The 142,579-nt window shown below is 45.4% G+C and overlaps 7 protein-coding genes and 1 long non-coding RNA gene across 13 annotated transcripts in view; 4 read left to right on the top strand and 4 right to left on the bottom strand.

Annotated features, from left to right (window-relative positions):
- The window catches only part of LOC111845834 (adenylate cyclase type 1-like), a 32,022-nt gene extending 6,822 nt beyond the window's left edge, over positions 1 to 25,200 (top strand). For 2 of the 3 annotated variants that reach the window (XM_023815524.2, XM_023815522.2), the window contains exons 4-20: positions 429 to 540; positions 7,461 to 7,588; positions 11,254 to 11,412; positions 11,581 to 11,722; positions 13,811 to 13,966; positions 14,998 to 15,192; positions 15,338 to 15,435; positions 15,521 to 15,605; positions 15,881 to 15,970; positions 16,248 to 16,504; positions 16,788 to 16,914; positions 18,922 to 19,038; positions 19,520 to 19,666; positions 20,401 to 20,499; positions 20,863 to 20,977; positions 21,143 to 21,267; positions 21,614 to 25,200. In XM_023815524.2, coding sequence (XP_023671292.2) covers positions 429 to 540; positions 7,461 to 7,588; positions 11,254 to 11,412; positions 11,581 to 11,722; positions 13,811 to 13,966; positions 14,998 to 15,192; positions 15,338 to 15,435; positions 15,521 to 15,605; positions 15,881 to 15,970; positions 16,248 to 16,504; positions 16,788 to 16,914; positions 18,922 to 19,038; positions 19,520 to 19,666; positions 20,401 to 20,499; positions 20,863 to 20,977; positions 21,143 to 21,267; positions 21,614 to 21,952 — 2,491 coding nt within the window. In that variant the 3' untranslated portion in view covers positions 21,953 to 25,200. The remainder of the gene's footprint in view (positions 1 to 428; positions 541 to 7,460; positions 7,589 to 11,253; positions 11,413 to 11,580; positions 11,723 to 13,810; positions 13,967 to 14,997; positions 15,193 to 15,337; positions 15,436 to 15,520; positions 15,606 to 15,880; positions 15,971 to 16,247; positions 16,505 to 16,787; positions 16,915 to 18,921; positions 19,039 to 19,519; positions 19,667 to 20,400; positions 20,500 to 20,862; positions 20,978 to 21,142; positions 21,268 to 21,613) is intronic. The other variant, XM_023815523.2, reaches the window with a different exon arrangement.
- On the bottom strand, positions 19,549 to 21,210 carry LOC111845835 (uncharacterized). Its single transcript, XR_002838739.2, has 3 exons — positions 21,023 to 21,210; positions 20,747 to 20,856; positions 19,549 to 19,745 (listed from the first exon to the last, which is right to left on the bottom strand). It is a non-coding gene; the product is annotated as an uncharacterized lncRNA (long non-coding RNA).
- Positions 25,201 to 26,313: 1,113 nt separating the features above from the next.
- Positions 26,314 to 28,437, top strand: LOC111845968 (uncharacterized). The gene is made up of 4 exons (XM_023815743.2): positions 26,314 to 26,485; positions 27,207 to 27,746; positions 27,842 to 27,943; positions 28,066 to 28,437. The coding sequence occupies exons 2-4, from the start codon at positions 27,285 to 27,287 to the stop codon at positions 28,144 to 28,146; spliced, it is 645 nt and encodes a 214-aa protein (XP_023671511.1). The 5' UTR covers positions 26,314 to 26,485; positions 27,207 to 27,284; the 3' UTR covers positions 28,147 to 28,437.
- Positions 28,438 to 29,190: 753 nt separating this feature from the next.
- LOC111845975 (insulin-like growth factor-binding protein 1) lies at positions 29,191 to 30,820 on the top strand. The gene is made up of 4 exons (XM_023815753.2): positions 29,191 to 29,705; positions 29,997 to 30,151; positions 30,307 to 30,435; positions 30,542 to 30,820. The coding sequence occupies exons 1-4, from the start codon at positions 29,357 to 29,359 to the stop codon at positions 30,665 to 30,667; spliced, it is 759 nt and encodes a 252-aa protein (XP_023671521.2). The 5' UTR covers positions 29,191 to 29,356; the 3' UTR covers positions 30,668 to 30,820.
- Positions 30,821 to 30,896: 76 nt separating this feature from the next.
- On the bottom strand, positions 30,897 to 44,065 carry LOC111845974 (insulin-like growth factor-binding protein 3). Of its 2 annotated transcripts, none has more exons than XM_023815752.2 (4): positions 42,898 to 44,065; positions 37,704 to 37,942; positions 36,519 to 36,638; positions 30,897 to 33,488 (listed from the first exon to the last, which is right to left on the bottom strand). In XM_023815752.2, exons 1-4 carry the CDS (start codon positions 43,244 to 43,246, stop codon positions 33,363 to 33,365), a joined length of 834 nt encoding a protein of 277 aa, XP_023671520.1. In that variant the 5' UTR covers positions 43,247 to 44,065; the 3' UTR covers positions 30,897 to 33,362. The 2 variants fall into 2 exon arrangements, with proteins under 2 accessions (XP_023671520.1, XP_023671519.1); XM_023815751.2 differs by having other exon boundaries at positions 32,685 to 33,488; positions 42,889 to 44,061.
- Positions 44,066 to 66,550: 22,485 nt separating this feature from the next.
- LOC111845929 (tensin-3-like) lies at positions 66,551 to 100,520 on the bottom strand. 2 transcript variants are annotated; one of them, XM_023815662.2, is made up of 27 exons: positions 100,296 to 100,520; positions 96,209 to 96,385; positions 95,277 to 95,327; positions 94,232 to 94,354; positions 93,791 to 93,855; positions 92,840 to 92,923; positions 92,524 to 92,633; positions 91,637 to 91,697; positions 91,143 to 91,218; positions 90,691 to 90,820; positions 90,174 to 90,239; positions 89,872 to 89,976; positions 83,468 to 84,502; positions 78,804 to 78,943; positions 77,792 to 77,924; positions 77,465 to 77,545; positions 72,597 to 72,759; positions 71,691 to 72,103; positions 71,366 to 71,452; positions 71,042 to 71,173; positions 70,488 to 70,583; positions 69,934 to 70,011; positions 69,214 to 69,291; positions 68,616 to 68,784; positions 68,317 to 68,385; positions 68,180 to 68,209; positions 66,551 to 67,809 (listed from the first exon to the last, which is right to left on the bottom strand). In XM_023815662.2, the coding sequence occupies exons 2-27, from the start codon at positions 96,356 to 96,358 to the stop codon at positions 67,665 to 67,667; spliced, it is 3,870 nt and encodes a 1,289-aa protein (XP_023671430.2). In that variant the 5' UTR covers positions 96,359 to 96,385; positions 100,296 to 100,520; the 3' UTR covers positions 66,551 to 67,664. The 2 variants fall into 2 exon arrangements, with proteins under 2 accessions (XP_023671430.2, XP_023671432.2); XM_023815664.2 differs by lacking the exon at positions 83,468 to 84,502.
- Positions 100,521 to 106,081: 5,561 nt separating this feature from the next.
- LOC111845909 (desmoplakin-A-like) lies at positions 106,082 to 124,661 on the bottom strand. 2 transcript variants are annotated; one of them, XM_023815621.2, is made up of 24 exons: positions 124,392 to 124,661; positions 123,817 to 123,919; positions 121,805 to 121,917; positions 120,910 to 121,057; positions 119,119 to 119,244; positions 118,855 to 118,914; positions 118,578 to 118,745; positions 118,363 to 118,467; positions 118,048 to 118,143; positions 117,809 to 117,934; positions 117,387 to 117,539; positions 116,242 to 116,396; positions 116,006 to 116,132; positions 115,687 to 115,873; positions 115,084 to 115,337; positions 114,786 to 114,964; positions 114,100 to 114,238; positions 113,692 to 113,885; positions 112,964 to 113,126; positions 112,780 to 112,863; positions 112,527 to 112,634; positions 112,322 to 112,420; positions 110,287 to 112,113; positions 106,082 to 109,772 (listed from the first exon to the last, which is right to left on the bottom strand). In XM_023815621.2, the coding sequence occupies exons 1-24, from the start codon at positions 124,550 to 124,552 to the stop codon at positions 106,587 to 106,589; spliced, it is 8,061 nt and encodes a 2,686-aa protein (XP_023671389.2). In that variant the 5' UTR covers positions 124,553 to 124,661; the 3' UTR covers positions 106,082 to 106,586. The 2 variants fall into 2 exon arrangements, with proteins under 2 accessions (XP_023671389.2, XP_023671390.2); XM_023815622.2 differs by having other exon boundaries at positions 111,616 to 112,113; positions 124,392 to 124,660.
- A 6,237-nt stretch (positions 124,662 to 130,898) lies between these two features.
- The window catches only part of LOC111845913 (solute carrier family 22 member 23-like), a 25,710-nt gene continuing 14,029 nt past the window's right edge, over positions 130,899 to 142,579 (top strand). The window contains exons 1-3 of the mRNA XM_023815637.2: positions 130,899 to 132,193; positions 140,267 to 140,370; positions 140,553 to 140,707. Of these exons, the coding sequence (XP_023671405.2) occupies positions 131,771 to 132,193; positions 140,267 to 140,370; positions 140,553 to 140,707 (682 nt within the window). The 5' untranslated portion in view covers positions 130,899 to 131,770. The remainder of the gene's footprint in view (positions 132,194 to 140,266; positions 140,371 to 140,552; positions 140,708 to 142,579) is intronic.

The raw sequence follows: 142,579 nt of genomic DNA, 5'->3' as shown, positions 1-142,579 counted from the left end.
AATGGAGGAATTTATCTGGATTCCTCTGGGCCTGTGTGCTCAACATGGGACACCTCGGAGATATCATGCTATTTATTTGTCCGTTTATTTCTGAGAAATGCCGAGAATTACACTTTTCCACACGTTTCCCTCCCTCTTGGGAGAAGGGAGAGCAGCAGTTGATTTTTCATTCCAGCTCTTAATCTCCCACAATTGTCTTGGGTCGTGTCTTTGTTTTGGATGCATTTTCTTTTAACATTCCTGGGTTTGAATGTGTGAAATAGCCACAGTTTGCTGTTAAATAGTTCCTGTTTATATAGAGGGACTTTCAAGTAAACTGTTCGAAGCAGCATAAATTTAGTCTGGGTAGTTTTAATGGTACATGCAGATGCAGTGGCAATGCTGTTCTACGGGTCTATGCTGAGGCTGGGTTGCTTTGCTTCTTCCAGTATCCTGTTTGCCGACATCGTGGGCTTCACCAGCCTGGCATCCCAGTGCACGGCACAGGAACTGGTGAAGCTGCTCAACGAGCTCTTCGGCAAGTTCGACGAACTCGCCACAGTGAGTACCAGCGTCACCCCTTACTTCCACCCATACAGAGACGGCCCGCTTGCGAGTCCAAGACGTGGTGTATGGGTTTGAACTCATTAGGACTTAAAAACAGCCTCGTTGGGCAGCATTGTAACACGTTTGCAAGCACAACACTAACGAACAACACCGAACAACAGCACTACTGAACAACACCAAACAACAACCCCACTGAACAACAGTACTACCGAACAACAACCCTACCAGACAACACCAAACAACAACACAACTTCTTGTCTCCTTTATTCAACAACATACTCTACACCAGCGGTCTCCAACATTTTTACAGTTATTTTTACAAAGAAAATTATCTTTGGGAGCTACTGGGTCACAGTGGTATATTTCAGCGAGCGGGGGGGAGGGGAGGCCCTTGGTTTTTTTGCCAACTGGGGAGAGTGACAGTCCAATGGATGTGATCGACTAGAAATGTCTGGAAGATTGATTTGTTGATTGTGATTGACTGGTTGGTGACCAATGCTCTACAATCCACTTGACCTTCAGCAGCTGTATGTGACTAGTTATTCAAAGTGGATGTACTGTTCTTCCCATGGGAATCTAAGTAACGGGAAGGAAAGACTGAACACTACAATTACAGCAGTCTCACTGTGTTGTTTGTAGCCATGTGGGAAATCTGGTTGTTGGGATGGGGCTGGGCTGGGGGTTGAGTTTGGGGGGGGGGGGAGTAGAGTGCTAGCAATGCTCTTACGGGTCATAGCACCCAAGTCACTTTCCAATTAGTGACAGCTCCACAAAATAAATATTACCATCAATTAAATAATTAGGAGGTGGACTGGAAAGAGACCTAGTGGCCGTAGTGCACCTGAGTTTTCCAGTCCAGTGACTCCTAGTTCGCTTCCCTCATGGGAATGAGATCAGCCTCCATCGCCGTCCACTGTGTCGTCACTCATCAGTGCACTGGCTGGGGCTTTCAGCGTGTTTCATTAACCCTCGAATGACCTCCTTCTGCTCACTTTTTGCCAGCATCCGAAGGCTTCGTTGACGGTTCCCTTAACTATATTCCTCTTTGCTTTACAGACTAGTCATTAATTAAGTCACAGCTTTAGTTAATCGTCTTTGATAGACAACCATAGCTCCAGTTCCGCTTTTAAAATTCAGCATCGGGTGAGGTTTTTGTTGCACCATGCAGTTCAGGTGGGCTGTAAACTGTAAACGGCCCTTATGGTGAGACTGTGGGCAGAACCATGTATTTGTGCGATTGCCCATAATGCACTGCATTTCACTGTGTTTTCGTCGTGTTTCACTGCGTTTGTTTGCTTGGACCGGGCTGATGATCACTGCCACCATATCTGCACGACCTCTTATTTATGAGGGATAAAAGCTATGCTAGTAAACGGTTATCTTTTACATATGTTGCCATGGAAAATGAAACAGTTTTCTGCAGTTTTATAAAAAGCAAAGCGCTTCAGTGATATTTAGCAGAGCGCATTAATAATAACTGTGATCTGTTGTGTAGGCGCGTCATCACTGGACTCAGTAGCCTGAGAGCTACGTTTGTACCAGCGTGAATCATAGCGCAGGAACGGTGACGATTGGCTGTGAGATGGACTCAGCCGCGCTCTGACACGGTCCCCCGGCCTGGGCTTGCAGTCAGCCCCCCTGTTCCGAAGCTTTTTCTGGGCCAGCGAGCAGACCGGCGCCCCCTACTGGGCGGCAGATTTGTCTCCCCCGTCTACATCATGTGGAGCCACGATACGCCAGTGATCGCGGGATAGGAGAGTCCCAGGAACACAATGTCCCCCCCTGAGGGGCCGCTGCACCGGTGCCTCACACCCAAGCACATGCTCACTGCCCTCCGAGATGCCACCCCCTCCAATTCTCCCGTGTAGACGCAGACTTTCATCTCTCACCTGCCGGCTGTTTCGTTTTTGCCGGTAAGTGTCCATGAGGGGCCACTTCCTGATATTGGCCCCTGGCCCTCGGTGACATTGCTTCCCTGCCGAAGCTGGATGCTAAACATTGCTGTTCCTCACCCGTCCCAAGCCACTAGTCCATTTTAACTGGGTTACCTTTATTAACTTACACCAGCTCTCGGGTGCTGTCAGGTCACATGACTAGGTTTTCTTCCGTCTTTGCGAATTGCATTTTCATTCCGATTCCTGCTACAAATCTGTTCATGTACAAAAAAAAATAAAAAAGGAAATATAGAACATATTCATTTATTTTATCAAACAGCCATATGAATAATGTATACTCGGGTAGGTCCTGCCTCACTGTGAAAAGATTTTTATCTGAGCCAAAAATGTTCACATTAATTCAGTGTTATTCCGTAAAATAGCTTTTAAAGGCTGCCAGACATCTGATTGGTTTGATATCTGGAGCTAAAACAAATCCCTTCTTGTTCCGCCCCTTCCCAGTTCTGATTGGACGTTCTCCTCATGTCTTCAAGAAACATTCCTTATTTCCAGCTCCTTTGATTGGTCACATGCAGCCTGCTTTTTGACACGCAGGGCCCTTGTGTATTTGACTTTCTCAATACCCTGATTCGCCCGGCCTGTGCTGCCCACTTATGCTTCCTCCTCAGCTTCTCAGACAGCTTCACTCAGCTTCTCTATCCGTGACACTGCGTGATCAGTTTCACGAGAAGGGCCCAGAAATCCCCATGAAACCGGAATAATGAATTCCGCAGGGTCATTTAACGGAACGGGAACAGAGCAGCGAAGCACATCACTTGGCTGTTCTGCTATACAAATGCAAAGCACCATAACTGCATATTTTATAAAAATTGAGTTATCACCAAAATTAGGTCTCTCAGGCTGTTTCATCTTGTGACAAAATATCTCAATTCATGTATGCTCAGTTTACAGCATCAGTACACTATCGTTTACTGATCTACTTCACATTTGGGTAGATAAGTCAATACTTGTAAATACTTTGAAGCCCTTTTGCCGTTTCGGTGTCAGAGTGGTTACTGTGTTTCGCCTGTGTAGGGCAGCATCAATCTGCCCAGATGCAGCAAACAAACGCGCACACCGATACTTCCGCCGCTCTGTGATTGGCTTGCTTCACACTTCTAAGACGTTAGGAGTTCTAAAAGAAGGAGAGAATGATGTGCAATCTAACTGAGATATATGCCTCATCATGCTCATCGGCTACACTGGGACAGCCTCAAAAAAAATAAAAAGACCTGTTTAGTTGGAGGAGCAAGTGGTGACAGGCTGAAGCAATTTAATTTGTACCTTGACTGTGTTCCTGTACGTCGCTCTCCACAGTCCATGTATCCACTGTGTTTAAAGACAGCAATGCTAATCAGCAGATTTCACGTAACACGGCGCGATGCATGTCGTCAAACGGGCACGCAGGCAGGATCCAGAGCAATGACACCGTAACGGTGAACAGGGATGACGGTCATTACGTAAAGCGCCGTCTCAAAATCCGGTCCTCGGGTTTTTTTTGCTCCGCAGGCAGTTCATGTTTTTGCTCCCTCCCAGCTTCCAGCCAATCAGGATCACCGAATACCTGGTACGTGCGGGGAAGGAGCAAAAACGTGGACTGTCTGTGGGTCCCCGAGAACCGGGCTCGGAAACACTGATTGAAAGGACTGGTGTCATTATAGACGTAAATTAACCTTGATATGTGTTACTTCCTGTTGAGATGTTTCATTACATTTTATTTATTTAGCAGGTGATTTTCGCCAAAGCTACGTACAATATTGAGAATGCAGAGTCAGACGGTCCCTGGAGCTGGTTAAGGGTCTTAGGGTCTTACTCAGGGGACCAACAGTGAAATCAGTCTGCTGATACCAGGAATTGAACCAACAACGTTCTGATCTCTTGCACAGCACACTAATCCACTGAGGCACACGTTTATGGTTCCAGTAAACATGCACAAGTTCTCCCACCATGGCTCCAAAGCCTGTCATCAGAATACACCTTCTTGGTACACGGCTTGATTTCTGGATCTCCTTTTGAAGCACCACATCTCTTCCACATGTATTTCCCAACACCCCCCTTAGCTCTGGGTGCCCCCCCCCCCCTCGGCCAAAACCAGACAGGCTTCGTACCGGCAAGTGCAAACTGAGAGAAGGAGCGACATCTGTTATTCCAAACGCGGCGTCGCTCTCAGCGTAATGGACACACTCTGTCTTAATATTTCAGGATAACATCTTCAAGAAGTAGCGGGTAAAATAAAGCTTCAGTGGAACAAACATTTCAATATCAGCACTTGCATTTGATCAAGCAGACGTTCTCGGTGCGGCAGAGAACCCTGTTTTCATGTCAAAGAGAACACGATGAAAGGGGAAGTTCTAGGTCTTTGTTGTAAAACACAACTCAGCAGATAAGTCTTTCAGATGAAAAGTAGGATGTATAATTGACCTGATATGAACAATTAGCATTTTTATAATCACTGTTATTCACCACATGGACCACAAAACCGAAATGTTAGTAGAACAAACAAGAATTATTATCCGGCTAACTAACAGACTCATTTGCATAACAGTGTAAATGGTTTTGCATTATAAGCCCCAACAATGCCAAGTAACAGATTTTAGAAGCAGTGTAGTATGACATGAGGTAGCTATAGACCATGGGTTTTCCACTCCGGTCCGGGAGAGCTACTGTCCAGTGGGTTTTCTCTCCTACCCGGTTTTTGATGAGTCACACCTGTACTCAAGTAAATACCAGGAACAGGTGTGGCTCATCAGAAGCCAGGTAGGATAGAAACCCCACTGGACAGTAGCTCTCCCGGACCGGAGTGCAAAACCCATGGTCTATAGCTACCTCATGCTGCGCTACACTGACTAGCATGAAATAACTTGGGGGTGGTAGGCTTCAGAAGTTAAGGGCAGCTCCTTCAGCCAATCGTACATCAGCCACGGGAAGGATCCATTATCCTCTGTGCTCTGGAACTGGCCGCCGGTTCCAGCGTGGGCAGAGCGAGGGATGGCGATGGGTGCAGGGCGAAACGGAAGAGCAGGGAGAGGTGCGGAAGGCCCCCGAAACGAGGCGGCACTGACATCTGACGCAACAGCTGTGTGGAGTGGGCAGTGAGAAACGAAGACATTAATTGGAAACAAGACACTGCCAAAATGCAAGCCGGCAGCCAGTCACGTCGGTTTCAGAGCGACGCATGGGCCAAACTGGATAAGCCACGTGGATGACATTTATACGTAAATATTTTGATAATCAATAATAATAAAGCTTTGCTCTTACGAAGAGTCCAACATTGGGTTTTTCCCACTTATTCTGATTGTCCATTGATGTCTTACCAAAGTGCTATGATATAGAATAGCAACCACTGAACTGATTGGCCAATGAGATGTCCGTATCCAATGGGATGACTGCATGGTGAGAGGCAGGGATAGCGAGTGCATGGCTCATCCCGGCAAGTGTCATCTGATGTCAACGGATTAGCCGGCGATTGTCCGAGCTTCCACGAATGTAGCGAGCACGTCGACGGCTGGCTTAGACCTCGGCCTCTCCAGGTTCACCAAACCCAGCCCACATTCTGAACTGCAGGCCTCTTCCCTCAGATCCTGGTATATAAACACGCGTCGAAGGTTCACCAAGTGTTCAGTGAAACGGCCACCAGCACAAAGCACTTTGAAGCAATTCTTGACACAGTGCCTTTCTCTCCTTCTTCCCTTGGTAACCATCTCACAGCTCTCCCTCCAGATGGTTCTCGTTCAGCCTCCCCTCCCTTCCTAGCCCGTGTGGCGGCAGCGGCCGGCCCGATCTGCCGGCGGCGCGTAGCGGCACGGCCCAAACCGATTATGTAACGCCGCGGCTTCCCGGCGGACCGGAGACAGGTGCCTGGAAACGCGAGCTTGGCCAGAACTCTGAGGGTCCATCGGGAAACGCCATAGCTTGTTAAAAAAAAAAAAAAAAAACCCACATTGTCCAAAAGCAGCCTAATAATACGCCTTTCCTTAAACCGTGACTGAATACATTTCCTTCAGATGGCCACTAGTCAGGGGAATTTAATGCATGGGGTTACCCGGGCTGTAACCCAGGGGCTTCTGATAAAAAGGGGACATAGAGTTGCCATGGATCCCATATTTTATGGGATCGTCCCTTTTTGAACCAATACGTGTAACACTAAACCACAATTTAATCCCCGCCTACAAATTTTCAAATCTTATTGTCAGAGTCCCCAGCTCAATAAATTTTATCATTTGGGTTGCCCCAACTCTGCAAATTTAATATTTTTTTGCTCTCAACCAACTTCCCCTACCCACCCAGTTGATGACTACACTATCACAGAAAAGACTAGACAGATAAAAGTATACAGCCCTGGGACCTCGGACCATGTTAATGCGGTTATATTTATCATAATAATGTAAAGTCAGCCAAAGTTATTATACGAGTACAGTGCATTCAAAAGGTCAAAACTTCAGTGTCTGGCCAATGTACCGTACAGTTGAGTTAGCATTAATTTTGTAAACACACAGCTTTTTAAAATGATGTTAGCCATGCGAATCAGTTACACGAAAACCCAATTACAGGGCTGGGGTAACGCGGGGGGAACGATGCGTGAGACACCGCAAATCAAACCGAAGCCCGATAGTGCAGTGCAGTCTGACGGCGCCTAAGCTAGACAATTAGCGTGAGGCAATTAGCAAAGCCAGGGGCTCTCGTGTCATTAGAGGCTCTTGAGGAATCTGAGACCGGCCTCGATCGCTCGTCTGACGGCTGCCTCCGTGTCAATCCGTCATCGCCGCAATGACCCAGATGCGGCCGCGTCCAAATGTGCGCGATTGTATCCACCCTTGTATACACGAGTATAAAAGGGTTTGATGCGAAGTTAGTCAATTAATTCGTACTATGTGGTTATTATTTATCTAAGCCCACCCCATCCCAGAAAGTGAATGAAAATGAATGAAAATGAATGGAGAGGCTGCAGCAGAACCAAGTGCGTCTTTCTCGCTCCGACAGGAGAACCACTGCAGACGGATCAAAATCCTGGGGGACTGTTACTATTGCGTGTCGGGCCTGACGCAGCCGAAGACGGACCATGCCCACTGCTGCGTGGAGATGGGCCTCGACATGATCGACACCATCACGTGAGTGTTTCGAAAGAAATCAAGGCGTCCTTTGACATAAAAATGTGAAGACTAACAAATCCGGCAGGCAGTAATAATTATTTATGCGGTAATAGGCCTATATTTGTTGTGAATTCCAATCATTCATCCATATTCTAACCACTTATGCTGGTAAGAGACATGGGTTTAATATAAACGATTCACTTGATTACGCATTTGTATTAAATTCTTCACCACAGATTTTTTTTCTGTTGCATTTTCACCGTATACTCTGTCTGCTGCAATGTCAGACTGGTAATTACGGGAGGGAAACGCTCTACTGAATCGTTCAAGACCATCCAAAGGTTAATTATCAAACGACTTAATCAACAGACAGAGGTTGCCCCATTTGGCTCCAGTTTCAGCTCATTGGCACGCAGTAAGTAACTGAACAATTCCCACATGTGCGGAGGACAGAGGGGGCGTGGGGTGGAATCCAACGCTCTAAAATAAAGAATATATAGTAATAATCATACGGAAGCTGACACTGGCATATTTTACAATATGAAAAATAAGCATCAGTAGAGAAACTGTCTGTCTCTACTCACCATGATCGATCAGTCAGTCACGTTAGCCACGCTCTATTACACCCTTGTTACTGTTAAACAGTCTCTTGTATCCAGGCTAAAATACTGTATATAAAAAATGAAGATCGAACATTAATATGTCGTCAGTAATACCGAGTAAATATGCTAGGCAACTAAAAGCGCATGCACTGAGAACTTCTTAAAGTTACAGATTAGCTATGGATTGCAAGTTGCGTTGTCATTTCATGGACAAAAAAAAAACGTTCGCGTGAATAATAAGACCATAACCAGGGCAGGTGAAGGGTGAATTCTCTGTAAAGATCGGAAAAGTTTGGCGGTTTACAAAGGTGGTATTCAAAAGAAGGACCGCGAGCACTAAGCTTAGTTAAAACATAGAGAAATGTACGTGCGAACAATTCCGTGTTAAAGTACAGGAAAATAACTCAGCAACTTCAGGTTTGGCAGGAGAAGAAGCCAAACGCGCGTCCTACGTGTAGGATTTGCCAGGTGCAAACTGTTTCACGCAGTAATCCGTGCCTGCGGGGACCCCAAGGTGTAAAGCGTATAATGTCAGGACTAAATTAGATATTTTTGCCAACGTCTATTGCAGTGTCAATAAATCCAGCTAATGTACAGAATTACCCACATGTATCCGACAGCGCTAGGATGCCAGTGTGCGTCCTTACGCAATGCAACGTGCCGCAGTAACCTATTTAGCTTAATATACTGTACATGAATAAATCATTTATTGCCTATATAGGTAATTGTCTGTATTGTTAATGTGATACAAAACGATGTAAATGCCTTTAATAACATTTTTACAAACGATAAAATTATTAGGGAAAAAAATATGCTGGTTTACTGTGATTTATATTTTGATACCATGTGACAGCAGCTCAATCAAGTCTCATTTGTTAATTAGTTGATTAATTGAGAGCTGGGGTCCCTATATCTTGTAGCACTGAAAGTATTGGGTTTGTTCAAGGTCAACCATAAGAGAGACTTGAATATCAATGAAATATTTACATATATGCATATACATTATTTATATGACTGTGATAGAAATTTTAATTCAGCTCAGAATAAACAGGCTATTGGAGTACACCCCTTTAATAAGACCTATTTAAAAAGGCTGGGGCGAGGAAACTGTTTTTGTTATGGAAATTATTTCAATGTGGTTCTGGCACTTTATTATGTATTAAATGCATTACAATTGAAACGAGGTAATTCATATAGTGGCCAAACTGCAAAAATGTAAATGCATAAAGGAATTTGCTCTGAAACTTCCTGGGATCGAATGCCACCCCTCTTGATGTTAAATTATTTGTTTATTAATTTTGACGTGAACCCACTTACCCAGTTTACGGCTGGGGAGTTGGACTCCCAGGCAACACAGGGTATAAGGTAGGGGACACCCTGGGGAGCATGCCAGTCCATCACAGGGTATAAGGTAGGGGACGCCCTGGGGAGCATGGCAGTCCATCACAGGATATAAGGTAGGGGACGCCCTGGGGAGCATGCCAGTCCATCACAGGGTATAAGGTAGGGGACACCCTGGGGAGCATGCCAGTCCATCACAGGGTGTAAGGTAGGGGACACCCTGGGGAGCATGCCAGTCCATCACAGGGTATAAGGTAGGGGACACCCAGGGGAGCATGCCAGTCCATCACAGGGTATAAGGTAGGGGATGCCCTGGGGAGCATGCCAGTCCATCACAGGGTATAAGGTAGGGGACACCCTGGGGAGCATGCCAGTCCATCACAGGGTATAAGGTAGGGGACGCCCTGGGGAGCATGCCAGTCCATCACAGGGTGTAAGGTAGGGGACACCCTGGGGACCATGCCAGTCCATCAAGGGTATAAGGTAGGGGACGCCCTGGGGACCATGCCAGTCCATCACAGGGTATAAGGTAGGGGACACCCTGGGGAGCATGCCAGTCCATCACAGGGTATAAGGTAGGGGACACCCTGGGGAGCATGCCAGTCCATCACAGGGTATGAGGTAGGGGACACCCTGGGGACCATGCCAGTCCATCACAGGGTATAAGGTAGGGGACACCCTGGGGAGCATGCCAGTCCATCACAGGGTATAAGGTAGGGGACACCCTGGGGAGCATGCCAGTCCATCACAGGGTATAAGGTAGGGGACACCCTGGGGACCATGCCAGTCCATCACAGGGTATAAGGTAGGGGACACCCTGGGAAGCATGCCAGTCCATCACAGGTATTAAAAGTGTCGTATTACTTTGGTTCACCATGTATTAAAATATAATTAAATATATTAAAATAATATAATTAAAATAATTTATCTATACACTCTCAGAAAAAAGGGTAATAATTTGTAACAGAGTGCATTTCTGTACATTTTAAGTACAGTTACTTAAATTAAACAACTTTAACTTGAAAATATCAGTCCTTGTTCAGTCACTCCAAGTCTCTTCAGTTTTTCAGTTAAATCTGGAACCAGACAACAAAAACTTTTTGTGTAGGGCCAAAACTGCTAATTATTTCTCGGAACAAACACTTGCAGAAAATGCTAATGAAGGAGCGTATAATTATTCAGTTTAATCCCAATGTCTAATTTAGCTGGGTATCAGAGGGAATTACTAAAATATTTGCAGATGGGGCTGGTGTGTGGTCAGTGGGATAGAACGCTATGCCCACGATCGGAAGGTTGTCAGTTCAAATCCCATCCTTGGCAGAGTGATTTCACCTTTGGGCCCCCGATCAAGGCCCCTAACCCTCCAGAGACTCTCTCAGCCTTGATATCTATAAAAAAAAATGTAAGTCTCTTCAGCTAAAAGTGCCTGCTCAAAAAATATTTTCCAGATTTAACAAAATAAATGGGCAACGCCAGCACGCCAGGCGAGTTAATGAAATGCAAGCATAATGTAAGTGCGAGTGTGATGTACTAGAGACAGATTGTTTTTCCAAAACAGGATGGGTAAGACCTCAAAACAGGCGTCACACGAGCAGAGCTTGCACAAACACACACACACACACACACACACACAGTGGCGTGCTCTTTTGTTTATTTGACAGGCACTCTCAGCCAGCGCGGCTCAGAAGCCTGCCTGCCTCTCGGCCGGCTCCCTGACGGCGCCCCCTGCTGTCTCCGCAGGTCGGTGGCTGAGGCTACAGAGGTGGACCTGAATATGCGCGTGGGCCTGCATACAGGCAGGGTGCTCTGCGGCGTTCTGGGCCTCCGCAAGTGGCAGTATGACGTCTGGTCCAACGACGTGACCCTGGCCAACGTGATGGAGGCTGGAGGCCTTCCTGGGTCAGCGCACGGCTCGGGGAACCGGCCAAATGCTCTGTTAGCCGCCCGGGCATGTAGCTGCATTGCTTTATGCATCTCTGCGGATGCAAAGAGAAATGCGACCATCTCCCCATTTATGGCCAACTGTCCTGGGTGAATACGCACTGAATGCGCATCTGCCCTGAACAGGAAGGTCCACATTACCAAAACCACCTTGGAGTGCCTAAACGGGGACTACGAAGTGGAACCTGGCTACGGGCACGAGAGAAACGCCTTCCTGCAGAAGCACGACATCGAGACCTTCTTCATCGTGCCGTCACACCGGCGCAAGGTGAGGGACAAGTTAAATGGAGGGAGACAGAGACAGTAAGGGATGTAATTGTGCACGGCGTATTTCCATCTATTCAAAACTGAAGATCTTTATTGGTCATGTGCATCAAATGCATTGGGATGCTTACTGATTTAGCTACACTCAGTTACAACGCGGCAACAATAGGCAACATGCCGATAAAGTGACTGATAATTATTAAATCAAATCACCAGGAATAAAGCAAAATATCATCCTTGTAGCCATTATGTCTCCAGTGACATTTTGGTTTTTATTTTTTATTTATCGATTCGTGTCTGAGTGTGAGGCTCTTTTACTGTGAGAATGAGTCGGAATCCCGTTGCAGGATTCGGGACCTTCTGATGTGGCTGAAGAGTTTCGTAGGAGGGCATGGGGCTTTGGCAATACGGGGGGGGGGGGGGCAGTGGCATCAAAAGTTGCCTGGGGTAGGGGGGCGTTATTGAAAAATGTCCCACCAGAGGATGGTGTGATGTTACTTATTCAAGATGTTTTTATCCATTTGTCTTACAATGGACGCCTTTATTAAAAACTCTAATTAAACGTCCTTGGTGGGTGATGTTTGGGGGTGGGGGGGGGGGGCAGTGGCGCATTTCGGAGAGACCATGGCCCAGGAACGGCCCCCCCTTGAGGCTGACCCTGTGCTCTCCATGGCTCATGGCCCTCCTGCCTTTCATTTCACCCCCCCCTTGAGTGAGAGGAGGATGGCCCCCAGGGCGGAGGGGGGGAGGCCTCCCTCTCTGTCCACCGCGTTTTCCGCCAGCTTCCTGAAGCGCGTGGAATTCCGCTTTTCCCCCCAAAGCTCGGCGTCTTGCCGACTCGGCAAATCTGGCAAAGACTTAACCATTTGGCAAACACCTGAAAAAGCCACAACTTTCCCAGTGTCAAGACTCATACCTCACTGGGGATAAACTGTGTGTCCGGGGTTAAGCATGTTAGCACATCAAACAAGCCACGCCAGTTATACCGTCCTCTTAAAATCCCACGCAAGCGGCGCCAAAGGGCCCCCACGGATTCTGCCGTTCCTCATGAAAGCGGGTTTTAATTGATTTCAGCCACTTTTAAAAGGTCCCTTTGTAGAATCATGACTTTGCCTTATTAATGTTTGAGAAACGGCTCCGGTGTGGTTTTTGTGTGCTTGCGAAGGAGTTCGACAGTCTTTTCACTGCGTGTAACATCGCCATAGCTACGTAACAGGCAGCAAAGGAGCCACAGATGGGGAAACTTACTTCGGTCTGCCTTGTGACTGCAGTAACGTGTTCTTCAGTAACCCGCTCCCTACCCCCCCCCCCCTTCTGTGCTTTGGAGCAGGGAGGCGGGGGGGGGGGGGGGAGGTGTTGTTTGTGACTCTCGAGGGTGTGAATGTTCTAGTCTTGGCCACAAACCCTCAGTCTGTGCCGTGGGCGAGCTCTAAGTCTGAGATAACGCATTTTGTTACGGAGTCAGTTACGGAACAAAGAACGTGCTAGAAACTTCTCTGTGCCGCTTTACAGTCATTGGGAGGGACTTTTATCCAGAGCAACCTACGGCTTTACCCGTTTGAAGTCCAACGATTTCCCCAAAGTTCTGGTTTAAGGGCCTTTTACACGGTACTACAGAAGTGTCCCCTAACTGAGATTTAAACCAGCAATATCCTGTTTGTTCCTCTATTATTCTCCTGACTGTTGGTGTAAAGTAGTTATATCCTTACCTCATTGCATTGCTTTAATTCCTGTGCTTTTTTTTTCACGTCCCTTGCCGCACGGTCCGAGCCCTGCTGGTTTTCCAGCCTTCCTTTACCTGTGAGCCAGGTGTGAGGCCTCCAGACAATCAGAACCAGTATTTATTAAACGATCTACCTGGGAGAAGGGAAAACATGGCCTGAATTTGGAGTCCAGATTTGAAGACCCCCGGCCTGAAGGGTCATGTTATCAAGGTCCACTGAAGAATTTCACATCTAAAATGCTTTAAACGGCTTTTGCGACCCAGATCCGTCTGTTCCGGGGAGCCGTGGGGCTCCCTGTGAGCCTGTTCCGCATCGCTGGCGATTTTGACATCCCCTCTGTCTTTGTTTGCCCCCCCCCTCCCCGACAGATATTTCCCGGATTAATCCTCTCCGACATAAAGCCTGCCAAGAAGATGAAGTTCAAGACCGTGTGCTACCTGCTGGTACAGCTGATGCACTGCCGTAAGATGTTCAAGGCAGAGATCCCATTCTCCAACGTCATGACCTGCGAGGATGGAGACAAGGTAGGTGGCACCTTCAGCCCCAACATGCAGGGTTTGAGCGTGGGCCTGATCGCGACCTGTTTCTTCTCTAGAATCGAGATTCAGGATTATAACTTTATCGTTCATGCATCGATATGACACCATCTGATTAAGGCCCGAAGATCTAATCTGATGTTCCTTCCACAAAGGTCTGTTCTGCTAGAAAACACAGAGCAGATACCATCAGCCATCTGCTGCCATGTTTGCTTTGGCCCTAAAGGCAGAGAAAACCCATCGGTTCACCATGAGTGAATGTGCATGTTGGCATCACACATGCTGTGTTCTGCAGGGGATTAAGAAAAACAAGCATTTAACATCTGCATAGACAGGTCTGAGAACAGTGGATATTGTTAACCTATGTTTTATGATCTTGGTTTGAGGGGAATTGCACTGTCTCCAAGAAATGCAAAGTTTTATTTTGATCACAGTACCTGAGTGACAGTAGGGTGATTCACTGTTAATTCGACCTTGGCTGTGTCCTAATGGTTGTGAGTTCAAATCCCATGGCTGTCCGAGCAATTATATCACCGCTGGGCCCTTGACCAAGCCACAGTACAATGTAATATACTGAACAATTATATCAGTTGTATTAGTGATTTCTTAAACATATACAGCATGTTCTGAAAAATTATTATCATTTTTGGCCATAATTAGAGAGTTCTAAGGTTGTAGTCTAAGAGCCACTGTGCATTGCATTATGGGAATGAACAGACAGAAACCTTCTGTGTGAATGAAGCCTTACAAAGATGCTTCTTCAGAGCGATGGGCTGCAGCATGATGATGTTCCTCAGCCTCGGGCCCCGTGCTGCCTGGCATTGGCTGCGGGGCCTCAGTGACCCTCTCCAACAGAAGGTGGATGGATGGATAGACAGACAGATAGATGGATGAATTGATGGGTGGATGGATGGAATTGGCAGGAATTCAAACAGGCCTGCTTGGTGTTGATCTGTGAAGTGGTGGTCTGGCTGACCACAGCAGTAACCACACTGGGGCTGACAGCCGTGTCCCGGCAGAGACGGGCTCTGCGAACGGCACCGGAGAAGCTGCGGAACCGCACGTCCTTCTCAGCCAACGTGGCACCCAGCACCCCCGGCACGCGGGTCAACCGCTACATCGGGCGTCTAATCGAGGCGCGGCAGACCGAGTCGGAGACCGCCGACCTGCACGTGCTCACGCTGACGTACCGGCACTCGGAACGCGAGCACAAGGTGAGCCGGCCGTCGGGACCCGGGGTCTCCCCATTCACAGTGCTGCTGCATTCTGTTACACGTCATTTCCTGCCTTATTCCCGTGACTCCTCCTGGCTGCTCTGGTTGACCTTTGACCCCTCCATCCCCCCCACCCTTGTTTCAGTACTACCAGGTCCTGGATGAGTACTTCACCAGCGCCGTCATTGTCTCTCTGGTCCTCGCTGCCTTATTTGGACTAATCTACCTTCTGACGATCCCACAGTACGTACGGCCTGCCCCCCCCCCCCACCCCCGTGGCCCCCTGTCCCCGTGCTAACCGCTAACCCGCTATGTGCCTCCCCACCAGGGGCACCGTGGTGCTGGTCCTCCTCGTCTTCAGCGTATGCTTCCTTTCCGCCTGCATCATGTACCTGCATGTCACCAAAGTACAGGTAACACCCGCCGTTACCATGCCAACACCGTCCCCATCCCCCACCTCCCCAAACAGTCTCCCCTCTAATCTGTGCCCATCTAAACACAGCAGCCTAGTCAGATTAATGGCCTCCTTTCCCGTCCCTTTGCCCTTACACACTGTGTAACAATGAGCCACACCTTTTACCCTCCATAACCCAAACCCGGCATCCCAGTGTCTGCACATCCAGAGCTCGCCTTTCCGTGCAAATCACCCCAGTCGGGCTCATCCTGTCTCATGTCCCCTCCCCTTCAGTGCTTCCCGGGATGCCTCACCATTCGGATCAGAACCGCCCTGTGCGTATTCATAGTGCTCTTGCTCTACTCCGTCGCCCAGGCCTGTGTGGTAAGAACACAGAAGTCCCATGATCTAAGCCTCCACTGGCCGCAGTGACGCGTGTGTAACTCTAATTATTGCCTTTTAGTGCGATATTTCAGTTTTAATTCCTTGGTCGCCTTATTTATATGCATGTAATTCAGTGTCTCCCAACCCAGTCCACATTTATGCTCCCTCCCAGCTCCCAAGGAAAACCAAATTCCTGGTATGGGTGTACTGGGAGGATGTAACTGTACATGTTATGTCTCATACCCCCGATGTTCTGCCCCCCCCCCCCTCCTCCAAGATGGGCTGTGTGCCTGGGCCGTGGGGTCGGAGCTCTCCCAGTTCCGTCGTCATCCTCGATGCCAGCGGTGCCAACCGTACCATGGCGGAGCTGCCGTGCGAGAGCGCCCCCTACGCCTTCCTGTCGTGCGGGCTGGGCACGCTCACCGTCGCCCTCTTCCTGCGCGTCTCCTGGCTGCCAAAGATGGCCCTGCTGCTCACCATCAGCGTCCTCTACGTTGCCGTGCTGGAGCTCAGCGCCTTCCGGAAGTCGCTGGGGTATGGGCCAGCCCGCTCCGCCGAATTAAGTGCCCTCGGCCGCCGTTTTCCGCATTGGGCCCGGCGTGAAATATTTCCTGCTATTTTAGAGGCCAACATATATAGCTTTCGGTTTATTCTTAAAAGAAGTCCATCTTGCAGTAGCTAAATCGGAAGCTGAAACCATGTAACTAAAGATAAGTGTTACCATGGCGACGAGGCCGTGCGCCAAGATGGCCGCGCGGCCTCCAAAGGAAGCGCTTCTCCAGACGTGCGAACGGAACTTTCTGTCCCTGTCTCACAGGGGCGGGGCTTTCCACCTCCGCGGCTACGAGCCCGTCCTCGCCCTCCTGCTGTTCGCCAGCACCTCGGCCCTGCACTCGCGGCAGCTGGACCTGAAGCTGCGGCTCGACTACCTGTGGGTGGCACAGGTGAGCCACGGTTACACCAGTTCACCGTCCACATCGCCGGCAGAGGAGTCATGGACGTGGGAACGAAAAACCAGCCACATGAAATGAAAGGATCCTCTATTTGCCCTTCCCGCAGTACATTACAATGCTGCTTTTCACATGTTGCTTTCCTTTGAGACTCATATGTGTATATACATTTTAGAGGGGGTTAAGGACATATGCCGGGACTCGAACCAATGACCTTCTGATGCCAGGCACAGTGACTGGAACTTGCCAACCCAAACCTCACCTCATGTCAAAACGGGGAAAGCACATCAGAAAACAGAATGGGCGTCAGGTCGCAGCGTGATTTCAGCTGGGTGAGGGGTTGGGCATCAAGGTCTGTGTGTTTATCGGGGGGGGGGGGTGATTAGGAAGAAGGACATGGTGAAGAACCTGCAAGGGTGCTGGCTTTGCCCCTCCCCATTGAGCATCACAGTCAGACGCCCAGCTGGCCTTTATATGCATCCACACGGCTAATTCGGAGTAAGTCCTACATGCAGAGGAGCAGTGGATTCCTTCTGCAGCGCCACCTACTGGGCGGCAGTTTTTGCAGAATGAGGCTTTAGAATTAGCTACTTAAATGACAGCTGTTTAAACGACAGTTTGCTCCCTCTGTGTCTACGCCACGTCTATATTTGCAGTGCTGTGAGTCTACCTGCCGAGGGCGCCACTGCACCGACACCGGTGTGAGTGAGCCCCCGGAAGTGAACAGGTCAGAGCGTGACGCTGTATGAAGAAGCCCCCCACAGCTGTAATGCTGTTTCTATTTTCCTTTATTTAGTTTTGTTTATCTCCACTGCGTATCGCAGTATTTCATACATCCTCCCAGTAGGTGCCTAATCGTCCCAGGCGCAGGATTCGGTCCTTGCTGAGACTCAGCGACGGCTTTTGGGCCTGAATGGAGGTTTATCAGAGCTTCAGTCTTGTGTGGCAGCGGACGGCCAAGGGCCCGGGACGGTAGCCATACCCCATGTCACCCACGGTCACAGGGTGTTGTGGGCCGGCCTGTGCTAATGCTAACGGCGCGACAGGAAAGCCCCAGGGAGATGAAAGGACACGTGGCCAGGGGAACAGGCGCCGAGGCCCCCCCCCCCCCCACCCCAACAGGCCTTTTGATGTGTCGCACCATCCCTTGGCCACCTCCAGGGGGCCTTGGCGCTGATGAGTAGGGGGCCTGCAAACTGCCACGTTTGCTTTGCTGCTTCCTAAAACAATGGTGCGGTCCTGTCCGTCACCGTCACGCTCACGCATCCTGAGCCGTCCTGCGGCGGACCGGGGCCCGAACGCTGATCGATCCACTCGGTTTGCACTGTGAGGATAAACATAACCTCGAAGAAGCATAATCTCTTACTTCTCCTAATTCCAAAAGGTACAAAAGGTATATTTCACCTAGAGTCATTTTTTCTTAATTTGTCTCAAAAATCCCTCTTACGTTGCCCAGAACCCGTTTTGCCTACTTAAGCATTCCCTTCTTGATTACTGCCCTCTTGTGGTAATTAATGAGAACTACTTTGGAGTGTGATGTCATTTATTTGCCTGCATTTGAGGTTTTCAGACTCATCTAAAGACCCATTTTTTAAATTTCCCCTCCATATTTTTGGGATCTGACGCATGTCACGACTTGAGACTGCTGTCTTACCCCCCCACCCACCACTAACTGAAAACAGGACTTTTTTTTCTCCATTTAATTCAGATACTTTGTGCGTGGAAACACTTGTGTACAGGCTGCCTGTCATTCTTGATTGCATAGTATTTTTTAGCACACACTTATATCCAAAAACGACAGCAATTTTTCAGAAAGAAGGATCAGATCCTGGAGAAATTGATGGTTAAGGGTCTTGTTCAAGGACCTAATGGTGTAATCACTTTGCCGATCTGGGATTTGAACCTGCGACCTTCCGTTCACCGGCACAAAATCTGAAGCTGGGAACATAAACTGGAGATTTATTCAGCTGTCAGATGCACCATATGTGTTTGTGTTGGCAGGCGGAGGAGGAGAGAGACGGGATGGAGAAAGTGAAACTGGACAATAAGCGGATCCTGTTTAACCTGCTGCCTGCACACGTCGCCCAGCACTTCCTGCTGTCCAACCCCAGGAACATGGTGGGTTCCGTGCTGGGTGCGTGATCCTCGCGGCAGCTGTTTCAGCTTTGCCTTGTTTTGAAAATATGCCGGGGACTGGATCCACAGGGGGGCGTCGCCGGGGCCCGTGGTTTGGTGACACGGGCCGTTGGGTCTGGGCCTGGAGACCTGCCGTCGGCCCGCCCGTGCGCTCGTTCCAGAACTCTCCGGGGCTTGTTTCGTTGCGAGCCGTTTTATGGAAAGTGACGGAATCCAGCCAAGCCATCGGCCGCAGCTCCATGAAAACCTGCGTTTTTTTCTTGCAGCAAATTGCAGTTGGTCACACGCCTATTACGTCAGATGGTTTATAACCGCAGCGCCGTTTCGTTTAGCTAATATTTGGGTGTCTTGTCTGCCGGGGAGGCTAAATTTGGTGCAAACTGGTCAATAAACATGACAAGCATATGATAAGAGGCTAGGAATGTACTCCGCCTGCAAGCTTATGCCGCTGGTTCTCCATCAGGATCTGTACTACCAGTCCTACGCCCAGGTGGGGGTGCTCTTTGCCTCCATCCCCAACTTCAACGACTTCTACATCGAGCTGGACGGCAACAACATGGGCGTGGAGTGCCTTCGACTACTCAACGAGATCATCGCCGACTTCGATGAGGTGCGATCCTCACCTCTCCCAGTCTCTCACAGTCCTCCCATCCATCTTCCAAACACTAACCCTGGTCAGCATATCTGGTCTGGAAAAAGAATACAGCGTCTACCAACTGCATTTCCCAACCCAGTCCGTGGGGACTCCCAGACAGTCCACATTTTTGCTCCCTCCCAGCTCCCAGCCAATCAAGAACTTCGAATACCTTGGACAGGCTATGAGCTGGGAGAGAGCGAAAATGTGGACTGTCTGGGGCTCCCCGAGGACTATATGACATTCACAACAGCACTACAACACTTTATAATCTTCTATCTATACATCCATGTACCAAACAACTTAATCTGGTTTGGGTTGCAGGCTAGATAAAGGGATATATTTACAGGGAGAAGTTTAACACCCAGCTTATTTCGAGGAATCCTGGCATTCTGTCTGTACCAGTCCTGGGAACCTTCACTTCAAAATTTCCCTTCCAGTTTTGTAGCAACTTCATGCCCACCGTAGCCATCCCAACAAGTTGGTTTAACAGTCTGCTACAAAGGCTAACACGCGAGCCGCGGACATGCTAGGCCTGTGCTATTTTCAGAGCAGCAGCAGTGCCCTTATTCTGACATGCGACTCTCACTCTGCCCCACATGGCGTGCGTGTGGATGCCCCCCCCCCCCCGTGCCACCAGACGCAGAACCACACCACAAAGGGGCTTTTTTTAATTTGTTTTTTTCCTCTTTTTTTTTTTTTTCCTTTAGCTCATGGACAAAGAATGTTACAAGGACATCGAAAAGATAAAGACCATTGGGAGTACATATATGGCAGCTGTGGGCCTGGTGCCGACTGTCGGGAAAAAGGTGTGGGTCTGTTTAAAAAAAAAAAAAAAAAAAAAAACACGTCCTGCTGGGAAACACTGACACCAGGAAATGGGCGGGACTTCCTGTTACAGGCCAGGGCCTCACAAAAACAATCCACCATATCTGAGATGATTCATAAGTAAAATCAATTAGCACCCTGTATCACAAGCTTCCTTATCTAGGTACCTCCTTAGTGACCCCGATGGCATTTGAAGTTTAACACTAGAAATGTTTATTTCCACCTTACTTGAAGTAATGTTTGAGCAGGACTGCCGGATCTGTTGACGTTCGCTCGATGTTAGCACACTGCTTTGGTCATACCGATCTCAGTGATCTATCCACTGTCCGTCTCTAACCCTATAGGCGAAGAAGTCAACATTGTTGCATTTGAGCACAGTTGCTGACTTTGCCATCGAGATGTTTGACGTCTTAGATGAGATCAACTATCAGTCGTACAACGACTTCGTCTTGAGAGTTGGTAAGTGCCCAGGCTAGGACATCTGTACGCAGGATGAAAATATACCTTAAATTTCAGTGTGGTCCTTGCAAGCCTCTGAATACTCCAGTGAATTCGACCATTGGATTTTAGTGCGCTTCCCCTTCATTGGCTGTGGTGTGGTGATGGGCGTGGCCTCTCCTGCAGGCATCAACGTCGGCCCGGTGGTCGCAGGGGTCATCGGAGCCAGGAGGCCTCAGTATGACATCTGGGGAAACACTGTCAACGTAGCCAGTCGCATGGACAGTACCGGGGTACCAGGGAAAATACAGGTAGGTTGCCATTTCAGATGTATTGTTTATATATTACTTTCTCGTTGTATATACTATTGTCTCTGAGGTACATTCAAGATAATTACATCCGTCATCTGTGCATTTAGCTACCATGTCTGTGCTATCACAGTTAATAGTTTAAATTAGTGAGGACAGGGGTGGTGCATGTAGGGATAGTTGTTGCTAATCTTTTTGCCAAAGATTAGTTCTCAAATGGGATTTTAGAAATCGACAAATATTAATTCAGGTTCAGGATGGACGCTATGCGATTTGGTGACATATTCTTGCCTATATGTGAAGAGTCACTTGCTGAGTGTGCCGTGTACCGTGTATACGTCCGCCATAGGTGACGGAGGACGTGTACCGCATGCTCAAGTGCAGCTACGACCTGGTGTGCCGCGGCAAGGTCAGCGTCAAGGGCAAGGGCGAGATGCTGACCTACTTCCTGGAGGGCAAATCCCAAGGCTCGCACGGCTGCTCGTCCAGCCTGACCCGCGGGACGCACCCCTGTGGACGGCCCAACAAGCAGCAGGCCAGGCTGGGGACCAGCTGCCCCTCGGTGTCATCCGTGGCCAGCTTCACGGTGCGCGCTGGTCTCGGGACCATCCAGACCGGCTCGGCGAACAGCTCGTCTGCGGCGCTGTACCTGCCCTCCGGCTCACCGCCTACCAGGGAGGATGAGTGACCAGTGTGTCTGGATCCCTGGGCCCAGCCGGAGAAACGGCTACATCTCCAGCTCTGCCTGTTAAACTCACCAGAGGGTCTTAGGCTCCTGCACAACCAAGGGCCCCTGCAGTCCGACCAAAGAGAATGCAGGGCTATGATCTTACCGCGATGAAGAAGCTTCTGCACATGCAGTGGTTACAGGGCCTTTTCGGCTGGAGGCTTGTCCTGAAGCAAGACTGAGAAGTGGATTTCGGAAAAGTATCGTAATCTGGTGTGACAAGTTGATAAGCCAGCCGTTACGTCACATGGCAAAAGATCGGCTCACTTATGTCGTGCGGCCCAATGCCAACCACTCATCCAAGGAACCAAGTAACGCTGAAGACCCAGAAGCAAACTCACAGTTGAGTGTAGAAGCATGTTTCTGACCCAAAAAATTGCATCTAACACTTTTAGTTGTGTAGTTAGCACTGATAAGCTTACCTACCCAGAATGCCACTAACTATTAGTTAGTCTACTTGACTATAGGTTTCCACTGATATATTACTGTGTGTAACCTCCTCAGTTTCATCTCCCCAGTTAAAAAAAAGCACTTTTTTCTCACGTCATTCAAGCCTAATCGTCATGCCAACCAGTGTGTTTTGGGACCATTCCTTACTAATGCCAAGGCAGAGGTTTACCATTTCAGGTCTATGAGGTCGGTGTGTTTTTGATACCAGAAGATGTATTTATGGGTATCTAAGAAAAGAGTATTTTTTTGTATGTATGGATGTTTGTGTGCATGTGCTTAAACCTGAATTGTACTGAGCAAGGATTGTTGGTAGCTGGACAGACGTCTCGGAAAAACCATCCTTACTTCGCCCTCCCCACCAGGCTGATCTTGGTCCTCCCGATAGATTGGCTTCGACAGTCGCTGTCCGACCGCGATCCTGCCTTAGAACACTCTCGAGAAAGGGATTATCTCAAATGAAAACAAAGTGGAAAATTAGTCATTTGTAAAAAAATAGCAGCTCCATGCTTTATTTAATTAAATTAACTATCCGAATAAAAACAGCTCAGCGAATAATCCAAGAGGCCAGCTTTCCTGCGTGTGTAGAACTTAAATTTAAATAAAAGGCTTCAGTGGTATTGTTTGGTAGCTATAAGAAGGCAAGCGTGTTAGAACATTAACCAAAGCGAGGTGTTCTCAAGACCTTTACACTCTCTGGGAAGGCGAATCATGATCTCACTGAGGTCATTTGCAGTTCTTGCTGGTTCTGCTTGTTCTTGACATGCTGGTTATGAGTTTCGGAGTTTTTTTTTTTTTTTTCCCTTCATTTTTTTGGGACTTTGAATCCATCTGTGGATTTAATCAGTTTTATGTGGCATCAGCATTTCTTTTATACACAGTTGTATTTTAATAGGCTGTAGCTCCTGCCATGATGGGGCCTGACTCGCCTACTGAGGGAGGGGGGGGGGGCTCCTTGGGTGGCCGTGTCCCAGGCTTCGGCTCCACTGATGGGGAGTTGGGGCACACACCACATAGGCACGACAGAGTGGGAATGTTTCTGACTCACAGAGCAATGCCCCCACTACAGCGGGGGCGGATGCCGCACCTTCTGAAGGATCTGCTTATTTCCCAACCATGCCCTGTTACGACATCGTACAGGAGAGCCACGATAACGGGTTAGGTAACAGCGCAGCGTCCTGATTGGCCATGTCAGGTGCACCGCACTGTGTTTGGAGCTCGGGTTTGTTTGGATGCTACGTGATGCTCGGCTCTTGCTCCGGTAACCTTTACTGGAACGCCGAACACGGCAAAATCCCATGCTAGGCCAAGGACCAGTGTCTCGTCCTCCATTTCATGCCAGCGGGTTGGTTGTTTGTCGTGGCAGGGTGGCCTGTTATGTTACAGAGACACCTGACAGACCAGTTTAAAGCCTGTAGCAGTCCTCCAGATTGGGGGGGGGGGGACACTGGTAATGCCACCCCCCCTCCCCCTCCAAAAAATATATGTTGCTTAAGTCAATCAATTTCTGTCATATAACAGCTAAATTCATTTCGAAAAAGCTACATATGAAAGTGAATAAGTAAATAAGTATCTTGCCTTATTTTAAATGTAAAGTGATTACAATGTTTGCCTTTTAGACAATGACTTAATTATGCAGACAATTATAAGAAGCTATACATGATGGATTATATGACAACGTCAAGTAATGTTACTCAAGCTTTTCTAATCAATATATTATTGTTGTACAACATAAATATATAAAGATCTTTTACGTGAACCAGAGTGAAATACTTTTATGTCTTTGAAGCTTCAATGCCTTGATATTTAACTTTATCGTTGTTTTCAGGAATTTAAAAGCATAAATTACTGCAAATAACTATTAATGACATTCTATTTAAATGATTTAAATTTGATTATGAAAGTTTAAGTAATACAAAAAAATCTATGTTGTTAAAATGCCTTTTTAATATTTAATAATTTTGTATATTTAGTAAAATAATTTTAAAAGCATACTTAAAGGATGCCAATATGATAGGATAACTTTATTTTGTTACAAATTCTACGCAGTTAAGTTACAGGTATGTTTTAGTTTTTTAAAAAGTAGCAATAACCTATCTATATAGAAGCTGTAGCCATTCCGTGTTCTAGTATTGCGTTAAAACGGTAAATGAAACAAAAGGTGTTTTATATCGTGCTGTACGAAATCAGATGAAATCGCGCTATGTTACGGCATGCACAAGATTCCGTCTATTACTCCGTGTCCGGAAGCACTCCGTCGCACATTGAATATGAATTATACATTTTAAGATTTTGTCAGAGTTTAGTATTGCAGTTTAACGTACAGGTCCTTTTCCATATCGTTAACCTTCCTTTCAGTTATTTCAGGGGAGAGGACAAATGCAATGCTTTCAACTAGTTCAATTTTAAGCGTTTCGAAAAGTTCCAGATTCGGTTCTTCACTGAGCCACGCAAGGCTGTGAAATGGATTTGCTGACAAGTTACTTCTTTATAGCAAATACACCTTGTACTTGCTCATGGCGTTGTTGTGTTCCCTTTTTGCCAACACATATTTCTGAATAAGGGTAGCCTAATTAAGTTTAAAGACACATCAGAGGAGCCAAAAATATTTACGTTATGTTCCCTGCATGTTTGCGATGTTTTAAACATAGAGGTGCAAACACGATAGGCGAAGCACTACATTACTGTATATAATATATATATTTTTCGTTTGTATTGCTTCTTGTTATATTTGATCAATAAATCTTTGTTATACAGTACAACCGTGCTTCGATTATCTGCTTTCTTTTGGGTCATGTGTTCGTTTCTCTGAATGCGGTATTCTGAATATATAGGCCTATTAATCTTCTTTATACACGAATATCCGGCCAAAACATTTTTCTTTTTCCAGATGTGAAGTTCTTATTAACGTTACAAACCCATATTAATAATAATGTCATTTTCATAATGTTTGAAGTGCAATAATTATTCACTTGAGTGTTGCTTAGTTTTTCTATATAATATGCAAGACATTTAATTAATACAACTATGGCACAGGTATCTGAATACCATTTTAATTAAGAATAATACTGTATGCACGCATACAGTATAATTCTAGAATCTTGCATTTGCAAAGCCCTCAACTAAATAGTTACGTGTTTGTCCAAGGTCTGACAAAACCTCGCTCTTAAGCTGAGTGAACACCTGAATAGAAGAATTGGTCACTTCTGTACCACTAAGGCCCAGACTGTCGATAGATACCTTTGCTTTGTATTAAGCACCAGTCTTTCCGAGTGGCTTTAGCATGCTAGAGACCAAACTAGCATGCTAAAGCCAGACCGCAGGAACACAGCCAACTGACCTTGGGAAGAGCAAGTCTCTGTAGACATAACTTTGCCTTTGGGTTCTGATGCCGGCATCACAGAGTGATAATGATCATATGAATAGGAATAATTTGGGGAGTATTTGGGAAATTTTGGGAACTTAAACATCCCCCTTTTGTCCATCGTAATACAACATTTACACTGAGAATTATCTTAAAGAAAAACGCTGTAAAGAAAGAGAAAATGGAAACGAATCATTATTGCTTTTCATTTTGTTTAAATAATAGAAATCAGTCTGCTTCTAAATGGACTGCAAAGCTGGAACAAGGAGCAGCAAATCAAAAGTATTTATAGGACCTTAATTAGCTGTTCGAGCCGTAAATCTGTACAGTACCAAAATTAATGTCATGTGCATCACTCTTTAGGTACATGCTGTGAAATAAAGGGAGAACAGGCACACAAACATTAGTACTACCTGTGAATGGAATGCACCTAATTAGCAGCAGGTGAAAATAATCACTACCCCCCCCAATTTGCTTTGAGTTGCAGGTCACAAAACCCACTTGCATCACACCGACAGTGATTGCTGCAACAACCATAAAACCAGGGTCACCTTCCTTATATAAATAGTAAATTACTTACAGCAGACTACTGGATTTGTGTTGTGTTTTCGACAAATGGATTTGTGTTGACTTTTCCACAAAAGCAAACAGCAGAAGTTGGTCAATGACTTCTCTGAGTCCATGTAAGTAATAAGGGTGAATGTTAGGTCAGAATATTTCATTGTACCGGCTGTGTACCAGCTCTGAGACACGTTATTTGGAAAAATGCAAAAACTCACATAATTGCCAGACACAATACTTAAATTTCATTTAGATTAATTGGTATACTAGAAGTTAATCAGTTTGAGTTAACTGAACCTCTTGCACTAACCCGTGATGTTGGTAGAACTAGTTCTTAGTGCATGGAGAGATGGCTGTCGCATGGTTTTTAACCAGTGCATTTGACCATCTGCCTGATTTTTTTTTTTCTCCAATTGACTCGCTGAGATTTTCACACAGATGAGGTTAGAACGAGACGAAGACCAGCGTGTAAAACAAAGCTTCAGGGGGCAACACAGGTCATTCGCAAATGCTGCAAAATCACAGCTTACCAACATCTGATATTAAAGCGGAATGCACTGGTCGCTTCACTAATCTCACTGCAGAATGAGACCTGAGAGGGACTATCGAACTACCGGGGGTCGTTTTGAATCACATTACTGCAGTGCCTGTTCAATTGCTGATTTGCACGTTCACACCCTTTATGGCCAGGTGAGCTGAATTAGTGGCCAAGTAATGACCAATCAGATTAAGGCATGGCCCAGCAAAATGAAACGAGATCCAGCATGTTACATGGGCCCAAGACTAGATTTACTCAACTATTCTAACCACCAGCTACACCAGACTAATTATATTCTCCTGTAGGGCTTAAATGAAAAATTCTTAACTGCAAATTAAGGGATCCTCTAAGCCGAAGAAGGATCTTAGACCCTTGCAAGAAACATGTATGGTCTAGAACCCATTGAGGAATGCGAGGAGCCTGAGGAAGACTCGTTCTTGATGGTGCGCCGGCCCAGCAGAAGGTCCCACTCCCTAGTGAAACACAGCACCCCCGCCCAGCCTGAGGAGTCCCGCTTCACTGTCGGCAGTGACCTGGCGGGGACCGAGACCGCCAGCAGTGACTTCTCCCAGGCCACCAGGTCTAGGAGGACCTCTCCAGGCCGTGTCCATCCCACACCACTGCCCTCTGTAGAGGAAGGGGGGGACTCCGGAAGGAGCCATTCCGTATCCTCGTCACACCTTCAGGTGGACGTGTCACGAGCGGCAGAGGATGCCCCGGAGGCTGAGGAAGCAGAGGATGCCGGGACGTTCCCAAGGCAACCATCTGAGGAAACCCCCACCCAGACCGTCAGCCCCTCTTTGATATATGACGCCTTGGAGGACACCGCAGATACCCCGATGGATGTAGGCACCCGTGGTCCCGAAACTCCCTTAAAAAGGGTTTATCTGCAAGTTGGCAATGTTGCATTGCAGATTCATTTACATCTCTTTCCCTCAAGGTCTCTGGAAAGCACAGAAAGGCCCAACCTATACGGAGAAAGAGAATGAGATCTGTGGATCATCAACTTCCTCCAAAAAAGAAGAAAAGGGCTGAGAGAAGTGTAAATCGGCAGAGGAGCGGAGGCCATATCTTTAGAAATAATATCCTTAGAAAAAGCTCCACTGAATACAAATGACCGTAAAGTGTACAGGCATAAGATGACTGACCTTCTTTCCCCAACAGGGGCTTGAAGTACCAGAATGGCTGATTACTTTGATGAAGGACATCGAAGACGCAACAAAACATGAACTGGTCATCGAGTAGCTCTGTAGGCTGTAAAATAAGTCTCTCTTTAGGCTACGAGATGTTTTGCTAGTTTTAAGTTTGAGGTTTGTCAAAAAGCAGAACCCCAGCCGTGTTGGGTCAGATCTACCCCCTTCTGGGGGCCTCGTGTTTTTGACACAACCTGACCTTGGGAATAAAAAACTGTTTTGTCTCGTCTTGCTTAACTTTCATACATTCAGAACATGGTGGTACGATGCTCTTTTGTGTTAATCATTCACTACTGTGTTAGAAAAATAGGAATGTCTGCATAAAAATACTGGCTGGACTTTGTTTGCATGACCATATCACATATGGGGAGATTAAAACGATAAACTAATCCGCAAGTGCTTTGCATCCACTGGCTACCGAATGAATATTAGTGCAGGAGCAGTCTAACAATCCATTTTGGTGTGGACTGATGATACACCACTGAATGACAAGTGATTTCCTAGAAGTCAAATTACAGCCTGATAATACTGTACGTATGTATGTGTGTGTGTGTATATATATATATACAGAGAGAGAGAGACAGAGCAAATGATATTTGCATATATTGCTAGAAAATACTTTTTACTTTCCCTGGAAATATTCACTACACCGATGCACTTGTTTACCCTAGATAAAAGCATAACACGCTGTTGGTAATACTACACCAGCTAATTAGTAATTATAATAAGGGACCTTTCATTGAGTATAAGGCACTACACTTAATCTAGGCCTTCAGACATCAGCTTGCAGAGATAGGTTCCCTCGTCAAAAGACAACAAATAACGGAAGCAGAAAATAAGGTCAGTTCTCCTGATTCATTTTATGATTTCTTTAGTCGCATCTGACCGCGAAAACGCAAGTCACCGTTAACAAAACGGGTGACGCAGATGCTAGCGAATAAACACAGAAAATTATTTTTCTTGTACATGAAAGATCAAACACTGTTGTTTTCGACGTGGAGGCACTTATCTCGTCCAAAGTAAATATTGACGTTAAATTCAAATACGCCTCTGACCGGATCTACGCAAAACAGTCACAGGGCATGTAATCGTTACACCTTCTTTTACAAAATAATACCAGTAGCAAATGCATCAAACATTAACATCCCTGGAGGTCATAGATCTGTATAAATACCTGTACGCGTTGAGTATTATTGGTTATAATCGTTAACGAAGGAAATCTGTTTAAACGGGGATCTGATTTATTTTTGCAACCCGCAGCTATGAGGGGATTGTTTCAAAGGTGGCTGTGCGTCTTGTTTTTGGCAGGGGTGCGGGGCTCGCCCTTTTTAGCAGCGGGGCCAATCCGCTGCGCACCGTGCACGCCGGAGAAGCTGCGCGACTGCCCCGCCGTGGCGCCGGGCTGCGCAGAAGTGCAGCGCGAACCGGGCTGCGGATGCTGCAGCGTCTGCGCCCTGGCCAAGGGGGAGCCGTGCGGAGTCTACACGGCGCACTGCGGCACCGGCCTGCGCTGCACGCCCAAGCCCGAGGACCCACGGCCCATACACACCCTCATTCACGGCCAGGCCACCTGCACTGAATACACTGAGAGCCAAGCCTCCCAGAGTCCAGGTAGTGCAATGCAGGCCAAATGCGTCTTTGCGCCTGTCCCGCTCGCTTTGCGCATCGTCGCTCAGCGTAGCTCACTCCAGATCAGCAGCTACTGACCGTGGGCACTGCGGATTATATAGTGTCTTGTATTTTGGGATTCGCACGGGAAATCAACTGCGGAGATCTTCGTGAAAATTATTGCGGACAAACGCATATGTGTCTGCCGCGATTGTAATCATCCGCCTTAATGTGGGGCAGGTGAATTTACGCAGAGTAAGAAAGCCGAAATTAAATAGCATTCCCCGCCTGCAGGTGATGCCGAAGTCAACATCGAGGTAGCGCTGGACTACGGCTCCGTGCTGTACATGCTGTCCGAGGACAAGCCGACCGATCCTAAGGATCTCGCGGACGCCCAAGAAAGCATTAAAGCCAAGATCAACGCAATTAGAAATAAACTGGTGGAGCATGTAAGTATCTCTGTTAACCGCCTGCGGATCCTGGTATTGTGCAGGGTGCAATCCAATGGCTAGAATGCTTTCATTGGCTGAACTGTGGAAATGTTGTCTGTATTTCATTGCTTATACAGCATTTGTGCAAACTAAAAGCTAGATTCTCTCAATAGGGTCCATGTCACACTGAGCTACACAGGGCCCTGGACAAGATTGCAACAACCCAGTTTAAACTGGGGGATAAATTCACCACGTTTTACCTCCCCAACTGCGACAAGCACGGCTTCTACAAATCCAAGCAGGTAAATGTTGCGACGCAGCTTCAGTTCCAGTGTGCGCCTGTGGTCTTCTAGCTAGTTAACAATATGGGGCCTCTCTCTCTCTCTCTAACCCCCCCTCCCCCCGCAGTGTGAGACGTCTCTGGAGGGCCAGGAAGCCCGCTGCTGGTGTGTGTCCTCCTGGAATGGGAAGAGACTCCCTGGGACCAGTGACCTACTGGGCCAATCTGACTGCCAACAGGAAGTCGCCCACTGAATGTGCCCTGACATACGCACACGCAACGCACACACACGCAACGCACACACACGCAACGCACGCACATGCACGCTTGTTTTTTTATTTATTCAGTATTTTAAATCTTTGCACATTGTGACACTGATTCTCGATTAATCTTTTAAAATGGAATTTAATCTTATATAAAGCACATCATTTTATTTATTAATAGCACATGTGCACATTTAAGTATTGCATACTTACACAAAGATGTATATAATATACTTTTTTATTTTGTACAAAAAAACAGACCACATCTGTGTTCTTACCAAACAGCTCCATGAGAGGGCATCACGCCTGCAAGCTAAACCAAACTCTGTATCCGGGTCTTTTGCGTTTACACTTCTGTACCAATGCAGCCACGATGAACGTGTTCTCAGTACAACACATCAGCTGGACTGGAAAGTGCCGGTTCAACTCGCAGGTTTCAGTTTTGCGATCTGGCCGCCCACCTCACGGGGATACCCCACTGTCTCACGCGCGATGTTTTGTTTCAAACGGGTTTGTCCACTCATCTACCTCCTATGGCCATTTTTGTTTTTTTGGTCAGTTGTCTGGATTACATTGTAAACAAATGCCTGTCCGAATGTATCCACCAGGAACCTTGTTATTGTCGTTTTGTTCTCTTTTATCGAGTCTCAGATGGAATTTTGGCAAAGTTACTTTGTTTCAGGGAAATGTGAAGATGCTGCTCCACTGGGCCGTTCCTGCTGCTTTGCTTGTCCATAAATGGTGTGATTATATCAACACATGTAACATTATATTTAATAAATTTTAAGCTACATCCAAAGTATGGTGTTTTTTATGCAGCAAAGCCAAACTATGGTCTTTAACAATTTGGACTAGTGTTTCCCAACCACCAGTCCCGGTGGATCCCCCAAGCAGTGCACATTTTTGCTCCCTTCCAGCTCCAAACACCTGTACCAGGTATTCGGTGCTGCTGATTGGCTGGGAGCCGGTAGGGAGAAAAAATATAGACCCTGGGGATCCCTATGGACTGGGTTGGGAAAGACTTAGATAACTATGCGCATCACCAAGATCTTCTGTAAACTCAATGTTACTGGTCACTCACTGGAATCTCAGCCTAGCTTATTTGAACTTCTCCGCCTGACTTGTAGGTCACTCTGAACAAGAGTGTCTACTAAATGAGGATATGTAAATGCAAACTATCATATGGAAAAATATATTATAATACACCAGCAGATTACACTCCACTAGCCAGGCATTTTAACTAAAAATAAATATTCTTCAGAAACGTGTGGATCAGCAAACTTTTCTAATATCACTTAAAGAGCGACGTGATGAGTGTTTATTCCTGCGAGTTCCCAAATACGTCACAAGTGGCAGAAATGGAGGGATTCGTTTCTGGTTTACAGGTGATTTTATTGCCAGCTGGCTGCTGCTATGAGCAAATGAAGAGAAGAACTGACAGGCGGGAAGACGAAGGAGGGTCCTCCGCGAGGAGGGAACGGGTCCTCGAATTTCCCCAAGTCTGGTTTTCCCCGCACAGAAACAAACATGGCAATGGGGTGGAGGACCTTAACACCGTAAGCTCACACACCAGCGGGCACCCAACCCAGAATGAAGGCACATGTGGGTTTCTGGAGCGAGGGGGTTTCCTTCTCCAGCTGCAGTAAACTGCGACTCTCGCATGACACGCGAACTGAACCTTTCGCTCCCACTGGGTGGGTCCTCCTTAGTTTCCATGGCAGTAAGTCGCAGTGGACCACTGCGTTTCCCTCTGGAAGGTCCCTGAGGGTGTCCTGCGAATAGTCTGGGGACCAGGCCAGTCCGGCACTCGCGCTCACCCTGATCGCACTTCCCACATGCAACCAAAGGGGGTGCAATGGCACATCCTTTCTTGGGGAGCATCTCTGAAATGATGAGGGCTAAGTGGACAGGAAGTAGCTACAGAATTACAGTTTAGGCCCATTTCTACCAGCATACATATATATTTCTGTATATATATATATTATACATATATACACGCACACAAATATATAGTAAATGCATTTTTAAAGTAATTAAATTGTGAAAAATCAAGTGACAGGCTGGGGTAGGTGTGGGGGGGGCACAGGCGTGTGTTGCTAAGGTAACAGCCTGTACACGCCGTCTGCCGAAGGCCGAGGTCGGAGTGCAGAGAGCTGGCAGGGACTGCATCTTCCACGGTCACTGGACTGCATCTTGAACCCCCTCTGCAGGCATTTTGGCAGGAGAAGTGTTGTGTGTGTGTGTGTGTGTGGGGGGGGGGCACCTAGCCAAGATCTCCAACCAGTGCCACATGCAGCAGTCTCTGAAACCATCTGACGTGTGACCATTCCAGTTCCCGGCGTCGTCTCAGGTGAAAGAGACGTACAAGGGCCCAAAAGCACACAGAGGCACACAGATCTTTCAGCTTCCACAAACAGGAAATGTCCGCCGCCCCTACTGACCCCCCCCCCCCCCCACATCCAGTTCTTAATGACAAAGTGAACTGATACCTTTTGTCTACACAAGACATCGTTTTGACTGCGACTCAGTTTTAGCCACTGGCTGACTGAGACTTACGCCCCCCCCCCACCCAACCTCCTCCGCCTGCAGTTCTATTGGCTGGGGAGATCCAGCCAATGGTGTGGGAGAGGCAGGCAGATCCTTCAAAAGTTTATGTCTCTGGTCCTGAGTCATGTGATGCTGCCTCTCACTTGTTATCCAGACCTTGACATTGTGTGCCGTCCTTTTTGCTGCCGTCAAAGCCCGGTAGGGTCTGCCCATATCTGTCCACGCACCAACATATCCCTCGCTTCCTGCCCTTGGATGGGCGGCACTGGAACAGAGAAAAAAATGGGGAAAAATAAGGTAATTCAACCCGACTGATGCCCAGTGCTAACACGCTTGTCACTAAAAACGAACAGGCTGCAATGGGTTGGTGCCCCATCCTGAGTTATTCCCTGCCTTGTGTCCGTAGCTTCTGGGATAGACTCCGGACCCCCACAACCCTGAATAAAACAAGCAGGTATAGAAAATGGATGGATGGATAGATGGGACAGATGGATGGAAACGAAGAGGACAAATGTAAAGGATTGATCTGTTAACTAACCGTAAGTGAAATGTCTGAAGTCGTACTTTTGACACGGATATCTTTCAATGACCATATGTTTGAACTTAGAAAAAAAAAATTCATGGCCTTATGCAAAGACATTTATATTCAGATGTGTGTCCATCAAGCAGCAGAATTTGGGGCCAGGTTTGCTGTGGGTTAGGCCATCATGTCATCCTAGAAGGTCAGGATGTAGGTTTAAGTTTCCCTGCCTCCTTCACCTTCAGCAGAACCTACGGGCCAAGGGCCTGCGTCTGAGCGTTTGGCTCCTCCTGTTCTACTCCAGGTCTCCATTCTTGGGCCGAAAGGGGTCATCATGGTCCTAGCAGAAGGGCCGTTTTTTTTTTTTTTTTTTTTTTTTTTTACAAAAACAGCCAAAAGTCAACAAAAAAAAAAATCAGCTAAAATATTTGCCCTGGTCCATTTGCGGACTGCTAAGTCCATCTATCTATTTTAACTAGCTGGCAGGCATTCAAAATAATTTGTTGCTTATTTTACCTGTCAGTGCAAAAAATTACAGGCGCATACGGAGATTTACAGAGTTACTGACAGAGACCGTGTGACCCGTTTTTTTAATAATGTATAGCGTGATGAATTCCAGCACTCCTGGGAGACCGAGGGGGGGGGGGGGGGGGGAAGCAAAGGTGTCAGGGCCGAGCAGGCGAGACCCAAAGGTGTTAATGAGTTTGCACCTTGATGGCTAATGAATGTTACATTGTTACCTTATTTTAAGCATTTTAAATAGCCCTTTTAAGATGTCCCAGACCTCCCGTCTGCCTGGAGAAGTCAGGTATTTGTCAGCCTTAACGATTTCAGTCTGCATGGCTCCAGATTTCCATGCACTGATGATTTTACGGGAGGATATTTCAGCGTTCCTCCGAAGGGGGGGGGGGGGGGTGACACTAACTGGAAACTTGGACCCCCGACTCCTCAGTAGAGAGAGAGAGAGAGAGAGAGAGAATATGTCCTCCTGCTTATATCTCTGTCCATCTTCCCTAATAGCTTAAAAAGGCCCAAAGTGTTTCATTAGTGGTTAGCCGGGGAATCGCGAATGTGTATACCGGGTGCAGGATTTAACATTTTTTTAACTTCCCTTTTACTTCCAAGATACATCTGAAGACATTTTCTGTGACGGCTCTTTAAAAGACATCAGAAGTCTTGGCTCTTCAGTCGTGCTCAGAAGAAAGTAACTCCTAATTTACCTTCACCGGAGCTTCTCTAACGAGGATTTTCTAGCTGCTTTTCTGAAAAATACTAAAATAGATACTGTCTCCTTGCCCTGGTTTCAAAAGATTGTAGGTCAAAGAGAAAGTGTACATTAAGTACTACACACAGAGTAATATAAATATTACTTTGGTAATTCGATGGCTTGGGAAAGTAACTGTATCCATATGACTGCCTTCTGCGACAGTCATTTATTATAAACCAATTGTGGGCTGCATGCGATCTCTAAAATGCCCTTGGGTTTAATTTAGTGCTGCTCTTTCAAGAAGACTCAAGCAATTATGGGTGGGGTGCCTCATAGCTGGTGACCACCTTGGGGTCTGCCTTTAGCTGCAGCCCCCAGGCGCTCGGGCCCACGGGGCTCTGGACGGGACCGCCCCTCCACGTCCAAACTAGCGTTGCCTGAGCTGATCTTTGAAAACGGCCTTATTTTGTGTAAACGGCCCCCCCTCTGGCACCCAGTGAAGACCCTGAGACACCTCGTCTGTGCTCCTAGACTATGCTCACATGTAGTCAAAATGTGGCCATATTTTTTCTTAATCTCAAATCCGGTGCCACAAAAAAAGAAATAATAACGTAGAAGTGCATCAACAGAGTAGACTGACAGTCCACTTGAACCACATGTGTTTTGTTGTGACTCTGTGACTCAGGTGATGGCTACTCTGGTTTCAACCTCATTGCTACAATCGCATGCCAGAGGCGGCCATGCTTCGAATAAATTACATAGTGAGGCATTTTAGGGGGTGGCAGTCGACCGGTATTTATGGTAATGCCTGTGTAGCCTGTTGCTAGCTATTTGTGGTCTTTGACAACGTATACACATCTTTGAAACATTCAGTGGATCATTGTGGATCATTGAAACTCCAAGTTCAGGTTGTTAAAGTTTCATCCATTAAAAGCTACTTTCAAACCACAGCGAACGTCATGTCACGTTCCAGGAAGTTTGCAAGAAGCTGCAGCCAATCAAAGTGAGGCGCCTGCATGGCACCGAGCTTATCCTAGTGCTGGAGAACAATTGCCAGCCATGGCCTCATTGCATCCTTCAGCACCCTGGACAGCTCTCATTAAGCAGGTGCACTTGGCCGGTCCAGAAGCTGCCAGCACCTCACGGAACCGCAGCCGCGTCGGCACAGCAACGTGTCGCGCGTCACGCCAGATGCCAGGTCAGGTCTGCTGCGTCTCCCACTCTGACAAACCTGGCCTGGTGATACGAGATGCTCTTAGTCCAAGACCCAATCGTCGCCACTCGGTCACCGATTTTCACCAGTAGGGACATGCTAATTCAATATAGCCCGAAAAACTGTACCTGGTTCTCGCCGTTTTGCCTGCAAGTGCCACGCCTGGTGTCTCGATCAGAAGCTATCGATGTTGTATGGATGGCTGGCTGTCTATCCCCTAATCCCTGAACTTTATTTTTGGAATAATCACGGATGCGGACATAGTGGAGGACCACAGGGGGAACTGATGATACCAGATGGGGCAGCCTATCATCTTTAAGCTGGAACCACGTTGTTGTCCTGGCCACATCCTTACCTGCTTCTTCTTGTAGAAGCCTTTTTTGTCGCAGTTGGGGATGCTGAGACGTCTTGGGTTGAGGGTGTCCGAGGCCTTCAGCCTTTTCAGGATGCTTATCATTGCTGTTCGACATGGACCCTGCAGGGGTAGGGGGGCGGGTGGGGTAAGAGTCCTGATGTGAGGAGTGCCACCTAAAACCCCACCCCCAATTTTCTACCTTTGACTTGCCAACTCAACACTGGAACCTACACCCAACCTACATACAAGTGGCAGGCAAACAGAAACTCAATATAGCCGATGAACAAGAGCCTGCAGAGGTAAACGTTCCCTTTACAAGCATCAAACCCAGTACCACGTGTCTCAGGGTAGCCATGTTTACACGCCACACTGAACGGATATGGATTTCATTAGCAAAATTGGGAGCCCTCCCACAATTGTTGTGCACGGAAGAATTCCAACCCCATGCGGACACATCAAAATTATGGGGCATGTTTTACATACATTTTTTTTAAGCAATGTTATGACGAACAAGCCAGTCCTTTGGGAAATAAACATCACAGGCTGCAGGACCTCAGGAAATAATCAAACAGCTTGTTCAGTTTGACCTGTCATCTCCCTCGGAGCGGCTGATTGTAAACTGGTTCGGATTTTCCAGATGGAGTTTCAGGCCCAAAGGTTCTGCTCAAAGGTTCTGAGGTCTTTTCGTGGATCAAAAAACCGACAATCTTTCCCAAATCAACAACGTACTGGATTAAACGGTGTACAATGTGACATGTATCGCAATCTTCCTGTTTCAGCAGGGACTGTCCCCTTCAGTGCGTTCACACAGCCCAGTTCTTTGAGGCTGACTCGCAGGTTTGTTGTTTGCCTGACCATCCTGAGAGCCACTGGCTTCCAAGCACTAACCCTGTAACTGAAACCGCAAGCCACCAAAGAGTCGGAACGGGTACAATTTGCTTCGGCGCGTAATCCAACCAAAACCAGGGCATACCGGCATCAAAACATACACGAGCGGGAAGATTCATTGCCTGTGCAATATGGGTTGGCACAGCCTTTGAAGATGAACCACCAACAGAACGACTCCGCTGAGATACAGGAATAGCGTCAAGTCATCGATTTTTTTCTAGCTAAGTTGACTCCTCAAGACCAAATTAATCAGGGGGAGCTTATCCAGGCTGAGAAGGTGAAGGATGTGATACTTACGTACTCCAGCTCCCGCCTGAAGTCCACAGAGAAGTTGTGCACCTCTTTGTGTTCATATTCTGGGACCGGTTGGACTTTGAAGCTGTGGGTTTTCTTGGTCTGCTCCCTCCTGATGACCTCCGCCTTGGGGTTATGGTGGGGGGTCCTGTGCTCCGGCACCCTGGTCACGATCCTGGGATCCGGGGTGGCCGCCCTGGAACCGCTTGGTTCCTCCGTCAGGCCGGGGTGCTCCGGTCTACCTGCGGAACCACAGGAGAGGCCTGGTTTTACCGGCACTTCTTCACCTCGGTGCTCCTACCCCAATCCGGAGGTTCTGAAAGATGCACCAAGCCAACTTCACGAAGAATAACATGCCCCCCCACCCCCCCCCGCCCCCACCCTTCCTTCACAGAAGGCCTCTCTCGGAGCATGCTGAAAGGAACAGGGGAGTTATTTAAATACCACTGGCGAGGATTTGTGACAAATTGTTACAGACACGGAACAGTCCGCCTGACCGGAGACATGCAAACACAGCAACCAAACATAGGAAAGGGCTGGACCACTCATCCACGCGTGCACACCGAAGCCTTCAAGCAGGCCTTCAAGCAGGCCTTCAAGCAGGCCTTCAAGCAGGCCTCGGCGGTCGAGTCAACCGGCATTCATGCTGACAGATTATAAAGTGCAGACATTCGTGTCAAGGTGAATGAGACCACTGAGACTGACTATTTCTGAGAGAGAAGAAAATACAGTTTTATGCAGGAGTGTGGATTTGCAGGCAAAAAAATAAAAAGATTCCCCAAAAGCTGACCATCATATGCAGCGAAGAAACCTTTCATTTACCTTAACAAGGTAACCCACCAGTCTCTCCGTTTGTTAATTTCCCCCGAACTCTAGTTCATTTTCTCAGACAGCAATAATCAAGAATTGAGGCAGCATCGGGCACACGTGAGGCCTATTTCACGTGAGGCCTATTTCACGTGAGGCCTATTTCACGTGAGGCCTATTTCCTAATTCTACCTACTGCATCCTACCAGGGAGCACAACACACTCGATATTAATACCTTTCATTTACATCTCCGCCTGCCCTGCCATCTTTTTCCACACAGCAAATCACAGCACACTCTGTGGGAGAGCTGTGCACTGATTGGTGAAAGTGACCCGCAAATAATAGACCAATTACAATCAAGGGACGTGAATCAAAGAATGTACTAAACAGACACATGGATCCTGGCTGTGCAGTCGATCCTTCCATCTGTCTGTGGGAAGACGCCATCCGGCTCCAGCTTCAGGGTTCTTCTTGTCGTCTTTGACAAAATGCTCAGCCTCGATCTGTACTCTGAGCCTGACGGTTTCCCGGGCGGGTTGGGCTAGCGTGAGGGGACCTGAGCAGACCAAAAAGGAATGGGATGCCTCAGACTAAGTGGAAGCAGACTTCAGACGGAGATGCCACTGTGTGGGGGTGTGAGGCACCAGGGACATGTGGCCACTTCCAAACCCTCCCCTCCTTGGTGGGTCAATTAGTAACCAAGGCTCCTGAGACTGGGGAACTTTCAAATATTGGTCAAAACACATCTGTTGATTTTACTTTAAAAATAGCAGACAAACAGGCACAGTCTCTTAAGAAAAAGACATTTTTGGAAACTTGCGTAACGTCAATATTTATTCGCAATGTAAACCTGTATATATGTGCTTGGGGATTTAAGTTTTAAATCTAGCATTTGCACAATTCTGCTTTGGACCTGTCGGGCAGATTGCCGTTCACGAGCAGCCTAGCTATCCGAATTACAGCCGAGCTGCCTGTGGATTCACAATAACACTGACACACGTGAGGTAGAAGCCTGTGATCTGTGTCACCAGTAATGGGTTCAGTTAACCCAAAACATAAACTGTGTGTAAGGTTGGGGGGCGGCGGGGGGGGGTCATTTCCTTTCCACAAATTAAAAACTGAAACCGCCAAATGCGTCGCCTGTTTTTGCAAGGCACCTTCCAGGAATCTTCCGGAAGTCTTCAGGAGGGGCACACCTTATTCATCGCTGCGGGTGATTCTGGGCTCACCGCTGCCGCTAGTTTGCCCTGGTCACTAGATATATTTGAAGCTGTGAGAATCCAGCGTGAGATTCTTTTCTTTTTATAGTTTATTTTTATATATATATTTTTTTATATTAGTGTGTGATTGTTATTAATGGTGCAGTTCTCTTTTTGCACTTCTTCTATCTTGAAGGCTATATCTGTGAGCTACACACTAGAATTGCAATGTATTCATACTGTCCTGTACTTGTGCAAATGGCAGTAAGGTATATCTATCTATCTATCTATCTATCTATCTGTCTGTCTATCTATCTATCTATCTATCTATCTATCTATCTATCTATCTGTGAAACTCAGACAGAAGTTCTAAATCAAAGGATTGCTTGTAGCCAGCCCCCATGATAAGTGGTCATAGAAATGTGTATGGATGGATGGATGGATGGATGGATGGATGGATGGCTTGTAGCCAGAAAAGTTTTGCACGTCCGTAGACTTCTGAAGAAAAAAAAAAACGTAATTGTTCCAATAGATCAATGTGTGACATACGCACCAACACGGTCTGGCAGGTGTGCCCGCTGGACTCGTTAGGAATATACTCGTTAACTGTTGCCGATTGCTCTGAAGCAGTCCTGTACAGGTCAATCATCTCGGCCTACCTGGTAAGTGCTAACATCTGTTTGTAACATGTGACTTCCCATAACCTGCACACTGTCATCTATGACCTCATCATAAAAGGCAGCTTGTACCCTGCAGCTCTCAGAGTGCATGCGAGTCCACCGCCACGACGACGTCACCTGGTGTCGTCTGTGACCTCATCATACAAGGCAACTTGTACCCTGCAGCTCTCAGAGTGCATGCGAGTCCACCGCCACGACGACGTCACCTGGTGTCGTCTGTGACCTCATCATAAAAGGCAGCTTGTACCCTGCAGCTCTCAGAGTGCATGCGAGTCCACCGCCACGACGACGTCACCTGGTGTCGTCTGTGACCTCATCATACAAGGCAACTTGTACCCTGCAGCTCTCAGAGTGCATGCGAGTCCACCGCCACGACGACGTCACCTGGTGTCGTCTGTGACATCATCATAAAAGGCAGCTTGTACCCTGCGGCTCTCAGAGTGCATGCGAGTCCACCGCCACGACGACGTCACCTGGTGTCGTCTGTGACATCATCATAAAAGGCAGCTTGTACCCTGCGGCTCTCAGAGTGCATGCGAGTCCACCGCCACGACGACGTCACCTGGTGTCGTCTGTGACATCATCATAAAAGGCAGCTTGTACCCTGCGGCTCTCAGAGTGCATGCGAGTCCACCGCCACGACGACGTCACCTGGTGTCGTCTGTGACATCATCATAAAAGGCAGCTTGTACCCTGCGGCTCTCAGAGTGCATGCGAGTCCACCGCCACGACGACGTCACCTGGTGTCGTTTGACTGGTTCCCTAAGCCCAGGATTAGCAGGCTAACCTAAAGCTTGGTAATTATTGTCGATTTGTATCCAATTTCTGCCTGGCACCCCCCCACCCCCTCCCCAATCTCTCAGCAAGGATATATATATATATATACATACCACACAACACAAATCTAACAAATCACTGTAAGCTCAGAAATTCAGACACACTTAGGACCACAAAAGGCACACACACATACACACAAACACACACTTGTATTCATATCTTTGGGGGACCGCCCATTCATTTCTATCGGAAAGACCGGAATCCCAACAATGACAACCTTAAAATTGATTTTCCCCTTGTGGAGACCGAAAAAATGGTCCCCACAATGTCAAAATAACATTTTATAATCACATTGTGGGTACATTTGGTCTTCACGGTGTAATATATACATAACACATGCACACACACACACACACACACTCTCTATGACACCCTTTAAAGGAAGCTGTAACACAGAGTAAATTTCCTCCACCATCACTACACATTGGTGTGAACCTCAAATCAACTGGTTTTCCCTGAACATGACAATCTTAAATAAAAGCGGCAGACGGCTACCTGCCTTGCGAAGAATTCATTTTCTGAGTCACGTTCAGATGGATGGATACCCCTGATCAATAACAAAACAAATTACCGGCAGAACACATAAAAGCAGTCAATGCCACTGACTGAATGTCATCTGACACCCTCCAGCCATTCAAGACGAATCATTCCGTTAAAGCTCAAGAGTTTTTTGATGGCAATATTCATAATTCATGGGAATAAAATGTCTTGCATTGTATAATACACGATTCAAAGCGTTGAACGGTATCATTCCAGTTGACATCCATCTTCCAATAACTTAATCCAGCGCAGGGTCGTAGGGCGGTACCACAGGCAGAGGGGCTCGAAACGACTTGGTTTTGTCTCGGACTGCAATCGCTAAATAGGAAATACTTCGCTCAAGCTTCTCGTAAAAACCCTCAGACCCGGTTTTTATGTATAATTATCATTTTCATTTAAAAAAAAAAAAGCCACTTGCTTATCCAGCATCTCCACCTTGAACGTTTAACAATTATTTGCGCGTCCAAAAGCAGTGAGTAATTTCATAACAGTTGAATAGCTACGTAATATACAAAATGCATATTTCAAACAATTTGTAATTTCACAACACGCACTAATAAGTCGATCCTTTAACATCAGAATAGAATCGTTATTCAAGCCTGTATTTCAAGGCAGTAACAAACGCTTAATGATGTACCTGGCCGTAGGCAGTTTGAGAAAACACAGTACAGTGTAATTAGAATAATTGTACTTCTATTGCACAATAAATCTTTTCATCGTATGGAAATAATGCAACGTGATAATATTTCTACTGCGTGTGTAAGAGTTTGTATGGCTTAATTTTAGTTTTGCAATGTATGTCCAGTGACCACGGTGAGAACAACCGATCATGCTGATTGCTTGCCTCTAATGGGATATAATTAATTTAAGAATAAGTGGACAAAAAGTGACAAGTGCTTCACATAAGTGAATCTGAAACAACTATCTAATCTCCGCAAAACAAGACAGAAAGTCTTCTTCCCCAACTTGTAGCCTGCTGACTTCTGCAATATCAGCCACTCGAACGAGATCCCCCCCAAACCTCACATTGCACCAGCGCAGCAGATTCCCAGCCGCACCAGCGCATTTCGGGCTTGTCAGTGTAACACGCCGCTTTTAGCCGCGATCATAAACAGCCAGCCTACCTTGCTCACCCGCAGGCGGTAAACGTGGGGTTTTTTTCAAGGCTGTTTTGGAACAAACTCCCCGTCCCTCCAGTAAAGCTTGGAGTTGTCTCGCCTCTCCGGGCTGCAGCTGACAAGTCATCCCGGCGCCGCACCTCCTGGTGTAAACGCCGCAAAGTTCTCCCTCTGCCAGGGCGCAGGTCATGCAGCAGCCACAGCCCGGCTCCCGGACCTTCTCGACGCAGTTTGCCGGCAGCGGCTTGCACTGCTCCAGCGCCCCCGGGTCGCACGGTCCGCACTGTACCACAGGTCCCACCGCATCCGCAATCCGCATCAGCGCCGCAGCAGTCAGCCAGAGTGCAGCCAGCCTGCGTGTCATGGTGAAGACGGAGCCTGGGACCTGTCCCGTGGATCTGTGGAGCTTATTTCTACCGATGTGTAAAGACTTGCCTTTTCCATCTGCATTTTATCTTTGACTCAGACCTCGCAATATATACAGGCGCTGAAAAACAAGCCTACAAGACACACCCCGCCGAATGAATAATGTAAATGCAGCGCTTCGGATTTAGGGATTACTTGCATCATCTGAAATTTTGCAAAATACTTGTAAACCGGTCCTGCTGAATCAATAAGTTAACAGTTTCTCATCACGGAGTTATTAATATTATAGAAATATTAAGGGAACACATTTCACTATGTCGTTGATTATTCATTTTTTTAACACGACCCCCATTACTTTTGTTGCGTGTTTTTGTAATTTAGGGTGTATATGTTTATAACATAATGCTTACTATACCTATGACGTGATTTATCGTGTATTTCAATATTCTGTTAGACATTCAAGTATATCGTATATTGTCGTTTATCGTTTAATAACAAATTAAAACATCAAAAATAACATCGGTATAATACATTTAAAATTATCCAGTAAATTATAAAGCTAGCCTACTTTTTATATGCATAATTGTTGGGGGGTGTTTGCAATATAAATGACGTTTTATTTAATTTTAAACTCACTCATGCCTGGAAATGAGTACTTTAAAAGCAAAATAAGTTACCAGTGCACAACTACACGGAAAGTCATGTATGATTCAGGTACTTATTTTATAAGTGAAATTCCCATGTGCACGAGCATTAAATATGACCGAATTAACGAGGTTTACCAGACCCAGTTACTGGAGTGACAGGGAGCGCTACAGTATGTAGAATCTCTCCTCGATGGGATCAGCATGTGAGGAACTGCGTTGCAAGTTCAGAGCCCCACCTCCCATTGCTGTGCGACTGAGCATGCGCGGCGGTCACCCCCCAATCCCTCCAAATCCGCCTGCCATTAACGTGTGGTGTTTAATCCGTGCCTCCATACCAGGGCACATTCCTTTGGGAAATCAGTTGCATTACTGAGAAAAAAAATATAAATCCCAAGTAAAGTCCGGAAGTAAAAACGATTTAGTTTAATTACTGCATGATTTTCCTACAGGTGTAGCGGAAAGGTGGAATGGAGCAACGAACGAAAAACGGCAAAAAAATATTTACATCGTTGTACGAGTTTGCTACAGGTTCTATAAGGCAGTGAAGTTTTCTTTATATGAAAGACAGAATATATTATGATAAACATGTCCTAAGATAAAAGGATATAAAATGTTATATCGTGTAGTTCTTCCCAGTAGTTTTATATATCGGAAAAAATATGTAAGTCATGTTCAGGAAATAACTGCAGTTGCACTTTTTGTCCTTTATTTACTGTTGCATCCTGTCCTGTTTCAAGGTCGTTTCTCACTTGAGATGTAGCCAATGGCAGAGCTGAAGCAGATAATCACAAAACGGTTGGATGGTCAGCCACTTGCTGGACGACTCCCACCCTGTACAGTGCAGTGGTTTGCTGCCAAATTCCACCCAACACAATCCCAATGACTAATGGAGACACCCTGGACGCCTCATTAACTACCCTGGCCATGTCTTCCTTTACAGGGGTGGTAGTGTGCAGCTCAGCAGGTTACGACTGTGCTTTTGACCGGAAGGTCATTAGTTCAAATTCCAGAGCTGGCAGATTGGTGCCACTGATGGGCCTTTGCCTTCTGTGTGCAGAAAAGTTAGGTTTGTGCCTGTTTTCAGAAAGCTGTTATCAGAAAGCTGTGCTTTTGACCGGAAGGTCATTAGTTCAAATCCCAGAGCTGGGAGATTGATACCGCAGGCTCTTGCCTTTTGTGCAGAGAAAACCTTTTGTTTTCACATGAACAGGACCACATCCGGTTTCCATTGTAGCCTTGGGTTTCCTAGTCAGTATTAAAATTCAGATCATAGCCTGTCTGTTCTCCTTAAGATTTGGTATCATTACCAAGCCCAAGTCTCCTTTGCTAGAGTGGTTGTGGTCATCTAACCTACCCCTTACGGTAACCCATTAAAAACAAACCCCTGGCATTTATTTGAGTGCAGCTGTTTATGGTTGCAGAGAAGCTTTGGTGTCATAGTTTATTGTTCAGTATTGTTCAGCTTTCGGAAATACATCACACAGAGAACCTGCTATTGAATAGGGCACTGAAATCTACTTAAGAAGATATGCCAAATTTTCTGATATAGTTGGAGAAAGTGTAAATAATTCTGCACATGTGCATTTCGTCAAATGGACTTACCTCTCGCTAATTAATTTAATAATATCGGGGATCATGTTACTTGATGGGGCACAAATACAGTAATAGCTCAATTACTAATGAAGTATAAATAATGAACAACTTGTGTTATTTATGACTTGTTCCTTCAATAGTTCACAAAGGTTTACAGAATTAGATACTGTAACAAAGTCACAATTCATTAATGATGAATTAACATGAGATCAGTATGTAACTAAGACATAGTTTGTGGTTAATTAATACATGAATAACATCATACTATATTATTTGTGCCCTGTCAAGTAAATTGTTACCCGATAATTTATATACTTATCTATTCCATCTATCCTGGCCTTTGTGATATTGCAGTGTACAGTTACGCAGAGATCAGGCTGCATATCTGGGAAGCCATGAACACGGTTTATAAATAGAACTTCGGGATCAAAGACACCATTGTGCTGAGCTGTAGTCACTGCTCAAGGACGCCGCTCCTTTCGCCCGCACCCTGCTTCGCGGTACCTGGATGACTTCAAGAGAAACATCAACAGATAACAGTAGATATACACTAAAGGTGTGTTATTTAAAACTCGTGATGTAAACCTTATCTCTAACGCTTATCGCGTGATCACATCTCCAGTAGCGAATCATGGCTGTACATATTTATGACTTTCTTTCAGGGTCCATTTTGCATTTTTTCCCCCCAAATTCTCTAACATTTCTGAAGAAAAGGGTGGCACGTTGTGTAGCTGTATGTTTCTGGGAAGGCCTGACCTACACAGTTGTCCGCTAATGCTTATGGAGAAGCAGTTTACTTCAAATTGGTGTAATTTGTCTTTCTGAGGAGATGACAGAAAGATGTCCTTGGTTCAGTCTTGTGATCCATGGGTGGCGAAGCAGCCCACCCACCCACACCGGGACCGGGCCGGATCTCACGGTCCCGCTGGGCCAAGGACAGACCGTCTCGCGACCAAACAGCAGGAGTGTCTCGTGGGAGCAACAGGACGCTCTCAGTTGCCAGGCTGCCCGTGACCTTGACCTGCTGTTCGTGTCAGAGGTGGGGGGGGGGGCGGGGGTATTGGGTGAGGGATGGGGACAGGGCACATTCTGCTGTCGACATGAAAAAATGGAGGGGGGGGGGGGCGACATTCCTCACGTTTGCGCTGAGATTCTGGTGCTAATTATGGGGGAGGGGAACGCAGTTCGCCACAGCATTTGCACATCTGCTGCCTGACTGGTGTGGAATAAGCGGTCATGCCGGGGGGGGGGGGACAAAATGACGAAGAATCTTCATGGGCGCACTGCGCCGTCCATGAGCCGCAGCCGGCGCGCTGGAACAGGAAGTCCCAGCGACAACGCGGATGGTGGAATTCCAAAAATCCGTTTCATGTGACGGAAAGGGGTGTGTGTGCCAGTGTTTTTTGTTCAGGAAGTTCCTCGGCCACCTGCGCCGTTCCTGAATAGCGGCTGACGTAGGAGAGGCCCGGGGACGAGGCCTACCATTGCCTCTGCAATGCACCCATAGAGCAGAACTGCAATAAATGCGAGTGTGAAGAACTCTCCTTTTTAATGCGCTCGGAAATGAATGCGCATGACTGTAATATACCCCTTTGTCCAAACAATACTCATCAACCTCGATAGCTTGTGAAATTCCAGATCTCAGTGCTATTTTTAACACAGATTTTTTTTTTTACTATTTAACACAATAAGTTAAAACATAGAAATCTTTCCTTTTTTTTATATTATGATGGTGCCAACATGTAAAAGGTTCTCTCCAATATTCATGTTATTTTTTTCCCCTGAAGAACTGTTTGTGGTCCTTTCAGGTAACATTCATGCCTCATTCTCCTTAAACGAATCATAATTTTCCAAAAAGCATTAGGATTTTAAAGAGGATTTTCAGCAAAAATGTGTAATTCGGGTTGATCAGATGCTGGAATGTGATTTTGTTTCACACCTAATGTCCTTTTCTATAACCTATAATCTATAATCCTGCACAATACCAGTTTCCCGGGAATCATCAGCCTTTTCCCAGGATCCGTGTGTGTTTTTCTCTGGGGGGGGGGGGGGGGTATTCACCAAGGGCAGCTTATGGAGATAATCTCATGTTTTCTGAGGACCCGTACGCGACGTGCCATGGGCGGGGTGCTTGGGACGCAACCCTCACTGAGGAGGGCTGCTGGCTATCTGTGCCGGAATGAAAGGGAGCGTATCTTGAGCCCTGCGGTGTTTATCGAGCCAGATGTTAGTCAAAGAGGGAAGAATGATTCACACCAAACCCGGATCTGTGCTGGGGGTTTGTCTACCTCCAGCTTTGTCTGGGATGTAGGTTGTGGAGGTTGTTTTGAATGAGGACCTCCTCTGCGCTGGAATCAGAACACAATATGCGCTGGTGTTTCCAGGAATCGCGGAGCACCACAGATAAATCTGACTCTCACCCCAAACATCTTCTTCCATGGCAATTACACAACCTGATAGTAGCCAAAGATGTGATGGAAACAAAGTTGAATTTGCCATTGTACAGGTGTGAGAATAGGTATGTTGGAATATGTTTGGTTTTTTTTGCTGCCTGTTTTAGGACACACACACACAGGGGAAAGTGTAACTCAGGATGGAGCACAGCATCAGCCAACCAACCCCCCCCCCCCCCCCCCATTTCTTGGGTGTTAATGACCTTGTTAAGGGGCCCAAGAGAGATGAGGCTACTCTGCCAAACATGGGATTTCAGCTGGCGACCTCCTGGTCACAGGCACTTTAGTAGTAAAAAGTGGAAGACGCTCAGTATGTTTACATGCACAGCTAAGTCGAGCTACGGTTATAGCTCAGCAGGGGCGCCGTAAGGGGGAGGAAATCTAGGACGATTCCTGAGTGACAGGGACCCTAAAAAATTAGGAAAATAACTGGATTGGTTTGGACTGGGGGGCCTAATATGATATGCTTTCATGGGGCCCAAAATCTCTAGCAACGCCCCTGTAGCTCAGCTACGCCATTTAATCTGACTGCTCTCTCTGCCCCAGTATACATGCACGGGAAGGGAATCGATTTATTGACCGAAGTCCGATTCCGCTACGATAGCTGGCGATGTGGCTTCTTTCAGCTTGTTAGTATTGGGCTTTTTCCGGTTGACCTATTGCATCATAGATGTAAACAATAAATAAATAAATAATAATAATGGATGCCTGGACAAATGAAGTGACACAAGCTTTAATTGCGATCTGGTCGGAAGAACAGATACAAGAAGATCAGCATAGCGTAACAGGAAATATTTTGTATAATATACTACAGCACAGTATTGGAATTTTTTTCAGATATTGTAATGTGATTTTGTTGTAATAAATATTGAGGTATGTATGAAACAAAAAAAGAGTTCAGCAAGAATTTCTCACGAACCCATCTTCGAATGATTTAAACAACAGGGATGGAAATGATCATGATTTTCTCAAAGAACGCATGCGGCGCTCATGCAAAAGGAGCGGAGGTAAACTTTAAACTGATTTGTAAACATATACTAGATAATCCTGAAAAGGAATAATCATTAAAATTGCAAAACTTGCTAGGTTTTTTTTTTACCTATGACAGAGTAAAAATGTTTTAGCGAAATTTAAACTCGCTGCACTATAATATCTGTACCAAACTGAAGGTAAGAAAAAGCCTGATCTCAGTCTAACAATGTAAGAATTGCATAACATGCAAGGTTGATATTAATATTGCACATTGCCAAGCCGTATAATATACTACAGGCATTTTTTGAATTCATTACAAAGTACCCCGCTTCGCATTGTGATGTCAATCAGCACCGGTACCTGTTTTTACACCAGTGGAAAACCAACACTTTGAAGTACCGTACTTTTTGGTACCGTCTTGAAGTACCAAAAGTACGGTACATGTTGCGGTGGAGATGCGCCCTTTCGTTGAGCGGTGAATTGGACAGCCTTACAGCGCTGTGCATCTCGTATGTGCTGTACGTCCTACCTTATGCTCCAAGCTTCTTCTATTACTTCCGAGCCAAAGCCCCTGTCATGACGACAAGGGACACCACCCCCGGGAATTGACGCCACGCCTACCCGACTATTTAAACCCCGCACGGAGATCGCTCCGTGCGAGGTATTGTTAGTTATGACACTTCCAAGCGAACCTAATCCCTGTCTCTGTTTCAGCTCCGTTCCGCCCGATTCTCCCTACTCCCTTTGCCCGCGCCTCCTTCTCCTCCCCACCTCCCTCCCGGCCAGCCCTGATCGTCCCACGTGGTTCCTCCTCGTGTGTCTTGTCCACGTCATCGGACGGATTTCCCGGCTTCCCGACTCCCCTACGCCCGGCTTCAAGACATCCCCTCTGGACGCTCCTTCGGCTTCGGTGAACTGTATCGGACTGATATCTGGTTTCGACCCCGCTTGTCTTCTGGATCCGATCCTGCCTCGTCCCAATAAAAGACTTCTGAGCTCACCCGGGTGTTCTGTCGTAACAGAATACCTCGCCTACATAATGTCAACGGAGGACCAGGTGAACCAGCTTCAGGAACAGGTTCAGTCCATGACCGAGCTGGTCGGACAACTCCTGCAGGAACGAGCTGCACCGATCTCCCTCCCGGATTCACCATCCAGATCACCGGTTCCGATCGCACTACCGAACCGGTATGAGGGAGATCCCGACGCCTGTCAGGCCTTCCTGATGCAGTGTGGACTATATATCACTCACCACCCTGCTCAGTTCCACTCTGAGGAGGATAAGGTCCACTTCGTGATCTCCCTCCTGGGGGGCCGTGCTCTGACGTGGGCAACGGCCTTATGGGCAGAACGTAGCCCCTTGCTGCTCTCATCCCGGGATTTCCAAGACGCCTTTAGGGCGGTCTTTGACCACCCCGCTGTCGGTCGAAGCCTAGGCGACCGGCTTCTCGACCTACGCCAGGGGAATCAAACAGCGGCAGACTTCTCTCTGGAGTTTCGCACCCTGGCTGCCGGGTTACAGTGGCCTGCGGACTGCCTCCAGGTAATATACCGGCGTGCTCTCCGACCAGAATTGCGTGCGGAATTGGCCTGCAGGGGAGTTTCACGTTCCTTTGACGACTACGTGAGACTTTCCATCTCTCTTGACACCATAATCCGGGAACAACGACGTGCAAGTCGTCATGTGGAACGATCCCTGGCCGCTCTCCCAGCTCGATCGGACGATTCTGAACCCATGATCGTGGGACGTGCACCCCTGACGACGGAGGAGAGAGAACGCAGACTGCGAAGGGGTCTCTGCATTTACTGCGGTGAGACAGGACACATCTTGCGCACCTGCCCGGTGAGAACCCCTCGACGTAACACCGGAGAGACACAGGTGAGGAGCCTCCCTATTCCTTCTATAACACAAACCCAGATGACTGTTCCTATTGAACTTATTTGGGGAAAAGGCAGAATTCAACAGATTGCCTTAGTTGATTCAGGGGCAGCGGGAAATTTTATTGATAAAGATTTCGCGTTAACTCACAACCTCCCGATAGAAGCGCTACCACAGCCCCTATGTGTGCGAGGGATAGACGGCGAACCACTAACCTCGGGTCGCGTTACCTCCCGTACTGGAACAGTAGTACTCAAAGTAGGACAATGCCATAGCGAGAGTATCCAATTTTTACTAATTTCCTCTCCAAAAGACCCTGTCATATTGGGGTTCCCTTGGTTGAGAGAACATGATCCCCGGATAGGATGGAGGACTGGTGAGATCCAGGCCTGGTCCTCACGATGCTTCCACACCTGCCTGTCGGTGCCCTGTCGTGTTTCTTCGTTAGAAAGCCCTCTTCCGGAGGACCTTTCCACTATTCCCAAGGAATATTGTCGCTTTTCAAAGGTGTTCAGCAAGAAGGAAGCGTATGGTCTTCCTCCGCATCGCTCTTCAGACTGTGCCATCGACCTCCTCGAGGGTGCGACTCTCCCTCGAAGTCGATTATACTCCCTATCTCGAGCGGAGGAGGAGGCCATGCGGACCTACATCTCGGAATCGATAGAACAAGGCATCATCCGTTCGTCTACCTCTCCCGTAGCAGCCGGATTCTTCTTCGTGGGTAAGAAAGACGGTGGCCTTCGCCCCTGTATTGATTACAGAGCTTTAAACGCTATCACCAAAAAGCGACGCGAACCACTACCACTTATCCCCTCCGCCTTAGAACAGCTCCGTAGGGCACGGATTTTTACTAAGCTCGATCTGCGCAGTGCTTATAATCTCATCCGGATTCGCGAAGGAGACGAATGGAAGACGTCATTCCTTACCGATACCGGACAATACGAATATCTCGTTATGCCATACGGGTTGGCAAATAGTCCGTCTATCTTTCAGGCTTTTATTAATGACATTTTCCAGGATATACTACATCGGTTCGTAATCACTTACATAGATGACATCCTCATCTATTCGGAAGACGAAGTCCAACACGTTTCACATGTCCAGCAAGTCCTTCAAAGATTGGCTGACCATCAGCTCTACGTTAAGGGAGAGAAATGCGAATTTCATCGCTCCACGATCAAATTCCTCGGCTACCTCATACGACCTGGAGAGGTTGCCATGGACCCGAGTAAGATACAAGGGATCTGCGAATGGCCACAACCCAAAACCATCAAAGAACTCCAAAGGTTCCTGGGGTTCGCGAATTTCTATCGCCGCTTTATCCGAGGGTTTAGTGCAGTGGCCGCTCCCCTAACTAATCTGTTAAAAGGAGGAGCGAAGAGACTCGCGTGGTCAGAGGATGCTACGCGGGCCTTCGCCGAACTTAAGGAGAGATTCTGCACTGCTCCGGTTCTTCAGCAGACCAACCCCGACGAACCCTTCATCGTGGAGGTGGATGCATCAGAGGTAGGGATCGGAGCCGTGCTCTCCCAAACAGATCCCCGATCAGGTAAGGTTCACCCCTGTGCCTTCCTCTCAAAAAAGCTCAGCCCAGCCGAACGCAATTACGACGTGGGAAATCGTGAATTGCTCGCCATCAAGCGAGCCCTCGAGGAATGGCGACATTGGCTCGAGGGGGCGAAACATCCTTTCAGGGTCCTCACAGATCATCGTAACCTGCAATACCTGCAATCGGCGAGACGCCTTAATCCTCGCCAAGCCAGGTGGGCACTCTTTTTTACCCGGTTTGATTTCAAGGTGTCTTTTATCCCAGGAACTAAGAACGTCAAGGCGGACGCTTTATCCCGCTGTTTCCCAAGTCATGAAGTCACCGAGGAACCGACATCGGTGTTGCCTTCCTCCTGCTTCGTTGGTCCCATCCAGTGGGACCTGGACCAACAGCTCCGACAACACAACGAAAAACACGCCCCCCCGATGAGTTGCCCGGCCGGTCGTACGTACGTACCATCCCAGCTACGAAACTCGATCCTTCAGTGGGTCCATACCTCTCTAGGCTCCGGACACCCCGGGGTAACGACAACAACCCGTCTCGTAGCCAAACGCTATTGGTGGCCAGGGTGGCGTCGAGAGACCGAGACTTACGTCCTGTCATGTCCAGTATGCGCCCAGAGTAAGTCTTCGACGCAACCTCCAGTCGGGCTGCTTCAGCCTTTACCTATTCCCTCTCGTCCGTGGTCCCACCTGTCCATGGATTTTGTCACGGATTTACCTTCCTCGCGAGGACACACCACCATCCTGACCGTAGTAGACCGCTTTTCCAAGATGTGTCGCTTAATCCCTCTCCCTAAACTGCCTTCCGCCTCGGAATTAGGGGAAATACTCTTCCAGTGGGTGTTCCGCTACTATGGGCTACCAGAGGATATCGTCTCAGACAGAGGTCCTCAGTTCACGTCCCGGGCATTCCGTGCATTATGCGCCAAGATGAACATCAAGGTGAGTCTGACCACTGCTTACCATCCGCAGGCTAATGGACAAGCTGAGCGGGTAAATCAAGACGTGGGCAGAATACTTCGGACCCTCTGCTCGTCCCAGCCAGGGGAATGGTCCCAGTTCCTACCCTGGACAGAATACGCACGAAATTCTCTGGTGCACTCTGCTACGGGACTAACGCCCTTCCAATGTGTGCTGGGTTTCCAGCCCCCCCTTTTTCCCTGGCAGTCTTCTCCCTCAGATGTACCTGTGGTCGAACAGTGGTACCGCCGTAGCGAACGTGTGTGGACCCAGGCCCATCGACAGCTTTCCCGAAGGATGGAGCAGACCAAGAAGCGAGCCGACCGACGACGTCGGACGGCTCAGACCTATAAGCCGGGTGACCGTGTTTGGCTTTCTACACAGCACCTCCGGTTGCCTCGGGGTCGTAAGTTGGGTCCGAAATACATCGGTCCCTTTCGTGTGCTCACGCGCATGGGACCCGTTACTTACCGCCTGCAGCTGCCTAGATTATACCGCATCCACCCGGTGTTTCACGTGTCTCTCCTGAAACCCGTACGCTACAGCCTGGCTCACGCCCCCTCCGATGCTCAGGATCCACCGCCGCCGATCGCTTTGACCGACGGCGACGCGTACGCGGTACACTCCCTCCTGGATTCTCGTCGCCGGGGAAGGGGTCTTCAGTATCTCGTGGACTGGGTGGGATACGGTCCCGAGGAGAGGTGCTGGGTTCCCGCTTCCGATGTTCTGGACCCCTCCTTGATCGCTCAATTCCATGCTGACCACCCCTCTCGGCCGGGACCCCGACCCCGGGGCAGACCGCCTCGCCGCGCCCGACCGCCGGGTGTCGGTCGTCAGAGGGGGGGCTCTGTCATGACGACAAGGGACACCACCCCCGGGAATTGACGCCACGCCTACCCGACTATTTAAACCCCGCACGGAGATCGCTCCGTGCGAGGTATTGTTAGTTATGACACTTCCAAGCGAACCTAATCCCTGTCTCTGTTTCAGCTCCGTTCCGCCCGATTCTCCCTACTCCCTTTGCCCGCGCCTCCTTCTCCTCCCCACCTCCCTCCCGGCCAGCCCTGATCGTCCCACGTGGTTCCTCCTCGTGTGTCTTGTCCACGTCATCGGACGGATTTCCCGGCTTCCCGACTCCCCTACGCCCGGCTTCAAGACATCCCCTCTGGACGCTCCTTCGGCTTCGGTGAACTGTATCGGACTGATATCTGGTTTCGACCCCGCTTGTCTTCTGGATCCGATCCTGCCTCGTCCCAATAAAAGACTTCTGAGCTCACCCGGGTGTTCTGTCGTAACAGCCCGGGGGGACACTGTGGATCATTCGCAGAGCACCTAGGCCAGTTTGAGTGTGATTGAACATATACATGCAGGAGTAAATCGTCTCCCAATCACATTGTGTCTATGTGTCTTAGTCTGACTCGGAGAAATTCGATTTAGTGCGATTTCAGTCGGACTAACATGTTTGCATGTACTTGAATAGTCCGCTTTTATTTGGACTAACACGATAATTCGATTTACTTAGTATGCATGTAACCGTACTGACTGAGGTCACTTTCTGAATTTCAGGGTCGATCTAACAAAGTTGGCACCTGCAAAAAACCACACTGCAGAAAACAACACTGGTCGTCTGGTTGTTGCCATGTGTTTCCAGGAACCTCCTTAGGAGTTTCTTCTGGGTTAATAGGCAGGTGGAGACATGGGGAGGGGGGGTTAGTTGGCAGGCAGTCCCAAGCACCTCCAGCTTTATTTAGGATGCCACGGCTTTTCTCACAAAAATGAGCCAGGCAGAGCGGACAGGGTAGGACTGAATGACATCATCGGAGTGGATTGATTGTTCTAAAGAGTTGTTTCCTCCTTCAAGCAGGTTAAATGAAGCTTTACATTTAGCATGCTGAAAGGAATCTATTTACACTTCAGAGAAATTGTCATTCCCATGCAGTAGACCATGAATAAATCACTACTACTCTAACAAAAGGATTGCCCCCCCCACCCCCCACCCAGTTATCAAAGGAGGCTTTTCAGCGCTGAAAGAGTATGAGGTCGTTTCTTTAGGATTACTCATGGTGGCTGCTAATTCTGTGTAATCTGGGGCACCCAGGAACCCTATCTTAGTATGAAGTCAATTTCAGGCCGACCCATAAGAGTCATGTTGCACAGCAGGGACAGAATTAGTGATTGGGAGCAATGTTGGGTCTTTACCAGCAGAGGGAGCTACACTGTAGTAGAGATCTAGCAATTTACATACATTCATTTTAATTTTATAGGGATAAGTTTTAGGTCCCCTCACTAAGACCACTCCAAGAGTTTTCTATTTTAAAGACCTACCTTGTGGCAATATCACTCTGTGTAAGTTTTTCTTGTTTCTTGATGTTCAGTCCTGTCTTGTGTTACATCCAAAATCACTCCCTTTTTTAACTTCCAGAATTCTTCTAAAATTAATCAGTTGAGTGTCGGATCAAAGCAGAAAAAACCTGTCATTCCATGACAGGCCACCGCTACAGGCTTTGATGTGGGGGGGGGGGGGGAGGGGGGTTGGTGTTAGGAGGAGCAGAGGAATCCGTGGTAAACAGGCCTGCATCAAATGCCGGGAGAGATTCCGGGGAGAATGAGACAGGAAGTCACCTGCCCCACCTGCCGGTGTGGCTGAAAGAGCCGCCGGTGTTTATTTACGGAACCGGGCAGCATGAGGCGGCTGTGGGTCGCTGTACTCGCCACACTGAGCACAGTATCTTAGCACAAAGGCAGCAGACCCAGTTTCCAGCTCCACTCAGTGCCAGCGCCGGCTCCGGGCTCGGCGCAGTGGACGCTCCGGGTTTTGGGGTGGGGGACCAAACTTTCTAGCCCATGACGCCCAAAATCTCAGCGCCAGAGACTCACAACCCCCATTTACCCAACCAATCGCAGTTACGGTGATTAAAATAGAATACTGTTCCACATTTGTTAGATTTTATAATCTGGAAATCATCCAATGACACCCCCTCCCCCAGTGTCTCATGACCCCCACTTCTGAGCCCCCAAGATTAAGCTACTTGTCACACCCATTTACCTTTTGGGTCTGGACCCTTCAGTTACAGTACATGCTTGTCGGTCCCTCGGAACAAAGACAGCACACCTGTGTATTGAGCCCTATTCCCAGCCTGGGACGTGGGGAAGGATGATCAGTCTCTGTGCAAGACCTCACCTGTCTCACCCATGTGGTCACAAAGATTCCATGTTTGGGCATTTCTGGGTGCAGCCCAGTTAACGGCTGACCAATGAAATTACTTTTGGGACCCCAAGGTGGCCTTGGTTTAGTGAATGGTACCTTGCTCTTTAAAACACTCCATGAACCCTGTGTGTAAATATAACAGTCCTCTTAGGTACAAACACTTTGTATTGGGTCAGCCTGGCTTTACCTATGGATGAATGTCTTTTCTGGGGAATCCCATAAATGAAAGTAATTATTGTGATACTGAACATTACTATGGGGAAAAGTACTTTCCATTCAAAGTTTAATACATGTCACAAATACATGGCTAAAAAAAATGTTTCGCATTTTCATTTTTTATGCAGGTACACAGTGTGTATATTTTTGAGTTTTATATTTTATAAGCAAGTGTTGCCTCTAAAATGGAATACATTCAGGGAGAGAATAGCTTGAGAAACAAAATTACAGATATTTTAAAATTCAATAATCTAAATATTAAGCTAAGCTAAAATTTTGCATACTCGAAATCAGCTTCTGTTTCAATGCAGCATGGCTGTCTGTCTGTGATCCCAGAGTGGAGGATTATGGGTAGCATTGCTACTCATGGAAACACTGGCACACATTGTGTTGTAGTGATACTAAATTAAACGTGCTATTTTTGCACTATGCTTTGTTTTTCTATCAATAAGGGTCTTTCTCTCAAATTAATTGGCAAATGTGATTTCTCCCATGGTCTGACCTGGAATGTGGAGCAAAAGACTCTAAGCCTCTGCAGGTCTCATGAAATCATAGGATTGTGACTTGACTGGAGTCTAGCTGGTAATAATCACATCTTGTGTTGTCTCAATGCTGTCTGGTGTGGTACTTGCAGTGAAACAGCTTCCACTAAGTTACAGAATGATATTGATAGCCTTAAATTTCTGTTTGATGAGCATTTATACAGACAAAAAAAAGAGAAAATGTGGGGGGGGGGGCATTGTACATGCCACAAATCTCACAAAGTATTGATTTCTGTTATATTTCTTTGTACTTTTACTTTCACAAGCATTTCTCCTTCATCCCCAAAATGGAAACTCACCATCACCAGGCTTGCTGGTTTCTGCCAGCTCTTCCTCTTCCTCCCACGGTACAAAATTGGGCAAACCAGCACCTCTGGTGTGGGTATGTCTGTGCCATGTGATGGACAGGCTTCCAGTCCAGGATGTTCCCATGTCTTGCCCCATACATGACCTCGGATTGGTTCCGGGTCCCTAAACGGACGAATCATCATAAGTGAATAAGTTTTAAAATAAACGCCTTTCACTATTCACACCTTACCCCCATCAGACAGCCAATGTTCTCAGCACCACTAATTATCTGTGAAAGAGGTGAACGGCCTATTCAAGAATCCTGGGCCCAATGATTTACCTCTAGCCTCCTTGAAGTATTGTGCTGATCAGCCAGCACCAGCAGTCACAGACGTCGTCAATCAACCCCTAGATCTCTTCCTTGCCTCAACCTGCTTAAAATGTTCAACAGTTACATAGGTCCCCGAAAAGCCAAGAATTCAAGGCATGAATGACTACTGACCAGTCACCCTGACATCAGTAATCACGAAGACTCCCTATAACAGACTCCCTATTAGACCCTCTGCAGACAAACAGGTCTGCAAATGTTATAGTCAACATGGGACTCCGCTTCATTTAACAGCATCTGGTGTCTCCTGAACCCTATGCTAGAATACTGTTTGTTGATTTAAGTTTGGTATTCAATACTATAATTCCACCTTTGTTACAGACTAAACGTTCCCAGTTGTCTCTGTCTAATGCTAGGAAGCAGCATGTGAGGCTGGGGAAGAGGACCTCAGGTTCTCTGATCCTCAGCACCGGAGCACCTCAGAACTGCATATTGTCTCCATTGCTCTCTTCCCAATACAACAACGACTGTACCTCCAGAGCCACGGCTATAAAACTTCTCAAGTTTGCAGATGACATCACACTAAATGGTGTCGCACACGATGGTAACGAGTCGGCATACAGAGAGAAGGAAGCCCAGCAAGTTACTTGTGCAGCTGTAGCGACCTGGGTACTCTTCAGACTATTGAGATGGTTGTGGACTTTTAGGAGACGACCCCGTCAACCACTTCCTCTCATCATACAGTAAGTGGAACAGCAGTTACCCAAACAGAGTCATTGAAATTCCTTGGGGACACCATCTCACGAAACCTTAAATGTGAAGCCAACACTGCCTCCACCATGAAGGCCCATCAGAGGGTGTCCTTCCTCTGACAGTTGAAGAAATTCAAGTCTGTTGTGGATCATGCACTAATAGGAAAAAGGCGTCATAGGTTGCAACCTGCCCCTTTTGCAGGAAGCTCTACAGCAACAGATGCAGAAAGAGAGCAGACAAGATTGTCACTGACACAACACATACTGCCAGCCCCATCTTTCAGCCACCACCTTCAGGGGTGAGACATCGGCCTGTTAAAACAAGAACTTAAAGGCACAGAGACTGTTTCTTCCCATGAGCCATAGCCCTGCTCAATAACAATGTTTGGATCGCCCATGCGGTGGCAAATATGCTGCAACTGGTTAAGTTTTTACTGTGCACATTACTAATCTTGTTACGTATTACACACTGCACAAGCACAATAACAATGCACATCCTTTATTTATTATTGTTTTGTTTGTAACTGTATTGTTCTTGGAGTAAACGTCAAGTCAAATTCCTTTTAAGTGAGACCTTACTGGGCCAGTAAAACTGATTCTGGATTCTGATTCTGAAAAGCTCAAACTTAACGTATTGGCAGGCATTAAAGATGAGCTGTAGTTTTTTTTTCCCCCCAAAGTATACTTCAGCTATTTTTCTAAATCACCTACTGTTTCAATGAGGCACAATGAGTGTCCCTCCATGATCCTGCCATTGAGGAGTGAAGGATTATGGGTATCGTCACAGTTCCAGGAAACACTGGCAGGCATTGTGTTGTGATACCAAATTAAATTATTTTTGCACTCCCCTATTGTCCATCAATCAAGAAGGATCACTCTCTCAGATTAATTGGCAAATATGATTTCTCCCATGGTTCCTCTGAAGTTAATTCCTCAACCACCATGACCAGGAATCCAGGTCAAAAAGACTGAGAGTCTCCACAGGTTAAAATAAACTAAGAAAAAACATTAAAATTGCTTGTCTGAAGCTCTATCCTGGGTTTTTCCTAAGCAGTATACATAGCAGGAGATGAAGAAAGTGGATAGAATCCTGTGGACCTTGTCTGATTCCCAATGTCCCGCATCTGCTCACTAGACAAGGTGGTGATGGGGGATGATGTTGGGATTTTTGCTTTGGCATGCGGGCATAGAATGAGCCAGTGTAGGAAGGGACACGTAAAAGAAGGCGTGAAGGCTTTCTTTTTTTTCCTGTTTTCTTCCCTCTCTTTACCCACCATTGTCTGCTTTCCAAAAGCCTGATGTAATGAAATTTAATCTTGTAACCTCGCCACGGTGAGCTCCCTCGTGTATCCTTTATGCAGCGGGCTGCCCTAAGCCATCGGCCCCACCCGGCTCTCCGGAGAAATCGCAAAGGAAAACAAAAGGCTCAGCAGGAATGTTCCAGTTCGGACAGCTCGCGGCCCAGGCACTGATGCTGCCGTGTCTGGCTGCACGGTTCCTGCGGATTGTTTCATGTGCCGTTTGGGTTGTGCGACGCTGCCGATGCGTGCTTTTCAGAAGGTAGCATTGCCGAATGTGTTGTGTAGTCCCAGGTATGGTTTCCCTGTGGCGTTTATTGTTGTATTGTTACGACACTAGCCCCAAAGAAGTGGATGTCAGGAATTCCTCTTAGGGTAGGTGGTTGGAGGGACTCTTTTTCCTGTTATCAAGGCACAAAGGTCTCCGCTAATTACATCAGGTCTGAAGCAGGGAGAGGTATGTGTGCGTAATTGCCCAGGATACCTCCTGCTGCCCGTGAACACGGCTGGTTCTCACCCCTTCCTTCCGTGCCTCTGCCAGACTGGGACAGCAAATTCATCCCCAGCCTCTTTGCAGGAGAGTGGGAAAAGAGGCCTCTCAGTCTCCCAGTGCAGTCGGCAGTTTAAAGTTTTGGACAAGTTCGTCTCCAGCAAAGGGCCAAAGAGAAGCTACAGATCAGAGGAGGCTGTACTGTGTGCTCAGTAATATCAAGACAAAGAAATTCTCTGAAATAGAGGGAATAAGCACTGGCTTCCCTGGGACGTGTTACTGAAAAGCACTGTGACCTTTCTAGCATGAACATGTGACAGTAGCATGTTAACACGCCCCTTTGACCCAAGTTTAGGGATTATGGGGTTACCTCAAGTCAGCTCATTCTCTCGATTTCAGCCCTGCTTAGCCTCAATACAAACCCTTTGTTATAAAGGCCCTGATTATCTCAGCCCATGTTGATGGCTGGACTCAAATATAGACTTGCGACCCACATGGTTATTATCATTAAACTTGAACAGTTGAGGTAAAATTCCCCAGGGCACAAGGCACCAGTACCTCTTGGATTACAAGCTTACTCATCTAAACACTGGCGGCCATCCAGGGGCTGGGGAGACAACCCCCCCCCCCCCCATCAACAGATGAAAGTGACATCAGTCACTGTGTTGGGCCAGTTTAGAGTTTAATAATTTACTGAAACTATTCAATAACAAGGTCCCTGCTGGACGGGGGGTGGGGGGGGGGGGGGCAGATTTCAGAGGCTGAGTTCTAATTAGTCTCTGATTAAAAACCTATAACATAAGGTAAAGGGACGCATCACCCGAAAAACTGAATGATACCTCACATGACAGACCGCAACGAGTGACAGTGGTCTGGTCCCCACAGACCTTGGTGTGACAGTCGGCTGGTGCCGATCCGATTCATCTCTCTGCTAGTCAGGTCAGCACTTTCTGGGTTCCTGTTAATGGGATTTTCAAGCCCTGCTCTCATCCGAGCCCTCAAACTTGAATCTGACTGAGCTGAAGCTTCCCATGCTGACTAACCACAGAGACGGTGCTCTGGGAGAACCTGGGAGATGTTTTTGCATAAATTGATGTTCACACTCACATCCCAAAGCTGTTATGTACTTGAACCCTTACAAAACACCTTGGATGTGGAAAGATCTGTGTTTATATCTTTCCTATCCATGCAGATTTGTGCTTAGCAGAACCCTTTGGTTACAACATACAGCAGGGATTTTCTGATTAGATAAAACCGAATTTTGCTAATGGAGTCGATAATGTCCCTCCTTCCCACGCTGTCCTATGAAGGCAAAACTCTACGCTGACCCCGAAAATGAGAAAAAGGGTGTTTTGCCTTTTTATAGTTTTATAAAAAGTTACCACAATATTCACACTCTGCTTTCATAAAAACCGAGGATAGTTGAATTAAGGTAACAAAATCAAACCTAAGGGGCCCGATTTCAATCAAAACTCAGTTTTGCCTTTATAGTGCAGCACAGTCTGCATTTAAAGGGTTTACATTCTGTCCGGCTTGCAATTTCCTGATACATTTGTTTGATGTACTGCTGTGGATACCACTCCCTATGAAAAAACATTAAACATGACTGTTTTGTAACATGTGTCTATATAAACCCTTGTTGCATTATGATGTCATAATAGAAACATTTACCAAGAACATTATGATTTATGGGAAAAGCACTGAGATAATGTAAATAAGGAAGTGTTACTCAGAGAAATATCTGAAATAAGAATCTGTTCAGACATCATCCTTGGGAATGACGTGAACCTTATCCATCCCTATACTTTCCTCCAAAGTATATCTCTCACACAGACACTCATGTGCTCCATAAAAAGCTTATTACAGATGAGCTGTATCTCGGTCTCATGTACTATCTTACTGTACCATGCCTCCCCAAGACTGAAACCTTTGTTCTTACATCTCTGTCCCCTCTAATCACATGCCATTAACTGAAATCTGCCTGTGTGAAAGATTTCTTTTTGAAAACACACCAGATGTCCCCAGATCTTGGAGTTTCCCTAAATAGTTTTTCCGGACCTTTCCATTTCAATATAAGGAGGAGATCCACCACAATCCATACCCTCAGATCTGTGCCTCACCTCCCCTGACTCCCCCTCTAGGTCTTCCTTAGGAACGCCCCCCCCCCACCCCTGAAAACTGTCCAGGGATGGACGTCTCAATCTTCTGTCTTCATCTGGGTGAACGTCCCCTGCAATTTGAAGCTCTCCTAGCAGCCTCAATTGAAAAACAGGCATGCGCCGACTTGCAGTCGATTAGGGCGACCTGCAGATCTTTCACTGCCTTCTGGAAACCCAAGCTTAATGTGTGTATGCATGTTTCTCGAAGAAAAGTTGCCAAGGAAAACAAATCTGTATTTTCTTAGCAGAGAATCTTATCTGGGGCACCTTAGTTTACATTTTTTTAATCTGAACTGAGGTAACTTCAAATTATATCTGTTCTTAAAGGTACAAGGATAAAAGTTACTTAGACGGGGATTAAAAAGAATGTCAGATATCGCTATCCTACTTTCAGATGATTATAAGCCTAAGAACCAAATGAATGTAAAATTATTTCAAAATATCATTACATTAAAATCTGATGTTTCTGTAAAGCAGACGCACGGAGTAGTTTGGTCTCATGTTGACTAAAAGGGTCATAAATTAAAGCATTACAAAATGTGCAAAAAATTGAAAACTACTGCTTTGAAGTTCGCCTGCATTTCTCTCTAATTTCGTTGTTATTTAGTGCCACCTGCTGGTCAAAAAGTAGAGGACGACTGTTACATTTGTTGGTGAAAACAATGTATTGTTTCTGAATACATACGAATATGCGCAGTATAAAATATGTAGGCCTATATTTAAAATATCGTTGGCATTAGCAAATCATGCATTCATTGATATATTAAAATCTCGTAACGTCACCCCTTCACATTTTACAAGATTAGAGGAGGAAGATCACGTGAATGTGAAAATGTGTGAATAGTAGACCTGCTTGGATCTATTATTAGAAACGCAAAAGTAGCAGCACGTAATAGTTTAAAAGTGAGGTTGGTTGCTGTGATGTGTAGATGTGTAGCGTACCAAAGCCAAGATGCGTATATCTATGAGTTTTTTTTTTTTTTTTACCAAAAACAACCTTTTAATATTAAAGCTTGAGTATGCACTTATAGTAACAAATATTAAATAACAATAATATTCATATTAATAATTTTATATTATCCAAATCATTTCCAGTAATGTCTAGGCCTGTATTGCGGCTTAAGCGTAATTGCTGAGATTCTGTGATCTATGGCGCCAACGTACGAAAAACGGGAACCACAAATGCCAATTTCGTCAATCTGGAGGGGCGACTGCATAGGATTTTTCCATTTCTCCATTCATTGTTTTGTTTCCCACTTGGAGCCTTGTCACAGTATTACAGAGAGGATTAAATGTTACGGCTGAAATCGGCTCCTGCATCCTTCAAGTTTAAAATCAATAACCCCAGTCAATGTAGACCAAAATAAAGAATACGCCACTATCGCTTTCCTTCATATTGATGCATACCTTCTTGTTTTATTCTAACAGGAAATCTATAATAAAGTACCTTTGTGACACACAGATATATAAAATGTCAAATATTTAATCGCAAAAGATAAATGACTATTATTAACACGAGACATGATTCAGGCGGGGAAATTAGTGTGACGATCCACCGGCGACTCACGAGATAACAGGTTTTTTTTTAATACAACTAAAAACACACCGAGGAAAATACAACAAAACAAGCAGACCACAAGGGGGCAGAAATCAAACCGGGAAAAATAAAGAATTAACTAAAAAAACCAAGAAACTAAGCACAATTAAGGAACAAGTAAAGACTGGGAACGGGGTAACACAGGGAGCAGACCCAGAATCTAAACAGATCAACTACATGCAGCTACACAGCACACAATGACTGACTAAGGAGCTGAACACAGGCAGGCACTTAAATACACAGGAACACCAGGGCAAAGAAGGAACAGGTGCAATTAATAATCAATTAAGCAATCAAGAGAGACACAGGAACAATGAGAAACACTAAATGCGCACAAGGACTAAGGAACTATAACAATCACCAAGTCAGGGAAACAGACTAGGGAGCATTATAGAGGGCTGACTAAACTAGGAAAAAAATTAAAAAGGACACAAGCAGGGCAAACCAAAGTAGGGAAGCAAATACTAGAAGCAGCAAAAGTCAATAATTCAACAAAGCAAGTAAGGCTGGCTTTGCACCCTTGATTGTATGGTTACAGCCACTATGCCACACACTCAATCCCCTGAGCCCTAAAATAGTCCAAGGAGCAGTGGAATACACAAGGGTTAGACAGGGAGTAAAAAGGTGTGATGGCCAGCGACACCTGCTGGCCAAACAGGGTAGGGACATGAAGGGTAGGGATGGACGGGCGCCAACACTAACAAATGACAGATGTTTTGCATAAAAAAAACCCCCTTCGACCCGTAACTACATCAGATGAATTTTGCGGACAAAATTGGCATGATCATGCTATCATGATCAGTAGATTAAAACAGTGGGTGGGAATATGAGGAACTGCTTTGGCCTGGTTTTTCTCATATCTATCAAATAGAACTTTTGCATTTGCTGTCGGCAAAGAAATTTCCTCTCCCTCCATACTTATATGTGGGGTACCCCAAGGCTTAAGTTTAGGTCCAATTTTATTTTCTCTATATATACTCCCTCTTGGACTCGTCATCCAGCAATACAACATTAACTTTCACAGTTTATGCTGATGATTTACAGCTCTACATTTACAGCTCTACCTGTCTTTGGATGCAAATGGTGCATCTAATTTATGGATTAAATCAGCTTGTGTTAATGATGTGAGAAATTGGATGTCCTATAACTTTATTCAGCTTAACACTGATAAAAGAGAGATTTTATTAATTGGCTCATAATAGAATACGGGTCATGTTAAGCAGGCTTTGGGTTCATTGGCACATAGTATTAAACTGGTGTCTGGGAACTTAGGGGTACTTTTCAATTCCAATTTGAACTTTGAACCTCATATAAATAAACTGGTACATTCTGGCATTTATCAGCTGAGGAATAATGTGTAGGTTATAGCTTATCTTTTGAAGATACTGAACAGATCATCGTGCTTTTATGACATCTTGCCTGGACTATTGTAATGACATATTTGCTACAATGAACGGCTCTGCTATTGTTCATCTGCAGTTGGTATGGAAGACTGCAACTAGATTACTTAGGAGATCAAAGGCCCATGAACATATTACCCTCATTTTGGCATCACTTTCCTGGCTTCCAATTCAATTTAGAATTTATCAAAAAGTTTTAATTACTTTTAAGGCCTTGCATGATCTAACTCCAGAGTATTATTCTGAATTGCTGGTATCCTATCAAACAGCCAGACCTTTAAGATCATCAGATCACGTTTACTTGCCGTTCCAAAGTTCAGCCAAAGATGATACAGCAGTTTTTTTGCAATGGCTCACAGACTTTGGAACGGTTTAACCTCTAAGCATTACATAGGCTGACTCGCTAGCCATCTTTAAGCCTTGTTTAAACACATACTTTTATTCCATAACCTTTGTAAATGTATTTATCTCTTAATTTGCATTTAATGTTTTATAGATTTTATTTCATTAGACATTATTTCACTTATTTAATTTGTTCTTGCATACATTATAATTTGTATCTTTTCATCATTTTTGACTGTTTACCTGGAATGTCGTTTCCTTTATTTGTTTCTGTTACTTTATTCCTCTGTTGGTCCTGCCTGTCATAATGTGAAGCACTTTGTGCTCCCTGGCTTGAAAAGCTCTATACATATAAAGGTATAAAGGCAAATAATAACCAGCTTCAGTCAATGGTTTGAATGATTTATACCAAGCAGTCCAGTAGAAAAAAAATCTATATAATTATTGCTATTTATAATTTTCCAGTCCACTGTTGGATGCTGTTGTACTTTTAGAGGTATATAAATTACAAGACATTATTTTAAATGGTTTTACATGCTGACATAGAAAAAAAATACAATTTTTGCTAGTTAGTAAATCATACAGGATAGAGTAAAGAAACTCAAAATGAACAATCAACATACAGTATTTAAGGAATGTTCAGATTTTTATTTTTTAAACATATATAAACATTCCATTTCCATTTGCATATATACAGTATAGAAATACGAGGGTGCAGTGAAATACTGTATTGGGTATTAAGTCATTAAAAGTCACTGATTCTGGCTGTGGTTGAGTCTGTCAAACTCCCAACTAGTAACACCAACAGTTTGCAACAAAATGCTTCCTTATTGTTTAGTTGACTATTATATGTACATTATTGTGTGAAATATTAGAAATTATACAATTATTTGCAAACTATACAAATAGAGCACAGGCAGGTCGGTCCTTCTTGTAAAAAAAAGTCCTAAAATACTCAGAATATTATAGACATCAAACTATTTAACCTTAAGACACTCAATACACTGAAAGTATGCATGATGTCTTCAAAACGTCTTTTAAAATAATTATCAAAAGTAAACAATGATAAATAACATAACTGGAAAAAAAACGCGTAAATAAGCTACATATATCAATTAAACACTGTTGCGTATATAGAACGATGAGGTTTTTATCTCAATAAAAATGTACTATATATAAACATAGCAATGCGTTGATAGAATATATTAGAGTTTAAATACAAAAATACTCTAGTGTTTATATAATGGTATTTTTAAGGGACAGGTAGCTAAATAAAATAATGGTGATGAGGGGCTTCAGCAGCAAGATCACCAAACATATTTACAGAGAGCAGTGTCGTCCAGTTTACAAAACAGCACCAATATAAGTTACGTTCATTTACATCCGTGAAATAGCTGTTAGTATTTGATCTGAAGCTGTGTTAATGTTGCATCACTGGCATTAATCTGGGATATGGGTATATACAGTATTAACAGTACAAAATAACGATTAAAAATAACAAGCACTGGATAAAGGTGTTCTGTCGAGTACCTTTCAAACGAACATTTTGGAGACGCCAGGTAACAGCAAAGGTACTCGGGAATGAGCCGCATTAGACTTTTGCCAACAAAGTCAAAGCAGTCACCCCCAGACAGATAGTATGAACGACCATGTGTGCAGTTTCAGGAGAATGACCTGGAATCCGAACTATATGTCATATCGTATGCAAGGTTGAGCGCGGTCCATGGGATCTGCAGTGGTCCTACTTGGTCTTTGCTGACCCGATCATCACCTTGGAGACAAAGTTGACGATGGCACTGGCCGGCTGCTCAGGGTCGTGTTCGGCAAACAGGTGGCACACGTTCTCTGTGGCGCTGCCCCCCTTTCTCGCCACGAAGCCAAAGATCCTGTGGAGAGATGAGTCCAATATGTTTTCCCTTTTAAAAAGATAGCTTGTTTCCTTCCTAATTAAAATAATAATAAAAAAACAATCTGTGATTGGGTGGGCCAGGCTCATGATTGGGCAGGCCAAGCTCGTGATTGGGTGGGTCAGGCTCATGATTGGATGAGCCAGGCTCATAATTGGGCAGACCAAATATTCTCTGGTCACACTGTGGAATCAGGCCTGGTTGAGCTTATGTTTTTAGTTTAGTATGGAATTTAAAAAGAAGCTGGAACCTGACTTGGGTTTTTAATGCGTTGGAGCACTACAGCTGGTCATTTTCACTTTGATCCAGATAAGCCAGGTCTCAGACAGAAACACAGAGATAGACTTACTTCGCTAAGGAAGAGCCATCTCTGGTCCACCTACACGGGACGAATGGAAAGAGACAATATTTACAGGCTATTTCCGGTTGTGAAATAATTCCCTTAAAAGTATGTTTAATTCATTATAGAAACTGGAGTTAACGTACTTCCGGTCTTGAGGGTCCAAGGCACAGAATATGACAGTGTTGACAGCATGATGTCTCCTGAAGAATAGTCTAGAAACAGAAAAACAGAGGGATTTAGCCTGGATTGCTATAACGTTCATCTGTGCTCCTGTCACATGGTTTGGGTTTTGAACTGCATGACTGGAATGTGTGTGGTGGCATCGTCTTGGTGCTTGGCAAGGTTACCTGAACCCATGTCCACCCCCTACTGCAGCATGATGTGCCCCTCCCCCCCATGAAAATGTCACATGACCCTGGGGCGTAGTGGAGGTGGCACTCACTTCCTCTGATTGTCCGTGAGGGTGATGCCCTGGGCGGACACCTTGAAGTGCACCACCGTGGAGATGGGTGGAGGGTCCATGGCCAGGGTCAGGCTGGTGGCCTTCTGCACAGCCTGGTAGCCTGTTAGGGACTCCATCTCCACAGAGCCCAGGAACCACACATTACAGGCTGGAAGGGAGAACCCACAGCTTAGGAAGCGTTACATGTCAGTCGTTTTTTGGGTAGTGGTGTTTCATTAATTCTTAATGTCTTAAGAGACACTCCAACCCTAATATAAGCAGTAGAAGCAGTTGTTAGACAGATATTCCAATTTGTGCCAATTAAATACAATAGTGGCCAAAATCGTGTATGATTTGTAAAATCATACATTAGAGATTAAAAAGTAAATGGAGCAATGGCTGAATAAAGTTCTGCAATCTGTAAAAATTTGAAGCGTTTGCATAATTTTGGCCACTAGTGTATTTGTAATCAACCTCAAAATATTGTGGATGTCTTGCTTAGAATAATTTTTGAAATTGATGATGATATCTTGGTGTGTTGAAATGATGTACAGACACTTTTGAAAATGTAATGTATCTGCAGATACATTGCTGGTACCTGCTCCCTGTTTGAGCAGCTCTGCCGCTGAGTTGGCAGCTGTCTGTGCTGAAGGCCCTACGATGTCCTCCAGAGGATCTGTAGAAGGCAGGAGACCAGGACTCAGGCTGGCTCTGACACATCGACATCTCACTCACCGGCCCATTCTGTTTTCTCAGGCTTTACAAACCACAAGCAAGGGCTCAAAGTAAACAGAAAGTGATTGAACTGAAAAGTGAAAAAGTGCAATTTGTCCTAAATATAACGATGATTCTTTTGCTATCAGATTAGTTAACGGTCAGCAAATCACACTGAATTAGAGTGGGATGGAGTAGAATGAATTGGATTGAATGAACTGGAAAGAACTGGCATGGAATGAATTGGAAATGAGTGAATTGGAATGTAATGGAATCAACTGGATGGGAATCGATCAAAATGGACTCAATGGGAGTGGAAGGGAATGGACTGGACTGGAAAAGAATGGAATGATTAGAATAGAATGGATTGAATTGCAATGTATTGGAATTGAATGGAATGGACTGGATTGGAATGGACAGAACTGGACTGTAATGCATTGGATTGTGATAGAATGGATTGGAATGGATGAAATTATTTTGGACAAATGTTCAAAGTTAGGGTCATGGTTAAAAATCAGCTTAACTGGGGAGATGGATGAAAGTGAAAGCAGCAGGGCAGGATTGGGCAGCCAGGTCAATAGGAGCAAGGTGACAGAGTGCTCACCTCGGTCAGGTATGATGAGCATGCAGGGCAGGGCCAGTGAGCTGACCGAGTGGTGACACACCAGGGCGGTGAGGCTGCCTGTGGGAGCAAACACATGAGGAACGCCTCAGCGCCTTTGACGATACACTGTGAAGCCGATGCACTGTGAAGCCGATGCACTGTGAAGCCGATGCACTGTGAAGACTCAGCACCTGGTACCACATTCATTCGGCTCTTTCACAGTCACATTCAAATTCATATTGTTTGTCAATACAACAAAAAGAATTTGAATTAGTTCAATAAACAGTAACAATTTATATCAAGTTTCAAGGAATGTGCATACATTTCAGGAATAAGTTAAAGACTTTATTCATGAATCGGGGGTTCTCATTTCTTGTTGCTAGCCTCATAACTACAGGACATGGTTATCTTTCAGTGTTGCCACTAGGGGGAGACTCTCCATTACTTTTGCCTGCTGTATTTTGAATGCAAGGATACACGCAGAGGCTCACACACCCGCACACTGCACTGCAAGGTTTTTGAGAGGGAGATAAAACTGGGGAGAGGTGATTTACCAAAGTTCGGCTCTTTGGGACACCCTTTGAGCCGTACACCCTTCTGCGTGCGCTCGATGAGAAAGTGCCGGACCAGCTCATTAGACAGGTCACCCCCTGCAAAACGCAGACAGCACAGACATGAGGGACCTGCATTTAATCTCTGCTTTTGCCAGAGTACAAATTATTAAGATACTGAGAAGCTATAAGTAAATATAAAGGAAGCACCAGCATCTAAACCGATTATATAATAATAAAGACTGACTATGCTTTTCCACATTGATCACATCTGACAAACGGCAGATCCGCACACATTTAACACCAATTCTATCTACGCAATACGCTGGAAAGATGGCACCCAGCTGTGATGGATTCCTCTCCCCTTTCACAGGCATGACAAGTCAAACTCCACTCTTGAGGAGATACCTGGGGTTTACCGGCCCTACAGCCAAGGGGGTGTTATGTGTATTATAGCTTCTATGTTAGTTCTCCCGAGTTAACAAATAGCATCTGCACTTCCCTGCAAGTCTGACAGAGGGCGCTGTTTATCCTATCAACTGAGGGGAAGAGCCCACCTCTCTTGCTCTGCTGCAGCACAGAGGGAGGGGGTGTGGCCACCTTCATGGCCAGTCCGTAGGCACCCCGGAATGAGTGGCTGTCCCGAACTATGAAGGATCCAGGCTCTTTGTCCTTCAACACCGCGATGGCTGCAAGAGTTTGGAAACACAAAAGACTGAGTGTGACAAGTGCAGCGTGGTTCTCTTCCTGGCGTGACATACGACATCAGAAGTTTTAACATGCAGAAATACAAGAGTACATTTTACATGTTATATGAATGTGTACAGATGCTATACAAATTACACACAGGTTGAGATTTTTGATGTCAAAAAAACACTAACCTTGATCTCTTGAGATGTCTGGCTTGTACCAAAATTTAGATGTGTCCTGCACGAACTTCACGGTCTCCTGCTTGCCAGCGAACACATCTTAGAAGGCACAAAATGCACAAACGATAGGCACCCATTAAAATCCGGGTGATGCATATTGATCAGGTGCATAGAGAGGAGGGGGCCACAGGGGTCTTGTAAGTGTATCGGGATTTGTCAAAGGTGGAAACCTACTCTAGGGACAGAAGAGAGCTACAGGCTTATGTTGCATTGAGGCTTTTGTGAGTCTGGCTTTGTTTGGAATAAGCAAAGCCGGAGTGGGGATGTAGGGGCGTACCATGTACCGACGGGGGTGCACTCGCAGCTCGCGCCAAGGGGTCTGGTAGGGGGCTTCCGCAGGGGATGTTGGTGGGGCTCCCACTGTGGTTGCTTGGGACGTGAGACCCAAACCCCAAGCCATGTTCTCCCTGGGAGACCCTCCTCTTCTCCGGGAGGGGCGGCTGCTCCGGAACCCCGTTCACACCCAGATCCCCCCCGCCGGGACTGGAACTGTCATGCTCTTCAAAGCTCTGGCCAGAACTGCAGCTCGGAGGGTACCGGCTGTGGTAGGAGGGGGTGCCGTCGTTCGTGTGGGTGGGGCCATATTGGGTCTGCGGGTTGTACTCCAAGGATCCAGGGTACTGGGAGGTGAATCCAGGTCCAGACCCACCGAGAGAGCACTGCTGCCTCAGTCGGGGCTTAGAATTCAGGCTAGAACATACAATGCAGTGAACTTAATGCTCCATGACCGCCCTGGTCCATCATAGTATCTGCAAATCAGCTAAAATATTTTCTAACAGTTTGTAACAGTACCACTTCACAAGACGTCCACTATGGAGGAGAACATGGATGATATGAAGCTTGTGCATGGACTCCTTATAGAAATTATAATAATTCATCAGCATAGTATGACGTTCATTTTCACATTTAATTTATTCAGCATATACCTTCATACAAAATGACATACATACTTGGGTGGGCCGGTGTCACTGGGGGTTAGGGATTTGCTCAAGGCCCCACTGGTGAAATCACTATGCTGACCCTGGGACTTGAACTAGTGACCTTCCAATCGCAGGCACTGTGTTGTAACCGGCTGAGCCACACACTGTCCCCCCAACTATGTATATATGTACAGAATGGGACTGGACCCCTTTGAGGTGCAATCCTGCATTAATTAGATTTAGTACTTAATGACGGGCAGTACCTCTCCGTCCTGGAAACGAGACCGTCGACAGATGCCGCACGCATGGACGCGAATGGCCGCTGGTATGCAGCAGGGTTGGGGGGCGCCGGGAAAGCCACGGGGAAGCCCTCCCCATCGAGCGACACCGCGGAGTGACCCAGGCTCTCAGGGTATCCCCTGGACTCTTCAGGTAAACACACAACAGAACCAATCAGTCATAAACCACTACATCTGCTATAAAATGATGGCAAAACCAGTTCCTTGGGTTCCCCCCCCCCACTGGAAAGCCTGACTCCAGCTTGTCTTAGAGGTGTTCATTGCTGGTACCAACCCCGCTGTGCACAGCGCAGCTCCTTACTTGAAAATCAATTCAAGTCAGACTTTCCATTTCGGCTGGTAAGTTCCATTTTTCTAAGTTCACCGGCCAAAAGTGAAAAAAAAAAAATCACCTTAGCTTCTCCCTGTACTGCTGAATGAATGTTCGGATTGGCGGGTATCACAACTGGGGAGCGCAGAAGTGTACAGCTGTATTTCAAATTAGCTCCTTAGCTGCCTATAATGTGCACTATATAGGGAAGGTAATGTAGGGAATGAGTGAATAGGGAATCAATGGGGACCATGGAAAACAGGCGATCGCTGATTCTTTGAGGATCCAAGGACTTCCCTGGCTGGTGCAAGAGGATGTGCAAGTACAAGTTTGTTGAATCTTTGGAGACTCTCCCATGAAAAATAAGCTCACATGGACAATGATATGATGTCGATCTCCAAGCAGCTGGATGTGTCTCTTCAGATTGAACCTCAGCATTGAGACCTCGAAGGTGGAATCGTAATCTAAGGGGTGGGGTGGGGTGGGGGGGGGATGTCTGTGTTCCAGTGGCTTTGATTTCCAGATAATTGTTCTGCACCCATAGTCTCAACAAGGCTGGCCAATGTGTTCTTGAGGTGGGGGTGGACAGCCAGGGATCTGAGCATGTTCGGGTGGGTCAGGAAGGTGGGGGTGGTCATTGACATTGGGCTGGGGAGGCCCCCTGATTAGACTCCCCAACACACTTGCGGAGGACCTTGAAGCACATTGCCTCACCCGCTGGCAGCATTCCTCAGGTGAAACACTCCCCCCTGGCCTAAAACATGCCGCCTGGGGGCCTTTGTCACCATCTGTGGGTCAGAAAACCTGCACTCCCCCCCCACTCCACTCTCTTTCGCCATCACACAACCCACATGGAGGAAGGTGAGAGAAAGGACAGGACAAGCCAAGCCACAAGCCACAGACAGAATCATCAGAATAAAAACTGATTTTCACGACTGCTATTTTTAACAGACAAGACTTCCAGCTTTCATATGACCTCACTCCCTCCCCACACCCCTAGGGGTGCCAGAGGGAATTCTGAGTTCACCATCTACACATCAAGCTCCCCTCCATGGAGGCTGCCCCCCCCCCCCCCCCATCTCCAGCCTTTGTTATGTTTCCATAGAAACACAAGTGATTCCAAATCACCTTCAGTGCTCCCAAAATATAGTGCAGAAACGCATTCCAGATGGCTGCCGCCTCGCGGGGACCAGCTGGCCATCCCAAACCAGCCAGGCTCTAATGAGCCTCCCAAGGAGGCAGGATGGAGCGAGGTCATGGATTACCTCAAAGATGGCCTCTGCGGCAGGGCCTGCTTGTGGAAAAATGCTTAAAATGTAGCGCCATGCCACTCTCAGGAGAAAGGGAAGCTCTATTCTGCACCTAATCCGCCATGAGAAGCTTAAAACCAGAAAATGGCAGCCAAAGAAAGATGCATGAATACAAAGAAAATGCTACCCCAAGGGTACGAAACACTAAAATTAGCCACACTAATAATCACGTTTCTGACATACATTTATAGTTCTGCTTCTCAATCAGGGAAATGAAGTGCGTCCATCAGAGAAAGAGTGGGTTTAGTGGCCTGAAATGATCACTGTACATATGCAGGGTATTTTTCCATTGGATGGCTAGATAGTTTCTGGTCCTTGCAGTTATGTAAATGCCATTTACAATGCTGTGGAGTTTTACTAGTTAATCTCTGGAGAAAGGACACACACTCTGCTTTTGCTAGTTGGGATTTTTTTTTCAGCTTCGTGACACTTTCCCTGCCTCGCAATTCATCGCAGTGCAGTCAATTTCTCATCTGCGCAGCGACACAAATTAGTAACCTGACGAGACAATCATTCCATTTAAATATATGCACGTAAACAAGATCCATCACTCAAATGATGGCATCTGTGACTTTAATAATATGTGGGAGGAAAAAAAACTCCACTGACTTATAAATTCTTCCAGCAATCAGTAATTTGCGCTGAAGCGACATAAAGACGAGCTAATTTGAAGCCATTGAAAAGAAGAGAATCCCAAGTAAACACGCAACAATAATGGAGAAATATAACTGTCTCGTGGATGACGAGACCACTCCGTAATTATGCAGATGTTTACCATAAAGGCCTCGTTTTTTTTAGATTAAAAATCCTAGAAAAAGCAACCAGTCAGTATGATCATTCCAATGAAACCGCGCAAAGAATCCAGCAGAAAAACCCGCCCATCCCAACCCAGTGATGGTTTCATCCCAAAAATGTTCATTCCGACAGAACAAACAGCATGAAAAAGAACGCGGCAAATGGTAAACTGCAACCATAGGTGTTTACTTCTCCGAAGAGTCTGTCACGCCATTTCTATCATTCTCCTCTTGTCTTGCCCCCTTCTTGCAGGTGCCGGCAGAGACTGGGAGGACCTGCGGAGGAGACGTGCTGGTCTACGTACCGAGAGAAGTCGTCATGAAGGAGAACAGGTCCTGCGGAGGAAATCTCGGATGCGTCCAGCGGGAACCTGGACCTCACAACCTCCCCGTTACAGACTGCTCTGAGCTCTAAGGGGGACAGCCCTTCTCCCGGGACCTTATCTATCCCCTGTTTACACCCCCCCCCATTCTTCCCCTCCCCACCTCTCTCGCTGCCCTGGCCAAACAGAGCCAGACATGACAGGAGCGGGTGAATGATGTCATAAACGCAACAAGATCACTTCATGCACTTTATCTCCAGATGGAAAACAGTTTCCCAATTGTTTCCGGCTTTGTCATTCCGTTTGGACAACTCGGTCAGAGGGGACCCCGTTCCCGACTGACGTTCAGCTGCCCTCCCTCCATTCAGAGACCAGTGGCCATTGTTCCTCTGTCTCCACAATCTGTTCCCTCAAAGGACACTGTAGAATGTCGAGGATGACCTCTGACCCCTGGCCAGGCATGCAGGCTTATCTGCACTCCATTATCACTTTGGGAGAATGTCAACTACTGCATTTTTGAAATAGCACATCAAAGTGTCCTGCAGTTAAGGATTTCATCTACAGGGCTGAGATCATCCTCAGAACATCACTTGTTTTGTGATTGTCTCGATTTCTTGGATGGTCTAATCATACCAGATACACAAGACATTTGAGACTCCAGCTGTCTACTAAGTTTATTAAGATAAAACACAGACACACACACACACACACACGCACACACACACAGTCGTGTAATCATATCTTTTTGCGGACCGCTCATTCATTTCTATGGGAAAAATGCTAATGCTAACTATGACAACCGAAGGTCGCCGGTTCAAACCCCGCCTCAGCATGTCTGCGGGTCCTTGATCAAGGCCCTTAACCCCCAACTCCCTGGGCACCGCTACGGGTGGCTGCCCTTCATAGACAACTTACTCTGCAAAGAACAAGTTGAGGGAGGCGTAAAGACAATTTCCCCATGGGGAAATAATAATAACAATAATAATTATTATCATTATTATTATTATTATTATTATTATTATTATTATTAACCAAACAAAATACAAGAGTTTTTGCATTTTCAGTTTTTCCATTGCAGTCACAGATTCTTATGAAATAGAGATTTCCCATATGGGGACCAGGGTAAGGTATATCTGGACCACTCACACACACACACACACACACACACACATATATATATATATATATAATATATATATATAAAATTTTATTTTTTGTCAAATACCATAATCTATCACTATACAGGCTTTAGTAAGCGTTACTCCCACAGTGTTACAAGTCAAAACGCAGCAGATTGTGAAGGAATCTTCTGGAAAGTATACGGGTCTGTTCCCCATTGAGACGATCTCTGGCACCAGAGAGAGGATCCTTAGCTCATTAATGACAGTGACTATTATCCCTTTTTTATGCTTATTGCAAAACAAAAGAAAATATGTGAAGCAAATATCAGTTTCTACGACTCCGGATTTTTGTTTGTTTTTGTTTCTTCGTAGCTTCAGACAGTTTTCCGCCTTGGGGAATCCCTGAGGCGGGTTGCCAAAGCCACCCTTCAATGTCCCCATTAAAAGACTTTAGAAACACGCTGAACAATTCGAGTTTCGCAAGGCATTTGGAGTGTTGAAAGGCAGACCTACAAGGTCATCTGCTGAACTAGTTCTCCTGGTCGCAACCACTAGCTAAATGAACCGGGCAATTATAAACCTGCAACCTAAGGCAATTTACCTAAAGAAAGATTGCAACACTTGTACATGTGTTGTATGAGCTGCATCAATTTTGGGTTGCGACACCCATGAAATCCATCCACCTTCTAGGGGGTGACTGACTGTATGTCATCTTAAAGGAATCCCAAAGCATTAGGGGATTTACCGCATTAGTCAAGGTATTAAATAACCATGCATCAGTCAACAGTGTTTCTTATTCTAGGCGTGCTCACACAAGTGCCCACACACAGACCAACGTACACATGTGCGCACCCACACAAAGCTATCCTGCACCTTAACCACTAGGGGGAGCTCACGTATGCTGTGACAGACTGACAAAGGAGCCACCTTGATGAACAGCGCAACCACGGTGTGCCCAGGAAGCGAAGACCTACCGCGCTCTGTCCTCTGCATCCCAAGAGAGGCGCCGGGCCGGCATCCGGCAGGTGCGTGGGAAAACTCGAACACGTCTTTCACTGCGAAGAGGAGGAACGGAGATCTCGTGTCAGCCGTTTTCCCAGAATCCCGTGCAACAAGTCGGGCACAGAGGTGAAATGCAATGAATCATTGCAACAATGAGCCAACAAAGATGGGCAAAAGGCATGCAAAGTACTAACACACAGAGGAAGAGGGCGCTATTTCATTAGGAGTTCCCTAAGCATAGGAGGCCATTGGACTGGCTTCCAGGCTTCCAGGTTCCAGACTGCCCCCCCCCCCCTTACCATAGGGCGTTGGCGGAGGGATGGGGAAGGCAGGAGTGGAAGCCACCATCTCTGCTCCAGCAGGCACTTTTCCAGAAAATTCCTCACAGTGTGGCTTGTTCTCTATGCTGTCACTCCTGTACAAGATACCTAGCTGAAGGCCAAATACGAACAACACACTGTTATTTCTGCACCGACGACTCGTCTGAAACATTAACAACACCTCAAAGACACGTCACACATCGCAGTCGGGTTACATAAAGCCTCATCACTCTTATGCTACCCAACAAGGCATATAGCTGATAAAAAAAGGCAAATGGAATCGAATACCGTATTTTCCGCACTATAACGCGCACTGCATTATAAGGCGCACCGTCAATCAGTGGTCTTTTTTCAAACTTTTTCCACATACAAGGCGCACCGGACTTTAAGGCGCTTTAAGCAAAACAAAACAGTCAGATAAGCCAGTCAACGAAAATTTATTTTACATCACGTGTTCACAATGACTGTCAACATTGTTCAAACGTTTATGAGCGTCTTCACTACTCTTTAACACGTAAAAAAACAAGAGTCTTATACCGCTAAATCAAAAGTCAGCGTATTCATAATAACTCAAAATTGAACACTTACTGTATAATACGGTCCTATACCGCTAAATCAAAAGTCAGCGTATTCATAATAACTCTTGAAATTGTTAATTTATAACACGTGAAGCACTACACAATACACTCACTTTTCAATACTAAAACATTCAAATCGCTTCGAGTTCAGTATGCAAAACAGAAATTAATCCACGTTTAAAGCGCACTGGATTATAAGGCGCACTGTTATTTTTTAAGAAAATCAAAGGCTTTAGAGTGCGCCTTATAGTGCGGAAAATACGGTACACTAATTTTCTAATACATTCCCACACATTTTGAGCATCTTGGGCTTTTATTATGGTTTGGTAACAGATGTTTGCTGTTTTTATTATGTAGGTTACAGGTGCTGTCAACATGACCCCAATGATCTGCGGGTGGGCGGAGCCAGCTACCTGAGAGGATGGCAGACCAGGTGTGTAGATGGCAGAGTTCTGGATCTCGTCATCTATTCCCCACCTCAAGTGCTCTGTCACGCTGTCCTGTCGGCTTAGGCCGTGTCTTGTACCTGCCCTGTAGTCAGAAGCTGTGGTATCTGGAGGAGATGAGGAAGGGAGAGACCAGAGAATCAGAACATGCCAACATGGAGAATTAACCAGGATTACTTCACCGCATATTGTAACTATACTGTATGTGTATGATTGGTGTAAACATCATTATAAATTGAACTACAAGATTTTTAATCCACATTTAATCAACAAACTAAATGTAAACAAACGACTTAATACACATTTTTTGAAAAAGAATACTGAGTTTTCTCTAAGAGGCTTGAATCTTTTCAGTGATCCAGCTGGGACACTCTCCAGAAAACACAAAACCCCTAACACTGTCATCACATGTTTTAATACTGTATATATTTTTTTGGGGTTATTGTTAATACAAGATAATTCCTTTCTGGTTAAAGGGTGCCACTGAATACTGGTAGCTGTGTAGAAGGATAACGCACACAAAGAACAGCAAAGGAACATATGAACAAACTCAATCTGATTAGTTCCACACAGCGAAGCTGTTATGCTGACAGTTTCAAAGTGTGAATCTACTGCAACTTAGATCCTTACTCAAAGGTAGTTACTACTAATATCAAGTGACAGCATTCTACAATGTTTCACAATTTATTTTACTTTGTGCTTGAGTTTCCTGTTTATTAACAACAGAACTGAGATTTTAGTCATGTGTTAGTCCAGGGCAGCCAGGGAAGAAGGACACGTGCAGTTCCATGAACGAGAGGAAGCCAACCATCTCATGAACTTAGAGTACTTCTGGGAATTGGAGCCTGCTGCATCGGACCTGGGGCTAAATGATGGAGGACAAAGCAGTAACCAGAACTGGGTCATGTCAGATGGACTCCTCTCTGCCCCTCACATTCCAGGAGGCCCCCTGAGCTAAGCTGCTTGGGGTGGGAGGGGGGGCTCTTGCACACATCTGCCCACCACATGAATCAGCCAGCTGCTGCAGCCATCTGCCCCGCTGCCTTTTCCAGAGGTCGCCCGCCCCCTAGCGCTCTGATGTCAGCACCAATGAGAGCCGAGGAGCTCAAAACCAAGCAGGCGACATACATACAGACCAGTGGTACTTCAGGCGCACTGGAACCGGAAGAGTCTTACTGAGCAAAGTCACTAGACAAGGTTCCGGTCCTTGAATATACCAGTGAGGCTGAGATGCATAGATCGTTTTCCTTCATTTTCAGCCGTAAAGATCGACAGCAAGTAAATGTGAATGGGAATAAAGTTACCGAACTAGTTTGTACTGTTACATACAGTGAACCTGAGATCTTGCAGTTAATGTCAGGCAGCCAAACAGCAACAAGAATGCTTTTGCAGTGCTAATTGTGGTGTATGGTGGGAGTGGTTCTCATAGCCCTGTTCTCCAGTACCAGGTTTACCAGGCAGGTGGGTGAGAAGGGAAAAAACCATGAAAGGTGAACATACAGCCATCTAACCTAACATACAAACACCAAATCAGCCACCAAATCCTATCCCACATGACCTGACCACATGACTGCAAGCCCCGATCAGAGACACTGGGAAACACTGGAAACTGCCCTATAAGGGACCTCAACACCATCATAAAACTAACCAGATGTTCCTGGAATCGTTTATCCAAGACATCCCCGAATACATGTTTTACAGGAGTACTTCTAGAGAACCAGTGAGCCAGAGAGCCAAACTTTACCAGAATTCACCAGGACAAAACATGCAATAAATCTATATTACATCAAGGAACACAAACTGTGGTGACAGACACTGAATCACGCAGTATTCTGTCAGCGGTAAGGTCACTGAGACACAGGACAGACAGCACACACCGGCTGTTGATTCAGGTGGGGCAGTTAATGACCACATGTTGATGGTTTACGTTAGTCCTGAGGTGGTGTTTGTAGACCAGAGCATCTTATAGTCACCTGTGTGCTTCACTCATCAGGGCCAGAATAATAGAAGGTCCTTTCATTTGGAGAGAACTTAGGGCAATGTTTTAGCTCTTCTTTAAACCTTAGCGCCAATCAAATCTTGCAGCTACATCCCCAGGTGACAAACAGCGTAGCTGCATCCCGGAAGCAATAGCAGTGCTTGAAATGTGATCTTTACAGATGATCTATTTGTAAACGAAGCTCAGCGATGACCTTCTCTTGCAGCTTGGGGGTAATTCAACAACAGCATGACCGCCCAGAGTAGTAGCCATCCATCAACATGTTTCCTAACACAGGTAGAGACACTTTGCCTCCGGGGGACTTTGGTCATGGAAATTCCACAAGCCGTGGTTTACACAAAAACAGATGTTTGATTGTTTTCGTTCCCCCGCTTTTTTTCAGGCTGGCTTTTGCATGCAGGCGAGATTTACACCCTGTTGACATGAAAAGCAGGAGCAGTGGAGCTAAACACAGTGACTGTGTTTTTATCAGCTAGATGCACAAAAACAGCCCAACGGCTATGTGAAGGACGGCCTAGAGGCATCGAAGGTGAAATCTTTGGACGCTGACAGTCCCCGGTTCACGGTTCCCTAAACAAAAACAAAAAAAAAACTTGTGATTTAATTTAATTCTAATGGATCTTTATTCAGAGAAGCACGGAAAAGTAGCTAATGTCTGTATTTCTGCGATGTTTAGACAACAGACATTTTCAAGGACGCCAAATGCAGAATTGGGGGTCAGTTCCAGCATTTCAGTAATGCCCAAGCGACGTTTAGAGTTGCGGGAATTAAAAAGCGCAAGCGAGGCACGTTAATCTGAGTCGCACAACGGTTCCTCAGACAGTCATACTGCGGTACTTAGGAATTAGCAAAGTATCACATCCCGAAAGCAGAATACAGGTGTGAAGCAAAAGCTGGGGTCACGGACTTCAGACACATTCTTTTCGCCTTACGGAGCAGAGTCTCAAATCGATACTCTCAATACGGCGAGAACGATAACATCTGGCAGCTGAAATATTAGTGCGACGGACCTCTGCCTGACAAAAGCACTCACTGTGCTCAAGTTTCACGCCTGGCACGCCTTCCCGGTCTCATACATGACAGTACAAACTGTCACAAAAAAGAGACTTCCTACTCACATGTTCCTACTGCTCCTGGATCGGTAGTTTAAGGGAAACAGCTCTAACTGTGCCGAAGAGTAGCGTTTCATTTAGGTGATCGCACGGTCAGGTTACAGACCCAAACCCAGTATGGGGATTATAATCAGTGACTAAACACTCAGACAATGTGTACAGACAGAATCCTCAGCACATTCTCATCAAAGATGCTTCAATATCAGTATTAGTGCACAAGACCACAAATGAAACTGGTACAGATTTGGGCAAAGAAAAGTTTTCTTCATGTAAGAGATGCCAAATATTTGGAATAAGCTTCTCATAGTGACTCATTCACTTGGTAAAGTATCAGATATAACTTAATTGGACAATGATGATGGATGGCAGGTATAAAGTGTCCTGATGAGCAAGACAGTTCATACTGTCAGTTCAGCGCCAACTTTTCCATGTCAGTGGCAGGAACGTGACTCCAAGATACCCAGGAGATACCCAGGAGGTACCCCTAGATACCCAAGAGATGCACAGAAGATACCCAACAGATACAGCAAGATATCCTGGAGGTACCCAAAAGCTACCCTAAAATCCCAGGAGATATTCAAGAAATAAGCCAAGATACCCAGGAGGTACCCAAGAGATGCTCCAGTATACCCAAGAGATTCCTTAAGACACTCAGGAGATACCCAAGAAATACCCCAAGATACCCAGGAGATACCCAAGAGATGCTGAATTATACCCAGGAGATACTCAAGAAATACCCAGGAGATGCCCAAGAGATACCCCAAGATACTCAGGCTATACGTAAGAGATATAGCCAGGGAAAAATACAGACCATATGGTTTTATGTCCTCTTATCTATTTGTGATAATAGATGCACCAAAAAGAGGGAGAAAGGAAAATAATTGCTTGTTAAAAATGTAATTGTCTAAAAATAGTCCACAGATAACTTTTGAAATGTAAAAACGTCTTGATGCAATAGTTTGTCAAGCCCTTGAACAGAACCTACTTGTTCTACTGTTTGCAAATTGATTCCCTTTGCTGATTGTGAGACAGCTGCTGGTTCCATACGCATGACAAGAAATGCAGCTCAGGTTAAAGTTCTTAAATACTCGCTCCTCATATATCACAAACCGTAATCCCTGAAGAATATTTGATCTGTTGCGGATATTTGGTTTATGGGCGAGCTTCACAGCCAGGAAAACACTCTCCCAACGAGTCACGTACTACATGGACCGGATTGCGCAACGCGGCCCGTGACAGACTTGCTCCGGCAGATCCCTCCTGTCAGAGCATGTTGCCGAATGCATCCTGTAAGTCAGGAATCGCCCGACTCGCATTTAACTCTGCAGCCTCTGATAACAAAGCTCACACAAAATGATGAAAAGAACCAAGGCAGGGCGCCCCCCAGCTTTCAACATTCTGATGTACGTCAACTTATTCCACTGATTTGCTGATACTACCCCCTCTGTAGGTTTGTAAACACGACCGATCAGTAAAAGTTACATGAACTTGAAGGGCTTCCGGCCCACCTATGGCCTTACCTGGCTGGTGTGTGCTTTCCAACACTGTCCCGTTATTACCTAGAAGCCTGTAACTCATTCCGTTTGTGCAGGGGCCGGCTGATCCGTTGAGGAGAGCCCCGCCACCCCTCTTGCTCGAGTTGGATCGAGTGGGAACGGGCACGAAGGTGGGGTCCAGATCCAAGATTAGCTGGTTCAGCTGGTCAATGGATTGGTCGATGTCCACGTTGAGGGAAGCGAGGTCGTCTTCTCTGACGTCCGAGTGTGCACCTGCGAGCCCATGCACCGGCATGCTGTGAGCCCGCTGCAGGGCTCCCCCGTGCGTGGGGGTGTCTTGAGGTCCGTACGACCTCGTCAGGGTGCTCTGCTTGCTGGGGGAGAACCTCACGGCGCCCTCTGTGGGTCGAAAAGTGTATTGCTGGGCAGCCACCATTTGTTGGTGGTGAACCCAGGTCTGTGTGGAGTAGCCTCTCTCGCCAAAAGCCAGGGGCTGCACTTCTGGGGAAACGGATGCGCTTCTGTGAAAGTAGCACGTCCGCTTGCCGTCCACTCCTCTGGCCTCACGTGGGCGTGCCAGGGCGTACTCCTCGCCCGCTCCGCTGCCAAAGCCTTCCGACAGCAGAGAGTTCTGGCTTCCCTCGTGGTGGCCTCCGTACGGCCCATCGGAAGACGACAGCGTGCCAAGGCTGTCTACGCTGCGCAGGTCGTGGGCGGGGACTTCGTCGTCCAGAATGTCCGTCTCCTGCTGCTTCGGCCTAAGTTCTCCCGGGCCCGCCTGCCTCCCCACCGTGGCCGACCCGCGTTCCGACATCACACTAGGGGGCTCACCCTGCTCGCACCCGAGTCTGCTCGGCCGCACTCTTGGTTCGGATGGGCTTTTCGAAGACCGGCCCGTCCTCAGGGAGGCGCTAGAGAGGCCGGAGTCGCTGCTGGTGGACGCTGTGTGATCGCTGCGTGCGGGTGCCCCCTGGATCCGTCTCTGCGGCACCCCCTCAGAACCTCTCTGGCCGACTTTGGCGGGGGGTCTGGCGTCCTTGGGATCTTGAGCATGTGACACTAGAACGACAGGAACGGAGGGCTTCAGCGTGGGGGGGGGGCGCAACACGGGGGCCCCGCGGCTCAAACCTTGCAGGGAGGGGCTTTCACCACTCACACTCGCACTCACACTTAAACGCACCGAAGATCCTTGCGCAAACCACACTGCACCTAAATCAAACCCTGCTGTCTGCTATAACTCACCGAGACAATGTGGCATTTTTATTACCCATGTGTTTGCGGTGTGTCAAAGCAAAAAAAAAATCAAAGGCTACCCCCACCTGGATGATCACTGCTCTGGTCTAGGTGATAAGGGCTTTCTAGAAAAGAAAATCATACGTGTGAAGATTTAGTGTAGAGTAAACTTGTGAAACACCGGTATGAGTGCAAAAAATGTCTGTCCTTTGCAATATATTTTTTCAATTTATGCTGCAGAGAAGAAAAAGTGTAAAATGAATAATTCTTATCTAATGATAAGAACATTTATTATAAAGCGGCCGTTGTTGTTTAGACTGGAGATGATGGCTTACTAAATTACTCAGCAAAACTGAAGTCTGGCCAAATCTATCACATGAAAAATCAAGGCACTGAATCATGGCCTGAAGGGTAACAATATATACACTCATTCGTCTGACCTTAGAGCAAACACAAATGCAAGCTAAATAAATGGCGGTTGTTACATGACTCATAGAGCCCCGAGTGTACAGTGATATACCCCTGGACAGTCCTCACGTTTACATCGAGGATTAAGTTAAAATCGTGACAAATCTTTTCAAGATTCCAAAAAATGCACCCTAAACAACCTACAAAACCTGCGAAGTATATCTTGTGGTCAGATTTGGTGACAGCTAAAGTGTCACTTCCCCGAAATGTCTCGTGTCCCCGAGGCGTGAGTGATGGCAATCGTAGTACCGGATCTGCAAACATCCTCACCCCAGCTTGAATGTAACATCGAAAGGCCAAAGTAAATCCCCCTGTCAGTTTGTAAGGTCTGCAAACGCCAGCCTCTCGCTCCTGGGCCTACAGATGAATACACAAGCATGTAGACTCCACGATGAAGAGAAGATAAAATCATATATGCATCATATGCCAAAAAAACACCCTGAATTCATTTGAGTACCATCTGAATCAGCCAATTCACACAGAGCAACACGACCAACATCTCCATTACCCTTCCGGCTCCAAACCAGACATGCATGGTAAAACAACAGCACACCCCCCATTAGATCCTTCTACCTCCACTTTTCAAAGTATATAAGAATTCCTCAGCAACCACAATAACCGGAACTTTCCTTCCTTGGCGGTGAAAGACTGCAATGAAAGGTCTGTTTCCTCTGCTTCCACCTCACCCATTTTCTTTCCTTTCTTTCCTCCCTCTCTCCTTCCTCCCCAACTCCCCCTATTAATGCCCCCCTCGCCCCCTCCAACCCATCCAGCCCAAAGCACTCACCTTCCCGGCGTCTCACTCGCAGCAGGTAAGCACTTGGAGCCTCTCACATTCAGAAAGCCGGGCTGTGAGAGACGGCACCCCCTGGAAAGGTGGCCCCCAGACCCCCCCCCCCCACACGCCGCTAAGGGAGCCGCCCACGTTTTAACCCTCCCTGCAGCACCAAGAAGGCGAGCGTGTGCCACAATGGCCCAGACATTCAGCATGACAAATATGGGAAGGGGAATGTAAACATGGGGGCGGGGCAAGGAAGGGGGCGGAGCTAAGAGGAGGCGGGGCCAGGGGGCAGCAGTAATTTGAACCAAAAGGGGGCTGGTGAGTTGGTTTGGATAGGACAATGAGGCATACAAAAAGGGGAACAGAGGAAGGAAAAAAAAAAAACAACTGGAGATGAAAACAACATTCTTTCATCCAAGTATTTTTCTCTCCCTCTTTTTTTGGCCTGGCAAAGCAGTGCTTTAATTACAGCAATGTCACTCTCTTATTGAGCTGTTTTTGAGAAGCAGTTGGAAGCCTCAGCTGAAATTATCACTAAATTATACATCAGCCTAGGACATTTTTAACACTGTTATGAAACCAGATGTGTGCAAACCACAATTGTCAGGTTCAATTGTGTCATCTGGTGTTTCTCTTTTTATTGCATATGATCCCCGACAGATAGACACCTTCCACAATCAATCTCCTGTTTCCAGTATTTTTACTGCCCATCAGAGACTAACGAAGAGAGATCAATACCATTCATGGCACCTATTAGAACACATTTTTAAATGATTTAGGGACAAAGGACAATAGCATCAGCAAAACATAAAGGTGACATTTAAGGTGAGATGGTCAATGTGGTTGATTCGCAAAATGAACTAAATCGGCTTTTTTGTTATTTGGCAAATTATTCAAAATGGAACAGTGTGTTTTTATTTTTCTAACTGAAAAGCATGGAGGAGCAAGCAGCTCAGTCATTAAGGATTTAGACGAAGGAAAAATCTGAACGCAGGAAAAGAGAAAGTGTGAAATTATACGTTAAGTTGAAAAAAAAACCCATGCCAAGCAGAGACTGGATGTGAGGTCTGTGGTTACTGCGACTGCAGTGGGAAAGGCTGTAAAAAGAAGGATTTGCGTAGAGCTGGGCAGGTTTCGGTAGCGCGGGAACGGTCCCGGCATAAGCAGCATCCGTGATTTAGCGTTTCCGCTGTTAGCGCTTTTAGCGTTGCCGTCGCATGTTTGCAGGATGAGCCCAGCTCGCGATGAGACATTTCTTAGCGTTAGTATTCCTGTTAGGGCCTGTGCGGCGGGCTTTTTTTTTTCTGCGCTTGCCGTGAGGGGTGTATAATCACAGCGTGGGCGAACCGCACACAGAGGCCTAGTTAATTCCAACACAGCCGTCGGTCTGCGGCATGGAGATGAATGGGTCGGGCCGGGCCGGGACCGCGCACCTGCGGCTGTCGCTTTAGTGAAAAGAGGAAACTTCTGCAGAAGAATCGCCGTTTATCTCCATCAATGGATCATGGATAAATCGGGATAAGAGACATGTTTTGCTATGATATCATGTGACTCCCCTTCATCCAGGTACATAGCAGAGCAGTCTATGGTTCAGTGGGTTAGGCCTCTGTGCCTGTGATCAGATGGTTGCTGGTTCAAATCCCGTCCTTGGCAGAATAACTATATCTCTGTTGGACAGTTGGATATGGTCTTTAACCTCCCAAAATGCTCCGGGGGGGGGGGATTTTCATTTCACACAGTGGTTCAAGAAAACTCATTAATATTCATGAGAGAAGCTACCCAATTGGCCGGTAAGCATGCTCCCAGCAACATGTGCTACCTGTTTTGTCAGAGTGGTTCGGGAAAAATAATATTCATCAAGCTTCCTGACTGGCCAGTGAACGCCATCTAAGGCACTCACTGGCCAATCAGGTAGTGTGTCTCTCATGAATATTAATAAGTTTTCCCTAACCACCCTGTAAAACGAAAACTCGCCTCCAGGGGCACCAGATCAAATGGCTGATCCTGCACTGGCACTGCAAGTCCTGTTCTCAACTGTATGCATGTCTCAAGGGAGACCAACATGGGATCTGCAAGGAAAGCAGCATTCCAATGTACTTGTGCAAATGGCAAATAAAGATTTGTTTTGTATTCACAGGTCGTGGATTCACTCACCTAATATCTTTGGGCGGCAAGAGGAAACCTGAGCATCCAGAGGAACTACACACGCTATGCACAGAATGGGCATTAAACCCACAGCCCTGGGGGGCACAAGGCTGCAGTCCTACTCAGTGACCCACCAAGACCATCATTTCACTGGGTACTTTAAGGCTGACTGTGTGAGCATGCAGATTGGGGCCTGTCTTAGCTGCCAAATCATATACTGCCTTGATCTGCTTAAGAAGAGCAGCTTGGTCCCGCTGATTACTGAGAAGATGAGTTTCAGGGGTAGGTGGGGCATCTCTTCCGAAATGCAGCGTTTGCATGTCAAATGAGGGGGTCTGAACAAAGCAGGGAGGGCACTGAATGATCTGCGGCTGAGAAATTACAGTAACTCAAAAAGTAATTTGTCGCCTTGTTTGTGTATCTCTTTTGAAAGACTTTTCTTCACAGACCAATTGTTCCCAGATTCAGGAGTCGGGAATCACACAGAGCAGCAGCCCCCATTGCGTTGCGGAGACAGACATTATTCCCTGCGCCTGCATGTTTTCTATTTTCAGCGTCTGCTGGAAGCGGAGTAAACAGTCAGCACTGAGCAGAGAGGCCCGGTGTGGGTGGAGCATCATACTGTAGTGGCCGGGGATGCAGTTCTGGCCTCCGCCAGAAGGGCGGCGGATGCCCTGCTCGAGGTGCAGAGGTGATGGGGGTGAGGATGGGCCACCATCTTGCGTATGCAAAGAAACATCGCCAAGATTCACCCAGCCCTAACCTTAACCATAAGTAACCAAACTAAATACGAGACTTTTGGCATTTTTAGTTTTTTGATTGCAGTCACAGATTTTTATTAAATTGAGTTTCCCCTTGTGGGGGGCGAAAAAAATGCTCATCACATCATCAAAATAAGAGGTTTTTAATCACATCTTGGGGACATTTGGTCACCAAAATGTAATATATACATAACTCACACACCCACACACACACTCACACACACACACACACACACTGGACCTGACTCTTATTGCCTAGCAACAAACTCCCTGTTCAGCAACAAGCAATAAAGAAACCAGCAATCTCTTTCCTCAGTTGCCAAAATATGAAACATCATGTGGAAACAGAGTTTATGTTATTGCAATCAGGAATCTATTCAGCCTAAATTTGTTTCACAGAGCAAACAAGTTCACACAAGAGCAGCCCAAAGTGTTTTCATGGAAAGCTCCAAAATGACACAGCTGTCACGTTTTAGGGCAAACGAATGTTTCGCAGTTTCAAAAATAACCAGCAATTGAACCAGGTCTTCTAGGTCTGTACAAAAGTACAAGAAAATAGTAGAAATAGCTGCCTTCCTTAAGATGATTGAACATAATTTATATCGGTTTAGGCAGAAATTCTAAACATGTCATTAGATTTCATTATGTAGCTCAACACTGAAGCAATTTAGCATTCGTCAAGCCATCTTGACCCTAAAAACAGCTGTCTTACCTAAGCTTATCCCACCAAGCAACGATGTGTAATTATGTCCAACAACAATACATGACATTTTCCACCACGGAGGCCCTGTACGTCACTCCAGACCAGACTGAGTACAATGGAAACATGCATGGCGACCAGCACTGGTGAAGGATCAGCTTATTGTACAGTGGGATTTACAGTAAAGCACTGGTGAAGGATCAGCTTATTGTACAGTGGGATTTACAGTATAGCACTGGTGAAGGATCAGCTTATTGTACAGTGGGATTTACAGTAAAGCACTGGTGAAGGATCAGCTTATTGTGCAGTGGGATTTAGAGTAAAGAGAACAATCTGTTACCTTCAGCGTCACAGCTGATGTTCTGGTAGGAATCCCACCGTATCAGTGGATCTGCAGTGTTGTATTCCACAGTGATGGCAGGAACATTCTCCCATCGCTCAGAACCTCCAACAAGAACCAGAACACAGTGTCAGGAAGCAAGCAATTCCGTTTCCACTTTTACAGATGAGCAAAAGTAAAACTCGTATCTTGCAGCCATGTGTTTCAGAGTGGGGACCACTTTATTGCCTGTTTTAAGAGCTTTCGTTCTCCTAACGAGGCACATAGTCTTTAGTAGTCTTTGGGGATTCGGCAATTAGTACCTTGCATCTTCTCTGGACTCTCAGACATGACGAGCTCAACCTTGCCGTAATCAGGAAACCTGGGGTCTGGAAAATGAGGAGGGGTGAGATGGGGAATGGTAAATGGTACACGCTGAAGGGTAACAGCGTTGTGACACTTTGATTTAGTTCAAAAGCAGTTTTCAGTGAAATAAAGAATCTGTTTTACAGTATTATCTGAAGGTAAGTAGGTAACCTAAGGCAATCACACTGATGGTCTGTACCTAAAAAGCTTTTGATAAAATAAAAATTCATTCGATGAGCAAAACTGAGAAAAAAAAACCAGTTCATTCATTTGTAATTTTTTCTTAAAGAAAAAAGAAATTCTCATTTTCTTATGGACAAATTTCCAAAAAAAAATGTACAAATGACTCGTCCAGCTCCCAGATACTACAACAAATACAAACTGAAGAAGGATGATGGTGTAAGTACGCGTAAGCTAACCATTAGCCACCCTAGGCTCAAGGTATCGTCTGTTACAGGCACAACACTGGTCTACCTTTGTTTGCATTTTCAAGGTCCTCCTTCTCAAATATGAGGCTGCAGCCCTGAACGGTGCCCGTGTGAAACTGGAGACGAAAAACCGGCTCCCGGCTCAGCGTCCGAATGTTTTTGTGGTAGCATTTGACCTGCGTCATTAAAAAAAAAAATAATGATTCATTGAAAGACCGGATCAGAATGCATTAATTCTGGTGTTTTCTACGGCAGTTTATGTAAAGTGGCCCTCTGGTACCAATCCCAGGAAGGAAGAGAGCCCACAGGAAACGCACTCAATCATGGCAGCAAAATCTGAAGTCCACAGGGTCATGTTTGAGGCTGAATTTGAGCTTAAAAACCGTGAGGAGTGTGAGGATAATTCTACCCCTAAAACCCCAATTCGAAATGCAGGAAATTCATGAGTACTGCATATACATTTACGTAGATGTTTAAATAAAATAAAAAATCACTTACCAGGATGTCACCTTTGAGCAGCTGTGCAGGCTGCAGGGCGATGTACAGCCTGTTTCTGTGTCCTGCTCCTATGTGACTGTGCAGTAGATCCACAAATCAACATGTACGCCACGAACCGTCAAACTTCATCTCTTTTTAAGCTGACATGGGACCCCACCATTACTACCTATCCATACCCAGCAATCCCTTTCCCACTTGCCACTGGCTCCCATTCTGGTGAAATTAACAATCGCTATACAGTATATACACCAGCGTTGGGCATTTCATGTCCAGAAGCTACAAATCCAGACCAAGATTTTGTTTCTACCAACCAGTTGAGCATTAAGAGTCACAGTCACGGAGTACCCACCTGGTTGGTAGAAACAAAATCCTGGTCTGGATTTGTAGCTTCTGGATCTGAAACGCCCAACCCTGATATACGCATGCCCAAACACATACACACAGACATTCACCGTCGTGAAGAAGCTTTATAAGCCAATAACAAGGCAGCTTACTAAATCCCAGAAGAGTAGACCAATTGCATTCCCTGGTAGACCTTCAAGTACGGTCGGCAAACTGGAAAAAAAAACAGGGACAAGGAATGTAGATGGAAAATGTTGATGGATTTTAAAACACAGGCATGACCTCAGAATACGCAGCTCTGATGTTGATTAGGAAGCTTAAAACATGGTGCCTATGTAACATCATTAGGACTATATAGTAGCTTTAATAATTCTTTAATTAGTGTAAATGGTCACATAGAATGCTAATTGTGCTGTTGCTGACGATGCCTCCTTCTCTACATTAAGCTGCATCGTGCAAAAACATATAAACATATAACATGTCGTGCTGAGGTTGCGCTGTGCACTATTGACCTCTCCTAGAATAGGATGTACAATTTTGGTCACCCCTGCACTTCAAAGAGGATTTGAGAGTGGCTACAGTGGAGAGCAAACATAATGAAGCCTTGTCTTAAAGGGATATGATGCAAGAATAGCTTTGAAGCAGTGCATCAATAAAAGGTATTGGGGGCACGACCCAGGTAAACAAGGCCAATCCTGATGATTAGCCAAGGACTAGTTCATATCGGAACAAAGAAAAGATTTATTTACGCAAAGGACGGGGGGGGGGTTGAATATGCTCCATTCTTAAAATCACTCAGGTTAACATTAGACTGAATTTCACCCTATACTTAAATAAATAAAATGAATTGAAGGCCCTCTCACATTTGAAATATCTCGAAAATCCCTGTGTTCTTACAAACCATTTTTTGTTTTTTACCACGATGAATGGTTTTGTGGGGTCATCTTTCATACCACGATACACAATACAGCCTGGTTCTACCATGTTAAGGTTCCATGGATTCTCTCCAGCTTTGGGGGCTCCATTATGGGCAACATACCTCCATTCTCAAAGTCAGGTATCCCGTGGAGAATGACGCAATGCAGGAAGTGAGGGGAGGTGTTCATTTTTATGGAGCCGGTCAAGAGGCTGTTTAGAATCCAGACATACCTACAGTTGGAAAGTAAAAACAAACACATAACTTCAAAGAGGAACCCATAATGTGAATTATTAACTGCAGGAAGGCTTACGGCGAGATGACCGTCAGCCAAGCTGGTCGTTAACCCCTGTCGAGTAATGATGTTTCATCACAGAGGTTTGTTCTCAAATCGAAATCACAGGTGTGAAGAACCATCACGGGCAGAACAAATCATCACCTCTTCTGTGAGGGTGTCATCATGGGTGACACTTTGTCGTCGTAGAACTTCCTCATAGCGAAGCGTTCCAAGGCCTGGTCAGCACTATGAAAGAAAGACGTTATTGTTGTTTAGTCTCTCAGTGGGTGCTCAACCCTTTTATACAGACAGGAACTTCCAGCTACAAAAACAGCTTTAACTAAGTAATTGCTTTATACTGATGGATATTCCTGCTCCTGTTAAGCACATACATGTCAGTCTAGCTGAGGTGGGAAGTTCAGGTCCAGAAGGTACAAATCCAGACCGAGGTTTTGATTCGGCCAACCAGTTGAGTACTCTGTGACTGTGACTCTTTATACTCAACTGGTTAGTTGAAACAAAACCTTGGTCTGGATTTGTACTTTCTGGACCTGAACTTTGCACCTATGGTGACAGGTGATAGAAACCTGTACAATTTGGTGAAAATAGTGAGGCTTCGAAAAAGGTGGGATCTCCTCATAAAAGCTGGAAGGATATGGAAATTCTGACGATACCAATACCCGATATATTTTTGTCTAATGTTGCCAATACCAATAACCGTGTAACTGTTGCTGGCAATATGCCTGGTGGCCATTTTAGTCCTAGCAAATGAGATGGCAAGATGGGCTAAAACATGGTACAGTGTGAGACTTCACAGTTCAAGCACATTTCTTGAGGGTCCATGAGTCTCCTCAAACTATGGTTTTATTCCTATTGAGCGTCAACGACGTCAATGCAGCACATTCAAGTGACGCCAAGGCAATACATAGATTATTTCAAATGGTAGTTATAATTGATTTTGAGCTAATACCCACAAACCGCAGCTGAACACTGAGCCCATTGGACATTCTTAAGATCCACCCCAGTGGAGGTATTCCTGCAGCATTGTCAACGGACAGCATTCCCCAACTGTGCTCTAGCCAGAAGCAGGAATTCTTGAACCGGCCCTGTTACCTCGCAGAGACTTCAGTGAAATGCACAAAGGATGAAGTGATCACCCCAATCCTCCCTTTTCCACCCTGCACATGCGGATGAGAAACAAACAATAAACAGTGAAACTATAGTAAAAACAAAAATCACTACAGTAGCTACATTCCATTGAACTCTCATTAAAAGGTCTCTCACTAAAATTTCGTCTACAAGATTCAAGAATACATGCCAGGGGCAAATAATTCTGCAGAGACACAATATTAGGTGTGGCACAGTAAATAATATGAGTGCTTAAATAATAATAGTCTTAAGCAATAAATATAATCCCTCAAGAAGGAAGACAATGGGCAATTTACTCAATAATGCATCATTACAAACCCCATTTCGAGGCCAAAACACACTCCCAGCGATTAAATACCAGCAGGGTAAACATTATGGAGAAAAAAATATGGGCTGGATACTCACACGGCAGTGAATGACCACCACGTGCTGGGGGTCGGAGTTCAGCCAGGTCTCCATGGCCTTGCAGATGGTGCAGATCTTGTCCAGCGGCGGGGCGTGTAGGTCCGCCCAGCCGGTGTCCAGGGTCTGAAACGTCAGGGCTGCCGTTTTCACAGAGGCTTCCGCAGCAGATCTAATTCTACGGCTCCCAGCCGCGCTTCCATCTAAAGGTACCGCGCTCCTCAACTTTATGAGCAGAAGCAGGAAGATGGTCATCTGGAGGTTACACCAGGAACCCTTTGACATCACAACAAAACCCAGGGACCTCCCCAGGGACCTCCCCCGGGCTCTCCTTATGCTCCCTGCCTGCTTGCTAACTTCCCGTTAGCACCGACCTGTACGTTTCTTCAGAGAAAAACACCTGGCAAATGAATATAGGTCAGGGCTACTCAGTTATTTCTCCCCGGGTCCAAATCCCATCAGCCGCACGAAGCCATGGATGGGGACCGAGTGGGCTGGATTCTTTTGGTGGATTTTGCTAACCTTGGGGGGGGGGGTGGTGTGGGGGTTGAATTTGCACATTATTCTGATGGAACTAGTGGAAAGCAGCAATTGCATTTCAGTTGCATTGAAGTTCTCTGTGCGACTGAAAGATCTCGTGCAAAGGAGACAGTTCTGAGCTTGTTGAGACAGCGAGATTCTTTAACAGAGCTAATTTAATTAAGTCTCTATTTGGGCACATTACAGCCCCCCCCCCCCCCCCGCAGGGGTTTGGACTACATCAGCATCTTTCACATCCCTCATCATTAAACTGCAGAAGAAAAATGGTCCTGTGTGTCTCCCAAATGGAGGGATGGGGGGGGGCAGTATGGGGGGGTAGGATTGGGGGGAGGATAGGGGGGCACACGGAGTTTACTTGTCAGTTTGATCATTAACTTTCCTTTTAGTTATTTTTTTTGGCTCGATTTTTTTTTTCTATGTGCCCAGAACTTGTGACACAAGCACACCTGCCTCCCCCTCACAATCGTGCCCCAACGTGAATCAACTTCACGCTTGAAAAGAACGGTACCTTGGGGTTCGTTTTGGTGAGATCCGCCCGCTTTTCGGAAAGGTTGATCACCTGCGTGGAAACCAATACAGTAATTAGGCTCTTCCCACTTCACATTTCTCAACCCTTTTGTTAACATGGCTTAATGCCTTTTGCCTGGAAGACGAAAACACACTCAGGGGCTATAAGGATCACTGTTAGGAAGGGCGAATTGCAAAGAGATGCACTACTCTGCCTGGAAAGGACATTAATAAGTTTTATGCTAGACAGAATCCACGATGCTAAGCATTTTCAACATAAATGAATAAACCTCTTTAGCTAATTAATGAATTGATCGTAAATACCTCTATTTCTGCATTTTATACAGACAGGAACTTCCAGATTAAGTGGATTTCGGAACGATGCAGGAGGTCTTAACACACATTGATGTATCTGCACAGATCTGTCTGCGTTTATCTAAAGCGACGTACACAGCTAGCTACCGTGCAGTTTGGCCATTTATGCAGCTAGTGGGAGCTTTTTAATGTGAAAAAAGGCATCACACACAGTGTAATTGCCGTTAAGTTCCCTCCTGGTTTTATCGCCCATTCCTCTTAAAGGTCTCCCTTTTTCGGCCTTACCCAGAATGCCACCTGCTTAGTTGTTACAGTGAGCCCCAGTATGACTCTAAAATGGAGGACAAAAGTGGAGTGATGCTCAAAAAGGAGGACACTCAACAGCAGTCCGGACAGAGGGCTGGAAAACCAGACTGTCCAGACAAAACTTGGATGACTGGTCACCATATTAGCTACTGCCATACTTGTTAATGGCACCAATGATATGGCCGGTTGGCTCTGAGTTCCCACTAATGCCAGACATACATCAGTGCATCCTCTGTCAACCGAGGATGTTAAATGACAGCGAGAGGACCCCCCCACCCCCCCCGCTCCCGCCGCTCCTCCGCCGGATCTCACCAAGTAGTTGTCAGCATGTTTGGACTTGAGCATGCACGTGACATCGTGCAGGTTCGCCCTGTACGCGTCCTCTGAGCAGACCACGGGGAAGGACACGGCGATGATGCGCTCCGTGATGTAGGTCAGGTCAAGTTCGTATCCCTCCTCCATCGCTAACGTCCCATCTGACTCAGCCACCTGTGCAAAACGAGCCAACGTCACGCCAACGTTACGCCAACGTTACGCCAACGTTACGCCAACGTTACGCTAACGTTACTCCAACGTTACGCCAACGTTACGCCGACAGACAACAGACTTCAGATGAGGGCGATTTCCTCCGGAGATATTCTATTCGCTATAGATCAGGCCCATGTGTGTTGCTGTGCTCTCACCTGCCCAGACCCCCCACATGGGGGGGCCACTCCCACCCCCTAAAGATATAGTCCGGTCAAAAAATAACCCTTTAAAGAGGAACCAGGAACCACCCTAGTCAGCCAATTAGTCATAAGAACAAACTGACAGGTAGGCAAATAGATAAAGACCAAGATATCTATCTATATCTGTTTACAGTTCTTGTGTGTTTATTTATACAGTATGTGAATTCATCTACTCCTAGTTCCTGTCCTGACTCATATCCCACCCAGAGTGTATCCCAGCCTTGTGCCACATCCCTCTTACGATAGGCTCCATGATCCAGTATCGGACATTGTAGTAATATGCATTGTAGTGATGATGGACGGACATTTCTTGCTCTCTGCACTTGCGCCTATCACATTTCTGTCTACATATATATATATACACACACACACACACACATATATATATATGCATTTCACCTGGTTTTAATATCCTGCAGCACATTATACATATAACACACAGAAAGTTAGATATCACAAAGGAAACAGGGCGCTTTTCTATGGTTAATATTGTTTAAAGCCATGCAGGTAGTGCCAGTAAATTTTACAAAGCCTTAGTGTTTCGTAGCGAGTTGACTACGTAACTTTCATACCAGTAATCTCGTATATCCATGATAAATGCGACAAAAATAATGCGGCTGTGAGCACTGTCACTGTGTCAAGCAGCAACGCATGCTGGGATCGACATTAAGCGTGAACTCCCCTTTTCCATCGTCCATTACTATCAACGGCTTGGAGTCCTCGATTGTGAGCGTGAAGTAATAATTCCGAAATGGAAACATGGAGGAGCAGGACTGAATGAGAAGCCTGTCAGGTCCTCCCAACAAGCTACCACAGGCTGCTTTGTAAGTGCAGGAGATTAAATGCCTCCGCCAACTCACTTCAAAACATGTCCCCTCGAGGAACAAGTTCTTTCAAGACAGTATCTGTGAGCGTGGCTCCAACATGCACCAGAGCGGTCTAATTACAGCCATATGCCCTCTGGGCTCTGGCCTTTCTGTGCCAAATTTTTTTACGCCTATGCAATCCTCCATTTTGTACTATTCTGAGGTGCTACTACATGACATGCACAGAAATGTCTCACTATGCATGCAAAAGTCAAGGCAACATCACCAAATCAACAGCCTCATTTGTTTTTAAGGACAACGCATTTTTAACCACAACCAAAGCAACATTTGCCAGCTATACGAGGTTCGTATTCATTTAGGGTTCCACATTTTTCTAGATCAGTGATTCCCAACCCAGTCCTTGGGGATCCCCAGACAGACCACATTTTCCCTCCTTCCCAGCTAACAGCCAATCAAGAACACAGAATTCCTGGTACAGGGGCGTTAGAATCTGGGAAGCAGTAAAAATGTGGGCTGTCTAGGGGTCCTCAAGGGCTGGGTTGGGAAACACTGTCCGAGATGATGGTCTGATTTATGTTCATCCACAATACTGCGTAAGAAACATTATAGGTGCGAGGACAATGCTAATCACTGTAAACCTTAATGACAGTCATTAAAGCAGCCATTATGTTACATGGTTAACCTGAGGTCCCACAGCAGGCCCTGAGAGCAGCCAGAAGAATCCCAGCAGGAGAGTACAATCCAGAGCCAACAGAAGACAAATAAATATCAAACAAATACCCAGTTGAAGGTTCACTGAGGCTCCTGAATGCAGGAAGATGGACATGAGAGGAGAATAAGCAGCGAACTCAGATTTGACTTGAGATACGTTGGGTTGTGAAGGAGATTCATGGGTCAGGGAAAGAAAGGCTTTACTCTATGAGACTCAAACTAACACTATCTGAAGAAGATGCAACAACAAAGCGTATTAAGGTATTTGCCAGAATTACTTGGCTAACCTTCCGGAAAAGGTGACATTCTGGAAATATCTTGGGCAGGTTTTGTAAAGGACATGGGGAAAAAAGAGAAGAAAATCCTCAGCAATGAAAGGGAGGTGGGTCATATCATTCAGCAGAAAGGATGACCTTCCTTGGTCTAACCAGCAATTCTGTTCTCAGTGATTTCCTTATAAAATGGAAAGAAACATACAGAGAGAGAGAGAAAAATTAGATTTATACCACAGTGTTGACTCTGGAGACAAACAAATCAGCTTTAGATTCCTTCCAAGTCTTAACAATTTGCCAATAGTTTCAGGTGATGAATGATTCTTTGAATGAAGCTTTTTGTTTTGCTTGAACACAGTTGGATTTGCGATATAATTTTCAGGAAGTTCCATTATTTTTAGAGTGACATGATTCTATTATGGACAGTAACTTCAGTAACAGCATTGCTGTTCATCCAGTTCCAGCAGACCTTCAGACCTAAGCCGTAAAAATTAAGTGAATTGTTGCAATGAATCATTAACTTGTTCATATCGGATTGATTGGCAGAATGATTGTTATTTTGGTTCTCCTGGTAACTTGCTGTCATAGTTCTGTTGCGCCAGTCAAAAATGTAGATTTTAAATCAACCAACCGCTGCACGGATATTCTTAGTCAATTTATTTTGGTCCTGTAACACCACTGTACTGTATATTCGTCACCCCTGTGCACAGAATGGTTTCCTCCATCATTCTCCCACTGAACCTAAAACAGGCACCAATGCCCAGCTAAATGGCCTCCCATACAAGTGATGCCTAATTACTGTTTTTCTTTTTGCTAGGTCATAGAGGAATGCGTTCAGAAAAGGATAAGGCTTTTTCCCGCTTGCAGACTGCCGGCCTAATGGGTTGCACATGTGGAGTGTGGCCGATGACTCTCCCGACTCTGTGTTATTTCAGTAGTCACTCCCACCCTATGGCCTGAGTGGCGCGCCAGCATCTTTGGGATGCGGGTCTGTAGATTTCACGTCCCCCTTCGATGGCACCTATGCACCTCTGTAAGGATCGTAACCATCGTCGTACTGAAGGAGAGAGGAAGACGTGAGCTGGGACGAGGGAAAGGGAGGGGCAGGCGATCAAAGAAAGAGGGGGCCAAACAAGTGAATGGAACAGAGTATCCTGCATGCCGCTAACTCAAGCCGTACGGAGACCTCGCCTGGAGGTGTCTGAACACCGAGGATCTGCCTCGGCCCAAAGGAGCCTGACTTTTTACACAAAACGGGGTCGACCGGGGCTCCATGCACATGCAGTGAGGTTTTGCAGAAAGCCAGAAATGCCATGTGTCACTAATCCCACTTGGCAAGAGCTTCCAATCCATTGTAGCTCCACGCACACTCCGGAACAAATATAGCACGCTGGCTTTGAAATGTACGAGAACTAAAGACATAATGACACAAATGAAAGTTTTTTTTTTAAGTTCTTTTTTTGACCACACAGCCAGAAGAACAAGAGGACATTATGGGCAACCTTATATGTTTAATGTAAAGCCACCCGCTTCCCCCCCCCCCCCCCCCCGACTGAGTTTTCTGTGGAAGTGCGTTCTTGTCTTCTGTGTTCTCACACAGAGTTGAAGTCTTCCTCGGGAGCCAACGTAAACAAACAGGAAGCGTCCGCTAGCTTTCCAGCACAGCACCGAGCGTTTTCTCCAGACCTTCCCAGAGCATTCAGTGGGACACGCTTCAGAAGACACAGGGAGGCAGATAAAGACAAAAACCGGGGTCTAAGTGCTGGAAGTCGCACTGTGTAAATAAAGGCTATTAACCACACACGCCCCCCACCCCCTTGCCATCCAACACGACCCTTTAAAAAAAGACCTCGCACCCTACCTTTAAGACAGAATCCCAATAAGTTTGAGGTGAGTAAGGAGTCAGAGAAACCGCAGCAGGAGACGAGGGAGAAGGTTCCGGAGAGAGAACCGGACTCTTATCCACGTCGCGGGTCGCTTGCACACCAGATCCCCGGGGCGAGGCGCTGTTGGTGATCGGGGCTCACTCCGTCCCGCTGCCACGGCCCGAATGAAAGCCCTGCTCTGTACAGAGAAGCAGCTCAACACCCCCCACACCCCCCACACCCCCCCGCCGGCACACCGCCTCAGTTAGACTCCTGCAGTTCCTGTCACAGACAGTCCTCCCCCACCGTTTTTCCTTGGAGCTACTGCACACTCATTCATATGGGATGAGAACGCGCGCGTGCGTGTGTGTGTGTGTGTGTGTGTGTGTGTGTGTGTGTGTGTGTGTGTGTGTGTGTGTGTATACCAAGGGGGAGGGAAACGGGGGGGTTGAGGCCCAAGAAGACTGTACAGACACACACTTTCTTAACTCATGTTTAAAACTATATCATTACCCAGCTTCCTTCGACCATCCTGCTTGACCCTGACTTGAGGGGGGGGGCACCTTTTATTCTTATATGTAAAAATAATATAATTTATAAGAAATTCAAACCACTTTTATTCCAGAGAAGATGGATTATTTTATTTATATGGTAGAGCGATATTGTTAAACTTCAGGTACCTATCAACGTATATTTCACATTCGCATTTTTATGAATTATGTATAACCTGATGGCCCTTTTAACATGGAGGATATCTGTTACTGATTAAGCGCTTATAAAGGACATGTGAACATTTAATAATGCATGGCTCCAGTCATAGGTGACCATAGCTCATATACAATTACATTTTAAGTGTCTATTAAATGTAACATTTGGCATTGCTGCAGGGATAAAATGCCTAGCAGTATGCTGTGTCTGTAGTTAATTAAAACTCCATCCTTCACGATTAACTTTCACATTAATCTTGAAATTCAGGCTCAGAAGTATTAAAAAGGGTATTTGGCCTGTCTCTAATCATCTCGACCCTTTGTTAAGAAAACATTGTAATGTTTGTATGTATTCAGCTAATGGACACACGGTACGCTGTAATGTTTTACCATTGTATGTAGCTAGGCTTGTTGTATTTCTTTAAACGTCAAAACATTAAATAGGGAAATTGAAACAAATAGCTACACTGTAACAGGAAAAATATCAACTACAAAATATAAATATTGCCTGTGAAATTATTTGCTCTGCTTGACTGAGTTCCACTTTTGTTTATGTAGCTGCAATGCGCTCAAAGCCCTGCGTCAGTTATCATTGTCTTGAAGCATATGGAGTGCAAATTGATAATGAGATTACTGCCGGTGATGTTCACAAGGGGTCACTCTCTGATTTATGGTGTGTTGAACTTTGACCTCTGTGGTTCCCTTCACAGCAGATGCTAGTGAGTGCTCCCAACCCTGACCTTTGCCACGAGAGAAAGGGACACAATATATCGTTGAAAGCCTATTTTCTTTGATTGACACAACACATTATATATATATATATATATATATATATATATATATATATATATATATATATATATATATATATATATATTTCATATATAATGGATAACTTATCATGACCCCAGACTGGGTAAGCAATTATGCAAGATGGATGAGTATTATGGATGCAGATGTATTACTAATTAATCTAGAAATATTTTTTAATGATTAATGTCTAAGCCAAAAAATACCGTAAAATGAAATGCACTCAAATTTAAAGCAATGGAAAATAACGTTATATGCATGAAAATACCTTTTATCCATATATCTTCCAACTGTCCATTCAGTATAGAGTCATGGCAATTAAAGTCATTAACTTCTTATTCCCTGATATGTATGAATGAAGATTTACCTTCCTTAAAAAGTTACTTTGCTAAGCATTGTACTATTACTATATGTATTACTAGTACTGTACCATCTACTGGTAGACTGCAGTATTACATGATCGATTTTTCTTTCCCTTTGCATCCCTGAATGTCGTAGTGAAAAAAGTAGTACAGGTCATTATATACTATACCATCAAGCATAACTTTCCTGCTCCCCCCGCACTTTTTCACTTTTTCACTCAGCAAGTGAGCTATCATTAAATGTTATAAAACGGTGGCATGAATGAGGCAGGTTTTCATTCACGTATAGTAATAAAATGGCCAAATTTTACTAGGCAATCGAATATTCCCTAACTGATGGTCTTATCGTCAAGCTGTTACAACAGCAAGATTCTATAATCCAATATCCGTCCTGCTTATCCAGTACACAGAACCTGGAGCCAATCACAGGACACATAGGGAATGGCCAATAGGGGGCGATGAGTGGCTCAGCGGATTAAGCCTCTGTGCCTGTGATTGGAAGACAGTGAGCTTGAGCCTTGGCCTCAGCAGAATATTCACTTGTCCATGGGCACTTGAGCAAGGCCCTTAACCCCAGCTCCAGGGGGGCTGCACAATGGCTCAAACTGCACTGTGACACCTCCCCCCCCCCCATGTCTCATGGAGAGCAAGATGGGGTGCACAAGCAGAGAATTTCTTCATGGGGATTACTAAAGTATCTGTTCTATTCTAGACACCCCGGATGGGATGCCAGTCCATCAAGGGGCACACATACATTATGGGCACATTAGATGTTTTGCTTTGCTTGTCTGCATATTTGAGATTGTAGAATACCTGCAGACAGATGGGAAACGTGTGTGAACCATAAACTGAGGTGTGTGGCTTGGTGGTCCACCAAACCACCATAACGCCCCCATTTGAAGGCTCATTTGTCATGTTAGACCTTCATAACTTCTAAACACGCAGAAGAGGTCCTTAAGGACATAGGTATACCTGGAAGGTTCTGGAAGTTATTATCTGATATATCAACATCCTAAGCAGAAGCAAGAAAGATTTCCTAATGAAGGATCTCAATTTCTTCGTTAGCAGATGTACAATCCAGTTTCCAAAAAGTTGGGGAGGTGTGTAAAATGTAAACAGACACAGAATTCATGATTTACAAATCATACAAACCCATATTTATTTGAAAATAAAAATTAAGACAACATATCAAATGTTGAAACTGAGAATTTTTTTTTGTTCTACAGTTGTGGTCAAAAGATTACATACACTCATTGCAAACATTTGTCATGGCAGTTTTGGGCTTCCGGTGATTTCTACCACTGTTCTTTTTCTGTGGCAGAATGATTATACAGCACACAGCTTTATTTAAAAAAAACACAAACGTGATGCACAAGTTTCAATTAATTGTTGGTTTTCTGAAACCGACACAGGGTCAAAATTATACACACAGAGTCAAAAATATACATACAGCACAGTTAATATTTGGTTAGCATGATTCACCTCGATCAAACACTTTTGGTAGCCATCAACAAGCTTCTGGTAGAACTCTGGTTGGATATCTCAACACTCTTCCTGGTAGAACTGATAGAATTTAACCAAATTCATGGGGTGCCTGGTACAGACCTGACCTTTAAATACTTTCGACATATTTTTGATGGGGTTGAGATCAGAATTTTAGGAAGGTCATTCCAAACACTTAATATTAGCCTGATATAGCCATTCCAAAATCAGCTTTGATGTATGTTTACGGTCCTGTTGGAACACTCAAATTCATCCAAGTTTCAACCTTCTAGCTCATAATTTGAGGTGATGCTGAAGAATTCTAGATCCTTCTTCAGTATTCCATCCACTTTGTGCAGTGCACCAGTTCCACTGGCAGTAAACCAGCCCCTGTGCATGATACTACTGCGTCCACGATTAACAGTTGGTACAGCATTCTTCGGGTTGAATGTCTTACCTTTTCCCCTTCAAACATTCCTCTGGTCATTCTGGCCAAACAATTCAATTTTTGTCTTACCTGACCATAAGATGTTCCTACAGAAGGCTGTGTCTTTGTCCATGTGATCAGTCACAAACTTTAGTCGAGTCTGCAGGTGTTGATTCTAGAGTAGATGCTCTTTCTTGGATGGCAGCCTCTCAACCCATGACGATGTAAAACTCACTTGACTGTGGAGAGTGACACTGGAGTTCCAACAGCTTCCAGTGCCTGGCAGACCTGTACCGTAATATATGGCTCTTGGGTTGCATCTGACCATCCAGACTAGTTTCCTCTCAGCAGAGGGTGACAGTCGAGGTCTTTCTCCAGACCTTACAAAGTGACTACAGCTCCACATGACTTGTACTGACGACAAATAGTCTAAACCAGGGGTGGCCAATTTTATCCGCAAAGGGCCGCTGTGTGTGCGGGTTTTCGCTGCAACTCCCTAATTAGATTACTAATTAGAGGACTGATTGGCTGAAGAGTCCTCACATCTGGGTTTGAACAGCTGACCTACAGGTTATACCAAAAACCTGCATACACACCGGCCCTTTGCGGATAGGCCTGGGCACCAAATTAGAAGAATGTAAGCCACACTAAATCAATAATCTAAGTAAGTATATGTATAATTTTGGCCCTGTGTTGGTTTTAGAAAACCGACAATAAATTAAAACTTGTGTATCAAAGTTATGATTTTTTAAAATAAAGTTGTGTGTTGTATAATCGTTCCGCCACTGAAAAAGTACAGTTGTAGAAATCATTGGAAGCCCAAAACTGCCAAGAGAAACATGTTTGTGAAAAGTGCATGTAAACTTTTGACCACAACTGCATGACAAATATATGCCCGATTTGAATTGAACAACACGTTTAAAAAAAATTGTGACCGGGGCACCTTTACCACTGTGTTGCATCACCTCTTCTTTTAACAAGACTCAAAATATTTGGGAACATTGGGGAACCGAGACCAGTTGCTGGAGTTTGAAAGTGAAATGTTGTCCCATTCTTGCCTGATATAGGATGTTAACTGCTCAGCAGTTCAGAATCTCCTCTGTTATATTTTTAGCTTCATGAAAAATGTCTTCAGTGGGTGACTGGTTTGCAGGCAGGCCAGTCTCACACCCAGACTCTACTACTATGGAGCCATGCTGTTGTAAAATGCGCAGAATGCGGTTTGGCATCGTCTTGCTGAAATATACAAGGTCTTCTCTGGAAAAAACGTCGTCTAGATGGCAGCATATGTTGCTCCAAAACCTGTATATATCATTCTGCGTTAATGGTGCACAATCATTTTCACAGTCGCCCAAGTCTACTCTTACCATTTGCACAACTGCCTCTTAAACTGACTATATATTTATTGTTACCATTTGCACTTTGTACCATCTGCACTTGTTGATATGTCTCTGGCCTTGTCAGTTTGTCCTGTGTCTTATCTGTTTTTTTTTTTTGTATAGAATGTCTTGTACACACACCAGTGAGCGAGAGACTGCATTTCAGTCCTCATGTATGTCTAGCACATATAATGTGAATTGACAATAAAATATCTTTGACTTCGGTGCCTTCCCAGGTGTGCAAGCTACCCAAGCCACGGACACGAATGTACCCCCGTACCACGGATGCCGACTTTTGAACTGTCCGCAGTTAACAAGCTGGATGGTCCCTCTCCTCTTTAGCCCAGAGAATGAAGCGTCCATGATTTCCAAAAAAGAATTTGAAATTTTGATTCATCAGACCACTGGACAGTTTTCCATTTTGTCTCAATCCATCTTAAAAGAGCTCAGGTCCAGTGAAGTCGGTGGTGTTTCTGGATCATGTTATGGTCTGGTTTTATTCTTTATATGATTTGCTAATCACTGCATTCTGCTTTTATTTAAATGTTACACTGCGTCCCAACTTTTATGGAAAAAAGGTTGTATTTACCAGCTTCTGAAAATGATTACACCAGGTTTGAAGCAGCTATGTGATAGTTTATTGAAAATTCCCTTCAAATTTAAGAACAAATTAGATGAATGCATAAAACAGAACACAGCAGGAATCATGTGGCATGTTTGTCAGTACTGCAAATGAAAGTCATGTTTTAAAGGTGGTTTAACATATATCTCTGATTTTAACTATATTATAACTAGTCAGTAGTTAATTTCTAAATCAACAGCTGAAAGCATAAAGAAATAAATTTAAAGAGACCAGGAAACTTCGATATAATAAAAACTAAGCACTTGGCATGTTGTGTATAAAAAGACCAAAATATGGTAACATTTTTAAAGGATATATTCATGCTATCAAAACTCTAAATCACCCCAAAGACAAAAAACTTATTTGAGCAACTACAGTAGAATAAAAAGTATGATAAAAATTTAAATGAAAAGTAACTTTCATGAAACCTTAGAAACCATTAGTGCTTTTCCCCATAAAATGCTATGCCACCCACATCAGAATATCACCAGAAGGGCTTTAAGAATAGGATTTGGAGCTGAAACTGTTAAAACTGAAACTAACAGTGGGGCTGAGGTCTACACTGCCCCGGCGCGACCCACTTCTGGACCCCGAGCGGGAGCCTTGGCGGGAGCTGGGGCCTGAAGCCACGTTGTAAGGGCTGCTGATCCCCTTGGTCGACATGGAGGTGGCTTGAAGCATCTTCACTCCATTGTCCTCCTCGACCATGCAGCTGTCCATGGCTTCCTTGTAGGAGATCTTCAGTTTCGTCTTCGGGCAGGTCAGATTTCTGCTGTGGTTTCGAGTGTCCTGGAGCTTCTGGGCGCTTCTCCCATCCAGCCAGCCTCTTCTGATTGCTTCCTCTATGTTGACCCTCAGACCGGTCTGGGGTTCAATCAGGCCACCGGTGAGGTACTGAAACTCAAGGAATCTCTGACCGGCCTCATGCGGCAACCACTTCTCTTTCATGGCTTCTGCAACAGACATCTTCTTCCTGGTTTTCACATCCTCAAACCCATGAAAGGCCTTCTGAGCCGGCTTAAGGTGCGCAGACATGTCTTCATCGATGATTTTTTGGTTCACTGCATCTTTAAGAGAAAGCTTTTTACCAGTGGCTGGATTGAAGATGCCACCAGTGCAAGCTTGGGCCTCTAAAAGGCGTTGGGCAGTGATGCTGTCCACTATTCCACGACGTAGACCTTCAGCGATGGTTATTTTCTGAAGAGTTTCTGAATCAAATATGGCAGCAACTGGACTCTGGTCATCCAATATTTCAGAGGGGGGTGATAATGTTATGGAGACACTAGAAAGGCGTTTTTTTACAGTTGGTGATAAGGGTGCAAGCTGAACAGGGCTACTGCATGCATTTACATCTTCCCTGCTGGAAGAAGTTATGGACAATTCACTATTGGACTTGCTGGTCATCTTGTCTGCCAACTCTTTGATTGTCATTTTCCCTGTTCGATATTTGTCTAACATGCTCTGGTTAATGACACCCCTGTTGATTGAATCTTGGACATCGAACTGTTGGCCTGATTTTCGGTCAACCAGAACCAGCCGGCTGGAACCATCAGAGGCTGTGATGGTGATCTCTTCCCACTCACATTCATGATCGCAGAGCTCCAGGAATGTGTCATAGTCAATAAGTTCTCTGTGATAGGCCTCACGCACGGTCATCTCGCTGCCTGTGTCTGGGTCAACGATCACAACTCTCCGCTTGCGAAGGACGTTCTGCATCTTCTCCATCTCAGCTTTCTTCTTCTTGTCCTTCAGGGGCAGCATGACCAGCCCTGTTGTCTTGTCCGTGATGCACCTCCTCTTAAGCTGTATGTAGGTGAGGTTCTCATGGGTGTTTGGATCAAAGAAACCCTTTGTATCATCACCTTCATAATTTAGTATGTCATTCATTTCTTTATCAAAATATCCTCGACTGTAAGCAACATCCACATCAATACGATGGTTTCCGTTCGGGTCAATTATACCACCGCTCGCTATCTGAGCCTCTAGAAGCCTTATGCCATGCCCCTTTTCAATCAGCTCCTTTTTCATGGCCTGAAAAAGAGAAATCGTTTTCCCTGTATGTGGATCTTTGTATCCCGTAACAGCTCTTTCAGCAGAAAGGAGTTTTTCCTTAAAATCTTTTCCTACAAGGCCTCTCCTAAACGCCTCTTCTACTGTGAGATAGAGGTTATTGAGGGGGTCAATCACAAATCCTGAGGCTGCCTGAGCTTCCAGAAGCTCAAGTGCAGTGCCACGGGTGAGGAGACCATCCTTCATGGCCTGGTAAATAGGTAGGATCCTATCTTGAGCTTCGTGATAAATACCTGCAATGCAGGTAGATCCCCGAAGGTAAGGCCTCAGTTTGTTCTCAATCTCATCGATTGGCATTTCTTCTGCCTCTAATCTTGTCAAAAGCTTTGACTCAACCAGTTCCTCAATGGAAACGTCCCCTCTAAATCCTTTCAATGACATAGACTTGTCCGGTAAGTTCAAGAGAAGAAGACCTGTGACAGGCTCTGGGTGGCATTTCATTTTCAAATCATTGTAACTAATCTTCTGCGTGGTATGAGGGTCGATGTAGCAAGCTGGCCGCTTGTTCAGGGCTCGATAGAGGTCTTCGTCAATTAAGTTGCGTTCAAGTGCAGTGTCTTTTGAAAGGAACACACTCAAGGCGGGGTCAAGTATTCCTCCAACGGATTCCTGAGCCTGGAGAAGACGAATCACAGTATCCCTGTTGAGCTGTCCTTTCTTCAAAGTCTGGCCGGCAGATAAGAGTTTCCCAGTATATGGGTCCTTAAAGCCGGTGCTGGCAGCTTCAGCAGTGATAAGCACATCCTTGTCCTGTCTGTCTACCAGACCTCTGGAACATGCCATATCTACTGACATTTTTTCATTAACTTTAGGATCTATAATATAGCCAGTGGCAGCTTGTGCTTCCAGAAGCATGACTGCCGCCTCTGGTGGGAGCAGATTTTTTTGCTTAGCCTCGTTTATAGACATTTTACCTTGAGTACCTGCAACAACACCTGCGATGACCCCAGCACCTTGCAGACTGGGCTGAATGTTGACAGCTACCTCATCCACTGTCTTTTGGCCTTTAAGCAGCTTATCAAGTGTGACTTGGTCGATGATTTTGCAGTCAGACAGTTGATGAGCAGTGACTTTTCTGTGGACACCATTGAAGAGGAGCTTGGAGGGATCCACCTTGGCGATATCTTCACTGGTTTGTGTTTGTTGATTGTAGGAAGCTGGTCGTTGCTTCAGCTTCCAGAGCTCTTTCTCCAAGTTGGACTTTACAAGAGTAATATCTGACACCTCTTTTTCTGTAATAGTCAGCCTGTTCTTATACTGTGCCTCCACACTTTTTAGCTCCGCCATAAGCCTTTCAATTTCACTTCTCAGAGAGTTCCTCTCCCTCTCTAGCTGATCTTTGTCCGAGACCTGCTGTCTAATATGAGTCTCCTTTAGCTCATACTGGCTCTTCCAGTAACTGAAATCTCTCTTGACCTTCTCATTCTCATCTAGGATGCGTTTCTTCTGTTGAAGTTCACCTTCTAGGGAGAGTTTGATGCGGTTCAGCTCTTCTTCACTCCTCTGCATCCTGGCTTTGTCTTGCTCCAACAGCTTTATCTTCATAGCAAGACTGTCCTTCTCCTTCAAAATTTCATTGTAGTTGGCCTGAGATTGGGTCACTATGCTGGATGTCTGTAAAGAAGAAAAACATTGATTACAATCTGATCAATATAATCAGTTTGTAATCTATGCTGATTCGACATAGAAAGTGGCCAGTTTAAAATATTACACTAACATTATATATGTCTGATGTATAAACACTATGGTATTTGTTAGCAATTATTATATATTATATAGTACACAATGCATAGTCTTCTGTACTCTGCATCAGAGCTACTTTTATATGCAACATACCGGAACTGATACAACTATAATGGATTTATCACTTCTAATCCTCTTCACTTTGAAAAAACCTCACTTGTACCATATTCTTATCGAGCAAAACACCAAGAAAATCAGACATTATGGACATACGATTAGAATGAATTATGTATCAAAATAATGAGTTCTACGAGTGCAGTGACTTCGATGAGTATAATCATACATATGGGACAAAACTGTATTTTGCCTAAATGCAAAATTTTAAATATATTAAACCTGTGCTACTAAAAATTCCACTTTTTTCAAGACGTTTTTTTGGATGTACCTCAAAAGCCTGCTTTTGACTTTTTTCAATTTCCATTTTCAACCTGTCCCTTTCCTTGGACAGCTCATTAATATGTGCTTGGTGTTCAACAGTTCTTATGTTACAGGACTGGAGTTGGCTTTGCAGGGAAGACATTTGTGCCATTGCTTCATTGTTACTGTTGTGCTGGTTCTTCTTCAGTTCTTCCTTTTCCTGCTTCAGAGACCGGACTTCCTCGTCTAACCTCAGGCGCTCCTTGGTCAGGTTCTGTGTCATCTTCTGCAGTTTCTCGATCTCTGCGCCGTTGTCATTCAGCATACGGCTCTTCTCCTCAATGGTCTTTTGCAGTATCTCATTCCGAAGATTTGCATCTTTGACACGTCCTTGTTCCTGTTGGAGCTGTAACTGTAGGGCTTTTAGCTGTGCATTTAACTGGCTAGTACTGTCAGAGGAGAGCTTTTGGTCTTTCAGGCTCCGATCCAAGGCCTCCTGGACATTCTTAAGCTGTTGCTCATTTCGCTTTGCAGCAGAAGAGACAATCTCCAGCTCACGTTTGAGAGTGTCGATTATGCATAAGTGTTCTTTGCAGGACTGCTTTGTTCTTTCTAAATCTGTCTCAGCCATTGACCTTAAAGCAGACTCATCCAGAGTAGCCTTCCTGTGTCTCTCAACCTCAGCCTCTAACCCATCCAACATCTTCTGCAGGTCTCTTATTCTGCCTTCCAATCGGTTACTATTCTGTTCCACCTTGTACTTTTCATGTGTTTTTGTTTGCAGATCTATTCTAACAATGCTTAGTTCTTGCTCTATTACTTTCAACCTGTTAATGACTTCATTGGCAGCTAAGTTCTTTGCCTGAAGTTCATTCCTGGTTTGCTTAAGACCACTGTTTTCTACCTCCAAGGCACCCCGCCTCCTTGACTCCAGCTCCAAGTTTTGAGTTAACACGGCAATTTGCTTATTCTTTTCCTGAATCGCTCTCATAGTCTCTGCCATGGACTCCTTTTGTCGCAACTCATCTTCAGTTCTCTTTTGAGTGATGGTTTGGATGTGGATCTCAAGTTCTCGTATTTTCGTAGAGTCTTGTAACCCAACAGATTTCTGCTGATGGACATCTGCCTCTGCCCTCTTCCTCAGATTCTCTGCTTGACTAATTGAGTACTGTAGTCGCCTCAACTCCTCCTCCAAGGCCTTCTTTTCAGTCATGAGATTATCGTTCTGCAGCTTAAGAGCTTCAGAGTCCTCCTCTTTTGCAAGTGTGATCTTTTGCATGGTGGTTTTACTGACATGGATCTCGGTCTCGTGCGTTTTCTTTAGGTTAGTTATGTCTTGATTATATTGGTTTCTTACCTTAGAGATCTCCGATTCGAACTGTCGTCTTCGTGATGCCTCATCTTCTAACTGCATTTTTAGTCTCTCGATCTCTCGATCCTTGTCTTTGATGGTCTTCTCAATTTCGATCTTCGACCAGTTGATCTCATCGAGCTCCTTCTGCCTCTTTCTCATGAGGTTTTCATACTCTTCCTGCTGGGTAACATACCTCTCCTCAGCCAATCTCTTCTTTCTTTTCTCGTCATCAAGCATAAAGGTGAGCCTGGTAACTTGATCAGTTAGATCTTTGACCTGGCTGTAGGTGCTGTCAAGGTTCTCCTTGACAGCGTCACACTGTCGGGCTTGAGTTTTTTTTATTTCCTCCATGGAAAACAGCTGCTGTTTGCTCTCGGAAAGATCCAGTTCAAATCTAGTCAGCATATCTTCAAGAGACTTGTTCTTCTGTGATTTAGCTTGAACGTCATCTTTCAGACGCCGCAGCTCTTCTTCCAAAAGGTCTATTTTGGTGTTCCTAATCTTAATGATAAAACACATTCAAGTGAAACATTGAATCTATTACATATAAGAAATATAAAATATTGTACATTTCTGAACAATGGTATTAATAGCTACATAATAGCTTGTTTTACAGTTATCTATATCAATAACTTTTACACATATGTGTTGTTAATGTAACAATATAGCATATAAAATTTAAAATGCAAACATTTCCAGTGATTCCTACCTTCAGTTCCTCCATGTTTTTCTGCATCTCTACAAGAAACTTGTAGAAATCACCAGACTGAGTGAAGAGTTCAATGTAACTGGCCTGCAGTTCAGTGGCCTACAGGAAACACAGCAGTTTAATTAGTCCTCCACAAACACTGACATAACCCAGTCCATCGTACTGGAAATCACACCAGTGACATGCAGGAACAAATCACGCATACCTCTTCTCTGATGGTGTCTGCAGGGGACTGCAACATAGTCTTCTTGATGGGGATGTTGAGCAGAGTTTCCAGTCCGGCACTGTATGAGGCCAGCTGGAGCTCATAGTCCTGCAAGGTCCATCAACACCAGTCAGGGAGGTCATCCCAAAGCGCCAACACAAACCACCGGCCACAGCCATGAAGCTAAAAACGTCACTGGCTGAAACATTTGAACTCCTATCCCAACGTTTCAAGTGGCTTTCAAAACAGCTACCTTAATTGAAGAGGCACAGGTGTTGGCATCTTTCTGAACTTCATCCACTCTTTCTTTCTTCCCTTTTATTTCAGTCTGAAGCGCCTGAAATTCAACACATAGACATTAATCTGAGAAAGGCAGTGACGACCATCCGCACAGAACTTCTAAGTCGGTGGAGACATGGAAAAGTGCTTCTTCCTACCCTCTGCTGGTTGAGTTGGTCCATAAGGGCTTGGAGGTCGTTAACCTTGTTGGCCTGAAGAACATCCTGCCGCTGGCGTGCATTCTGAATCCATGCCATGAGTACCGAGCTGGTCTGCTGGTAGTGCTTCAGTTGCTGCTGCTGTTTCTGAACGTCCCACACCCTACGGAAAGGAAAGGTGCTCACGGGTCGTTCACAGACAAGATCACAGACAAAACCAAACTAAACCAGTCTGAAGACTAGACAAAGTTGCCTCGTGATAATTGCTCAAATATGAATTGCCACAAACTTGCTGTCATTATGTGACATTTACCCAACCACAGATGAAACAAAGACCACACCAAATTAGTTCAAAAACAAGAATACTCAACAAGAGTACATACTGTATAGACTGAACACAGTCAAAACACAGACCACCCAAAAACTGAATGGAAGAACCTCATTTTATTTTATAGTCCTGCAAAGACAGAATAATCATAGACTGCTCATAGACTAGCTGAAGTCCAGTCAAAGATGCTTTATTATATTTAGAATCCCTTGAATACTAGAGCCCTCTCAATGTTCAATTATGTCTTTGATCATTTTACCATGGTAGAAAGATTTCAGTATTATATACTTTACCCTATGTATGAAGATGTGGTCTTCATGGACTAGTTCAAGTACAGATATTACATAACAAGGGGTTAAAGTGAGCCTTTGATTATGGTGAAAAGAAAAGACCCTCTCACCTGCTATCGATTTGCGTCTGGATACGCTGCCAGCGATCAGATAGCTGGATCACCGTCTCTGCATACTTGGAGAGGTCCACATCGCACTTGTGGAAAGATTGCCCAACTTGATTGTTCCACTGCACTGCGTTGTTCAGCTCTGTTTCCATTGCTTTAAGGATGTCCCTCTTCTGGTCCAGCTCCGATTTCATTCTCTGCATTCAACAGATCCCAATTGATAATAGCTTAATCCTAGCTTATTCAATACAGAATTCTAACGTTATGCAAGACCTCGCAGCAAATAAAATGCTAATGTACGTGGAGATGTGCCACTATTAATACTTAAGAAAGAGAAGGAGATAAGTTTGTGTTATCTGTCTTTATCGCTGTGTTGACAGAAAATGAAGACGTGTCACTCTAGCCGACTACCTTCAGCAAGACATTGTAGTCCTCTAGCTCCTGCAGATTCAGAGAGGAGGTCTCCTTCTCGGTCAGCCTGGCCTCGTTGACCTTGACAATATCCTCGACTTGCACCAGGCTCTGGAACAGGCCTCGCAGCGCCTTCAGCCTATTTTGATAAGAAACCTTAAAGACAAACTCTCCATGGGCACAAAATTTCAATTTAGAAATCTTAACTTTGACATTAAGGGGTCACACTCGTACACTGCAAACAGTCAGATATCCTTAACTTAGGGTGACCAAATATTCCATGTCAGGGAGGACACTTTGAACCAGGACAGGATTTGTAAACTACCGTTTCCATTAAAAGGACCTGGATTTCACTTAAGCGCGGAGTTCTTGCTGAGTGCTGATTGGTCAGTCTTCTATAATCATGCATGTTTCACTAACATGAAAGGGAAACAGCTGGATGAGTCTTTCATGACGGTGACCAAGCATAAGAACCTTTCAGTTTTAAAGTAGCTTGTAAAACCAAAAGCATCTGAAAGTGTCCTCTCTAACATGGATTATGTGGTCACCCTATCTCAACTGAGCTTGTGTTTCTGACATTATTATCAGATGCCCTCTTTTATGATAAGGGTCAGAGTCGGATGCTTACTGAATATTTTATAGAACTAATGACGTTGATAGGTTATGAACTACAGTCCTTATCTTACCTTTGAAGGTAAGAAGTGGAGAATCCTTCCAGGCTTCCCAGTTTCTGATTGATGACTGCGAGCTCTGTCTGGAGAAACTTAGCCTTGTCCGGATCCGTCATACCCTCAAGGAGCCTCAAGATTTTCTCTTTCATTCTGATGTGCTCGTCACGGATGGCATTGATATCACGCTGGATCCCCTATGGTTTTCAGTTGATACAATCAAGCAACGCTTGACACCCACAGCCTACCCACCAAGAACAGTAGAGGAGGTCTAAGCTTTAGATTGAAGGATCAAACTATACAAATCAGAACATACCTCTATCATAACGATGCGCTGGGAGCACTCTTTAGCACTGTTCTCCTTCAAGGGGACATGAAGGTTCTGGGTTAGACCCAGCTCAGCCGCCTCCGCCCTCTGCCTCAAGCTATGCAGCTCCATCAAGAAGGTTGTGCTCTGTTGGGTCACATCTGGCTTTGGTGCCACTGGCATCGATGCCACTGGCATCGATGCCACTGGCTGGACAACCTCCATCTTCACAGATTCATCCACTCCTTTGTTGGCAGATGCAACTACAAACATGGCACCAAAGGCATGATGTTAGCCACTGGGACTTTACTTCAGTCTTTCCCAATCTGGTCCTCTGGGACCTACAGTCGGTCCATATTTTTGCTCCTTCCCAATTCCTAGTAGGAGTAAAAATGTGAACTGTCTGTGGGTCTCCAAGGACCGGATTGGGAGACACTGCTTTACCTGCATCCAGCTTATATTAAAAAGTCACGGTGACTTGCATTCTGATCTACTTTCACATCAACTGATTGAAATGACCTGCGTGGATGTTTCTATAATGTGGATTCCTGAAAATCCATGAGAATCTATAGAATCCACAGACAATCACAAGATACATGGTGCAGGACTCACTGTAGGTAGGAAGTTGTATGATCATCTTGTCATAGTGGGTCTGGGCAGTGGTGTACTGTTTCTCAATCATCTTCTTGTCCTCGTCACCAAAGAGTTCTGATTTCTGGCTGTTGCGTTTGAACTCCTCGTAGTGAGTCTCCAGACTCTTTATTATGCTGCGATACTCATCCGGACTCATTCTCGTAAGCTGTGGTCACAAGAAACAAAAGGATGGCACATTACAGCATTATGGGGAATTCGCTTTGGGACTGTGGATGGACCTACTGTGACCATTTACAAACAATCACCGACATGGACCCGGAAACTAAGGTGAACTCACAAGCTGCATGGTGAGAGAATTGATACGGTTGATGTCTTCTACGCAGTACTGCCAGGAGATTAAGCTCTTGATGTTGATGTATAGTTGACTGGAAACATCCATGAGGGCATCATAATATTTCTCATTTCTGGAAGAAGAAAGAATGCTATCGCCACCTACTGGTAACAATGTAACATTGCATTATACTGAAGGAATCATGGACTCATTGCTCGCGGACTCGCTCTCGGAGAGCTCACGTCTTTGCCAGCTCGATGCTCAGGTTGTTGGGTGGTGGGATCAGCAGACACACTGAGGGGATGAGCATATCGAGGCCTCCTGGGCCTATCACCAGCCACTTGCTGCGCTGCGAGTTGTCCTTCAGGATGCCCTCATTGCCCTGGAGAATTGCCTTCTGCGAGGAAACAGGAGCAAAAGCATGGTAATGGGCACCTTTCTTACCCATGTTCTTACAATGCCTCCCCTAAGACACCCATGCCCTTGGTTCTGCGAACAATCAGCCAAATGACTATCATTTCTCCGTGGAAAGAGCTTCCAACCACAATCTGAAGCAGTGACCCCCTCCGTACTCATCAAAACCCCACTGTAAACCTGCGTGAGCTTGTACTTCAATATACAGGATAAGGTCCAGAGAACTCCAGTACACAAAGTATGAAGTCAATACATATTTAAATCAGTAGCTGATAACTTGTAATATGTACTTTTGTTGATTGGTGAATTGATAAGATTTTTGTGGCTCAATAGGTGAATCTCAGTCATTGGCCTATTGTTCATATCACACTGTTTCTTCAGTGCTCTCTGCATTATACCGTAGTCCCCCCATAACCGTGGCTGATACGTCCCAAGACCTGCCGCAGATAACAGGACCCCATATATACCATGATTTCTGTGTACTTACACATGGTAATTGATCATTTGTGCACAGTAAGACATTACCAACATTAAATACAGTATTATTCAAGTACATTGTACATTGATATTCAGTACTGTACTCTCTTGAATGAAAGGGATTCTGAAGTTTTAGCCTAATTCTCAAGAGGCAATATAACAATGAAAAAATATCATGTACCAAAGGATGACGGGGCAAAGACAATCATGCTTTTTATACCCCTCAAAGGATGAAGGAACAATGTAAAAAAAACACGGCTGCACATTTCACAATTTCACAACAAAACTGTGGTAAACCACGGGTGACTGAAACCATGGTTACAGAAACCGTGGATACAGGGGGACTACTGTACTCTGGCTATGGTGGCTTTTGTACAAGTTGGCCTGTCTGAGCGACTCCCGAGGCTTCCCCACTCTGGCCTTCACCACGGGCCCTTCCTTGCAAGCTTAGGCGGGGGCGTGTTGACCAGCTGTGGGCCCAGGTGCTCCCCCCTACCTGGTCCTGCTTGAAGTCGCACAGGGCCTGTACTATGACAGGATTGCTGCTCCTGAACTCTGGGTTACGTGGCTTCAGCCTGATGATGCCCTTGGACTTGTTAACCAGAAGCTGCACCTGCCTCTTGTTGTCCAGCAGCCTCTCCTTTTCTTTCTATGGGGGTAGAAATATGGACTATGACTCCAGATTGCCCCAAAGGTAATAACCACAATAGAGACACTGTAATATTATTCAAAGTTCTTCTCATATAGTCATTTTAATGAACTGGATATGCAATAAGTCACTGTGCCAGTGACTAAACGCTTACTGGTCAGTGCCATATTACAAATGATTCATTAAGTTCATTAAGTCGGTAATACAGAAATAATGCAACTAACAATGAGTATGGTTATTAAAATGCATGGTCATTTATTTAGCAATACCTCCAGGTTTTTGAGTAGGGCCATCAGATTCTCCAGCGGCGTGGACTTGTCGCAAGCAAATCTCATCCGCATGTTGTCATGGTCTTTCTTAAGCTTGGCGTTAATCTCATTGGCCTCCTTGAAGAACTTTACGGAAACAGCAGAATGAAAGAGCCTTTATAGCGTCTTCAAGGAGAAATCTGGTCTGTGGCTTGTGTGTGAAAAATGGTGATATTAAATGAAAGGCTAGGCAGTCTCACCTGACTGTAGGCCATGTTCTCTTTCAGGTGAACAGAAAGACACTTGGTGATCTGCAGGAGCCAACTCCACTGAGTTTGCAAAGTGTCCATGTAGGCCTGAAAGTATCAGCCTAGTGTTAAAATGCAGTGACTAACGGACATCAGCAGTTTGGTACAGAGTCATCATTTCTTACTAACAACTGAATGGAGTTGGTCCACCAGTTTCTCCTCAATCCATCTTAATTTAGTACACAAAACAAACTTGTCTGCAGAGTCGTCTCTTTCAGAGACAGGCATCTCGCACCAGAGTGCTTCCCGTGACCCATGATCACTTACGTCAATCTTGTCAAAGGCGGGGTGGCTGTTCTTGTGTAAATTGTCCACTTTTTGTTTCAGTTTGTTCAAATCTTTTTCTTTTTCCTCCAGGTCTTTCATAAGTTCCTGGGAAGAAAAAAAAAGCAAAAGCAGGCTCATGACTATAGGAATTTTCTTTAGTGCCCTGTGAAGGTCTGAAGGAGCTCTGCGGAGTCGGGGGCTAGCTGAGAGCTTACGGAGTAGCTCTCCTGTTTCTGCGGGATGTAGGTGTCGATGTTTTTGTCTCCCCAGTCGAACACCAGCTCCTTCTCCTCTCGCTCGTTCACCCAAATAATCTCCCTGGAGATTTCCTCAATGATGTTCTGCAGCTCTCGCAGCTGACGGAGTCTGCTGTAGGACATTTTCTAACAAAAACAAAATAAATAATAACAATAAGAATTTTTCTTATTATTACTGTTATAGATAAACTTTAAAAAGCTTACAAACTTTTGTTCGACTGGAGGGCAGACCCACCTGCAAACTGTCCCATTCATGATCCAGGGCATTCAACCCAATTTTGTCCCCTTTTTGTCCCTAAAATAAACACAGCAAAAAAAAAAAAAAAAAAACCTGACACAGGATTTCTGGAAATTTCCATTTTTTTATGTCTTGGACGGTGGGGCCTGCAGAAAAGGTGGCTATCCGGGGCCAGTCATTTTTAAGGGGGTGGCACAGAAGAAACAGGGAGCGATCGACTAATTTGGAGATCTGCGACGAGACGAGAGAGAAGAGACGTACCAGCTCATCCCTGGCCCTGTCGACTTCCATGCTGCTATTGATGGAGCTCTGGAACTTGCTGTGGTTCATGATGTGCTGATCGATGGTCGCTGGGTCATCCCCCCAGGGGGCGGTCTCAATCATGCGCTGGAAAGGACGTGGGCACACCGTCAAGATCTCGCCGCCATCGACTCTCCATATGCAACATTTCGCTTTGTTCGTACGACTACCAGATCATAAACCAAAAGATCAACCCTGGTTCAAAGTACAGACACTCCCTGGATTATGACGCCGCATCTTACGATATTTCAACTTTACATTGGGTATTCCAGTTCCATTCTCTTTTTCACTTTCAGTACATTATTCAATAAATTAGATAACATATTCAACAGTTGATTATGAAATAGGCTTTGTGTTCTAAGCATATTTAAGGTAGGCTAGGCTAGGCTGTTCGTTAGGTAAGGTGTACTGTATGAAAATGCATTTTTCCCTTACGATAAGTTTATCGAAGCGTAACTCCATCGTAACCCGGGGAGCATCTGTATAGCTAAAATACTCCCTAGCTAAAGGAAACATCCGCCTCTAGGTGGTGCTAAACATTTCCTCTCTCCTTGCACTGAAGCCCATAGCTAAAGTTCTGCAACTTTTCTTCATTGCTCCTCCCCCAACACAAATGAGGTGCATAGCCTCAAGCGCTAAAATACACTTAACACAATGTCCAAACATCCACCGTCTCTAGAGGTGAAAACAGCTCAGGGTTAAGCACAGCTCTGACAGCAGAAAACAATATCCAGAGGTGTCCTGCAGGGGGCACCAGCGAGTCGTTCTCGCTCCCATGGGTTTGTGAGGGGAAGGCGGGGAAAGGAGATAGTAGTATGTATGAAAGGTAAACAGTGAGTCATGAAGGAGAGAAGAAGCCAAAACAAGAGAGAGGGGGAGGAACTGGAACATGAGTCACCGAGCATAGGGCGCGACTCGGAGCGCGGTGAAGATAGGCCGATAAAGACTGAAACAGCGATGAGAAAATACGACCAGACTATCTCTACTGGGTAACCATACTACCACGCCCCTACATGGTTAGCAATACTGCACTCCCCCCTCCCTATATCCAGGGAATCGGGTTTCAGCGAGGACGTGACCGCGCCTTGCGATCTGACGTGCTTCAAAGCGTATTATCACACCCCATTTGGTGCCGGCCCGGGGGGGTAATGTCATTAAACCACAAAAGCAGGGGCATTACTTTGATTCAGGTGTATAGGCGGCAACATGTCACCGGCTAGGGAGAAGAGCAGAATTTCGGTAATTTTAGCGTGTTATGGGTGTGGCACGTCACCCGATCCCCCTCCATTTCGCACACATGCAAACACATCCAGTAGCTCAACATGCAGTGTTGCTCTAACAACGCAGTGAGCACACAAAAAGTGTAACCCTTCCCTGTACTGTAAGCTGCTTTGGATAAAAATAAACCATAAGCACAAGTCACTTTCTCTACCTCTTCTATATCTCTATCTTTTAATTTTTGATACGTTACCTTCTTGTTTGTTTATTTAACTTACTCTTTTTTTAAAATCTTTTTTCCCCTTAATATTCATGTGTACATCAAAGCAATACTAAGGAGTCACAGACATTGTTGCATTTCATAGTTTCATTGTAATTGTTACAATGACAATAAAGACATTCTATTGTAAAAGTGTCACGTTAATGAAATGTAACTGCATGTCAGGGGACTGAAGCAGGTAGTTAAGCCTCCTTCCTGGAAGGACATGATGTGCAGCTAAGGAAAATGCCAAAGGCCCAGACTTTTTCAGGTACCTTCTTCTGTGTGATCCAGCCCATGGCGTCCTGGAAGCTCCTCCCCGTGTCCTCGTAGGAAACGCTGGTGCGAGTGCGGTACATGGTGGCCTGGTTGGCCATGGGCACTTGATGTATCCTGGTGACCTGCTCCCTGCCCTGCTCCATACTGGCCAACAGAGGGAGACAGGTTTCACCTGGGGTGACACTCCTACCCAACCCCCCCCACATCTGGATCCCGACAGCCTTGAACAAGCATATTTCACTTCAGCAGCGGAACATGACCTTTGCGAAAAATAGAGCTGACCGCTGAGACAGGAGGTCTGTTTTCTGGAAAATAACAGGCTTGCTAATTGTGCATTAGTAGTGAGGTCACACAGATCTCACAATCTGGGGTCACATTCCTCTGCTATCTGTAAGGGCACTGCAGGATTCATCAGAAGGTGTGCACACACACACACACACACACACACACATACAGTCATACACAGCTCAACATCCAGAAGACAAAACACATTCAATCCTGCACACACACCCATTCTTAAACATTCTGGAATGTTTGGGAAGACACAAGCATTTCTAAACAATTTGTCCTATGGAAGCGCGCACACACACACACGCGCACCTCGGGTAAACATATCTTTAAAGGGAACCGCTCATTCATTTCTATGGGAAAAACGCTAACTATGACACCCTTAACCCCCACCCAGCCCTAACCATAACCATAAGTAGCCAAACAAAATACAATAGTTCTTGCATTTTTAGTTTTTTCATTGCAGTCACAGATTTTTATTAAATATAGTAAAAAAAAAAATGGGTATTCGTCACGTTGTGGGGTCATTGTGTCCCCATAAGGTAAGGTATACCCGCTTGTGCGCGCGCGCACACACACACACACACAGACACACACACTGACCTCCTCTGGATGGGATCGCTGGGCTGGCCAAGTTGCCGCAGATCATGGCTGTAAAACCCCACATGGTCTGCGTATTCTGCAGGCCGGGTCACATACTTCTGATGGTCAGCACCCTTTGAAACACATGGGATTTTATTATTATTATTATTATTATTATTATTATTATTATTATTAGATGCTATCAAGTCGGCGTTAGCTCCTGGCAGCCGTAAAGAGAGATCTTCCCACACCTACTTCAGTGACCGTCTGTCATGCAAACCCTTCCTCCGCTCTGGCTCTCACGCGCAACAGTCCAATAGACACACATGTACACATTCCTAAACTGCTTTAAACAGCACCAGGGACAATTACAACAACAAAGTGAAAAAACATCAAATCGGACAGGTTCTTTTAGTCCTCTGTGAAACAGCTGTGGGAAAAATTCAGAGACCACGGCACAATTTTTTGTTTCACTCATTTCTCAGTTTATGGGTGTGTCTGTGAGTAATATACACATTTTGCAAATTGTAACCTGGTTCTACTCCGTTTCTCATTAATAAAGGGCTTCTTCCCTGCTTTATGGGACCTCATTCCTGCTTGTGAGAGCCCCATACAAACTTGTCCTAGCAGTGCACTTCACACCTGCACTTAATGTTTCTCATTCTTTTTGAAGGTCACTTGATGTCATCCTTCGATCCATGAGAAAGGCCATCTCTGTATTAGAAAGTCACTTCTGCCCATTACCTGGTTGGCTTCTGATTCCCATTCTCTCCCACTTCACCTTATTCTGATGCACTGCTGCGTTAGAAGTTTTGAATCTGGAAGCAACCTGCCCCTCAACATAGCCTTCTGCCAGCAGAACCATTATTAACCCAGGATTTTAAAATTCAGATTTGTTTAAAAATGTAGTCTTCTCTTAATTTTTTTTTTCGCGGCTAAATGTAACTAACACATTACATGCACAACATATACGCACAAACACACATTTTAACTGTTAACACTTGCTTTAAACCAAGATCTCAGCTAAAGTTAAATCTTTCACTTTACAGCATTTGTTTTGTCTAACCTAGAGGTACGAGTTTGTGAGCAGTCGGGGGTGTTCCCCGCAAAACCCGACGCAGGTTAAACAAGATGGATTAGGCCGACATTTTGTGCACAGTTGTAGCGCTCTCACTACCCAAAAGCTTTAATGTCACCAAATGACCGATGTTCGGTATTTTAACTGTTTAAGTACAAAAGCAGCGTTTGCGCTGAACAACGATCGCTTTTTGCACCTCCAACACGCGGCATAATGTAATAAAACAGATCAAGCGATTATCCCACATGACACCACATCATAAAGGGAATACTGTCGCACGCATGGTTATATCTGCATAACTATCACCCTCTTCATACACTAACAATACGCCACTCCCAACAACTAGATAAGACCATTTACTAAACAAATGAATCAACTAGCAGACTATACCCCACACATTTGTAAAATTGCATATTTTGCAGACACAAATGATTAAAAAGTGACATGGAAGAACCAATGACGGAAAGGAACAGCTTGATGACTAGAATCTTTTTGGTTCCGTCTTTGCATTATAAGTGTTATTACAGGTGTGGAAAGGCGTATATGACAGCGGCCATGATGCAAGAGAGAAAGGCTGCATTCTTTCCACTGGCAATTTGGCTTTATTGTGTAAGTCAGTGATTAACTATGTTGTCACTTGTCTGTTTACTGTCAGCACTCTAATATGTAGCCAACTGGTTCCAAACATTTTTTCTCACGTAAACCTTGCAGCTCCGGGTGAGAATTTTAAGTGTAATGCATGTAGTTTGGTTCATTTGCTCGTGCTATAGCCGTCTTATTATAGGTATCTACCAGTTCGACTTAATTCTTTTATGTACCTATAGTGTGTGCATTTTTTAAATTGCTTTAAATTTTTGGGGAAAACTGTATCAGTAGTAGGAAAACGGATTCAAAGACGGAAACCAGCATCTGTTAAACCTGAGCCGACTGGAGAACGTGATTAAAAGTCACTTACGGACTGGAGGGCATATTCAGTTTTCTTCATTGTCCTGATATTGTCCTGGTCCTGATACTGCTGGGCCTTCATGCTCCTGCCCCTTTGAATAATCACCTGCGCACTGGAGGAGCAGTGTGTCGCTTTAAGGTGTGTACAGTTCCCGAAGCAGAATCTCATTCATACTTCGCAAAAGTACATCTAATACAACCGCGGGCCATTTTCTTTGCTTATTTTTCAATTAGAAGTCTTTTTTTTCATGAATAGTCAGCGCGTACTTTGTCTTGGAGGTTAAAACGCTGCGTAACGTTATATTCATGCCTTATTCATTACGGCAACCGACAGCAATGCAGGATGCAATCGGCCGTGAACGAAATGCCTGAAATTTGGCCCGCAAAGGCAGAGAAAAGCTCCAAGATACACTTTGAGCTTGTAAAACCCCTCTTAACCAATAACAAAATGTATTTTAACTATGTTACATATTTACCAAAACATGTAAATATGTTGTCTTTTATTGCATCAAAAAAGTTTTTGATGCAATATAGGTCAATTACTATTAACCTAGTGACTCATATTAATTAAGCAGAATTACATACTCTGTATGCGCTCCGCCGCCGATGGTCGCAGAGTATCCGTCCATGTATGACGGCAGGAATCCATTACCACCGTGAACCTCTACCCTGGAATAGGTAGGACTGGCGTACACGGTTCTTCCAGGAATGTTTGCCAGTCTCTCGTGGGAGCCGTAATAACTCATTCCTTAATGTAATGTGAAGCCGTTGTAATGATCCGGCGCTGGAGAGAGAAAGAGGTAAGACGTTGCACCCTCTCCGTCCGTCCCTAAGCGCACTATTCTCCGAACACGGAAGACCTGGACTTTTCCACCCTATAAGCCACACCTTCCTGGCTGCCATTCAAATATATTTTGTTTCATGCACAGCTTTTTTTCTTCCCCTCTTAGTAGACACAGAAACGTAAAGTTTTCTGTCCTTGCAGGCGATTGTGTGAATATCCCACATAAAAGTTCCCGCGGCTTCCACTCACGCAGAGCACTCGGCTTCTGTAATTTGGCTGCAAAAACTTCGATTTATATATTCTACAGAGGGAGACTTGCAAAAAGCACGATTTTTTTTTAATGGTGAAGAATATATTTTAAAGTGTATTTTCACTGATATTTTTACCAAGCGCGTTCCTTGCAGGGCTAACTTCTGCCCCATCTATGTCTAGTATGTGGAGTTCATGCCGGATAGCCTTCGTGGGAACGTGTGCATATATTAGAATTTGATCTAATTCCTCTCACATCCACCCAGTCTCAAATTACAAACTTAATTTCACATCATCATTTTATTTTATTTTCAGCGCACACGCATTGATCATTATATTCACACTAAATAAGCCGATTGAGGCGGCACACCTACCGCTTAAGGCGGAACAGCATGATACTGGAATGCAGAAGGCAGACTGCTTTATGGAACACTCCTGGTTCGGCTCAGGGGTGTCAGACACTCCCCTCCGGACCGCTCACTCCCACTTGTGAACTTTCAGAAACCCCCCCCCCCCCCCCCCCGAGAATCCAGATATATGTAACAAGATGTAAGATATAATAATGCTACTGTATTGTTCAGCAGGGGACGCCGAAGTGCGGCTATTCGATTCTCCGCCCATATTGCACAATACAGAGTGCTTCACCTTCCTAAATAACTGTCAGTGCATCTGGGAAGCTCCCCCAGGCCCGCGCCACTGGGCAGAGTCCCCCACCCCGGGGGAAATCGGCATCTTTATTTTGCAAGTTAATTAATGAAGTGGGTTATTGCCAAGCTTCTGAAAAACAGCCCCCATATTTCTCGGCAAAGAACAGCATACCCTCCAGTCAGTTTTTACTAGTCAGATCAAACCAGCTTGTAATTGCTTAACTAATTTCTTGTAGGTTATCTTAATAGACCAGACTTTATATACAGTATAGTGTCCCCACAACGTGACGAATACCCGTTTTTGAGGGAAAACTCAATTTAATAAAAATCTGCGACTGCAATGAAAAAACCAGAAATGCAAAAACTCTTCTATTTTGCTTGGTTACTTATGGTTAAGGTTAGGGCTGGGTTGGGGTTAAGGTTGTCATAGTTAGCGTTAGCATTTTCCCCATAGAAATGAATGGAAGGTCCCCATTTATATAGGTACAGCACCGTGTGTGTGTGTGTGTGTGTGTGTGTGTGTGTGTGTATGCATGTATGTATGTATGTATGTATGAGTTTACCAGACTTATTTTACCTGTGTTACACTTGGTTAACTCTACTTCAGTATATTTCAGTTGTTTAGCAAAGCGATAATTCTGCATTTTCTATGTATGTCCTTCTGCTTTCTGCACCAGGGCCATCTAGCACTGATCTGACGGTACATCAGACGGACCCAGATAGCCTGACTGCTACAGCACCGTAGGGTAGGCAGCTCTGATCCTGCAATGCCGGTATCCAGCAGGTTTTCTGTCCTACTTGATGAGCTCCTGTGTGCCTGAGATCAGGTGTCACCATCAGCCCCCCTTACTGATTGAAGAGGGACGGCCAAGAATTTTGGTTGGGCAGCCACACTTCTAACCTTGTAATTTCTTATCATTTCTCATTCTTGGGAAAGAAAAAAACATTGCTATAGTTTTTACATTATTTGTACTTTTTATAGTATAGATTTTTACTCGGCCAATCTGACCAATCAGAATTTATATGAAGGAAGCGGACAGGACGAGGAACATCTGGAAGGTAACGCCCATAGGCGTGAGGAGATATTTTGAGCTCAGGGTGCTGAGTGTCGGAGCGACCAATAGGCTGCACTGATGTGCTTTTGTATCATCGGTAGCTATCAACAGCTGACAACGGCAGCCTTTTTGCGGAAATAATTATAGCGTCGCCTCTGAACCGTTGTGAGATAATTAAGGTAACGTTATGTTTTTCTTTGACATAACAGGTAAAAGGGGGTGCCCTGAGCATCCCTCCCTCCTGCAGTACCAGTAACCCCCCCCCCACCTTCAGCACCACCAGACTTAACCGTGCACCAGAAGCCTGATCACAAACTCATGACCTCTCACCCTCATGACCTGTCACCCATTATCAAGCCATTTGTATCTCACTCAGCTATTTAAACTGGCAACCAACGTTTCTACGTTTCATAGACATTAATCAGTACTGTGGAAGTTCTAGTGCTATTGATCTCATTGAAAAAAATCTGGGAATTAAATTTTTTCGCAGTGCTGAGCTTTTTCTGTAACAGTGCTTTGTGACAAACTTGCTTGCAAACTTGACATCCTATATTCGATTTAAATGTTGAGTGTTGGAAGTCAGCAGTCAAACACCCTTGAATCACATGTCCAGGCTTGGTTGCACTTTCCAGTAAACGTGCTTCCTGTGATAATGATCCTCAGTCACGGTCTGCGTGTTGAAAAGCACCTGCATTTCAGCCCCGTGCGGGGTGGGGTGGGGGGGGGTGGTCACACCCTATTTAGGAGCCAACACCCGACTCTGGAATCTCAGCCATGTCGCACAGCCCCTGTCACGGTTGTCATGGGAACGATACCCGCTCGCCACAGAGATGCACCGGCCAATGGCTCTGCAGATAGCCAATCTCTAAGTCTTATTATCTGTCTGTCTGCTGGTGGATAAATCCTCAAAGCTGATGCTAAAGGCGTATAAAAAAATGTAATACAGAATTTGCTTGGGAGGGGGCCGTTTGGTGGGAGACAACATGACAACGGAGCACTTTTCTAGGCAGACGTAGACTGACATTAATCTGCTGGCTGATGGTGCATGTCGGGCTAAATATTAACCACTTTTCCATATAAATCATAACCCGAAAGGGCGTTGATTGAAGACATTCATTTTGTGAATTGGGATTTTGTGCCACGGTAGGGTGGGAGGTTTTAGGGTTGCTGTAGTTCATCGGGTTGGCATTTCTCACCTGGCAGTGAGCAGACTGGCACCATCCACTTCCCACCCTCCCTGGCAAAAAAATAACGATAAACGGGTGTGTCACATTGCTGCCGCTCTGTCCCAGCATAAGCTGGCCCGGGAATGTGATTGAAGGTTTGCAGCTGACTAATCATATATCTGCCCAGACTGACGCCAACTGTACGCATTCAGGATTACAGGTCCGTCCTGCACCAACATGCCAGATATGATGTATGGAAATATTTGGTAGAAAATACCAGTGCATGTGCAGTACCATCTGCTGGATGAGATGACATCACCCCAGCGCACTCAGACAGTGTGCCGCGGGTCTCCTAATTTCTTATTTATAATGGAAAGATGTCAATCCTGCTTGATGTACCAGCACACCGTTTAGCGTGTAGCTATGGGTTTACCCAGGCCGAAGCCCAGGGGCCTCCCATTAACAAGGGGTCTCAACTGGCCTTGTTTAACAACATTTACCCCCCCACCCACATTGGTCTCCACACCCAACTCCTTGCCCAGTTAATTCCTTGTCTCATGCACACCCCCTTCTGACTCACAGTGACCTGATACTGGATGAATAAGTGGAATGGATGGATGGAACGATCCACAAATCCAAGCGACTCAGACTTAGCAGACTGACTTGTGCCGAAGAACAAGTTGATTCATTCTATAGGTTTGTAACGGGTGCCTATGGCTCTTATTAACATAATAAAATAATTATCCTTTTACAAACAATCGGCAAGATTTTTTCTTTGAATTTCTGGACGTGTTCTATGGGTGGAGTAGGACAAGCTTGGGAGAAAGCAAACAAAGTGTTCTCTTGTCAGTTCTGACTTGCGTGAGGCTTTGATGAGAAAATTAGACTGGATAATTGTTAGCAACTTACTGTGATCGGGGAGGTCCGCAGCTTCCAGGAAGCTACATTGTAACCAGACAATAAATGAGCTGAGTGAATGTAAAGGGGCCGGACCTCAGCTGTAACATGAAGAGTTCTACAGTTCCCTGGGTGGAATAAAGGATCGTCTATCGTCTTATCTTGCCTTAATATTAAGTTCCTCTTCAAAGCTGGGAAAAATACAACACTAGCTGGTGAATATTTGACAGGCTCAAAGTGTGTAAACAGAGCAGGGAACAAAATAATATAGACAGCAGAAGTTCAACAGGCAAGTGGTGAAACATCAACTAGACCAACTATGAACAGCCACACATACTGCCCCCCCCCCCCCCCCCCCCCCACTATTTCTCTTACTGGAACAGTTTGTGGCATCTTATACGGGATCATCGTCATGACGACTGGCATGATCCTATCAGGGACTACGGGGAATTTTACCAAAGTATGCAGATGCATTTGCCTGCAGAAAACACTGTTGAAACATTTTGAATGAACGAGGCCTGCCATTATCAGCAATATTTTATATATTATTATTTTGTTTAGCCTGTGCTGTCATCCAAATTTCTTTCTAGCCAACTTTTTCTACTTATTGCTGAATTATTAATATTAGATTACATAAAATATGACACAGCAAATTGCATAATTGAATTAATGCGTGCAAACTTTATTTTTTTTGTACAATACAAACATTTATTAAAATGAGTTGTATTTTATGATACAACTAAACAGCTGAACAATATACCAAGAACAATGTCATAATGCTAAGTGTGCATCCGAATTAAACAAGCAGGATGCCATAAAAAGGTCTTTGACGGCAGCTTGTCTCACGGTGCAAAAGAAACCAAACGACTAAACTGTCTCCTCACCTGGATCAGTCACAAGAAGGCACTTGTTAGTGTCTAGCTGAACTTGGGTGGGGTTTAGCACACCTCGGGCTGTTGGCCTGGTGATGTAAACAATTCTATCAACAGCTCTGCAGAGTTCCCAGAAGATGAAACGGACTGCGTAAATGTAGGTCAGGATCTTTAACTGTGAACGTGCAAGTCATATATTATTTACCAAGTGTGTGTGTGTGTGTGTGTGTGTGTGTGTGTGTCTGTGTGTATATAAGAAAAGAGGCTGTTCGTTCTCTGAGGAAGTAAAATTCACCATGTTTTCTACTGCTTTAAAACAGCAACAGGGCTTCGTCACACAGCGTAGCCAGGAATTACGCCACAACTTGCCAAGACATTTAATAGCCTAAGGACGAAACGGTTTTCAAAAAGCCAAATTTTAGTATTAATTATACATATATGAACCTCCGAGGCGGTAAGGGGGCTTGATAGGTATTGCCATTACCTCAGTCCTCCAGGGCCGGGGGTTTGAGTCCAACCCTCCTTCTCCGTATGTGTAATTTTAATATTATGCCGGTTGTCCGGTCACCCCCCCCCCCCCAAAAAAAACACGGTCTTAGCTGATATGGCGGCCGCAATGACGGCAATCGGATGGCCAGCAGACGTGAAGATTTAAGGTCCTGAGAGTACAAATCCAGACCAGATCCAATCCAGATTTTGTTTCATCCAACCAGTTGAGTATAAAGAGTCACAGTCACAGAGTATTCAACTGGTTGGTTGAAACAAAATCTTGGTCTGGATTTGTACTGTCTGGACCTGAAATCTCCACCTCTGATGGTCAGTACTACTGAAAGGAGGTTCTGTGAAAGCGTATAGGGCACGTTTGATCTCCAGTGTTTCACGGTAGAACGACAGGGTACAGTCTTTAGGTAGACAGATCTTGTGTAAAGGCTCAAGTCAAACCGCTAAGTTTCACTTACTATCAAGCCATAACGTCAATAAATTCAACGTAAATTGAGCGTATAGAGCCACGCTATGCGGATCAAAATTAAAATGCGGGTTTCTCTTGTTACAGGTTCATGATTTCATAACCATAAAAATAAATAAATGGTATGGAAATCGACACAAAAGTGACTTCATAAGAGTTGGATTTTTTTAAGTGCTTTACAACGTACAGAGAGCCAGGAAAACAGACGGTATTTCTGGCTAGTCATTAGTTTGGACAGTAGAGGGTAGCATTACTTCAAAATTCATGATTACCCGTCTGCCCGGGCTCCTCCTCCTGGAAAAAAAAAATAGATAAATAAGTAAATTAAAATTAATAGCCTCTATAACACAAATTCGAAAAGCAAATACAGCCTATTCCGACAACAGACATTCAATTACACCCAAAAACTTCTGAAATGTGCAATCTACTGCAAAATCATTCGCGTGTAATGTTTCAATCCCCCAGACAGCAGGACAAAGGTGGCGGAAACATCTTGTTAAGGAATTTCTACCACAAAAAGACTTTTGTGCCGAAATGTTTGCGGACTGCGTAATCACAATAATAATATTACACTTCGATGTCGTCAATGTCGTGTATATATCAATGCCAGGTGAAGGAAACAAAGGTGTTTTCTGCAGATAAGTATGGGCAATATTTAGGTGCCGGCAGTTTTTTATATGTTGTGTAGGCTGTTTGAGTGGGCGGGGACACCTTTACAGGTTTAAGATATTGCGCTGGCAAACCATCAAAAGACAGATTTCTGCGTTCGTTTTAAAATATTTGCTGAATAAATTATGCGTTTTATTAAACCACTGCCGTGCACGACGCCCGAAGGAAGGCTACGTTTATACAGGTGTGTTACCTGTAGCTTCCCTTGGTAAAGGGGCCGGGTTTAGACGGGCGGCTTTGGACTCTTTCCGGAACAGCACGCCGACCGGTTTATCAATCATATTGATCTCTTTTTTTACGAAACCGAAAATATCAGAAGATAAAGGAAGGTCGAGTGACTTGGCTATGGGCACGGCTCATTGGGAATTCCTGATTCATGGTGTCTATGTGGGCACCAGCGTGACTTTCCTTATTGTCTAGGCTAAGTAAAAAAAAAAAAAAAAAAAAAAAAAAAAAAAAAAAACAAACAATGCGATAGAGACGTTTGCCATAGCTGCCCACCCCTTCCGATCGCGCTCGGTGCGTCCTTTTTATTGCAGTTTAATAGATTGACGGTCCGGGGTCGGCTTTTGATACGGCGCCGATGCGCTGCCGGAGACGGCGTGCGGGACTCCGGCGGCCGGCCTGCGCTCCTGACGGCTTGCAGTGAACGGCGGCGATGGCCGTGGAGCGACTGGAGATGGGGGACCGGCAACCGGAAAACGGCTTCGTGTCGTGCGAAGCCGCATCCCCGGGGTTTCTGTCCAGCGTCGACAACAAAGTGCTGCCTAATGTCGGCGGATTTGGGAAATACCAGAAACAGCTGGTCGCCCTGACGTGGATCCCGGCTCTGTTCATCGGATTCAGCCAATACTCCGATTATTTTCTTTTAGCCCAGCCGAATAATATCACATGCCTGGATCCGCCTGCCAACGCCAGCAATTTAACTGGGGGTCCTGCGCTATTTGACTCGAACAGCAGCCTGCTTTCACGGCATAGTTTTGCCAATGGCACCCTCCAGGATAACGGCAGTTTTCTGTGTGAGTGCAAGAACCGTGAATATAAGCTGGAAACGGGACTCGAAAAAAATGTGGTCACTAAGGTAAGACCAGCTTTGCAATGTGCTCAGTGACGATCGTGTCCAGCACGAGTTTTTAAACAAACACGATGTAGCGCTATGCATCTGATATAATGTAACATGTAATATTATGCCGCTTTGCGTTAAAGCATCTTCAACTGGGAGTCGCCGCCGCAACCCTGGCAAGAGCATAATCAGCTCGGTATAATGTAATGGGTCGCGTTTCTCCATTTTTCACGTATTGTTTCGTACGCTGTTCAAAATGCTGCGCAATGCTGTATGCATGTCACCCATCTCGAGCACAAAACTAATGTAGGCCACTGTATTGTTTTCATCGCAGTGTGTATTAATGTGTGTCATTTTGGTCTGCACGTACATTCAGATCTCGCTGCCTTTCACAGATTAAAAAAAAAAACGCTTAAGCAAAATGTAAAAATGTAACAGGCCGAGCCGCAGCAATGACAGTTAGATGACAGGGTAGGTCATACAGGCAGAGTGTTACCGGCGCTTTAAGATTCCCGCACGGCTGGTGCCGAGGCTATAATTCATTGTGGGGTTTGAATGCTTTGCGATGTTTACCGTGGCAATCGGGGCGTATTGTGACGCTGATTGTCAGTGTATGGCATTTAGGGCTACGGCAGGCTGGGTAAGGTAGGCTGTTTGCTGACCGAGTGACTCAACCTCATTGACAGTCTGTGCGGAAGAAGGCGATCAAAAGAACCGCCTGTATCAAAATGCATCCCCTGAGCACGTTTTAAACCCCTTTACCCACAGCAGAAGTCACACAACACTATTGCAAGCGATTATGCGTTTTAATAATTTAATAAAACAGTACAACACTGGTCTGTCATCTGCAGATTAAATTATACGGTCATTCTATTGATTTCTCCTGGTGTGTTATGAAAATTGCGCAGTAATGTTATAAACAGTGTGTTGATGCGATGTGTGGTGTTTTCCCGCTCATTGGTGGCAATGAAGGTGAAGTACAAGATTAAAGGTTGTTGGTTCTGGGGGTGTTACAGGCCGAACCGACACCGTGGCACGCTTCCTGTGAATAGGAATATCTGAGATCAGGTAGCGCTTGTGGTCTCTGCAGAAAAGCATTTCTTAAAAAGGGGGCGAGCAAAAACGTGTCCTCTTGTAAAAACTTTGCATTTCGTGGTTAAAAATAGTGAAAAAATGGGTTAATCCTTACCATACTTAAAATAGATGGTGAATATCTCATTATGCAGAGTGGAAACCTGGTTTATCCTGTAAGTAAGCTGTAATATGTAACCTTTTAATTTAAATACGTTATTACATCTTCTTAAGTCCACATAGTGTTCAGCTCTATTACTTTTGTTCCCGTCTATGTGACTTGTGTATATCGCCTTGGGTTTATCATTGAATATATGTCCACCTTTAAATATTTCATAGTCTTATGCATTTAGGACAAATTTGTGTTGTTTTCCCATCTGAATCTAAGACCTTAATGGGCAGAATCCGGTGTCGCGGTCTTGTGTCTCATTCAGCCTTGCAGTTTTATTGTGTGTTGTAGCAAGCCACATGCACAGTGGGAATCTAGATTAACAGGCCTGATACTCTTACTGGGAACATGCTTGTTTGGGATTCACCCTGCTAAAAGAATCCCATTGTATTTTTTTGCTGAGTAATAAAAACATGTTTGTCTGTGCATTGTCTTTATTATTTTATTATTGTGATCACACTGCTTTACAAAAAAAATCTTGTCTGGAATTTCCCTGTTCTCACGCCGGTCCAGGGATATTTTTAAAAAGGTCGATATGAGTTTTCCCCAAACAGCAGATGGGATGACTTCTGCTCCGATGAATGCGGTCCATTCTGCCTCGCCCCCAATGGCCGCAGATGTGCAGTGCGGCCCCTGGGACTCCTTACATTGTCACACGCTTGTCCTCCTCAGCCGAACGTCTGCAGAAGCGTAAAAGCAAAGGAATCAGCAGATGCCAGACATTCTGACACCTTGAACAGTCTGCTTCTTTTAAGACAACTAGCACAACTTTTTTTTTTTTTTCTAATTTCAAGACTTCATGTACTTTGAATCCACAATTAATTCTTACTTTGTCGTTGCATAATTTCCTATGACACCCCCAGCAAAGAGTTATTCAATTATGCACACCATTTAATAGTGTTTATGTGCTGAATTTGGCAGGTTTTATTTTCCCCACTGATTCAACTCGAGCCCCCTTATCAGTTTTGTGAAACCCAGTTCAGGGTTGCTGCCAGGCGATCGCAGCTGTGCGGGGGCCCAGTGAACTCTTTTAGCTTTGTGAATTTGTGAGGTCCTTTTGTGGTGACTGTGCCTGGCTTTGAATCTGGGAACTGATACCACACTAGTGCTTACACGTGGAAACTGCGGCGGGTGCAGGGTAACGCATGACAGCATTGGGCAACACTGCTATGTACCACTTGTGACCTCATGGGTACACGTGAGAGAAGAGCTCACCACAGAATCTGCGTCCTTTTGGTCTACCTACCTACCTGACCGTCGGGTGATGGATTACCGTCAGATGTGGGAAGTTCAGGTTCAGAAAGTACAAATCCAGACCAAGGTTTTCTTTCAACCAACGCGTTGAGTATTCTGTGACTGTGACTCTTTATAATCAACTGGATGGTTGAAACAAAACCTTGGTCTGGATTTGTACTTTCTTGACCTGAACTTCCCACCTCTGGTTACCGTCTAGCTCTTAGCATATGCTAACAAGCTCTGTTATTATTTTATGGTTCTTTTCCTCTGCCACCAAGAACCCTGCCATCAAGAGCCATACTCAACTGGTACCGCGAACTGGTGCTTTTCCAGTGCGGAGTATGAGAGCTGTAACAGAACTGTAATGGTACTGCTGCTAGCAGGGCCGAAAGTGTGACCAAAACCAGCTGGTTGCGTCACCACTATCTGATTGGTCAAAATACATGGAGCTATCAGTGTTCTGCAAATGGATTATTTGAAGGATATAGGGTATATTACGTATTATTCATTATTAGTAGTATTCCACGTCGCGACGTACCGGAACGTTCCCGATAACTCGGAACTTGAACATTTCCAACCTCCTGCTTAAGAAGTTCTATAGAAGAGCTGAACAGAATGGATTCGTAATGCAAATTTACGCAAAACAAATGGCCATTCTGCTATCGTTTGATACTTGCATGACCCTGGGCTTCTCACAGACGTGCTAGCGGAAATTAGCACACAGTGGAAAAAGAAATAATAATAATAATAATAATAATAATTGCACCTGGTAAATTTTATGATGCTCACCGTTTGAACAGTAAATGAGTCTCTTCAGTTTTACGTCTCCAAACCTGGCAACGCCTTAAACAAGCCGACCCTTCTGTAGTGGAAAACCGTAGCAAGCCCGAAACTGCACTGTAACTGGTGTCTCTTCGCAGTACAGCTCAGTTCCTGTATGCCAGTGGAAAAGCACCATTAGAGAAACGCTTAATTGTTTGAGTGCCGTGTTTATGGTTGCCAGTCCTCAAAGTGGAGCGGTGTAAATTAATTTTCTGGTCCAGTGGTTCCCAAACCCCTTCTTAAGGACTGTAGGCCAATCCCATAAGTTTTGGTTCATCTGCAGACAGTCTGATCAAATAATCAACTGGTCTTCAAGCCCATTATCAGTTAAGTAGTGGGCTCTATGGAATGGATGGAAGGAGATGTTTGGGAGCCATTAATGTGCTCGATCCTTCTTGCTGATCAGCTGCGCTCTGGCTGGGCTGTAATGTGTGATCAGATCGTAGTGTGTTGTTAAGGAAATGGACTCCTGACCTGATGGTTATTAGTTTAAGTCCCAAGGATAAGTCCCTGCTGATGTAACCCTCAGCATTGCAGTTAACTGAACTGTAACGTAGTAAGTGTGCCATAGCATGCTAATTTGACGTAATCAGTTTTAATTCACTATGAGGGTGATTGTTTTATTGTTTCTCTGTGTCATTGAATATGTTATCAGGGCTGTCTGTCTTAGCTGTTTTGAGTTGGGGGGAGGGGGAAACTGATGTCCCCATATGTCTCTGAGGGCAGTGTTTGCGCTTGATTAAACACTGCAATGCACATAGATCCAAAGTCTCACAGTGGTGGTGCTGTCTTATTGTAAAGTCTGATATTCCTGCACCCTGCCCCCAACCCCCCCCCCCCCCCCCCCCAAACTGAAACACATGCATACTGATGGACACATGCCTGTACATTGACCAGAAGCCAGACAACGCATAGCAGTGGTTCCTTTCTCCCCTGATTCTGTGTACAGCAGCTGCTGGAGATGGGGGGGGGGGGGGGGGCTGCGTGTCTTTGGTCACAGAGGGTCTTGTTTGCATGGAGATTGTGGCGTTAACGTGTAACCCGGCAGCCGAGAGGCGCTTTGGCGTCACATTGGTCAGCGGAACGCAAAAGCTTGCACGATTTAAAAACTTTCTTTGTATCCTCGATATCCTCCCCACCCACCAAGGCTGGTTGCCATACAAGATACAAGATACTTTATTCGTCACATACTGTACATGGTTATTCAAGTACAACACGTAGTGAAATGTAACCTGATCGACCCTTAAGACTGTGTAAATGAAATCAAAAATAGAATGAAGAGTAAGTCAACAGTTAAAAAATCTTACAATAAACTAAAAAGTTACAATAACTAAAAATATATACATAATATAGAGAAATACAGAAGTATTAATATAGGAAATAATTTTAAGGTTAAAAAACTGTACATGTGCATATGATGACAGAGCTTTGTATTGTATTCTATTGATGACGGTTGTGGCTCAGAAAACTTGGAAACTTTTACTTAGACTGGGGGATATTTTTAAGGCCATGATAGCTAAGTTGATTGCCTGTTGCTAGGTAATTACATCGTCATGGTTTTGGTATCATTCTTTCCTTCTACCCTGTATCTTTTTTGGTGCCTCTCAGTAGAGGTGAGTCTCCCTGACATGGCCGGGAACTCCGTGGTACAGCCTTCTGGTACATCAGGTGTCTGTTGTTCGGCCCGGATTACCCCTAATGCAATGGGGCGGGCGGCCATGGAGGCCATCCGTAATAGCTCTATGAAGCAGTTGTCAGTTGCTTGTTTTTACATTCGTTCTCCCCTCCAGTGATTTATTTTGTTTGTAATTCATTCCACATTTTGTTCTGGATCGGAATCAGGTCCCAATAGCCAGTTTAATTGCATTCAAGTTGGTTTATGAAATGTTTAGATGGGGATTTTGCCCTGGGGGTCCTCGGTGCCTTATAGATAGATAGAGACAGGCAACAACAAGGTTGTAAATTCAAAACCCTTAAGTGACAATGCTGTACCTTCAGGTTGGATTTATTGCTTGCATTCCAATGTACAAATGGGGGGGGGGGATATGTTGTCTTTCTGTTGTAGGTACCCACAGTTTCTGTTAACTGTGCAGTTATGGTCAACAGAAAGCGGAAAATGCCACAATAATGGTCCCAATATGCTGGTTATTAACGGTATGTATTTTTCCTAACGTGCTTGGCCCTATGCTAAGTCTTTGTTTATAAATGCTGTAGTATTCATGATCATGCCAAACATATATGTGTGTTTGTTCTCACCATTCATCCAGATATGCACAGTGCAAACAAGTCCCCCCCCCCCCCCCCCTTTTTTTCTAAACTCATTGCTTGCTGACAGCGCAGTCTGTGCCATATAAGAAGTGGGATTGTGGTTGTATGTACTGAGATTTGTATTTTCTTATATTTGGATGGTTAAACATATGCAACTTAAATGCTGCAGCTTTTAATCAATTTACAGCTCTTGCGTGGTTTTGAGTTTTATTACCATTTTGATATCTGTGTGTGTTTGTTTTTGTAATTACTACATTGTGGGGAGCAGATTTCCCCACAATGTGATAAAATGGCTGAGTTAAGGTTGTCATAGTTGGGATTAGGGTTATGTTCATAGAAATGAATGGAAAGTACCCATGAAGATATGAATACTTGGGCTGTGTGTCTGTTTTCCGTGTACTTTGCAGTATTTTCTTTCGACATCACCTGGATTCCCCGTGACTCATAACAAAGTTCACTTTAACGCGAGCCTGGCGTTTTTTTACAACTCCTATACCACTAGGCCTACTAGCACAGCGTTGGGAAATGGGATTCGGGCTCAGACAGTAAAGTTAATTTATACCACCACAAAACGTTCAGTTCAGGAACATCTGCTCCTGAGACCTGCATTCATTTCTTGTTTCCTTTTAACGAGCATTCCCGATCAAACTTTTAGCTAAATGTTTGAATGCTTGCTGTTGAGAAGCGCCCCTCCACGAGACTGCAAACATCCTGTTACAGCTGGCTGTTTTTTCCCCCCGTTGATAATTAATTATTAAATAGTTACGTTTAATGCCGCGTTATCATTGTTTGATAAGTTCTGAAGAAACACAATCTACCATTCAGGCCATTCGGGCTTTAGTTTATGAAAGACCCAAAGATGGAGTCTTCTCCATTCAGACCTCCTGGCTCTGCCGTGCACTCTGATACTCAGGATCGGCCACAGACCCATGGACAGCAGGCCGTGGCTCTATCTCCCCCCCACCAGTTAGCTCCTACAGAGCCCCCTTGTTTGGACCCCTACTGCGGTGGGAGGGGAGGTGGGGCGTAGAACAAGGTCCTGTGTCTCCATTTGTCCCAGCTGATCTTAACGCTGCCTGACACTTAACCCACATAAATCATACTCAAATACACAAATAAACTGACGTTTTTCTGTCTTGCTTGTACGGCACTTGGGACTAATGGGTGTGCCACATAAATGTAGTTAGTTACACTGTAAATGTAATATAAAATTTTAAGGATGCGGGCGAACTATTAATCAGATCAATGTAATCTTTAATGTGTGCGACACTTATTTAACAAAGCTCTCTTGGCCGTCGACTTAATGACAGTAACTGCAGAGCAGGTCTGCAGGTCACGTGGCTTTGCCGGAGTGGCTCGCGTGCCAGACTCGCAGGACACGCGCTTTTGCGTGACTCGGCGACGGAGCCCCGACGCCGGGTTCGGTTTCGCAGAAAAACCGGGCAGAAAATTCTGGACAGCGGACCATTAATGCCCTCTGGCTGACGGTGGAAAAGGAAGATCCCTGAGCCATCCGGGAAGGATGTCGTTACGAGCGTCGTGTTTCAGACCCTCCTCAGAGGAACACTCTTCCCGGCCAGCCGTCGCCCTTGCGCCCGCAGACCCCTCGTGCACAAACTGCAGAATAAACAGCCGCTTTGCTGGTCGCCACACAGATTATTCCTTGTGGTTTCGCTCATTAGCTGCTGTACTGTCATACCGTATTAACCTCGTTGTTACATAACCAGTTTGCCCTCCGCCGGCCCCGATCCGCTGTGAAACCCTCTGTCTACAGTCCGTCCTTTATCTGTGTGTATCACGGCACCCTTGTCTTCCGGACACTGACTGGCGTTATTCCCAAAGTCCTATGTTGTGGGGGAAATTATGGAAGCAAGCATGTTTTCTACATATAATATTTTGAATTTCACATATAATATTTTGAATTTCCCCCTGGAGTCAATTATGCACATCAATTCGTTTCTCTATTAGTACAGATTTGTTGATTGCCGGTTTCTAAGAACTTGGGGAGGGGGGACATTTTTAGAATAATACCATTATGAAGGAAATACTGACACCTCAGTCAAACTAACTAACAGGAATGGTTGTGCAGCAATAAGATCCCTATAAAGACAGTTGCCATTAAAGCAATTAATGTGTCATTTGAAGGAGCAACATGTGAATGTCTGTTGAAGGATGTTTAGATAAACAACCCCTCAAACATCTTAATGTTGCACTTTCTGCTGATTGAATAGATAGTCTTATTAGGTTGTTTTTTCTTTGTTTTGAATATTTTGTGTAGCTCTTGCTCCAGTCCGACTTGCTCTGGTACCTGAGCATACATTGGAAGATCAGCTCAGCTGTACTCATGTCTCTTTGACTCTTTGACAACAGATATGTTTGTAATGTGCCATCTGCCTCAGTTGTACATCACTTGAGACAAAAGCTCAATAAAATAAATGTGAATCACGTTAGGATACACAGATCGAGCTTCATTAAGTGTCAATTCCAAAAACTGCTTCAGCCCTGCTTCCTGTGTCTCCTTGCAGTTTGATCTGGTGTGTGATAAGGCACCGGCGGTCCACATCGCTAAGTTCTCCCTGCTGGTGGGATCCATTTTCGGATACTTGGTTATGGGAGTCCTTGCTGATTGGTGAGTCTTTTTTCGATCTAATTTATTTGGCATGGCTACAATGGCTACAATGGCTGCATTATGTGTCCTGGCTGCTTCTGATAACAGAGATTGGTGTCTGAGATGATGAAATTGCTCCGGCCCTGGCGAGCCAGGTGTGAGAGTCGGGCGCCGTGCAATTTATGAGTTCTGCTATCCTCCAGGTTTGGCCGGCACCCTGTCCTTGTCATCTCCGTGCTCTTCATGCTGGTCTTCGGTCTCCCCGTGGCTTTCTCGGTGGACGTGACCATGTTCAGCACTCTCCGGTTCTTCGAGGGATTCTGCCTGGCTGGGATCACTCTCTCCCTCTATGTGCTCAGTAAGTAGCGCCCCCCCCCCCCAGAGGCTGAAATAGGGGTGGGCGATATGGCAGAAATCGCATATCACGATACTTTTGGTTAAAAGTCTGATCCATGATATAGATCAATATTTTTATTTTATTTTTTTCCCCAAACAAACCAAATTGGAATGTAGGTTCGTAATGTTAATTGACCGCACTTAACCAGCAATTCTATCCTTACAACGTGGCTTGTAGCATTATAATAATATGCTTGATGAAAAATGAAAAATATTGTACATATAAAAGAAACTGACTTATGGGAAAATTGCTTTTTAATTTTTTTCAAAATTCAAAAGTTTTGAAAACAAATTAATATCACTTTGTAAATAATTGAAATTTTGAACTTCGTTTGCAACCAATGCAAACAAATAATAGATAAATTGCTTTCGTTGCCACCTGTTATACGAAGGGTATCTCTGCAGAGTTTCCAAATTATAGTAGATTTTTCAAAATTGTTTTGCAAATCAAAACCATTTCCACACAATAGAAATGGATCATTTTTTAGAACCACTTCTTCCTCATTGGCCATCCTGCACACTCTGGTTTATGACAACATAACCGACTCGTCTATAGCCTGTGTGTTGTTTACCGTGTGACGCGAGTGCGATTTATTTGTTCTTTTTTTTCTTACCGAGCTTTGGTTCAAGATCTAGTCACTAAGTTGAGATCCACTGGGACAGATAATTGACAAAGAACTGAGATACGCATACAGTGCTGACAGGCTGAAATTGCCTGTTTTTGTTATAACACTGTTGCAGCTTCCAAACATGCAGGCGTCGCATGACAAGCGCCTTGTAGGTCTTTACTGTCACTGTAATAAGTGTGAAGTGATACCCATGAACCTGGGCATTCAATGGTAGCTCAGCCTGGCTACATTTATGCCAAACTGACTCCATAACAGCACGTATGTTTATAATGTGTTATTTGCTTCAGCTGTACGATGCTTTGGACATAAACATTCGCTAAACTAAAGTCAATGTGCTGCTGCATCGCAATTCTTGCAATAACTGAAACACTTACAGTGGAACCATTTGCAACCAGCCACAATTAATTATCGTCGTATCGCCCTTCATTACGCTGAAGCATGAACCTTTAGTTCTTTTGTGGGATTGATTTTGCTGATTGTGACCAAAATGTCTGTCATCATGAAACTGCTCTCCAACAGCAGTGTGATATACGCAGGGCAGTTATACATCTGCAAAAGGACCATGCTGGCTTTCTCTCACATGATAAGTTGGGTAGTGTTACTGGCTTGGGTGTGGCCTATCATTGCCCTGCAGGGATAACTGGGTGGGGAGGGGTCAGAGGGGGGTCCCCCTGCCTGTTTCTGCAGCCTCAACCCGGGGGCATTTAGCAGAAAACACTTGCCGCAGTCCGCATGCTACGGCGATGTTTACATGCGGGTTCATCCAGATAATAGTACTTAGTCACGATCCATGGGCTACTCAGACGAGAGTCACGCGAGTCGAAGTGAGTGACGTGTTCTTTCAAGGAGGGTGGGCACTGAAATGAACTCTGTGCTGGACTGCTTTTCATGTAGCTTTGTGGGTATTATGTGGTGGGGGGGGGGGGTCCTCTCTGTATAAGGGCAGATGACACAAGGAAATAGTGTACAGTAAGGTCGAATACATTTGTCGATTTAACACCCTTAAAAAAGCCTTTCTGTCATGTTTAACAGGTTCGTTGACTAACAGTCTCCCAGCGAATAATGATCTTTGCGGAAATGTCTTATGAATGTCACTCGGATAATTGGCCTCACGTCACAGTCACCGGGCAGTTTGAGATTGCACCTTGAAATCCCCCCTGCATCTGCAGTTAATGCTTGGCAGGAAGTTGAGGGCAGCTGGGGGG

Source organism: Paramormyrops kingsleyae, chromosome 4, assembly GCF_048594095.1.
Source record: "Paramormyrops kingsleyae isolate MSU_618 chromosome 4, PKINGS_0.4, whole genome shotgun sequence".
In the NCBI taxonomy this organism is placed as follows: domain Eukaryota; kingdom Metazoa; phylum Chordata; class Actinopteri; order Osteoglossiformes; family Mormyridae; genus Paramormyrops; species Paramormyrops kingsleyae.
The sequence above is the reverse complement of the archived record's forward strand: the minus strand, read 5'-3'. Positions and strand labels throughout refer to the sequence as shown.

Bases quoted from the DNA above. Each gene is read 5' to 3' on its own strand.
- LOC111845909 (XM_023815621.2), bottom strand. From the start codon at position 124,552: ATGAGTTATTACGGCTCCCACGAGAGACTGGCAAACATTCCTGGAAGA. The intron at 118,144-118,362 runs GTAAGTGATCAT...TGATACTTTCAG, and splicing joins CCGCCTTTGACAAGATTGAC to GCCTACATGGACACTTTGCA. The intron at 113,886-114,099 runs GTAGTCGGCTAG...TGTTGAATGCAG, and splicing joins ACTACAATGTCTTGCTGAAG to AGAATGAAATCGGAGCTGGA.
- LOC111845929 (XM_023815662.2), bottom strand. From the start codon at position 96,358: ATGGAGGAGGGATACGAACTTGACCTGACCTACATCACGGAGCGCATC. The intron at 91,698-92,523 runs GTATGTTGCCCA...TTTTTTTTCCAG, and splicing joins ACCTGACTTTGAGAATGGAG to TTTGCCGACCGTACTTGAAG. The intron at 68,785-69,213 runs GTACCAGCAATG...TCTCCCTTCCAG, and splicing joins GCTGCTCAAACAGGGAGCAG to CCTGTAATGTGTGGTTCCTG.
- LOC111845974 (XM_023815751.2), bottom strand. From the start codon at position 43,246: ATGACACGCAGGCTGGCTGCACTCTGGCTGACTGCTGCGGCGCTGATG. The intron at 37,943-42,888 runs GTAGGCTGGCTG...GTGGTTCCGCAG, and splicing joins ACCGCCTGCGGGTGAGCAAG to GTAGACCGGAGCACCCCGGC. The intron at 33,489-36,518 runs GTAAGGATGTGG...TCTCTGTTCCAG, and splicing joins GCTTCTACAAGAAGAAGCAG to TGCCGCCCATCCAAGGGCAG.
- LOC111845968 (XM_023815743.2), top strand. From the start codon at position 27,285: ATGTATGGTCTAGAACCCATTGAGGAATGCGAGGAGCCTGAGGAAGAC. The intron at 27,747-27,841 runs GTAGGCACCCGT...CTTTCCCTCAAG, and splicing joins CCGCAGATACCCCGATGGAT to GTCTCTGGAAAGCACAGAAA. The intron at 27,944-28,065 runs GTAAATCGGCAG...TTTCCCCAACAG, and splicing joins AGAAAAGGGCTGAGAGAAGT to GGGCTTGAAGTACCAGAATG.
- LOC111845975 (XM_023815753.2), top strand. From the start codon at position 29,357: ATGAGGGGATTGTTTCAAAGGTGGCTGTGCGTCTTGTTTTTGGCAGGG. The intron at 29,706-29,996 runs GTAGTGCAATGC...CCCCGCCTGCAG, and splicing joins CCAAGCCTCCCAGAGTCCAG to GTGATGCCGAAGTCAACATC. The intron at 30,152-30,306 runs GTAAGTATCTCT...TTCTCTCAATAG, and splicing joins GAAATAAACTGGTGGAGCAT to GGTCCATGTCACACTGAGCT.